General features: G+C 42.4%; 2 protein-coding genes and 1 long non-coding RNA gene across 4 annotated transcripts; 1 reads left to right on the top strand and 2 right to left on the bottom strand.

Annotated features, from left to right (window-relative positions):
* Positions 1-14,769: 14,769 nt before the first annotated feature.
* Positions 14,770-95,535, bottom strand: pawr (PRKC, apoptosis, WT1, regulator). 2 transcript variants are annotated; one of them, XM_014153425.2, is made up of 7 exons: positions 95,258-95,535; positions 94,221-94,944; positions 46,511-46,642; positions 33,409-33,443; positions 29,062-29,176; positions 27,582-27,686; positions 14,770-18,112 (listed from the first exon to the last, which is right to left on the bottom strand). In XM_014153425.2, the coding sequence occupies exons 2-7, from the start codon at positions 94,785-94,787 to the stop codon at positions 18,026-18,028; spliced, it is 1,041 nt and encodes a 346-aa protein (XP_014008900.1). In that variant the 5' UTR covers positions 94,788-94,944; positions 95,258-95,535; the 3' UTR covers positions 14,770-18,025. The 2 variants fall into 2 exon arrangements, with proteins under 2 accessions (XP_014008900.1, XP_014008901.1); XM_014153426.2 differs by having other exon boundaries at positions 29,062-29,173; positions 95,258-95,534.
* Positions 95,536-95,624: 89 nt separating this feature from the next.
* On the top strand, positions 95,625-100,992 carry LOC106576315 (uncharacterized). Its single transcript, XR_001321921.2, has 2 exons — positions 95,625-98,794; positions 100,151-100,992. It is a non-coding gene; the product is annotated as an uncharacterized lncRNA (long non-coding RNA).
* A 5,487-nt stretch (positions 100,993-106,479) lies between these two features.
* LOC106576314 (putative ferric-chelate reductase 1) lies at positions 106,480-119,486 on the bottom strand. The gene is made up of 15 exons (XM_014153422.2): positions 119,151-119,486; positions 118,816-118,949; positions 112,503-112,600; positions 111,507-111,636; positions 110,170-110,364; positions 109,765-109,866; positions 109,464-109,608; positions 109,021-109,128; positions 108,753-108,868; positions 108,260-108,346; positions 107,992-108,083; positions 107,817-107,875; positions 107,533-107,670; positions 107,241-107,266; positions 106,480-107,109 (listed from the first exon to the last, which is right to left on the bottom strand). Exons 1-15 carry the CDS (start codon positions 119,341-119,343, stop codon positions 107,020-107,022), a joined length of 1,713 nt encoding a protein of 570 aa, XP_014008897.1. The 5' UTR covers positions 119,344-119,486; the 3' UTR covers positions 106,480-107,019.
* Positions 119,487-131,593: the final 12,107 nt, after the last annotated feature.

The raw sequence follows: 131,593 nt of genomic DNA, 5'->3' as shown, positions 1-131,593 counted from the left end.
AGACTAACACCCTCACACACACCTGTAGGGATGGAAACTGATCTGAGGCCAGTACAAATAAAACGGGTGTTTAAGTAGAAATGACAGAGATGACTGACACCCTATAATTTACCGATGCGACTCTATCCATAATTTACCTCATTACATGGCACAAAGGGGTCATTACTCAAAAGCGCTCTATTAAGTACTTTTGTTTTATAAGAAAGGAGGCTTTTGTCACACATGGCATGCTTGAGAGACAACTCTGTAATTTAAATTTCAAATCATCGTTGGAGGTTATAGTGGGCGGCGGGCATGGTCAACTGCTTCTGTTAAACAGTCACAACTCCCACACCTGAGAGAAAAATGATCTAAACTTGGGTGGTGATTTTCTGGAGAACAATGGGAGAGATGTGTTCACTGTCAGTCACCGCACTTTAGGGGTGGACCTCTCATTATCTCTCTCGTCTGAAGCTATAACTACCAAGCAGATTGTCTGGTGTTTTGCAAAGTTTGGCAACAGGAGCAGCAGTTTGTGATGAAAATGAAAATTCAGGTGTTCATGAATAATGTAAATCTGTGTACTTACTGAAAGCGTGCTGACGCACACATTCCACCCCTTTGTTTATCTGTTGAATTAAGAAGTTTGAGCAGGTTTTCTTAATCTCACACAGATGCAGCAGAACACTGTGATGGGAATTGTGGCGTATTGCCTCACTGTGGGGGAAATTAAACCTGATTCCAGCCGAATAAATTACCATTTAGCCTTTCCTCTTTCTCACCTTTTCTCTCACTGTATTGCTGACTGACAGCAGATGGATTTCTGCTTTCTCCATTTGCATTACAACTACTCAGGCTTTTAGTGCATCGAAAATCCCCATTTTATATTGGCAAAACAGATTTCCTCCATTTTCAGACCTTTTACTAATGGAAAGGCTTTCAAAGCTTATTTTTACCCAAATTACTCAAAAACAAAGAGGAACGTCGTCTTTCATAAAACATGAGTGTCAGTGGAAGTCCCAGACCACTTTATAATGCCATTTTAAAGTGGGCTTCATATACACTAATACAGCAATGACATGCAGGATAATAGCAACCCACTGTGTGTCGACATAAAAACATGCTTAGGCGGCATGCAGACGTCCACGTCGCTCAGGGAGAGAGCGAGAGAGAGAGAGAGAGAGAGAGAGAGAGATAGAAAGAAAGAAAGAGAGAGAGAAGATTAACAGACATCTCCTTGGAGGCCCTTAGGCATTGTTCAAGAACCCTCTCCACCGGCTTCTGAGACACAATGTCCCAGCCTCATTTCAATTACATGACGCCAACTCATGCAGATCGATAAGTGGCTATTATGAAATTAGCCAGTGATAATCCATTCATTTATCTGACAAGACTGTGGCTGGAAAGCAGTGCCGAAGGAGGAGATGGTGGCAGGAGAGAGGACACAAATGCAGGGGGACAACACAACGCATGAACCGCTGCTTTAACTATCTGGTAGAAATGGAACTGAATGAGTATTGTACTCAATATATTTTAAATGTTACATGTAGGTTACTATAGATTGGCTATACTCTAAACCTGACTTGTAGCTTCGAGCAAGTACAACGACAAAGGTAAATGTGATCTTGGGTATATTGTACCTTGAGCACAAGGTGACTTTTCTTGATCCGCTGTTCTTTAGCTGCCTGAGGCAGGGTTTTAACCTGCTTAGTTATGATTCTAATCAGATAGATCACATAGTCACTCTCCTTCTCAGAGTTCAACGTTTGACCAGACAAGGTCTAGGGGTGGCACAATGCTTCAATATTCAGGTCTTAAACAGGGATGCTGATAAGATGTACAACATGCATCATCTTTTTGCTGTGAAAGACATATTGCTGTATGCTCAAAGGCATGCTTTCAGTCATTCTTTTTGAAAATGTCATAGCACCCAAACAGTCCTTTTCATGAATGAATTCACATCTCACAAATACTTACAAGGGATAGAATAGCATTTAATGGCACAGTTTTCATGAACCTCGTCAACCACAACAAACATTGAGTCATGATCCCATTTCCCCTTCTAACTCTCACACAGCAGGCAAATCAGAGTGTGAGGGCCGACTGATTGCAGCTTTGCAGCCAGTCAGCTGGAGCCGCTCAACCACCACTGTCTAATCACCAGAATGCTCTCCTGCAGGGTTGTGACTAGATGGAGTACAGCTACGACCAGAAGTAAGTTTTCGTAGCAGGTTAAGAAAGCATTTTATCTAACGCTAACCTTTTTCCTAACCTTAACCTGATTCTCAAACCTGCTATGTTAAAGTCACTTCCATTCATAGCTATACACCACCTAGTAAAAACCATGTAGGGGTCTGTTCCTTTCTGCTGCAGAGCCACCAGGGGATCTGGGTACTGTATACCCCACAGTCAAGCTCCCCACTGAAACCTATAGCTAAAAACCCAGAGATGAATGTGTCTTGGGGGAATCTGGGCCAAGTCACACGATCAGACGGACGCACTCGCTATCCTCGCCTCCCAGCTGTGCACCGCTGCACAATGGCATTGTGGGAGAACACTCCTTGGGCTGAGAGAACCTACCTGATCCCCTAAGCTGAGCGAGTGTCAAGTCCTTAGATCCCATTGCCTCATATCCTGTTACTGCCAAGTCCATCTTCTCCTGGTACATGATTGTCTGTGCGAGTGGCAAGTTCATATATCCCTTTCAAGTCCTTCTTTTATGAAAGAGCAGAATGGCCATTCTATACGGGCTATGAAGTGAACAGCTCGCAGGCCAGAGAGGATATCTCAGCTGCAGTCATCGAAGGAGTGTGTTCAAAGAAGCGAGGATGACCTGCAATGGTTTTTCTGTGGAGTTGCACCCTAGTCAACTGTACACTTAGTACCTACTATAAGGAGTTAGTGAAAACGTATCATGGTGTCTTTTATCATCACTACCTACAGTACAGTTTGGCCCGAATATTATACGGTCTATAGCTCCATCAATAGTCGTGATGTTTTTCTCAAGACGTTGCCGTTCTATATTGGAGTCATTATTCTGCAGGGACAATAGCTGTAAAATCAAGCCTTTGTTTTCTGTTCCCAAGATATGTTAATTAGAGCAAGAATATTGTATTTTTCACACATCAGTTACTCCAGTTGGGAAAGAAGGACCGTGTTGAGTGCAACTATGATATTATGTATTTTCCGCTCTCAATTATGCCGTTTTAATTAGGGAACATTAGGAGTTTTTTTTTAGAATGCTTTGACGCACACCAACAGAAAAAGTATGTTTATTTCACGCAAGACATCTCCTTGTAAATAAAAAGGACCAGCAAAACTACAGTTACTGTTTATTGCTGATTGGTTATCCATTTCACTTTGGAGTGCAGAGGGGTTTTGTAAATGAGATGTTTGTTTATTTCAGGAAAGCATTCAAAACAGAAAGGAGAGCGTGATAGCTAGATTATAACAAGTGATGCTAGTTCTGAACACTATGATTTAATATAGACAGTTTGAATGAGGATGGGAAAATACGTACCGTTATATCGTGTATACCTTGAAGGAAGATGATGTCAAAAAAGCCACTGAAAGTCTACGTCAAATCAAATCAAATTCTATTTGTCACATGCGCTGAATACAACAGGTGTAGAACTTACAGTGAAATGCTTACTTACAAGTCCTTAACCAACAACGCAGTTTTAAGAAAATCCCTAAAAATGTGAGAGATAAGAATAACAAATAATTAAAGAGCAGCAGTAAATAACAATAGCGGGGCTATACAGTGAGGGAAAAAAGTATTTGATCCCCTGCTGATTTTGTACGTTTGCCCACTGACAAAGAAATGATCAGTCTATAATTTTAATGGTAGGTTTATTTGAACAGTGAGAGACAGAATAACAACAAAAAAATCCAGAAAAACGCATGTCAAAAATGTTATAAAATGATTTGCATTTTAATGAGGGAAATAAGTATTTGACCCCTCTGCAAAACATGACTTAGTACTTGGTGGCAAAACCCTTGTTGGCAATCACAGAGGTCAGACGTTTCTTGTAGTTGGCCACCAGGTTTGCACACATCTCAGGAGGGATTTTGTCCCATTCCTCTTTGCAGATCTTCTCCAAGTCATTAAGGTTAAGGCTGACATTTGGCAACTCAAACCTTCAGCTCCCTCCACAGATGTTCTATGGGATTAAGGTCTGGAGACTGGCTAGGCCACTCCAGGACCTTAATGTGCTTCTTCTTGAGCCACTCCTTTGTTGCCTTGGCAGTGTGTTTTGGGTCATTGTCATGCTGGAATACCCATCCATGCAGAAACATGCATTAGAGCATCAGCTGTTCCGGACGACTGTGTGATCACGCTCTCTGCAGCCGATGTGAGTAAGACCTTTAAACAGGTCAACAATCACAAGGCCACTGGACCAGACGGATTACCAGGACATGTACTCCGAGCATGCGCTGACCAACTGTAGCCAAGAAATGCTTTGAAAGGTTGGTAATGGCTCACATCAACACCATTATCCCAGAAACCCTAGACACACTCCAATTTGCATACCGCACCAACAGATCCACAGATGATGCAATCTCTATTGCTCTCCACACTGCCCTTTCCCACCTGGACAAAAGGAACACCTATGTGAGAATGCTATTCATTGACTACTGTTCAACGTTCAACACCATAGTGCCCTCAATGCTCATCACTAAGCTAAGGATCCTGGGACTAAACACCTCCCTATGCAACTGGATCCTAGACTTTCTGACGGGCCGCCCCCAGGTGGTGAGGGTAGGTAACAACACATCCGCCACGCTGATCCTCAACACGGGGGCCCCTCAGAGGTGCGTGCTCAGTCCCCTCCTGTACTCCCTGTTCACCCACGACTGCATGGCCAGGCACGACTCCAACACCATCATTACGTTTACTTATAGCACAACAGGGGTAGGCCTGATCACCGACAACGATGAGACAGCCTATAGGGAGGAGGTCAGAGACCTTACCATGTGGTGCAAGGACAACAGCCTCTCCCTCAACATGATCAAGACAAAGGAGATGATTGTGGACTATAGGAAAAGGAGGACCTAGCACACCCACATTCTCTTCGATAGAGCTGTAGTGGAGCAAGTTGAGAGCTTCAAGTTCCTTGGCGTCCACATCACCAACAAACGAACATGGTCCAAATACACCAAGACAGTCGTGAAGAGGGCATGACAAAACCTATTCCCCCTCAGGAGACTGAAAAGATTTGGAATGGGTCCTCAGATCCTCAAAAGGTTTTACAGGTGCAGCTGTAAAACCTTTTGAGAATCTGAGGACCCATTCCAAATGGACCATGTTAGTTTGTTGGTGATGTGGACGCCAAGGAACTTGAAGCTCTCAACTTGCTCCACTACAGCTCTGTCTGGGCGTGCTAGGTCCTCCTTTTCCTGTGAGGTGAGTAATCCCAGTTCTGATGTCCAGAAGCTCTTTTCGATCATAAGAGACGGTAGCAGCAACATTATGTACAAAATATTTATGATACTGATTGCGTGAGATTACTCACCTAAGTGGTGTTTTCAATGTTATTTTTGTATGGAGGGGAGCCTTTGATTTATCAAAGCACTTCAAATACACTCATACATATCTTTGTAAGAGCTGATGCCCATCATCCAGTCAAGGTAAAGCTTGCCTATATATTATGTTGCTTGCTTACTAACAACCAATGATCAAAGCAGAAAAATGAAATTGTCAAGGCAGATTACCCTAACACATTGTCTTTAGTAGGAATATTTAGAATAATTCCCACCACAACAAAGGCCCATTGAACTCTAATCCGCTTTCATCTACCTGTTGGAACACACACACACACACACACACACACACACACACACACACACACACACACACACACACACACACACACACACACACACACACACACACACACACACACACACACACACACACACACACACACACACACACCACAATGCCATCGCCTTGGTTCACTCACTAATAGCTCCGTAAAAGTGTTAAAACTACCTGTTACTCTCCCTCTCTAGTATCAATGCACCAGAAATGTCCTCTAAAAAGCCATCATCATCTAGACCAATCACCTCGGTTGGTCAGGTGTGGTGCCTAGTTGGAACAACATCCTGCAGTACCTGCAGCACTCCAGGTACAGGGTTGTCTTCCCCTGATCTAGGCAGCTAAATGTGCCATTTGAGATGCTGTGGGATGTTTCCAAACTACATTTAAATACAGTAATACAATAAAACAAAATTCAAGATGACTGATCTGGTGATTTTGGAGTCAAAATTGAACTGAATGTGCAGAACATGTCAATAGCGTAAACATCAGGCTGTTACCATGGTTACTCCAGAAATGTTCCGTCTGACCGAAGTCCCCCTATAAAAAGATGTAGTAGCCTCTACAAGCCAGAATGTTGAATAGAATGATACACTACATGACCAAAAGTATGTGGACACCTGCTCGTCAAACATCTCATTCCAAAATCATGGACATTAATATGGAGTTGGTCCCCCCTTTGCTGCTATAACAGCCTCCACTCTTCTGGGAATGCTTTTTGCTAAATGTTGGAACATTGCAGCGGGGACTTGCATCCATTCAGCCACAAAAGCATTAGTGTGGTCGGGCACTGATGTTGGGCGTTTACAGTAGCCCTGGCTCGCAGTCGGCGTTCCAATTCCTCCCAAAGGTGTTCGATGGGGTTGAGGTCAGGGCTCTGGGCTGGCCTCATTATTCCTCCTCCAAACTTTACAATTGGCACTATGCATTTGGGCAGGTAGCATTCTCCTGGCATTCGCCAAACCCAGATTTGTCTGTCAGATGGTGAAGCGTGATTCATCACTCCAGAGAACGCATTTTTACTGCTCTAGAGTCCAATGGCAGTGAGCTGTACACCACTCCAGCCAACTCTTGGCATTGCGGGGCGGGGGGGCGTAGGCAGGACCACGCAAAGAGCGACCTTTCCAGTCATGTATCACCTGCTTCTTGCGCTCAGGGAACCGCGGCGACCCTCTCAGCTCGGGTGTGTCTCTGAATGTCACTGTTGTGCTGCTCCACTGGAGCATCAAAGCACTGGAGCCAAGCATCAGCCCAACATACTCTGATGGTGTGAAAATACTTCTATTCATTAAGGACTAGTCGGTGGTGTCAGATTGTATTTCCAGGGAGGCATTTGTATAATTCATTCCACATCCAATATGGATGTTTTCTTTGTATTGTTATTGTTCTTGCCTCTGTGTTCCTCCTATGTGGAGGCTTCTCAGAAGACGCTGCTGCCCCTTGCAGGGTCTGGGTCCACCATCCTCCAAAGCGTCATTTAACCTGTGTCAGAGGGGCAGCCCCAGTGGGATCAATGGCTCGTTAGATCCTCCTGTGATACTAACCCCCAAGTTGGGTTTTTATTTTCTAAATAAGTTCAGTTTTTCTTTTGAAGCGAGAAAGAGGCTTGTTTCCGATGCCTTCGTGCCTGTAATTGGTTATGGTGATATCTTGTACGTGTATGCCCCTGTGGACTCATTACATACATCACTGGACAGACACAGTGTACTGTTGTGCGATGAGGTTTGTTACAAACTCAAAATCCCTCACTCATCACTGTACCCTCTATGCAAGAGTGGGTTGGCCTTCCTTCATAGACTAAGTCATTGTTGCGTTTTTGTTTATAAGGCCATACTGAGACAGCTCCCATTTTACCTGTGTACCTACATTGTCCAGCAGACAAATGACAACTATCGCCTGAGCTCACATGACTGTGTTTTGTTGACTGTGACTGATGCTGCGTTCGTAACCAAGCAGGAAGTGGGAATTTACCACTTACGACTGGGGAAAATTCAGTTGAATGGCCTCTCCAATGGCCCTCAAACTGGTAATTACTACACATTTATCTTATTTCATTATATTTTTGAAGATATTTAACCTTATTCATCTCATTAAGGTAAAATATGTTGAAAAATATATTGAAATAAGATACATTTAGGTTAGGTGTTTTCAGGTAAAAATAAGCAAAATCATAATTAAATAATTTGCACTTGGTAAGAAAAAATTAAATAAAAGAAATACAAATGTTAAGTGATTTATCACCTAATATAAGATATTTAGGGTTGCTTAGATTTCCCTTTTTGTTGTGGGAAACTCATCTATCATCCTGAGCTTCCACTTTTTTACATGCTGACTAAGAAACTAACCTTTAAAACAGCATTTTTGGCAGTTAAATGCAATAACAAAACATTTTTCTTAAAGCAATCTATTCATACGGTTTTGGAACATAATATAATTTGTTTACAAGCGTGATAGCTGTACTTTTACTTTATGGTTTACGCAGCTTGTTGGCTATTAGCCTATCGGCTTTTCTCAACAAGTTCAAAGCATGTGAATGCATCCAACTGGTAAATTTCCACCTCCCATTTTGTTAACAACATAACATAAGGCCTGCACATAGCTAGGGGAAAAAAGCGTTCCAGTTCTCTGCCACTTATGCTTGGAACAAGCTTCAAAAGGTGCTGAAATTGCAGGTTTAAAGCTAGGGTAAACACTATGATGGGAAATGAAGTGGGGCGCCGTCAATGTTTTGACCCTTGGTTGCAACACACCACACCATCTTGCTGCTCAATGTGTAAATGTATGTTTTTTAAACTGTGGTGCTTCGTGTTTTGTGTCTGAAGCTTTGTGTGGTGCTATTTTGGCCAGGTCTCTCTTGTAAAATATATTTTTTTATCTCAATGAGACACCTGGTAAAATAAAGGTAAAATAAATAAATAAAAAGTGAGCGCTCATGGAAATGGACATGCATAGATGAACCAAACTCCCGCACTGCTGGCAATCAGCTGTGAGTTCATAACTGGAAAATAAAGTGTTGATCATGTCAATGGATGGATGGGTGGGTCGATTCCATAATTGATTGATTCAATGATAGCTGGATGTTATTCTACTACAGAACCTGAATTGGAAGTTTGTATACATGACTTGTTTGATACAGTCCTATCACAGCTGTCAACAGAGTGTGAGGGAGAAAAACTTCAGGCACTTTGCTTACTGCACAAACATTACATTATTCCCTGGAGGTGTTCCGCTGTCTCTGCGCCAGCCCAGCGGATGAGTCGTGTTGTGCGTATTTGTGTCCCCTGGGAGTACTGAGAATGAGACTCTGCTCTGAGCAGAACATGCACCTCTGCCTCTCTCCTACAGAGAGAGAGGCAGTGTGTGTGTGTGTGTGTGTGTGTGTGTGTGTGTGTGTGTGTGTGTGTGTGTGTGTGTGTGTGTGTGTGTGTGTGTGTGTGTGTGTGTGTGTGTGTGTGTGTGTGTGTGTGTGTGTGTGTGTGTGTGTGTGTGTGTGTGTGTGTGTGTGTGTGTGTGTGTGTGTGTGTGTGTGTGTGTGGACCCCTAAATCACAGTACATAACAACAAAACCACAACAGCAACAAGCTTTCCCAGAAGGGGAGCCAGACGGGCTGTCATGGAAACAGTGTAAAGTGACCTTCAGGGACCATTGATGCTCCCCAGAGATGTTTCATATTCTGTATGTCGTGTGGCTTTATGTGTAACCATCACAACCTTGAGATCCATGCACTTTCACTGGAAATAGCGACTAGGACTACTACTGTTATTAATGTGTCCAGAATAACATTGGGATTGATCACTATCATGAAACAAATTAAAGTGTACAACGGTCCCACATGCAAATATTATCAGGTTTTACAGTCCAGAATATTGGCAGACTCAAGAGATATTTTCTTTTCTCTGCCTCCGTAGTATTGACAGTAATAATCTTCTGCCTTTGTGTTTTGCCCATAGGTAGTGGTGGTGCTGTGAGAGGGAGGCTATTGTAGAACACAGGACTCCCACAGGGGCTTTATGAGTTTCCACAGGCTAGCATGCCACTTTAGCATAATAACAACACTGGTTTTTAGAATATGCTGTTCATTTGTGACTGTAAAGTGCAAAGGGCATTTCTATGTAATACAAAAGACAGTATTTGACTTAATCTGCAGCTATTGAATTCATTCATTTTAATTTCCTCTCATAAACATACAAGTGATTTGTATGGCAGGCAGGACTGTTGTACCCAAACAGAACAAAGGTATAGCATTAACAGGACACTGTGTGTGTGTAGCAAAGAGAGATATGAATCAGTGTAGTACACGTGTCAAACTCATTCCACAGAGGGCTGAGTGCCTGCAGGTTTTCGCTCCACCCTTGCACTTGATTGATGAATTAAGGTCACTAATTAGCAAGGGACTCCCCTCACCTGGTTGTCTAGGTCTTCATTGAAAGGAAAAACCAGACACTCGGTCCTCCGTGGAATGAGTTTGACACCCCCAGTGTAGTGGATTGAATAGTTTGACACCCCCAGTGTAGTGGATTGAATAGTTTGACACCCCCAGTGTAGTGGATTGAATAGGTTGCATGGATGTGGTGAGAACACTGCCATCCATTGGTAGAGCAGAGCAACTGAAGCACGATGAAAAACATCTGGTACTGAACATGATCGCTATCTACACAGTGTAGGTTTTGTGAGTCATTCTTTGAATTGAAATTCCTTTGAAAGTTGAAGACATTGGATATGTATGTTATTTCAACTCGTTCCTTCCACATAATTAAAATAGGTGGCGCTCAAGGTAGTTTTGTCCAGCAAATAAAAAAAGGGGCAACAAAATTCCCATAGTCTATATATGAGGTATTATTGTTCTCACCCAACAATGCAAAAGATGTTGGTGGAATTAGCAGGCAGGTTGTGTGTGTGTGTGTGTGTGTGTGTGTGTCTGCATGGGTGTGCGCAGACCACAGTTTAGAAAGATGGATCGGGATCCGCATCATAACTCGTTGCCATGGCGACCAAAACTGGATCTTTGGAACAGCCAACTTTATTCCCAGCTGAGAAGAGCGCTACTGAAGCCTGTCGTGCTCCGGTTCTAATCATGGGACTCGACAGTTCCATATGTTGTATGAGGATTTCTTGTCTAGAGTATCGACAACTGTACACAAATACTATTGAATAAATTCTGGTTTACACAGTCCATGTTGAGGCTGATGTAGTTCATTTTGAGGATGCAGCTTCTTGGTGACATTGATGCCCCCAACGTGACAGTGATCAGGACAACGAGGCACCAGTGGATTAAGACAGAAACAACATGGCACGTTATAACTACCGTTACAACAGTGCCTGGCTACCCAACTGTCCTGCCTTGAATTGAACTTGACCTCATGTTTGACAAAACGGACCATATAGAAATTAGGTTCCAACAATGTCTCTTGTCCCACTGGCCATCACAGACCAATATCCATGTGGCTTAGAAGCCTGGCATTCAACTAAGAGGAAGAAAAGCTTATTGTCATTTAAGAATGCAGTGGAGCACTCAGCAAAGCCCAGAGGACATGGTGTGTTTCTGTTTTTCTTTTTACTCAGATGCCACCCCCCCCCCAACAAAAAAGTATAATATAAATATTATGTTCTTATGATACCTTTGTAGCCCCTGAAGGAACTCTTATCAACAAAGGGGTTTTATTGTCTTAGGAATTCAGCATTCTCTGAGTTGTCTTGCCAACCCCTTGTCACACCTCTGAGATGCAGAGGTTCTGTTGTCTTTACATCCTATATGTCGGATATCTGATTGGAGGTTAACTTTACAGTAATACTATTGGTCATCAACTCAGATTTTGAATCCAAACAACTCAGATGTTATAAAGGGGTCTTAGCTTATTTTTTTCTCTCTTATGTTCCTGACCTGCACCAGTGAGATACACTTTCTTTCCTTCTCCACCCCAGGGACTCTTGGTTGCATGGCCTTTCAGGCTATGACCTCTCACTCTCCATGATCATGCTTAGAATAATGCCTTGTAACTTAAGTTTATGCCTTGTATAATGTAGCGTTCATCTTACAAAGTAATTAAATACACATTCCTTTCTTGATTGCCTATTACTAACTCAACTATACTCTCTTGCATATTTTATCTTTATGGAGTCAGATAAACAAGCTAATTGCATAGTCTTATCATGGGTCACGTGAGGTATGTACTGTGCCTTGCAAAAGTATTATTACAACCTGTAATTTAAATGGATTTTATTTGGATTTCATGTAATGAACATATGCAAAATAGTCCAAATTGCTAAAATGAAATGAAAAAAATGACTAAAAAATACAAACTGGAAAAGTGGTGTGTGCATATGTATTCACCCCCTTTGCTATGAAGCCCCTAAATAAGATCTGGTGCAACCAATTACCTTCAGAAATCACATAATTAGTTAGGTTGCACACAGGTGGACTTTAAGTGTCACATGATCTCAGTATATATACACCTGTTCTGAAAGGCCCCAGAGTCTGGCACACCACTAAGCAAGAGGGACCATCAAGCAACCGGCACCATGAAGACCAAGGAGCTCTCCAAATAGGTCAGGGACAAAGTTGTGGAGAAATACAGATCAGGGTTGGGTTATAAAAAAAATATCAGAAACTTTGAACATTCCACGGAGCACCATTAAATCCATTATTAAAAATGGAAAGAATATGGCACCACAACAAACCTGCCAAGAGAGGGCCGCCCACCAAAACTCATGGACCAGACAAGGAGGGCATTAATAGGGGAGTTAATAAAGAGACCAAAGATAACCCTGAAGGAGCTGCAAAGATCCACTGCGGAGATTGGAGTATCTGTCTTAAGTTGTACACTCCGCAGAGCTGAGCTTTATGGAAGAGTGCTCCAACTTGAAGGAGTTGGAGCAGTATTGCCTTGAAGAATGGGGAAAAATCCAAGTGGCTAGATGTGCCAAGCTTATAAAGACAAAGGTGGCTCTACAAAGTATTGACTTTTGGGGGGGGGGATAGTTACGCAAGCTCAAGTTCAGTTTTTTTGTCTTATTTCTTGTTTGTTTCACAAGAAAAAATATTTTGCATCTTCACAGTGGTAGGCATGTTGTGTAAATCAAATGATACAAACCCCCAAAAAATCTATTTCAATAACAGGTTGTAAAGTAAAAAAAAATGGAAAAATGACAATGGGGGTGAATACTTTTGCGGTCACTGTATAGGTGTAATGGCCGTCATATGCAGTATATTCTATCATTTTGAAATGCTTGCAGAGTATTATAAATCACATTACATACTGTATCAGAAATATAATACTACAGCAATAACATAACTTACTATAAGCCTAATCAAAGTACACAAACACCAAGAATGTGTGATTTACACCAAACCATATCTCAGTCATTGCTATGGTAACAGTTGTGGGAAAATGAAAGTATGAGAATCTATCGCACTATGAATCATACAGTCGTAGGAGTTCTGAGGTGAATGAAATGCCTTTGGTCTGTCAATGGTTTATGTTGCTTATTGGTCTGAAAATGGCGCCTTTCCTCCTTATTGACTTTTACAGGGCATTTCTGAAAGGGCAGCACAGCGCGTGGCCCTAGTGTGTTGAGGGAAATGTATGCGTCTTGTGTTTTTCCACCTCCCCCTCTCTCTGACATGGTGTTGTTTGCGTTTCAGAGCGTTGGTGTGGAGAGCGCGATTCGAAAAATCCCTCACTAGTCTAGTAGCAAGCCACAGAGGTCCATCAGGCTTCCACAAATGCCAAAGCTATTAATCTGTGTTACAAAAGACTCGATGCAGAATGTATCCTAATTTTGATGCGAGTGCAACATGTGGGAGATCTCGTAGGTTCCATATCAGTGGAATAGGATCTACTGGTTACGAATGGTTTTAGAGAAATGTTACCTTAGTCCAAACAAAATGCCATATGGGCAATTGTTTTTTATTCTTTAAGGAGGCATTTTTCTGAGCAGATGGTTCCAAACCAGCCAGCCAATTCAAGGGAGACAAAATAACCCACATATATTCTCTCCCGCCATCTCTCTCCCCGACCCCTGCCATCCTCAGCTGGGTGAGTGGTTCCTTGCACCAGAGATCCCAGAGATGGAGCAGATTGGCTCTGAGGACCAAGAGCAAGAAACCGCTGATAATGAAATATGGCCTCCTTCAAGAAACAAGATAAGGGTTTTTTTTTTTTTCTCCAATGACTATCAGTTCCACAGGATCAAATGCATTTCGGTGTACACGATGTGGCCATTCCATCCATATCAACTAGCCTCCAGGCCTCATCTCAGTGAAGATCTTTAAGGTCTTCACTGAAGAAAAAAAAGCCACCTCTGTTACATTTCAGATCTAAAAAAAAAAGTTATTTTACTAAAGGTAAAATTATATCTGATAACGCTGCAGTCCCGTACTTTCGTTAGTGCCGTTAGAGCTTTGATGAGAGCCCAACTGTGACGTGTACCAGTAAGAATAATAATTACATTGATTTAGCATGAACAAAACCTACATACCTCCATTTTCCAAACATGTCCCCCTGAGGCTATGTGGTGGTGAGGGCCTTTCAGAGGGCTGGTTAAGGAACAGATGAGGGGGTTTAAATGAAGCTACAGGTAGTGGGTTGTAACTCAGTTAATGCTAGTTTTACTAAGCAGAGGAGAAACAGTCAAGACTGTCAAGTTTGTGAATAACAAGACGGGAAAAAAGACAAAACGGGGTTAAAAGGAGATTATTTCACAAACTACCGGAAGGAGGAGGAATGAATATCTCTCAAGGTGAGGGAGACTAATTAACTTGGATGGCATTGCTATATTAGTCCAGCGTCGATGTGGCGTCGCCAGGGATGGGTGGTCCCTCTCCAGTCAGACTGCGAGGTGATTGGCGATGATGAATAACCATGGTCGGGGAGCACACAACTGAACCCCCGCTGTATGTTACATTACCAGCTCAGTGACATCGTATCATCACATCAAATTAGCCTTAATAAACACTAACGAGTCGACAGAGAGATAATCAAACTTTTATTAAATGGCTTCATTTTCTGTACATGCATAATGTAGAGAGAACGAGGTGTGTGTGTCCCTTACAGAAAAAACAAGTCACATGAAGTTCATGTGACATGTAAAACAACATGTGATAACATGTGAAATAAATGTGACAACTTGGGAAGCAAAATGTCAAAGTGACACCATTAAACTACACTTGACAACATTTGAGTAAATGTGACAATAATGGGGAGGCAAAACTAACATGAAACTACGTGAAACTAGCATGAAACTACGTGACATTTGAGCTAGACAAAAACCTTCAGGGGACCATGACACAACTTCCCAAGAATGTGCTAAAAACATCCTGGGGGACATCCTTGGAACAAACCGGGAACTAGATAAAACCTCCAGGGGACCATGACACAATATCCCAGGAATGTGCTAAAAACATCCTGGGGGGGACATCCTTGGAACAAACCGGGAACTAGATAAAACCTCCAGGGGACCATGACAACATTCCAAGAACGTCCTAACAACGTCCTTGGGGACATCCCTGGGACAAAACTGAAACTAAACAAAAACCTCCAGGGGACCACGACAACATCCCAATAAAGTCATTGAGGAACATGTTAGGATGTTTGTAAGATGTTCTCAAGACCTTTGTTTTACCATTCATCAGGACGTAACATGATGATAATTAAAGTAAATGCATGGTATGGGGGTTTTAAAGTAAGTAGTACGCTGTTCAACTAAAAAAGTAAAATCTTTACTCAATGTGAATATCATTACATTTGACATGATCACTTAGTAGTTAAGTACTGGCTTTTCAATATGAGGCCACCTGGGATTTAAACTAACATCGTCTGGATATCTGGTAAACTGATCTTTCTGTTGTGCCACAAACTCTGTAGCATTCCCCTACACCTCTGCCCTTACCAAAAGAGTACCAGCTACACTGCTATTTTACTTATCAGTTAATCTGACTATTCTCTCATCGTTTAATTCATTTACTTATTGCAGCAATTTGAGGGTTTTCTGTACAGTTGTCTAATGTTTGTGGGGCATATTATTCTGTTTTAACATTACTCCTAAATCACGCCGATAAATATGTACTTTTAACAAAGCTGAGATTTACTTTGAAGTCCAAAGTGTAAGGATATATCAGAATGCCAATGAACGAAGAGGTTGTGAGTTGAAATCCTCGGTGAGGACATGTGGAATAATAATGACTGTATAAACAAACATAAACAACGTCATCATGCATGTCAAAGTGTGCCAAATGTGGGAGTTGAAAACATTATGTTAAAAGCAATGTGTGTGCATTCTAACAAATCTGTTTTATTAGCAGGGCATCGCCTGTGAAATCTCAAGTGAAAAATATCCCCCAAAAAAGATTCACATTTGAATCAAAATGTGAAAGGTTAATGTGAAACTACACGTGAAATATCATCATGTGAAGTGTTCCAAAAACACACGGTTTCACGTGTTTTTTCTGTAAGGGTTGTGTGTGTGTGTCTACCGGTAAGAGAGGTTTCTATATCGAGATGTACCCCAGTAATGTCTAAAACCTAAAATCTTTACCACCCAGTGGGCTTTACAGAGTACATGATGCAAGAGCCACACATTTGTTTCAGCACATAATGGGCCCCTGTATGTAATGCAATGATCTAAATACAGCTGGGTAAAGTAATAGATCTTCTCACAACCACATCACTGTCTTGAGAAATCAAAAAGTATGTTCCTTCAGTTGATTTGGTTATCATACAACAAAATGCACTGCAGTAGCTTACTCTATAAATCTTGCTCACTATATACCAAGAGCAGCTACACCTATCAATATTGCAAACAGAACAAGCTGTAAACGCTTGAGTTACAGATGCAAAACGCATTTCGAAAGATTCCACATGTATTTCTACTGGGGTGTAACCTCAAGACCTCTCCCCATCAACAATACTATAATATTTCATTTTCAACATTGAAATGGCTATAAAGCATAGAATTAATGAAAACAAATTGCTTGCTTTTTATGATTTATAATGGGGATATTTATATTTGAATGACTTCAGGTTGAAAATATACCACCTGGGTTTAAATCAGGGCATCAATTGGGTATGGCAGGGTATGGCAGTCATCATATCCTAGCTCAATACCAACAATATAAAATAGGCTACTAAAATCATTCCAATCCCCATTAAAAGGCAATAGCAGTTTAGCGTATTACGGCTGGAGTCAATTTAGCTTGTTTTTGTTCTCCGAATACCATTTTAGAGTTTTTAAATTGTGGAGAAATGCAGTAAATAAAGCTTCAACTTTATCCCACCACCCATGTCACTGGCATACCCTAAGTTTATCTGAAACGACCCCAGTGATTAAAATGTACCAAGTATAAATCGGAACAAGAGAGTAAAAGCGGCATCGACATGAACAGAAAAAGCACCAGGCTTTTTTTTATCCCCTTGGGGAAATGGAACTAATGGATTTCCAAAAAAGACTTCCGTAACGTGCAAGGCATTATGCCCACTTTGGCTGATGGTAGCAGGGATTTTGTCTTGAATTTGGTCTAAATGACATAGGCTCCATCACAGAGCCAGTTGTTTCACGTGCAGATGGAGACCAGGTTTTAGTGCTGAGATGGATAATATGGTCACTGGGCTGACAATGCATTTACACTGTAATGATGCAGATAAACAGAAGCACAGAGAGCCGGTTGCACATAACCTAGGCAAGCATTATATACCCTGGTCGACAGATCATTAGAGTCAAAATGTCCAAGACCTCTTTAAGTTCCTAAAACAAACAAAACATCCCTCATGTGCTCGGTGATGCACCACATACATTCAATTTCCTTTTCCTTTTTAAGATTCATCAAAAAGAACAACAAATCTAAATGGCCTATGTACAAGAGATTTACATTAAATATACCATCACAGAACCTCATTTAGACACCCCATTGGATCTAAATAGAACTAGAGCTCTCAGTGGCTTCAGTTTCCCCTCAGAACTGAATAAAAACATCCTTAGGGAGGAAGCTAAAAGGTGCGTATATGACACAAAGGCTCTAAAAGCTACTTTTAAATGTCCTCTTCCACCCAGCGACAACAACAGAGACACCACTGACACAGACAAAGGACATGCTGCTGCTGGACTTGGACCGAGGGTGGAAAGGGAAGGGTGGGTGAGAGCAGGGGGTGTAAGGCCTTGGGAGGGGCACTCCGTTGGAGGGAGGGGTGGTTTGTTCTTTTTGGAAGTGGGGATCCGTGGCCCGTTGGGTTCTACCTCGTCAGCTGGCCCACCACCTTCAGGAGAGTTTTGTTCTCCTGCTTCAGCTGCTCGTTCTCATCCTCAATGTCGTCAAGGTCCTGCAAAACAAAAACAAAGGCGACAGCTCCACTTCAGCTTGATCTAAAGGAAGTCATATACCATCATTATGCAAGATCTGCCTTATTTTTACCTCAGAGGAGTTAGCTTGTCAGTTTAGAGAAAGATGAGAGAGTGAGAGGTGGAACGAAGAGTTTCACCTCCCGGGTCTCTCTTCAGCAGAATTGCCTTGATAATAACGAATTAAACTTGAACAGCTCCAATTAGACACAAATGAGGAGCCCCATTGCCATGACGCCCTCTCATCAAAGCAGTGATCTAAAAGTGACACTTCTCATTTTCGGCTTCCTCCATCACTGGCGGCACTTCGACAGGCGACCGTCAGGATTAGCTAAGCCGCACTTGTCGGAAACTTAAAAAGCAAGGTAGTCTGCGAATCAAACTCTGGAGGTCACAGAGCCACAGACATGGTGTGGCTACAGAACAGCTCACTGTCTGAGCTCTGACACAAGGGGAGAAAAGCAGTCTCATTTCGCATCTGACAGCTGCTAGATTCACTCGATAGCCATGACATTGTTTTTCTGGCCTCCGGCATACCATTTGAACATTTTAAGTTACAACCGACTAATAACTTTATTCACATTTCATTTAATCACCCAAAATAGATTATATCCACATGTACTTCAACTTGCATGCACCTGCTTGAGCCTGTATTCTATGTAGCCAATACCCAGAGTCAGATGTCTTCCAGGGTCATATCTGCCAGCACCTCAGCCTTATCCAAGCCTTCCCTACAAAACAAACTTTGCTAGTGAGTCACAGTTCAATCTTCAAGCGACGCGAGAAAGAGACGCCACACTGGATCTGTTCCTTATCTCCTGCCTTCCCATCAGGCCTTGCAGTAACCTCTCCGAGGGACATTTCTGATCACTATCGCCCCGGCGAGTGTTCCCACAGGGATGCTGCCTCTTATGAGGTCCTGTTCATGTGATGCTATCAGGGCTCTCTGATCCAACAGTTATACGGCCTCCTCCACATGGCCAGATGGCTCATAGGCTGTAGACTGCAGTGGCTATCTTAATGAAGAAATGTAAAGATAATAAAGACAGCCAGGCATAGAGGACACTTGCAAGTTCCTGAAATGTGCAAAATCAACACTGACCAGCAACTGTAGACTCAGGGCTTGTTTGCATTGGGGGGCCTCCTGCTGGGTTTCCCAATGCCAAAAACATTGCCAAAACCTGTGACCCAGATAATGTGAGCAAGGGTCATGCGATGGGGAGAGTTTGTTGATGGTCTCGGAGTGCTGGGAACACTGGACCACTGGCCCAAGACTGTAGACACAGGAAACAGAAACTCTGACCTCGGATTAAAACAGCAGCAAAGAGATCCGCTGTTGAGGTTTCTTCTCAATATTCAATGTTAGGAGCTAGACAATGATATATGAAACCTTCAAAGTGAGTGAATGCGATTTTTTTTTTTTTTTAAATACAAAATAACAACCGGGAGAAATGCTGAGGAATGTGTTTCACTGTATACAGTGTGGGTCTACAGTAGGTATGGAGACAGGGGGTGGGGTATTTGCCTCTCTGTATACAGTGTGGGTCTACAGTAGGTATGGAGACAGGGGGTGGGGTATTTGCCTCTCTATACAGTGTGGGTCTACAGTAGGTATGGAGACAGGGGGTGGGGTATTTGCCTCTCTATACAGTGTGGGTCTACAGTAGGTATGGAGACAGGGGGTGGGGTATTTGCCTCTCTATACAGTGTGGGTCTACAGTAGGTATGGAGACAGGTGGTGGGGTATTTGCCTCTCTATACAGTGTGGGTCTACAGTAGGTATGGAGACAGGGGGTGGGGTATTTGCCTCTCTGTATACAGTGTGGGTCTACAGTAGGTATGGAGACAGGGGGTGGGGTATTTGCCTCTCTATACAGTGTGGGTCTACAGTAGGTATGGAGACAGGGGGTGGGGTATTTGCCTCTCTATACAGTGTGGGTCTACAGTAGGTATGGAGACAGGTGGTGGGGTATTTGCCTCTCTGTATACAGTGTGGGTCTACAGTAGGTATGGAGACAGGTGGTGGGGTATTTGCCTCTCTATACAGTGTGGGTCTACAGTAGGTATGGAGACAGGGGGTGGGGTATTTGCCTCTCTATACAGTGTGGGTCTACAGTAGGTATGGAGACAGGTGGTGGGGTATTTGCCTCTCTGTATACAGTGTGGGTCTACAGTAGGTATGGAGACAGGGGTGGGGTATTTGCCTCTCTATACAGTGTGGGTCTACAGTAGGTATGGAGACAGGGGGTGGGGTATTTGCCTCTCTGTATACAGTGTGGGTCTACAGTAGGTATGGAGACAGGTGGTGGGGTATTTGCCTCTCTATACAGTGTGGGTCTACAGTAGGTATGGAGACAGGTGGTGGGGTATTTGCCTCTCTGTATACAGTGTGGGTCTACAGTAGGTATGGAGACAGGGGGTGGGGTATTTGCCTCTCTGTATACAGTGTGGGTCTACAGTAGGTATGGAGACAGGGGGTGGGGTATTTGCCTCTCTATACAGTGTGGGTCTACAGTAGGTATGGAGACAGGGGGTGGGGTATTTGCCTCTCTATACAGTGTGGGTCTACAGTAGGTATGGAGACAGGTGGTGGGGTATTTGCCTCTCTATACAGTGTGGGTCTACAGTAGGTATGGAGACAGGTGGTGGGGTATTTGCCTCTCTGTATACAGTGTGGGTCTACAGTAGGTATGGAGACAGGGGGTGGGGTATTTGCCTCTCTATACAGTGTGGGTCTACAGTAGGTATGGAGACAGGGGGTGGGGTATTTGCCTCTCTGTATACAGTGTGGGTCTACAGTAGGTATGGAGACAGGGGGTGGGGTATTTGCCTCTCTGTATACAGTGTGGGTCTACAGTAGGTATGGAGACAGGGGTGGGGTATTTGCCTCTCTATACAGTGTGGGTCTACAGAAGGTATGGAGACAGGGGGTGGGGTATTTGCCTCTCTGTATACAGTGTGGGTCTACAGTAGGTATGGAGACAGGTGGTGGGGTATTTGCCTCTCTATACAGTGTGGGTCTACAGTAGGTATGGAGACAGGGTGTGGAGTATTTGCCTCTCTGTATACAGTGTGGGTCTACAGTAGGTATGGAGACAGGGTGTGGAGTATTTGCCTCTCTGTATACAGTGTGGGTCTACAGTAGGTATGGAGACAGGGGGTGGGGTATTTGCCTCTCTATACAGTGTGGGTCTACAGTAGGTATGGAGACAGGTGGTGGGGTATTTGCCTCTCTATACAGTGTGGGTCTACAGTAGGTATGGAGACAGGTGGTGGGGTATTTGCCTCTCTATACAGTGTGGGTCTACAGTAGGTATGGAGACAGGGGGTGGGGTATTTGCCTCTCTGTATACAGTGTGGGTCTACAGTAGGTATGGAGACAGGGGGTGGGGTATTTGCCTCTCTGTATACAGTGTGGGTCTACAGTAGGTATGGAGACAGGGGTGGGGTATTTGCCTCTCTATACAGTGTGGGTCTACAGTAGGTATGGAGACAGGGGGTGGGGTATTTGCCTCTCTATACAGTGTGGGTCTACAGTAGGTATGGAGACAGGTGGTGGGGTATTTGCCTCTCTATACAGTGTGGGTCTACAGTAGGTATGGAGACAGGGGGTGGGGTATTTGCCTCTCTATACAGTGTGGGTCTACAGTAGGTATGGAGACAGGGGGTGGGGTATTTGCCTCTGTATACAGTGTGGGTCTACAGTAGGTATGGAGACAGGGGGTGGGGTATTTGCCTCTCTATACAGTGTGGGTCTACAGTAGGTATGGAGACAGGGGTGGGGTATTTGCCTCTCTTATACAGTGTGGGTCTACAGTAGGTATGGAGACAGGGGTGGGGTATTTGCCCTCTGTATACAGTGTGGGTCTACAGTAGGTATGGAGACAGGGGTGGGGTATTTGCCTCTCTGTATACAGTGTGGGTCTACAGTAGGTATGGAGACAGGGGGTGGGGTATTTGCCTCTCTGTATACAGTGTGGGTCTACAGTAGGTATGGAGACAGGGGTGGGGTATTTGCCTCTCTGTATACAGTGTGGGTCTACAGTAGGTATGGAGACAGGGGTGGGGTATTTGCCTCTCTGTATACAGTGTGGGTCTACAGTAGGTATGGAGACAGGGGGTGGGGTATTTGCCTCTCTGTATACAGTGTGGGTCTACAGTAGGTATGGAGACAGGGGTGGGGTATTTGCCTCTCTGTATACAGTGTGGGTCTACAGTAGGTATGGAGACAGGGGTGGGGTATTTGCCTCTCGTATACAGTGTGGGTCTACAGTAGGTATGGAGACAGGGGTGGGGTATTTGCCTCTCTGTATACAGTGTGGGTCTACAGTAGGTATGGAGACAGGGGTGGGGTATTTGCCTCTCTATACAGTGTGGGTCTACAGTAGGTATGGAGACAGGTGGTGGGGTATTTGCCTCTCTATACAGTGTGGGTCTACAGTAGGTATGGAGACAGGGGTGGGGTATTTGCCTCTCTATACAGTGTGGGTCTACAGTAGGTATGGAGACAGGGGGTGGGGTATTTGCCTCTCTGTATACAGTGTGGGTCTACAGTAGGTATGGAGACAGGGGTGGGGTATTTGCCTCTCTATACAGTGTGGGTCTACAGTAGGTATGGAGACAGGGGGTGGGGTATTTGCCTCTCTATACAGTGTGGGTCTACAGTAGGTATGGAGACAGGGGGTGGGGTATTTGCCTCTGTATACAGTGTGGGTCTACAGTAGGTATGGAGACAGGGGGTGGGGTATTTGCCTCTCTATACAGTGTGGGTCTACAGTAGGTATGGAGACAGGGGTGGGGTATTTGCCTCTGTATACAGTGTGGGTCTACAGTAGGTATGGAGACAGGGGGTGGGGTATTTGCCTCTCTGTATACAGTGTGGGTCTACAGTAGGTATGGAGACAGGTGGTGGGGTATTTGCCTCTCTGTATACAGTGTGGGTCTACAGTAGGTATGGAGACAGGGGTGGGGTATTTGCCTCTCTGTATACAGTGTGGGTCTACAGTAGGTATGGAGACAGGGGGTGGGGTATTTGCCTCTCGGTATACAGTGTGGGTCTACAGTAGGTATGGAGACAGGGGGTGGGGTATTTGCCTCTCTGTATACAGTGTGGGTCTACAGTAGGTATGGAGACAGGGGGTGGGGTATTTGCCTCTCTGTATACAGTGTGGGTCTACAGTAGGTATGGAGACAGGTGGTGGGGTATTTTCCTCTCTATACAGTGTGGGTCTACAGTAGGTATGGAGACAGGGGTGGGGTATTTGCCTCTCTGTATACAGTGTGGGTCTACAGTAGGTATGGAGACAGGGGTGGGGTATTTGCCTCTCTGTATACAGTGTGGGTCTACAGTAGGTATGGAGACAGGGGTGGGGTATTTGCCTCTCTATACAGTGTGGGTCTACAGTAGGTATGGAGACAGGGGGTGGGGTATTTGCCTCTCTATACAGTGTGGGTCTACAGTAGGTATGGAGACAGGGGTGGGGTATTTGCCTCTCTGTATACAGTGTGGGTCTACAGTAGGTATGGAGACAGGGGGTGGGGTATTTGCCTCTCTATACAGTGTGGGTCTACAGTAGGTATGGAGACAGGGGGTGGGGTATTTGCCTCTCTATACAGTGTGGGTCTACAGTAGGTATGGAGACAGGGGTGGGGTATTTGCCTCTCTGTATACAGTGTGGGTCTACAGTAGGTATGGAGACAGGTGGTGGGGTATTTGCCTCTCTATACAGTGTGGGTCTACAGTAGGTATGGAGACAGGGGGTGGGGTATTTGCCTCTGTATACAGTGTGGGTCTACAGTAGGTATGGAGACAGGGGGTGGGGTATTTGCCTCTCCGTATACAGTGTGGGTCTACAGTAGGTATGGAGACAGGTGGTGGGGTATTTGCTCTCTATACAGTGTGGGTCTACAGTAGGTATGGAGACAGGGGGTGGGGTATTTGCCTCTATACAGTGTGGGTGTACAGTAGGTATGGAGACAGGTGGTGGGGTATTTGCCTCTATACAGTGTGGGTCTACAGTAGGTATGGAGACAGGGGGTGGGGTATTTGCCTCTCTATACAGTGTGGGTCTACAGTAGGTATGGAGACAGGGTGTGGGGTATTTGCCTCTCTATACAGTGTGGGTCTACAGTAGGTATGGAGACAGGGGGTGGGGTATTTGCCTCTCTATACAGTGTGGGTCTACAGTAGGTATGGAGACAGGGGTGGGGTATTTGCCTCTCTATACAGTGTGGGTCTACAGTAGGTATGGAGACAGGGGGTGGGGTATTTGCCTCTATAGAGTGTGGGTCTACAGTAGGTATGGAGACAGGGGGTGGGGTATTTGCCTCTGTATACAGTGTGGGTCTACAGTAGGTATGGAGACAGGGGTGGGGTATTTGCCTCTGTATACAGTGTGGGACTACAGTAGGTATGGAGACAGGGGGTGGGGTATTTGCCTCTGTATACAGTGTGGGTCTACAGTAGGTATGGAGACAGGGGGTGGGGTATTTGCCTCTGTATACAGTGTGGGTCTACAGTAGGTATGGAGACAGGGGGTGGGGTATTTGCCTCTGTATACAGTGTGGGTCTACAGTAGGTATGGAGACAGGGGGTGGGGTATTTGCCTCTCTATACAGTGTGGGTCTACAGTAGGTATGGAGACAGGGGGTGGGGTATTTGCCTCTGTATACAGTGTGGGTCTACAGTAGGTATGGAGACAGGTGGTGGGGTATTTGCCTCTCTGTATACAGTGTGGGTCTACAGTAGGTATGGAGACAGGTGGTGGGGTATTTGCCTCTCTGTATACAGTGTGGGTCTACAGTAGGTATGGAGACAGGTGGTGGGGTATTTGCCTCTCTATACAGTGTGGGTCTACAGTAGGTATGGAGACAGGGGGTGGGGCCTGTAGGCTGTCACAGATCTGACTCCCTGGTGCCAATGAGAAGCAATGTAATTGGTCTCTAGAGAAAGAGGCACATGACACAGCTGTCTCTTTACATTCAGAGTCTGTGGATTTAGCCTAATGCATGGACTACTAAATGGTTACATAACATTCAGGAGCGGATAGGAGTGGAAATGTAGTAACTCTTGACTAATGATGAATTAATTACAGGCGGATAACCCTAGTGGTTATAAGTCACGTTACATATCAGGGGATGATTGAAATCAGACTCGTACTCCACACTACAAAGGGTTTCTCTTAACCACAGCGTGTAGGATGTTGATTGGCTTAAGCACTCTTGACTTATAGCAGGGGCCTAGTGTTTTCTTCAGACTAGATCCGATAAACTCTCTGTCAGGGAAGTGAAAATGTCATGTTTTGAAAAGGGCAGCTGTTTTAAGTCAGGAGGCACACAGTGAAACTCAAAAGTTTTTTCTCCAAACTGCCATGGGGTGCAGGGGAGTTAAACTGAAGAGCTCTGCACCTCGAACGGGTCTGCATATCGTTTACTTCAGGCTCTGTAGACCAGAATTGGATGGGGTTACGACCCGTGCGGTTGACAATGAGTTTAAAATGTTGATAAAACACCAATCAGATCCAGTTCAGAGGTTGGGGTACGGGAGATAAAGAGAGAACATGAGAAAATGACTTTTTTGGGGGGTGCCTGTGCGAGTGTTAATCCTTGCAAGCGCTGGATAATTGTAATCTTCTGCTTATCCGAGAAGCAGCTTTACAATATCAAGCTGATTGCCTGCAGATAGCGACGTGGTAATTTGGCAATCGGTTCTATTTAGTCCTCGGCTTCACTCAAGACAGCTGTGAGAGACTGAATAGCTCCAAGTTTCCTCTGCAGTGCACAGTTACTAAAATTGACAAGCTTTCAACTGACAATTAAGAAAAACTATGATAAGATTAAAGTTGCAGTATGTAACTTTTTGGGTGACCTGACCAAATTCACATAGAAATGTGTGTTATAGATCAGTAATTCTCATTGAAAGCAAGTCAAAAAAGTGGTAGATCTTTTTACGTGTGCTATTTATATGCTTCCCTTAAGTTACAATTTTTTCTTTCAGTTTTGTACACCAGCTTTAAACAACTGAAAATACAATATTGGGTTATGGAAAATATATTTCCCAGCTGTTTAAATGGTACAATGATTCTCTACACTATACTTGCCAGTTGCCACAAACTGAAATTAAGTGAACGATAAGAATATTTGCTACCAGGAAATTGTGGAGTTATTTCAGCATAGTGCATCTTGAACTGTGGCAGTTAGACGTGGCAAGACAGAGTTGTCCATAAAAGGATTACTGGCAAAAAAACAACACATAGGTATACATTACTATACCTGTGTTCTAGACTAGAAGGGCACCATACATTATCATTTAAGTAGCATACTATTCATTTATAATACAATTGAGAGCAGAATTGAGAGCATCCTGTCGGGCTGTATCACCGCCTGGTACAGCAACTACACTGCCCACAACCGCAAGGCTCTCCAGAGGGTGGTGCGGTCTGCACAACGCATCACCGGGGGCAAACTACTTGCCCTCCAGGACACCTACAGCACCCGATGTCACAGGAAGGCCAAAAAGATCATCAAGGACAACAACCACCCGAGCCACTGCCTGTTCACCCCGCTATCATCCAGAAGGCGAGGTCAGTACAGGTGCTTCAAAGCTGGGACCGAGAGACTGAAAAACAGCTTCTATCTCAAGGCCGTCAGATTGTTAAACAGCCATCTCTAACACAGGGAGGCTGCTGCTTACATACAGACTTGAAATCATTGGCCACTTTAATAATGTTTACATATCTTGCATTACTCCTCTCATATGTATATACTGTATTTTATACCATCTATTGCATCTTGCCTATGCCGCTCGGTCATCACTCATCCATATCTTTATATTCTTATTCCATTCCTTACTTAGATTTGTGTGTATTAGGTAATTGTTGTGGAATTGTTAAATTACATGTTAGATATTGCTGCACTGTCGGAACTAGAAGCACAAAGATATCGCTACACTCGCAATAACATCTGCTAACCATGTGTATGTGACCAATAAAATGTGATTTGAATAATTGTGAAAGTAGATCTAGCCTTGTTGCTCTAACATCTGTATAGTAACCTCTTCAAAATACCTTAAACTCTCAGTGCCTTAGAGGCTGCCCACACTAGCCCATCTCTACCCTCTCAACCCTAGGTGACCGTCTCCAACACTCCCCACTCTAGCCCACCTCTACCCTCTCAACCCTGGATGACAGTCTCCAACACTCCCCACTCTAGCCCAACTCTACCCTGTCAACCCTGGTTGATCCTCCCGAACAATCTAGCCCAACTCTACCCTGTCAACCCTGGGTGACCGTCTCCAACACTCCCCAGCCTAGCCACTCTCTACCCTCGGTGACCCTCTCCAACAATCTACCCCACCTCTACCCTGTCAACCCTGGTTGAACCTCTCCAACACTCCCCAGCCTAGCCCAACTCTACCCTCTCAACCCTGGGCGAACCCTCTCCAACACTCACTCTATTCAGCAAGTCAATCTCCTCCTTCAGCTTTCCAATCAGGTCGTCTTTATCCTGGTGGGCTTTCAGCAGCTGCCCGTTCTCCTGCCTCTGTTTGGCCAGCTCCTGAGGAAGAAGGGGCAAAGAGCTCTGTTAACGTTAGAACACATACTGCAGCACTTCGGTATGGTCCACACACACAGACAGGGACAGAGCGAGAACAAATATAGAAGCCTCAGCCATGTGGACATATGGTCACGTTTCAAGATGATATTTACGCTGCGAAATGAAGGCTCGCCAGGAATCTGCTTCTCCAACTTAACTTTGTTTTTACTACAGATAAGCGTGAACGGGTTTCCATGGAAACCCATATAGCAGCGAGAAAACATCAAAACAATGTAGCATGATGTCCATACCGTGGTGACCATAAATCTTCAGGTCACGGAAGATAAATGTTATTTTATGGAGGGTTACCCGAGTTACATGGGTAAGTGAAGCTTCAAAGTAATACTTTCATTATCATGATGAATGACACTACAATGCGATACTCAAAGCAATCAAGGACGCTGCACATTTGTCAAGGTTGCATAATGCTATGAAATCTACTGCATTTAAACAAGCCAGAGACCAGCGACAGAACTTGCTGAAATCAATACAAAACTAAAGTGCACCGACTGCTCTCTCGAACTCGCCAGTGATAAGCAAACTCTCAATTTACAGGTGTGGTGGCAAGTGAAAGAAGTAGTTTTTCTTTTATAAATGGACTGGACCGGGATGACATTTGAGAATCTAAAAAGTGATTGAGAGGGAGTACAGAGTGTTTCATAAGAACAGGGTGATGGGGAAGAGAAATCTCCCCCTCTCTCTAACTCCAGTAAAAAACATTCTCTGACTGAACACAGAGGAGTTATTGCAGACAGGAATATAGGAAGGGCTACATCTGATTGAAGACGAACAGCGAGGCCAGACTGGGCATCCGCTCAAACGACTCAGAGAGGAATTCATCTGTTAAAAAGAAATCCTCAAGATTTATCAGGATGCTGATAGATGCTTTAAAAACAGTTATAGCAGCAGGGCCTGGGGAGAGGAGACCTATCAAAGTCTCTCTGCCCCTGTGACAGATGGACAGAGAGACAAACACAGGGCTCTCAGGAAACGTGAGATGGATATAGACAGAGAAATAGCAGTAGACAGGAAGGTTAACAAATACCAACAATAAAATGTCAAATGTGCCAAGAAGCATAACAGTCATTCTGAAATAATCAACTAAAACATGTCGTATTTTAATATTTCAAACATCACAGTCACATTATAAACATTGGATAGTGATGATGGATAGGCCTGTGTAGAAATACAGTTGTCAACTAGTGAACGATAGGCCTAATGCGGAACCTTCCCCCACAGCTATGCTTGCACTAATCCAATGCGTTCAATGCATGAGGGGGAGTGACCGATTGCACACTTCTGGGGGGAATGCTAGAGCAAGCCTAATTTTGAGTACCTTTTCCAGTTCCTCCATCCTCCTCTCCAGTCCTCCGGCGTTGCCGTGGCGGTTGCCGTGGCGGTGTCGACTGTTCCCCCCCGCCTCCTCCTCAGAACCAGGACCCCCAGAGCTGCTGCCACAACACACACATCAATACTTCTGACCAACACCAATGTCCATGCTTTCAACAATGACTCATATCCATAATAGAACTGGGTACGGTACACGTGCACAACGCGCGTGCACACAAACCTGTAGTTTGTGAAGTAAATCCAATAAGGAACGTATAAACCTTTTGAAAGTTCCCTGACATTCAAAAGCATCACATAAAAACTGAAAAGCTGTTGTAGTATATGACTCAGAGCCTGTTGAACGCACAATACAGCTCTAATGGTCAGACTTAAGTGTGAAGCGAACAAGTATTTATACCTTTTATCCCATTAGAACATAAAAGCTGTCAGAGTTCTATCATCTCGAAGGGCGAGGAATGGATTCTGAATATGAGGCAATTTCAATATGACCATCTTGAATGCTGAGATGTGTAAAGAGCGCCCTGCATAAATCCACTTCATGTCATTAGCAAACAAAGCGTCCCTATTCATCGGCTAGTGAAAAGAGGTGCTCTGGGGTCCTTGGTCTGCTAGTGAGGAACATAAACAGCTCTCTCCCCTTTCTCTCTCGTTCTCGCTCTTCTCTGAGAGAAGACTCTCGAGGGCAGCGAGGGGAATATTGGAACTTATTTCCTGGCGGTTTTATTTCAATAATTACCGACGTGGAAGTCTTGGAATGAGTTGCGCTCCTCATATTTACTCATGCGGATTGTGCCCGGTCCAATAACTCTCTCCTGGAATCAAATTATTGGGCAGCCTCTGGGCTTCGCCTCATTGCTTAAGAGGGTTGTCTGCATATTTCTCAAAAAGGACCACAAAAAAAAGAAAAAAAGGGAAGCTTGAAGTGTGTTCAGGCTGCTACCTACTGGGCATTCAATAGACCAGTTAAGTTAAGAGTGATACCAGTCTCTTGGAGGAGTACAGTATGTCTGCATTACAGGAAAGCAAACTTCAATATTTCTTAAACGGGGTTGAATACCTACTTATGCTGAGCAGTAAATAAATATACTTTTCTGAGACTACACAAGCTCCCTAAGAAGCAGAAATAGCAAAAATCAGACCCATCTCCCCTTCCATCTCTTTTATTTAGACAGGAAGCTCCACCACTCATAATACAAACACTCAGGTAGTACTGCAGTTTTTTGGGGCTATTTGACATTTACTTCCTCAGTAACTCAGAGGCTGAGCCCACAGAAATAATTTTCACTCACTCTTTTCAGAACTGAAGAGTGTTGTGCCCATTGCTTTTGATGATAGAGAGAAAGTCCTTGAAATGCTCTCCATGGCACTTGCCTACGCCAAGTGAATGAAATGTTTTTGGCTGAATGTCTTCGAGGCCACTCCGCCCTTGTAGATGCAAACACACAAACTCTACATCCCTCTGTCTTTAGGGCTTGCAGCATCTGCCAGGCACCCAGTCTAAACGGCCATGCCCTCAGTGCTAATCACCCCACTCTGGTCCATTAGCGCCCCGCAGAGAGTGCACGGGAGACAGGCAGAGGCAATGATCCACACCTGGAGGTCTCAGCAGGTGGGGGTTGGAGAGGAGAGGCAGAGCCAATAACAGAGTGGTAACCCAATGGCCACACACAACAAGCACTGAGATGCCTGGTGTGGTCTGCTAGCAGAGCCCAGGGGAACAGAGAAGGCCCATCCATCTTAAAGTCATAAGCCATCTCCAAAGACTGACAACCAGCAACAGGCTGATCGCTATAATAGCCCATATCGACCATAGTGATAGTGTAGTGAGAGAGGATGGTGTGAATGCATTAGCAGCCTGTTGTATAGTTTCGTTGGAGTTCACAGAGACAGGGTTGTCCAATATTTCCACCATCTTGTGGCGCCCACCTGGCAGCCACTCGGCTCCACAACACTGGACCATCCGACAGTGGAGGCCAGCCAATCACAGGAGGACATCATTACTGGGCCAGATTGGGAGCGTTAGCCGGTGAACTGGGCCGGGATCACACAGAACTTAACAATTTGATGGCGATTGTCCTTATACAAATAGTGGAAAAGAATGTCCAAATGGTGGTTGGGAATTTAGCAGTGTGGTGTCCAGCAAAACTGAGGTGTCAATGGCTATGGCTTTGGACATTTAACAGTGTAGCAAGAAGATAAATTGAGGTGTCAATGGCCACCTCATAAGCAAGAAATATACTGACTTGGTGTGGATTAATTGACTCTTGTATGCTCCGATAAGTCAATCATATTAAAACCTCTTACAGCCCTTTAGGGATAGGGGGCAGTATTGACAATTTCGGAAAAAAATGTTCCGATATTAAACTGCCTCCTACTCAAACTCAGAAGCTAGGATATGCATATTATTAGTAGATTTGGATAGAAAACCCTCTGAAGTTTCTAAAACTGTTTGAATGATGTCTGTGAGTATAACAGAAGTCATATGGCAAGCAAAAACCTGAGAGAAATCCTACCAGGAAGTGGACATCTGGATGCATGGGCTCTCTTCAAGTCATTTCCTATTGAACACACAGTGACGTAGTAATAATTGTGCACTTCCTAAGGCTTCCACTAGATATCAACAGTCTTTAGAAAGTTGTTTGAGGCGTCTACGATGAACAGAGACCGAATGAGAAGGCTGGGAAGTTGGTCACCCAGGAAAGGACATCACTTCATTGGTGCGCATTCACGAGAGAGGTAGCTCTGTTCCAAAACGTTTTTCAAGACACAGGAACCGTCCGGTTGAAATATTACTGAATCTTCACGTTCTAAAGGCCCTAAAGATTGATGTTTTACAACGTTTGACATGTTTGAATGAACGTAAATACAACTTTAAATTTTTTTTTTTTTAACTTTTCGTCGTGACATTGTCCGCGCTTCCTACATTTGGAGTAGCTGAACGCGTGAACAACAAGGAGATATTTGGACATAAATTATGGAGTTTATCGAACAAAACAACATTTATTGTGGACCTGGGATTCCTGGAAGTGCCTTCTGATGAAGATCATCAAAGGTAAGGGAATATTTCTAATGCAATTTATGATTTTAGATGACTCCAAAATGGCGGCTATCTGTATTGCCTAGTGTATTTTTCTGAGCTCAGTACTCAGATTATTGCAGAGTGCTTTCCTCGTGAAGCTTTTTTGAAATCTTTCACAGCATGAGCATAAAGGCAATGTTCATCTATAATTCTTTGAATGACAGTTTAATATTTTATCAACGTTTATGACAAGTATTTTTGTAAATTGTGGTGCCGATTCACCGGCAGTATTTGAGGGAAAATATTTTCTGAACGTCACGCGCCAATGTAAAATGCTGTTTTTATATATAAATATGAACTTTATCGAACAAAAAATGCATGTATTGTGTAACATGATATCCTAGGAGTGTCATCTGATGAAGATCGTCAAAGGTTAGTGCTTCATTTAGCTGTGTTTTGGGTATTTGTGATGCATGTAGTTGCTTTGAAAATGGCTGTGTGGTTATTTGTGTCGATGTACTCTCCTAACATAATCTAATGTTTTGCTTTCGCTGTAAAGCCTTTTTGAAATCGGACAACGTGGTTCGATTCAGGAGAAGTGTATCTATAAAATGGTGTAAAATAGTCCTATGTTTGAGAAATAGAAATTATTAGATTTGTGGTTTTGAATATGGCGCTCTGATTTTTCACTGGCTATTGTCAAACTCAATCCCGCTAACGGGATTGGTGTCGTAACAGGTTTTAAGTGTGTGGTATAAAGAGGATGTAAGCTGTAATCAGCAACAACTCTTTCCGACCTTGATTGAACTTCAATTTCTTATCGAGACATCGGATCGGCTTGCTATGCCCTCATGTCACGTCAACGTTGCATTGCCTGCAAACTTGTCGAACGATAGTCTGAACAAAATGTACACGCCTGTTGTTGGCGTACAGTCAACTACTAGAGCAGGTTTTCCCAAACTCGGCCCTGGGGCCCCCCCTGGGTACACAGCTGATTCAAATAATCAAAGCTTACTTGAATTAGGGTGGGCCTCAGGACCGAGGTTGGGAAACCCTGTACTAGAGGACACCCGGTGAGTTAAGCTGTGCTGATGCAATGAAATCAAACTGGAACTAGATGTTCTGAGGACATTTTCAATTGTGAAAATTCAAAATCTATTTAAGTACATGCAAGGTCATCTGCTATGGTAATTAATGACCTAAACTGCTTCATGGTCTTCCAGGTTCTTTGTTTCTTCACTTATCAGCACCTTCACTCCCACCATACCAGACACAATAATATTCTCAACAGAAGTAATAGAGAAGGTTTCTCACCTCTGGTGGTGGCCACTCCCGGATCTTGGAGTATCCTAGGAAAACAAAGGACAACCATGTTAGAGGAAGGGAATACTCAGACAACAAAGGGCCAGGGTTCTTTTGGACAGTTTATTACATACTGGTGGGTTATGTCAGGCGGAGGGCCATTTCTAATTGCTAAGAAATACAAGAACAAAGGCAAGGGAAGACTATCATACACACCAGACGCGGATATGTTTGTTAGGATGAATACTCTATGTGCCTGAGGAAAATTATGATCTGTAGCTTGAGTTATGAAACGGTTTAGTCAGCATTTTTGTATTCAACACCTGTGTCCAGATTGTGAAATGCACTGAGGAGACTCAAAATAATCAGCAAGAAAAGCTCGTCACTGCCTGACAGAAAGCCCACCTTTCCTGATTAATCTGCCTTGGGTGAGCACGCACACACACACACGATTGTGTGCAACACAAAGACACGACAACAAAATAGCATTGCGTCAACATCAGAAGAAAGTCATCAGGAGTAGCTACTACAGAGAGCCTGTAGGTTGTGTATAAACCTTCTTGAACCTCTGCTGCTGAACTGACAGATAGCTCCGCTGAATCTTAATAGCTTACCGGTCACCACACAGCCTCCAGTTGTACCATGCATACAATCTGTTGTGTAACGCGAGCTGCACACGTTAATCATTTTTCCCAATCCACTATAATCTTAGAGTTAAAGGTCCATACATCGGCGATGCCCCCACTGATCCCCTATGGTACAAAAATATCTCAATTTCAGAAAGAAGTCAGGACCAGAGATGCATACACACTACGGATGGATATCTATTCCTCCCCTCAGGCCCTGAACAGTGCAACTCCTCTGGTGCTTTTGAGGGTCTCTGCCTCTCCTCGATCAGAGAGTGTGGTTTAGTTGGTGCCGGATCTTAGTCCCTACTGTAGCTGTCTCCCTGACAGCAGAACCAGAGAGGCCTCTTAATAAATGCTGTAAGAACTTCAAAGGAAATCACACTTACTTAGAGGCTTTAGGACTTCAAAGACATAAGATGTAGCTTTCTCGCTATAGAGAATTGAATAACTTTGTATGGTACAGAACTTCCATAGAGCACTTCAAATGCTTGTCTAAATGCAGATCTGTAAGTGTAGTGTGTAAAGTACTATGGTTTATGAATTGGTACAGTTGTTCCTAGATGCTCTGGCTTTCTATACATACAGTTGAAGTCGGAAGTTTACATACACTTAGGTTGGAGTCATTAAAACTTGTTTTTCAACCACTCCACAAATTTCTTGTTAACAAACTATGGTTTTGGCAAGTCGGTTAGGACATCTACTTTGTGCATGACACAAGTAATTGTTACTGAGGAAGGCACAGTGATGCAAAAACATTGGTAAATACCCATTAAATTGCTGGGAGATTATACATGGAGTGTGCAACTTTCTTTATTTTGACAGTTTATAAGTAATTCTTCCAACAATTGTTTACAGACAGATTATTTCACCTTTAATTCACTGTATCACAATTCCAGTAGGTCAGAAGTTTACATACACTAAGTTGACTGCGCCTTTAAACAGCTTGGAAAATTCCCAAAAATGATGTCATGGCCTTAGAAGCTTCTTATAGGCTAATTGACATCATTTGAGTCAATTGGAAGTGTACCTGTGGATGTATTTCAAGGCCTACCTTCAAACTCAGTGCCTCTTTGCTTGACATCATGGGAAAATCAAAAGAAATCAGCCAAGACCTCAGAAAAATAAATTGTAGACCTCCACAAGTCTGGTTCATCATTGGGAGTAATTGCCAAACGCCTGGAGGTACCACATTCATCTGTACAAACTATAGTTTGCAAGTATAATCACCATGTGATCACGCTGCCGTCATACCGCTCAGGAAAGAGACGCATTCTGTCTCCTAGAGATGAACGTACTTTGGTGCGAAAAGTGCAAATCAATCCCAGAACAATAGGAAAGGACCTTGTGAAGATGCTGGGGGAAACAGGTACAAAAGTATCTATATCCACAGTAAAACGAGTCCTATATTGACGTAACCTGAAAGGCCGCTCAGCAAGGAAGAAGCCACTGCTCCAAAACCGCCATAAAAAAGGCAGACTACAGTTTGCAACTGCACATGGGGACAAAGATTGTACTTTTTGGAGAAATGTCCTCTGGTTTGATGAAACAAAAATAGAACTGTTTGGCCATAATGACCATCGTTATGTTTGGAGGAAAAAGGGGGAGGCTTGCAAGCCGAAGAACACCATCCTTAACAGTGAAGCACGGGGGTGGCAGCATCATGTTGTGGGGGTGCTTTGCAGCAGGAGGGACTGGTGCACTTCACAAAATAGATGGCATCATGAGGAAGGAAAATGATGTGGATATATATTGAAGCAACATCTCAAGACATCAGTCAGGAAGTTAAAGCTTGGTCACAAATGGGTCTTCCAAATGGACAATGACCCCAAGCATACTTCCAAAGTTGTGGCAAAATGGCTTAAAGGACAAAAAAGTAAAGGTATTGGAGTGGCCATCACAAAGCCCTGACCTCAATCCTATAGAACATTTGTGGGCAGAACTGAAAAAGAGTGTTTTCGAGCAAGGAGGCCTACAAACCGGACTCAATTACACCAGCTCTGTCAGGAGGAATGGGCCAGAAATTCACCCAACTTATTGTGAGAAGCTTGTGAAAGGCTATTCGAAACGTTTGACCCAAGTTAAACAATTTAAAGGCAATGCTGCCAAATACTGAGTGTATGTAAACTTCTGACCCAATGGGAATGTGATGGAATAAATAAAAGCTGAAATAAATAATTCTCTCTACTATTACTCTGACATTTCAGATTCTTAAAATAGTGGTGATCCTAACTGACCTAAGACAGGGAATTTTTACTAGGATTAAATGTCAGGAATTGTGAAAAACTGAGTTTAAATGTATTTGGCTAAGGTGTATGTGAACTTCCGACTTCAACTGTATATACCACACACACATACATTCAAAAGTTTGGGGTCACTTAGAAATTGTTTTTGAAAGAAAAGCACATTTTTTGTCCATTAAAATAACATCAGATTGATCCGAAATACAATGTAGACATTGTTAATGTGGCAAATAACTATTGTAGCTGTAAATGGCAGATTTTTTTATGGAATAGCTACATAGGCATCCAGAGGCCCATTATCAGCAACCAATACTCCTGTGTTCCAATGGCACGTTGTGTCAGCTAGTCCAAGTTTATAATTTTAAAAGGCTAATTGATCGTTAGAAAAGCCTTTTGCAATTATGTTAGCACAGCTGAAAACTGTTGTTTTGATTAAAGAAGTAATAAAACTGGCCTAGAAGGCCAGCATCCCTGAGTCGCCTCTTCACTGTTGACGTTGAGAGTGGTGTTCTGCGGGTACTATTTAATGAAGCTGCCAGTTGAGGACTTGTGAGGCATCGGTTTCTCAAACTAGCCACTCTAATGTACTTGTCCTCTTGCTCAGTTGTGCACCCGGGGAGGTTAATTGCTTAATTAATTTAGGAACCACACCTTTGTGGAAGCACCTGCTTTCAATATACAGTACTTTGTATTCCTCATTTACTCAAGTGTTTCCTTTATTTTGGCAGTTGTCTGTATATTTCCATAGTGGTAAGTTCAAATCAGATCCAAAGGTTAGTTAACATAGCAAATGTTTTCCTATAAACCCTGGGATTTATAAACACACGATCAAGAGAGCAGTAGATTACAGCAGCTCTCGCATGTTGTGGTGCACAATGTTCAAATAGATATTTGACTAGATAAAACAAGATGTACTTTATTGTCCATTAACTTGCAGAGAACGGAAATGTCTTCATGCTCACAACCCAACATGCATGCATACCTGAATGTGTCTTAATCTGGCGTGTATAAAACACACAAGGGTTACACAACCATAAATGTGAGTGTCTGTCAGCCCTATCATGGAGCTGTGTGCAGCTCTGAACAACTCCCATGAATACCAAGGGTGTCAAGGACTCTAAGGCCTGTCTGGGTGTTCAGTAGAGAGTTGTGTGAGAGAGAAACACGACGCTGCTGCTGCGTGCCACGTTGAAAAAAAGGACTTGTTTTCAGATATTCACAGTTTGCATTCATCACATTAACAGTCCACCGTGCGGCGGTTGCTTCCCAGTGTGTTGTCTTGCATCCCGGGCTGGGAGTTGCTGAGACAAGGTTAATGCAATTTAAGAGAGGATACTTCACAGTGCTGCATTATGGGGCTGCGCGGCTCTATTTGTCATGCTTAAAACCTCTTAAGGATCTCTACAGACCGGTGTCCCACCTTCGGGATGGTTGAGCTAATGTGCGCTAATGTGATTAGCATGACGTTGTAAGTAACAGAACATTTCCCAGGACATAGACATATCTGATATGGGCAGAAAGCTTACATTCTTGTTATTCTAACTGCACTGTCCAATACAGTAGCTATTGCAGTGAAAGAATACCATGCTATTGTTTGAGGAGAGTACACAAATATGAACTTGAAAATGTATGAATAAACCAATTAGGCACATTTGGGCAGTCTTGATACAACATTTTGAATAGATATGCAATAGTTCATTGGATTGCTCTAAAACTTTGCACATACACTGCTGCCATCTAGTAGCCAAAGTCTAAATTGCACCAGGGCTACAATAATTCACTATGGCCTTTATTTTGCATTTCAAAGATACAAAAAAAAAACGCATTCTTTTACCAGCTCTAATGCGTTATATTCTCCTACATTAATTTCACATTTCCAAACTTCAAAGTGTTTCCTTTCAAATGGTATCAAGAATATGCATATCCTTGTTTCAGGTCCTGAGCTACAGGCAGTTAGATTTTGGTATGTCATTTGAGCCAAAAATTGAACAAAAGGGGCGGATCCTTAATTAACAGCCTCTGCTGCAGCCCTAAGAGCCACTATCACAGAGAACTGACAGGCCTCAGGAAAGCCTCGGAAACAACACTATGAATAAGCTGTATTCATGTTACATTTCCAGCTCTTATGTTAAGTTTTTTTGGTTTCAACACTCATATAGAAGTCAATACAAACAGAAATCCATGAGCATACAACATATTCATGGATAACAGTAACAAAATACACAAACAACAGGAAAAGAAATCAATTTAAAAAAAAATCAATAATGTCCTGTTGTCTTAAAGTGACTCATTAATCAATGAGCAGAAACATGGGATTGGTGACGTCATGTACCTTTCTGTTCTAGACTTTGGTATAGTCAGTTTGTTTTGGCTGCGGGTGTTCCTGCCTCCGGTCAGGGGGTAGCCAGTCTCTGAATTTAGATTGTAGGATGCTGACAGCGAAGTCAGTGCAGAGTTGTGTCTTTCATGAAGCTGGGGTAGGGACAGCTGGCGTTCTTTTGTTTTCATAGGTATACATATGACGGAAGAAAGAGATTTACAATGGGATCTTAGTAGAAAACAATCAAACTGAAAAATACCTCTATGTTGCATCGACAGGAGGCAGTGTGTGTGTGCATGTTTGTCTGTCTAAGATACACAAATCACATGGGATTTAGAGTATGTTACCTATAAAAACCTTTTGGGGGGGATGACCCCCTTTCAAACAGTCCCATTTTTACCACATTTGTGCCAGGGTAAACCATTTATATATCCTGTGCACATGCCGGCACCGGTGACAGTGGGAGTAGGGGTTCCTGAGTGGCGTAGCGGTCTAAGGCACTGCATCTCAGTGCTAGAAGTGACACTACAGACACGGGCGGCGCACAATTGGCCCAACGTCATCCGGGTTTGGCCGGTGTAGGCCGTCATTGTAAATAAGAATTTGTTCTTAACTGACTTGCTTAGTTATATATATAAAATGTATGTATGTATGTATGTATGTATGTATGTATGTATGTATGTATGTATGTATGTATGTATATATATATATATACATACACACACATTTTACCTTTATTTAACATTTTAAAAAAGGGGGTATGCAGATGTGGGTAAGCATTTATTTTTTATAAATCCATTGAATATATACCATCACAAAGAAATCCATTATTATTTTGTTTAGGCAGGTCCTAAGAACCATTATAAGACTAATAAAATGCATTTTCAAAAGAATGAAATAGCATATTTTGGGATTAATTACGTTACTTTTCCCACACAACTTGAGTGTCACGATAACGCATGGAAACGCTGTCATGTAACAAAAAAAGTGATTTTTGAAACAGAGCCCATTGCCCTCATTTTTCAGAGTTTGTAAGTGATTGTATGTTAGAAACCTTACAATCGGCTCTTTCCGATAATGTAAATAAATGTAAAAGCTGACCTGGATGAACCTCCATAGGGTGATTTGAAAAAGTCACTGTTTTGTCCACGTTTCATATTTTTTCCTACCCTCACTCTGCTTTGTTAGAAATCATGCACATTGATATCTTGCTAACAAATGTCCTCGCCAACTGCCTTTTTAATTGTAGGCAGCAGACAGGTATCTAAATAGGACTAATCGTACTGTAGGGTAGGGCAACCCCTGAAGTGACTTATCAACCGCAAGAAACTCATCTGTGTTGTCTTAGGAATTCAGCATTCTCAGTTTTATTTCTCCGACCCCCATTGTCTCACCTCTGAGAAGCAAAGGTCACATCATGTAGATCTGATATCTGATTGGAGGTTAACTTTACAGTAATACTATTGGCCAGCAACTCAGATTTTGAATCTAAACAACTCAGATGCTTATAAAAGAGTCTAAGATTCAAGGTTCTTTCTCTTTTTTCTTCCTGACCTTTCTCTAACCCATGGATTTCTGGGGCATAGCCTTTCAGGCTATGATTTCTCTCTTTCTCTCTCTGATCATGCATAGTATAATGCTTTGTTAATGTCAGTATTGCTTTGTAACTTCAGATTGTATGTGAATCCATTCATTTTCCAAAGTAATTAAATACACTTGTATTTCGAATTCCATTCTCAGACATTTCTTGATTGCCTATTACTGTAACTCAATTATAGTGTTCTGGCATATTGCTAATTATCTTTATGGAGTCAGATAAACATTTTAATTGGCTAAATACTTATTCTTATTACGAGTCGCACTTGAGGTATTTATAATATATACACCGTAAATACACACGTCAAATATTACTTCCACTAGAGTAGCAAAACATGCTCAACATAAATGTCAACATGATATTGTAGCCTATATTTTTGTGTGACTCCAGGAAAAGAGGAATAGTGCAGTGGCAATGCTCCCCCTCTCATAAATCACATGCACATTGTTTAAAAAGGAATTTATGGGTGTTTGCGATCTGAAAGCCTTTGTGAGCTTGACAGCCCAGTAAAATTTCAGAAATCCCAGCTTAATAAAAGCCGAATTGTAGTTTAAGTTTGACACGTATGTATATTTACCCATCATTTTTTAGGTAGATATAAGGACCTTTTAAAATGCACCTGTTAAAAGTCAATACAAGAATATGAAATGGCAGAATCCTGTGTGTGTTCTCTCAGGCTAAACGCTAAAGCATTTCTGTGACAATAGACAAGTCCAGCTCAAGGACAGAACTACATACATGTAAATGGAGATAAATACATTAAAAGGAATTCAGTGAAGCTTTGTAATTGACAGGTTTGATGTCGGACAAGAATAGACTGTTCATGATTTATTGTGTGCCAAAGCCGGTAAGATAAAAGGCAACGTTTTATACTGAGGCGTTGGTGGGACTTTCAAACATATTACTGCATTAAAGACTACCTCGGTTGGAGGAAATAAAAGTACAAGCTTTGTTACTGGCAATACCTTGCATGGTAAAGTTGGCAGATTTTCGTGTCAGTCAGTCTGTGTAGGTCTGCCCATCTATCCATGGCCAAATATATAATTCATGACAATGTTCTCCCGCTCATGCACATAAAAAAAAGGAATTTATGGGTTTGCAATCTGACAGCCTTTGTACGCTTGACAGCCCATTAAAATGTCTGAAATCCCAGAAGGCATGCCTAATAAAAGTTCAACAATAGGCCTACTTTTGCATTCCAGCATGCTGCCAATGCCCTGAATTCTCCATCTATGTCTCCTTGCAAAGCTGATAAATCTCCCCATCTGTTTCTCTGGAGGCTCTGTCATTTTAAAAAGGCGAGGCCAAAGAATTAAACTGGCAAAATGAGAGGACTACAGCCAGTGACCTATTTTAGCTGGCAGCAATCTTGTAAAGGATAAATATTAATCTGGTTAACCTGATTTACACAATTGTAATCTTTGGTTAACAATGGTGATACCCTTTGAAAATATTGTCTCAGGCTAAACAACCAAACTTCTGAACAGCTTAAAGAACATTACATCTAAGCAGGGAAGCTTCAGTTAATGCATTTGAAAACTGTCTCGGCAGGGAGGAGAAAGTGCCTGCCTTACAGAAAAGATTCTCAAGATTTGCTGGACTGACAGGTGCAAATTAAAAATGCAAATGAGGGTTGTTAAGGTGTTGGATACCACACTGGGGTGTGGGTGTCTTATTCACGTATGTTATGCTCTAAAATCATTTGCACATCCAGTACCACAACCAAAACAGAATTGTTTTGCAAAACCATATACTGCAGCTACATGTGGATATATTTCAACTTAGTATACAACACCTACTCTTTCCATGACATAGACTGGCCAGGTGAAAGCGATGATCTGTAGTGACGCCTCAAGCACTGTTCATGCTTGAGGCCAGCCTTAGACTGCTGCCCCACTCGGGGGCCCAAAAAAACACCAGTGTATGTGTGTGTGCGTGAGTATTTGTGTATGTGCGTGCATACGGGTGTGTGTGTGTGATTCCATGTGTATCACAAGGTGCTAGTGTGTGGGGGTGGATGGGTTGGCAGCAGGAGATGGGGATATGAAATAGATGAGTAGGATCAGAGAGAGGATGACAGTGGAGGAGATAGTGCTGCAGCCATTACAGGACTCTCTCTGTTCTCCCTCTCACTGAGACGGGCTGATCAGTAGGGCCGGGAGGATACCAGTATCGCAATACTTGCTAGTGTCACGGCAAGGAAACAAAACACGAAGTAGATTTAACATCTTTAGGAAAACAGCCCTGATGTTGGAAACAAACATCATTGTTATCATCCAGAGTCACATTTATTTATTTTCCAAGCTGTAGCACATAATATTGTACATACGGCAGGTTTTAAAGGACCAAAAGAGTTTGTCTGCTTCGTGTTTTCATTTTTGCCATGGAAAACATATTGCAATACTGGTATTGTCACAGCCACAGGTTGTCATAGGGCAGGAACACACAGCGCTCCACAGAGGAAGAAGGGGAGGATAGTGTGTTTTACTTGGTACCAGATAGACAGACCCAAGAAAGGATGAAAAGAGAGAAATACGAATCAAATCAAATGAAAGTCAGAAAGCTCATTAACCAAGTTCACTTATTATTGACGCAACACCGTGTGGGCTCAAAACGATAGGGGATTATTTTGTTTTGCAGAAACGTCTACGTTTTCTTAGTATTTGAAGTTGCCAGTCCCGTCTCAGTCCAGACATCTTGATACCAGTGCCAAAGCTAAAAAGCCTGACAGTTTGCTCTCGAGGTAGCTGTATATTACACAGACAACATGGCAACCGCTTGTCTGTGTGATAAATGGGGTCAGAATGAAACGGCACATTTTTGGAATGCTCTGTCTTTACAGATGTCAGCTTGACAGCTCCCTGTAGATCCTCTCTCCCCTCCTCCGTTAGCTCGTCACTACGGTCACAAAGGCATGACACACAACCAAATATGACCATCAAAAATCCCTAGACCAAAGACAGGGAGTGGTAGAGCAATGGGTGAGATGCAGTGTGGGAGATTCCCAGTGGTTAGTCGTGGCAGTACCCACATCTGCTCTGACTTAAGGGGAATATGTGGTAATGGTAAGGTGGGCTCAGCAGGCACCTCTATGTCTCATTTGAAATGGCTGAAGTGTAATCTGTTTATGTCTCAGTGGGAAGGATGTGTTTTATAGTGAATCTTCTGGATTCACTATATGGTATGTCAATGGAGTAGAAGCCTCTTCACTTTCTACACATATGACACATCGGTTAAACGAGTGGGTGGGTGACTCGTATTTCTAGTGAATTAAGTGTTTGTGGGCCTACTGACTTGATACATTAAATTACTAACTACATTTGGAAAGCTTTATACAAATATATCTGATATACTGTATAGTACAGACAGAAAACATATCTGTAAATATAACAGGGAGGAAATCTAAATCGTATCATATTCCAGCTCATAGACGAGTGCTTCCGCTGTTGCCTTCGTTACCAACATATTCTCATTGAAGTCCTTTCATGTCTCTGCATAGAGAGTTTAACAGCACTTCAATTGCATACTTGTTGACTGCACAGTAATGATCTCCTCAAGGGAAAAGTAACAGAAAATGATATTTTCAACATCACTGCTTATAGAAACAATCATATCAATAATAATAAACCTGATAGTAGGGACTCTTATAAACCTGATAGTCTTATTCACGTATGTTATGCTCTGGAACGGTTTGCTTCAAAATCAATAGCGCATCTAGTACCACAACCAAAACATAATTGTTCGCAAAACCCTATACTGCAGCTACATGTGTATATAAAATCAGTTTGGCCTTCCTATGAAATCTATTAACGCATGGGACTGAATAGGCAGGGACTCCTCTGTTCCCAAACTGCATGCTCCATATCAATAGCCTGTCATACATGCAGATTAGTTCCAGATACGGCTCTGAAGTGGGTTTTTAGAGAGACTTGCTCCAACACAGGCTCCAAATGAAGCTATAAGCACTTAGCCCTGTGGACCTTTGAGCTGAGCTGTGTTGTGACCGTCTCAAAAACACAGCTGTCTAAGCTATGTGTTTTTAGTTCTGCTAATGTCACCACACTCAGAAAATGGTTGTATGGAATGAGAATACGTTTGCATTTTGTAGAGTATTGTATTGCAAATAGAGCAATGCATTGGTTGCGGCGCTCTCCTTCTCAAGCTGCCTATGGAGTGATTTCTCTCTGACCAACAGTGCCTCTGTTTGGTGGCACTGTGGTATGCATCTATCCATCTATATCCATCCATCCATCCATCTCATCATCACATTCTGCTCAGGGGAGGGGAGTGTGTAAGTTGGGGCTGGACTCAGCTGTAGATCACCATGGGAATCAAGAGATCAATCCTGTTTTGTACTAAACACTCTTAGAAAAAAAGGGTACTTTGGGGTTCTATATAGAATCTTTTGGTACTTCAATTAATATTTAAAGAACCCTTTACTAAAAAAGATAGATCTATCTACACACACACACACACACACACACATACATACATACCCAGTAAATTTAGGCAAAGAACATTGAGGGTTCTATCCCACCCCAGAGTGTAAATGGGGATTTCAGAAATTAAACAGCTAAAAAAAGCTAACCCAGTCACATCAAACTCTGAAATGACAGCTAACATTCACTCTTAATTTGTTTTAGCTGTTTTCCATTGACATTTATATCCATATTAATGATGCTGCAGTATGACTTCACCTGTCTGAGTGGCAAACAGCCAGGCAAACTTGTGCAAGAGGAAATAATGTGTTAAATAAAAGCACGCACTCATAAAAAAGGGGTTCTAGAAAGGTTTGGATAACTCAAAATGTAACTGCCATGCCGATTGAAAAACCAACTGCCAATCCATTCCAGCATGACAAAGCAAGAGGACGGTGGTTGAACCAACTTGCGACTAGCCCACCAATAAGCACGTTATTTTTCAATGTATTAAAGTGAGCAAAGTTGATTAATTAATTAAAATATATGAAGCAAAAGTCTTATGATAAACTATATACTAGATAAATAAAGTTGAAACGTTATTAGAATTAGCATGTTTGTAAGCTAGCTAGCTAAACAGAAAAAGCTAGGCTACTTTAATTCACCACTTCACAAGCTAGCTTTCTCTTTCTAATAAACATTTATTTTTATTATGGGACATGCCAAATAGAGCTACAGACCCAGTCTGACATTGGCAATTAGCTAATTCTTAATTTTATTTCTGTATTTCAGAGTCAATTGAGGGGACTGTTTCATTAAAACCAGTAGAAGACTGTTTCTGAATAAGATGTATGTATACATTATTTATAATAAATTATGTATAATAAGTATTGGTGATTCAATAGCCTAGTTAATCATTACATGACTTTTAACACACAATCTATGTTTTGCTTTGTCTTGCAGTAACCCAGAACTATCAGAGGCTCTCTCTTTCGGCTGCTGCGGACAACGACACGCAAGTTGTTCTTCATCATAATAATTGTATGTCTGCATAGCATTTTGGCAGGTTAACTCATGCTTATTTCTGGAGATGAACTCATGTCTCCAGTCAAGCAGGTAAACCAGCGGCGTGTGGCCGAAAGGCGGCTGGTTCTAATCCCAGGCTGGGCGCTGGAGAAAAAAAAAATGACAGAATTGATCTGACAACTGGAGGGCTGCTGGGTTCACATCTTCAAAACATTCCCCTTCCGTTAGGCCCTTGAGCAAGGCTTTTAACCCCACAACATGCTCTCCATCCAGGGTCGCTGCATGCAGCTTCAACCTGTGGTTGTCTCAACTGTATGTGTGAGGTCTGCTCTTTGGTGGTGGTTGAGAACAGAGCAGAAGACACCTTTTGTTGATCACTAACTAATGGACAAAGTATTGTATAGTAAAGAAGTCAGCCAGAGTTGACGTGGGCCATCATTCAAACAAAGACATGCCTCCCTGGCCACCAGTGCATATTTCCAAACTATGTACGCATAGAATGGCAAATAATTAGAGCTGGTATTCATTTATCCATTATTTAATTGTTTATTAAAGTATATTATTTCCTCAAAATAGTAGTAGCCATAATTCATAAAATGGCACCATGCAGTGTTCAACAGTATATGGAAACAATTTGGTTCAGTGAAGAACCTCTAGGGTTCTGATCAAAGAACCATATAAAAAGGGTTCTATATCGAACTTCTAGGTGTTTCATATATGAAGCAAGCGATAGGAGGGGGGGAGAGAGGGTTCTAAGTGTGTACAATAACTTGGGGAGCCAAAAGCCTTATTGATTGATATGACTTGAGCCCAGAGTGTTTCCGGGTCTGGTTACATGGTCAGGCAATACTCCAGGCCCTGAGGTTGGGTGACATGGTCCTCACCTGTAGTAAGTGGGTGGCGGCCCCTGGGTCAGAGGTCATGGCTTCGTTCTGTTCCGTGTTGAGCTGTGTCAGCTGCTGCTCCTCCTCCTTCGCCTTATCCCCTCCGTCGTCATCATCCAGCTCATCCAGGCTCTGCAATACAGAGAGAGAGAGAGAGAGAGAGAGAGATGAACACACCTTTATTGAATAATTAAGGTGTGAATAGAAAGGTCAACTTATTGAATGGTCTTTAGGTGCAAATAAAAAATTAACTATGCTATACACTAAGTAACATATCAACAGGATGTACAGCTATTGAAAGAGAGAGAGGCACGGGTAGTGAGACACCACCACTGATGTTGGCGCGCGGTGACAGCCGGGGTCATTCTCACTGTAACCGTGGTAACCTCCGGAGAGATGTGGCCCCGGTCCCCTTAATCCTCTTAAGACATGATTTCTTTCACAGCCCCTGGACAGCTCTGACGCAACCTAGGCCACCTTCACTGGGACACGTAGGCAACAGGAAGACGGCCGGCAAGGGGTCCTTACACTGCTGCTGTGGACGTGTAGTTAGAGAGGGCTTTTTGACCAGTGGAATGTCCCCGAAAACACTGGGAGCCAACAACGCCCTGTGATGTAGGGGTCAGTCGGGGCACAGCGAGAAATTGTGAAATTCATGATATATGCAATTAAGTTAAGTAGTGCATCAAAATAAATGAATATGCATTGAGAAAATACAGTTTGACTTTGAACTTGACGGTTGTATCATCTATATTGACAGAAACAGGAGCCAACCTCCCACTTGTGCAGAACACAAACCAGTCTTTCCTGTTTTCACGCTGTGCAACAAACAAAAAAAGGTGCTTACCAAACGAACAGGCCCTTGAATGGTAAAAATAGCCTTAAAAGGCTAAAAAGGAATGTAGTCATTTGCAAAGACCTTCCTGCCAAAATGTTTATCAGCACGCCTGGGGAAATGCCAAGTCCTTTCTTCTCTGCTCTAACTCAGGCAGAGGTTAACGCTAGTCGTTCTCGTCGGGCCTATGACACATTGACACAGACATTACTTTTAGGAGCACGCTGCCTGTGTCTGTGCAGACTAGCCCAGTAAACACACTGCCTGCCTTTAGCCATCTGACCCCTGCAAAGGGCACAGGGATGCTCTGTGCTGTTTGATTTGCCAAAACATTCCTCTGCTCCCTCCCAACTGCCTACAGTAATACACAGCTGTAGACTCCGGAGAAGCAGGGGTCAGAAACATAGAACCAATAACATATGGAATAATGAGGGATATTACACAGTCTAACAGAAGTCTGTCTACATCAACACAGTGTTTTAAGACTAAAAACGTTGCTATGCAGTTACCCAAACAGAGGGACTTTAAATCTGGAACTGGGTTACGAACATTTATTTTGGATCACGGTGCTGGCTGTTTTACCCACTATTACTTCAAATCATTTCCATGCATTTGTCTTACTCCAGATAAAACAATGGGAGATCTAGGCTCATCCTTTTAAGGGATGTTTCTGTTTCTGATTTCAGCTGAAAGAATGTGTGTTTTTCCGACCCAGCCAGTGAGGAGACTATGCTAAGTCATATTTTGTCTCTGTACTCGATCAGTCATGGTGGCCACGTCTCAGTCCACAGGGTCAAATAGGTTAATGTCAACAGAACCATGGATATATATAACCTTGGTCCAGCATTCACTTCCACATTACCAAGTCCGATAGTGAAGTATTATAGGATACTGTCCTTAGCATGCTAGTAGATACCATAGACTTCTAGTCATTGTGCTAATGCTAGCTAGCATTGGCTCGCGAAACTACCTCTAACGTCCTTCATACTGGAGGCAGAGGCATACTGTATGACTAATGTACAGTAACTAACTATTAAGAATGGGTATAAAATATCATGGTGTAACCACACAACTTATCAGACAGCTGTATTTAAAATACAGATAAACACAATTAGCAAACACAGACACATATCCATTAGACACACAGCTAAACTAGGGACAAGTATCACCTATTGAAAGCAGGAAGAGGGCACTACTGGTTGCCCTGGGAAACGCTGAGTACATTTCCTCCCGTCAAGGGGCTCAGATAAAGTGGTGATGATGACACACACCAGAGGGGAGAGGGGAAGTGGAGGAGTGAGTTCTGAAAAGAAGCAGCCGAGTCCCAACATTCCTTCCTCTTCCTGTTAATGTGTGGGACCTCGGCAGGCGTAAAGCGCGAGGCCTCTGAAGAGCGTTTACTCAACATGTTATTGAGGTCTCCAAACGCCAGTGTTCATCATGGGAAGACAAGTCCAGTTAAGAAGCTACATCTGGACCCGACTGTGGCGGTCCATTAGGAATGTGTGTGCTGGGTAGAAATGTGTTACTTTTGGGGGGAAATGATCCGCAATCCATCATTCCAATGCTGAATCTATGGCAGGAGAAACTTGCAAAATGTCTGACCTTTGGTGTCTATACCTCCCTGGATGGACATTTCAGTGTCTCAAATAACACTGCTTATGTAATGGAGGTGAAGAATCTGAACAGTTTATAGCATCCTCACCTTGTTGTAAGATGGGGAAAAAATCTTCAAGAACAAATTTCCAACAGCTGCTCCTTGACAGAACTATAGCAGCAGACAGCTCATACAGGCAGAGCACTCATAATATCTTCTCTCTCTCCTCAGTGCGGTCCTATACCTAATATCCCCTTCTTAAACACTAACACTCATAATATCTTCTCTCTCTCTCCCCACTCAGTGTGGTCCTATACCTAATATCCCCTTCCTAAACACTAACACTCATATCTTCTCTCTCTCTCCCCCCACTCAGTGTGGTCCTATACCTAATATCCCCTTCCTAAACACTAACACTCACAATATCTTCTCTCTCTCCTCAGTGTGGTCCTATACCTAATATCCCCTTCCTAAACACTAACACTCATAATATCTTCTCTCTCCCTCTCCTCATTGTGGTCCTATACCTAATATCCCCTTCCTAAACACGAACACTCATAATATCTTCTCTCTCTCTCCACTCAGTGTGGTCCTATACCTAATATCCCCTTCCTAAACACTAACACTCATAATATCTTCTCTCTCTCTCCCCCCACTCAGTGTGGTCCTATACCTAATATCCCCTTCCTAAACACTAAGTCAAGTCATTTAAGAAGTGATTTAAGAACAAGTAATTTAAGAACAAATTCTTATTTACAATGATGGCCTACCAAAAGGCAAAAGGCCTGCGGCGGGGACAGGGGCCTGGGATTAAAATAAATAAATGACAAAACACATATCACAACAAGAGAGACAACACAACACTACATAAAGTCTCTCTCCTCAGAGGACCTGTTTGAAAAATTGAAGCTGACCGCCAGCGCCGACATGTTAACGTGCCAGCGCTCTGTCCGTTTACTCCTCAAATGTATTAATAAACAAGCAAAGGGTACCTCCGTCCGCTAGTCTTTTCTTCCCATTGGAGGCTGCTGCTACGGTGGTATTGGGTGACCGTGTTAAATGACTTGTGTTCATTAATTACCTACTGCATGCCCTGGCACTGACTGAGTTCATTTGGATGATGTGTTAGAGATGGAGCGGAGAGGAGCAGTGAGGAAAGGAGAGGAACAACGGCACTGAGATGATTCACACACTGCCCACTGTCCATTAATCATCAGCGTTGTTCGTTCAGCCTCAGCTAGGACCTGGCTCACAAATACAACACAGAGCTCTCTGGAGGGACTGGAGGAACTCAGGTCTGTCAGAGATCAAAGAGAGAACAAACATCCACGGTGAGAGTCGGGGGGTTAAATGTGACACTTGAGGACGTTGCTGCCTATGTGGGTTAAAGTAGAGGTTTGCCAGCTACGAGGCCTGAACAATATCATCTGACAAGGTCATAAGAGTTTGTGTAAAATATGACTGTCTGGTTATCGTAACAACCTGTAATGGTCCGACGTGAAATAATAATATCATGGAGGCAGATTAGGTGTATTCTGAATTAAACTATGGTTGATTCGCTGAGTAAAGGGAATAACGTGAGGATACAAGTGCATTACCCACAATACCTCTTGGCTGTAGCAAGAGTCCAAGGGAGTGCCCGGATTCAGGCAAGCTGTCTCACACACACACACACACACACACACACACACACACACACACACACACACACACACACACACACACACACACACACACACACACACACACACACACACACACACACACACAGAGTGAGAGTGATGAAGAGGCATCAAACTGCTCAGTGGGCTGTGTCAGACAGATGGAGGTGCTGGTCAGCTATGGGGCCAACCTTAAACCATCTCTGAGCCTCTAAAATCAGTGCCAACTCTCTCTCCCCAAACCCAGAAAGTGTGATTTATCGGCCCTGTTAATCCCAGACTGGTTTTGTTCCCAAAATGTATATATATTATTTTATTTTAACTTTGAGTTGAAATTCCAAATACTTATTTTTGCTTGCAGGGGTTGGTTTGGGCCTTGAAGTCAAACTGTGTACAAGACATTCTCATAAAATGTAGCTTGTCTTGGCTGTGAGTACAACTTCTTTATGTAAACTGAGCAAAAAAAAGAAACGTCCTCTCACTGTCAACTGCGTTTATTTTCAGAAAACGTAAATATTTGTATGAACATAACAAGATTCAACAACTGAGACATAAACTGAACAAGTTCCACAGACATGTGACTAACAGAAATGGAATAAAGTGTCCCTGAACAAAGGGGGGGGGTCAAAATCAGAAGTAACAGTCAGTATCTGGTGTGGCCACCAGCTGCATTAAGTACCGTAAATTCCGGACTATAAGCCGCAACTTTTTTCCCACGCTTTGAACCCCGCGGCTAATATGTGGATTTTTCCTGCTTTCAATTTATTTTTTTTTTTTAAAAACACATTCTGTGACGTGCTCAGTTTTTTGGCGGCATGAAGCTTTCATTAGACCAATGAAATTGCCGAACGGGTTAAGGTCAAACAACTTTTTTGTTTAATGTTTAGATTAAATCGAGCGCTCTCAAACTTCCCATCATTCTGATTACGGTAGTCATTTTGTCACCCTCATCATGGCAAAGACACAGAGAAATGCATATGATGCAGCTTTCAAGTTGAAGGCGATTGATCTGGCTGTTGGAAAAGGAAATAGAGCTTCTGCACGGGAGCTTGGTCTTAATGAGTCGATGATAAGATGTTGGAAACAGCAGCCGTGTTTCGTTAAAGCCTATTTATTTTTGTTGCAAGCCGTGTTTCGTTAAAGCCTGTGTAAAGTTAATTTGTTTCAATGTACCGGTAGGCACCTGCGGCTTATAGAAATGTGCGGCTTATTTATGTTCAAAATAAATAAAAATTAAATTCAGTGGGTGCGGCTTATATTCAGGTGCGCTTAATAGTCCGGAAATTACGGTACTGCAGTGCATCTCCTTCTCATAGACGGCACCAGATTTGCCAGTTCTTGCTGTGAGATGTTACCCCACTCTTCCACCAAGGCACCTGCAAGTTCCAGGACATTTCTGGGGGGAATGGCCCTAGCCCTCACCTCCGATCCAACAGGTCGCAAACGTGTTCAATGGGATTGAGATCTGGGCTCTTCGCTGGCCATGGCAGAACACTGACATTCCTGTCTTGCAGGAAATCACGCACAGAACGAGCAGTATGGCTGGTGGCATTGTCATGCTGGAGGGTCATGTCAGGATGAGCCTGCAGGAAAGGTACCACATGAGGGAGGAGGATGTCTTCCCTGTAACGCACAGCGTTGAGATTGCCTGCAATGACAACAAGCTCAGTCCGATGATGCTGTGACACACCGCCCCAGACCATGACGGACCCTCCACCTCCAAATCGATCCCACTCCAGAGTACAGGCCTCAGCGTAACGCTCATTCCTCCAGTGATGTCTGGTGAGGACCTGCCTTACAACAGGCCTACAAGTCCTCAGTCTAGCCTCTCTCGGCCTATTGCGGATAGTCTAAGCACTGATGGAGGGATTGTGCGTTCCTGGTGTAACTCGGGCAGTTGTTGTTGCCATCCCGTACCTGTCCCGCAGGTGTGATGTCCATATGTACCGATCCTGTGCAGGTGTTGTTACACGTGGTCTGCCACTGCGAGGACGATCTGCTGTCCGTCCTGTCTCCCTGTAGCGCTGTCTTAGGCATCTCACAGTACGGACATTGCAATTTGTTGCCCTGGCCACGTCTGCAGTCCTCATGCCTCCTTGCAGCATGCCTAAAGCACATTGACGCAGATGAGCAGGGACCCTGGCAATCTTTCTTTTGGTATTTTTCAGAGTCATTAGAAAGGCCTCTTTAGTGTCCTAAGTTTTCAGAACTGTGACCTTTATTGCCTACCGTCTGTAAGCTGTTAGTGGCTTAACAACCGTTCCACAGGTGCATGTTCATTAATTGTTTATGGGTCATTGAACAAGCATGGGAAACAGTGTTTAAACCCTTTACAATGAAGATCTGTGAAGTTATTTGGATTTTTATGAATTATCTTTGAAAGACAGGGTCCTGAAATAGGGACGTTTCTTTTTTTGCTGAGTTTATATATATATATTTTTTATCAAAGTTTATCAAGCACAAGCCTGGAACGGGAAAGGACCATTAAACTGGGTCTAAAGCAGAAGTCCACATTTCCCCTTTTTTATCAAACTTTTCAGCAATAACATTTTAACAAGCACGTTTAATACTCCACCAGACCTCACAGGGACGGAATCTCCACGTGGGGTGACAGTAAAAGTATGCCATTACAAAACATAGGCTACAACTACTAGGAAACACACTATATTTCCTCCGTGGTCATCAATCATGAGACAGTGCTAGCATCAGCTTCCCTCTCTTTTGTAGTTAGACCTGGGCAGCCAGGAGGCCAAGCAGAGGTCTACTGTCTGACCTCTGGCCCCAGCTTTAATCCATCTGTGGGAATAGACCATGCAACAACACCGCAGTGTGTCTCACTGTGCTCTTGCTTTGCCAGCCTCATTCTATGCTCTATAACCTCTGTGGTTTGGACAAAGAGCCAGGAATTGAACTGCTGGGCATGTTATGAGGCTTTGGGGGAAGCGTTTGAGAGAGGGCAGAGAAGGTATTAAAACAGACTCAGGGCCTAAACTCCTAAAATGGTAGCTTACACTGAAATACCACCCAGCTCTCTGTACTAACCCCATTTCTAATGTTGTATCACAGAATGGGGTCGTCTTGTTTTCTGAGAGCATTACGATTTTGTATCAACTGTGACAGAGAATCAATGAAAGTGAGCAATTATTGCCATGTGTACCTAATGGATAACAATGTACTATGCTGTTTGGTTGTCCATCAGTCTATGTAGCCCCCAGGAGAGGCCTGAGGAAGACCTTATTAAACTTTGAATAATAATAATAATAATAATAATAAATAAATAAATAAATATATATTTGGCAGATGCTTTTATCCAATGCAACTTAGTCATGCGTGCATAACATTTTACATGTGGGTGTTGAACCCACGACCCTGGCGTTACAAGCGCCATGCTCTACCAACTGATACAAAGGACCACCAGTCAGTCTCCTGACAGGGCTCATCCTGCCTAAAGCAGTGCCTCTGACCTCAGAGGATGTGTGGTCGTGACCTCTCCCTGGTTTCATCCGCAAGATGACAGAATGGTCATAAGAACAACGAATGATAGTTTAGTGAGTTGCTCAACAGCCATGAAAATATCAAAGGCTTTTTAATGGATACAAATACGTGACAACACACTTAATTACATGTATTGCATCACGCATTCCTGGTGCAAAATTATCATTGATTTTCATAGGCATCCTGCTACTAGGAGAGTTCTCCACCTCATGTTTTATTCCCAGCCTTAAATGTGGCGTGCAGACACAGACAGACAGACAGAGACAGTGCCAGACAGACAGACACAGAGACAGTGACAGACAGAGACAGTGCCAGAAAGACAGACACAGAGACAGTGCCAGAAGGACAGACACAGAGACAGTGCCAGAAAGACAGACACAGAGACAGTGCCAGACAGTCAGAGACAGCCAGACAGACAGAGACAGTGCCAGAAAGACAGACACAGAGACAGTGCCAGAAAGACAGACACAGAGACAGTGCCAGAAAGACAGACACAGAGACAGTGCCAGACAGTCAGAGACAGTGCCAGACAGTCAGAGACAGTGCCAGACAGTCAGAGACAGTGCCAGACAGTCAGAGACAGTGCCAGACAGTCAGAAACAGTGACAGAAAAGATGATGGGTTCAGGTGAGCAGTATTTAAAATGACTCAAACGAAGAAAACAACCTTGGTAAGAAGATGACGCCGCATAAACTCTGGAAATATTATGAATGCATGTCATTCGCTGATCATATGTCACGATGTAGCAATTTTCCAGTCGTATGGAGAATTGCTTAATTACATGGTTGCTTCTTCATTTCTAATGAATAATTAGCAGCTGGATGTTTGGTTGAATTTATGAAACAGAGGAAATAGGCTACTGTACACAGAGCGTCTTCGAGAAAAGACAGCCAGTGCCGTCTTGTCTTTAGACGGGGCGGCAGGTAGCCTAGCGGTTGGAGCATTGGACTAGTAACCGAAAGATTGCAAGATCGAATCCCCGAGCTGACAAGGTAAAAAACCTTGTCGTTCTGCCCCTGAACAAGGCAGTTAACCCACTGTTCCTAGGCCGTCATTAACCCACTGTTCCTAGGCCGTCATTAACCCACTGTTCCTAGGCCGTCATTAACCCACTGTTCCTAGGCCGTCATTAACCCACTGTTCCTAGGCCGTCATTGAAAATAAGAATTTAACTTAACTGACTTGCCTAGTTAAATAAAGGTAAAATAAATAAAAAGACGGCCAAGGATTTTAAAAGATTACAGACTCACCTTGTAACTGATGACCAACAGATCCACTCTCCCCCCGTTGTCATCCCTCCAGAACAAAGTGATTTTACACTGTGTAAAAAGGCAGCTTGACGTGAAGGCACATGTACAGCCCGTTCCAGCTGTTATGATTTTGGACCATAATGTACATCTTTCATACCAGGACATGGCATCCATTCATGAAATAAAACATGAATATTCAAGACAATAGATTTCAGCACAATAGTTCTATGTTGGAATCAATTCAGCACATTTGGGCTCATCAGCGTCCAATGTGAGCAGTGTTTAATACATCGGTCTAGTCTTCTAAACCTATCAGATCCTCTTATAGAAGCATCCCAGCAGGGCTGTATACTGTGCAGACCAAACTAACCTGTTGGCCAGGGGGTCTTTATCTCTGTGTTGACTCTAGCCCACTGCATAAACATTGCTTGCCTGGGTCTGATAGAAGGGTATGCAGCTTGTAGTTATGGCCCCATTAGCAAGTCTACTGTTTGTTTTCTCTAGTGTTTGACCAGGGAGGAGTGCCTCACGCACATCCAACTGCAAACACACTCAACTGCAAACACACTCGGTCCGGTCCACTGCTCTGGCTACCCTAGAACAGCTGGTTGATGCAGGTAGACTCATTGTGCTATGATGACAGGAAACCTCTGCATGACTCGAGGTTCAGACATGCCTGTCCACAGGTATAGGGAAAGAGAAGGGAAAGGGGGTAACAAGTCATTTGCCAGATGTTAAATGTATCTTCAGATTGCCTGCAGAGGCCCTCACGCCAACTGAATGCCTGCAAAGGCCCTCAAGGCCCTCACACCAACTGAATGCATTCAACCGAAATGTGCCTTCTGCATTTAACCCAACCCCTCTGAATCAGAGAGGTACGGGGGGTTGCCTAAAATCAACGTTCACGTCATCGGCGGCCGGGGAGCAGTTGGGGGTTAACTGCCTTGCTCAAGAGCAGAAGGGCAGATTTTCCCAACTTGCCAGCTCTGGGATTTGAACCAAGCCCTTCAGTTACTGGCCCAACGCTCTTAACCGCTAGGCTACCTGCTGCCCATATTCAATGGCAGTGTGGTTTTCAAATGATAGCAACAGTTACATCCAACTCTTCTAGTATGACACTGTTGACTCTTCCTGTTGGCATGACAAGAAACAATACCATCTCGTCTCCAGAGTTGCCGTGAGGATCGTGAAACTGTCTGAAGGCAAGTGTAGATGGGATATATTTAACATCTGGCTCTTCTATCCACAAGCTAAGGGGCCTGTACTGTACAGTAACTCAAATCAGTGTATAACAGTGAGACCAGGCTGATGGTAGCTGGGACCTGCTAGAGTACTTAGACCCACAGCTTTGGATCCAGGACCATCATAATGAATCCCTGTAAACCAGCAGTAATAACAGGGTGTGTGGTGGTGGTATACGGAGTCAGCGGGGGAAGCTGGTCCTGTGTTTTGTCTAAAGCCTCAATCAGACTGACAGCAGCATTGCGTTTGGATACACCAGAAGTAGATTCATATCCAATGGATAAATCCAACGTTTTAATCAAATTGTATCCGTAGACTTGACAGAAATAGTAGCAAAAGGTGAATGTTGAACTGTTGGTTGTACACATATCCAGAAGAAATGTTCAAATCAAACTTTAATTTGCCACATGCGGCGAATACAATAAGTGTAGACTTTACTCGTGAAATGCTTACTTACCAACAGTGCAGTTCAAGGAGAAGAAAATATTTAAAGTAGGCTAAAATAAAAAGTTATAATAAAAAGTAACACAATAAGAATAATGAGGCTATATACAGGGGGCACAGGTACCGAGTCAGTGTGCAGGGGTACAGGCTAGTTGAGGTAATCTGTACATGTAGGTGGGGGTGAAGTGACTATGCATAGGTAACAAACAAACAGCGAGAAGCAGCAGTGTACAGGAGGGGGGGTTCAAAGTAAATTGTCCAGCGGCGATTTTGATGAATTGTTCAGCAGTCTAATGGCTTGGGGGTAGAAGCTGTCAAGGAGCCTATTGGACCTAGACTTGGCGCTCCGGTACACGTAGAACAACCCCATGGTGTGAGGCTGTTTCTCATCCAGCGCCAGGCCGCCGAGCTCCCTCCATTGTTCGGTCATTCACAGCACCATCCACACAGTCCTACAGAAGCATGCAGGGGGAAGCAGAGCAGGTAGCCAGGAGACAAAAGGGAAAGCAGGGCAGCCTCAAATGCGCCCCCTCCCTTCCATCCTCAATGGACAACTATGCATGTTTGTTCCGTTGGCTGCTGACTCACGCTTAGGGAGAGGTATGGGCGTCAGGGGTGGTGGTCGGTACTGTTCGGGAGTCACCACGGTGGTGGGAAGGACCGATGGGACAGAAACAGTGTATTCGGAAAGTATTCAGACCCATTGACTTTTTGTTAGTTTTTTCCTCAATCTACACACAATACCCTATAATGACAAAGCAAAAACAGGTAAATTTTTTCTCCACATTTATAAAAAAATATAAAACTACAATGTCCAGTATTAACAGCCTTTACACTCAGGAATTTGTTGAAGCTCCTTTGGCAGCGAATACATCCTCGAGTCTTTTTGGGTATGACGCTACAAGCTTTGCACACCTGTATTTCGGGAGTTTCTCCCATTCTTCTCTGCAGATCCTCTCAAGCTCTGTCAGTTGGTGCACAGCTATTTTCAGGTCTCTCATGAGATGTTCGATTGGGTTCAAGTCTGGGCACTCAAGGACATTCAGAGACTTGTTCTGAAGGCACTCCTGCACGTCTTGGCTGTGTGCTTAGGGTCGTTGTCCTGTTGGAAGGTGAACCTTCGCATCAGTCTGTCCTGAGTGCTCTGGAGCTCGTTTTCATCAATTATCTCTCTGTACATTTCTCCGTTCATCTTACCCTCGATCCTGACCAATCTCCAAGTCCCTGCCACTGAAAAACATCCCCACAGGATGATGCTGCCACCACCATGCTTCACCTTAGGGATGGTGATAGGTTTCTTCCAGACGTGAGGCTTGACATTGAGGCCAAAGGAGTTCAATCTTGGTTTCATCAGACCAGAGAATCTTGTGGCTTCCGGAGTGGCTTCCGTCTGGCTACTCTACCATAAAGCCCACATTGGTGGAGTGCTGCAGAGATGATTGTCCTTCGGGAAGGTTCTCCCATCTCCACAGAGGAACTGTGTCAGAGTGACCATCAGGATCTTGGTCACCTCCCTGGCCATGGCCCTTCTCGCCCGATTGCTCAGTTTGAAAGGACGGCCAGCTCTTGGAATAGTCTTGGTGGTTCCAAACTTCTTCCATTTAAGAATGATGGAGGCCACTGTGTTCTTGGGGACCTTCAGCGCTGTAGAATTGTTTTGGTACCCTTCCCCAGATCTGTGCCTTGACACAATCCTATCTGAGAGCTCTACAGACAATTCTTTCGAACTCATGGATTCGTTTTTGCTCTGACATGCACTATCAACTGTGGGACCTTATATAGACAGGTGTGAGCCTTTCCAAATCATGTCCAATCAATTGAATTTACCACAGGTGGACTCCAATCAAGTTGTAGAAATATCAAGTATGATCAATGGGAACAGGATGCACCTGAGCTCAATTTCTCATAGCAAAGGGTCTGAATACTTATGTAAATAAGGTATACGTTTTGTATTTGTAATAAATGTGCTAAAATGTCTAAAAACCTGTTTTCACTTCGTCATTATAGGGTATTGTGTATAGATTGATGAGGAAAATGATTTATTTAATCAATTTAAAATAAGGGGTCTGGAAAAAGTCACATTACTTTCCAAATGCACTATGAGGCTAACCCAGTATTTAATGGGCTGCTCATCTCCTGAGCCAGTCCTACTGTCTGTCAGCCCATTACAACCTGACCTCTAGCCTCATACGCCCGGTAGGAGGCAGACAGACTCACATTCTCCACACACCCTTCATCTTTGGAATGCTTAGTATCTGTACACATGAACAACCCATCAACCTCTGTCTGACCTGTTTTTAGAATACCAGTGCAAAATGGGGCATTACACAGTAGCTGACAACCCATAATATTCTGTGTCAATGTAGTGTCAATGCTTGGATCTAAGGCTACCTAGCGCGGAGAGCAGAGTGCTCATCCAAGCGGCAGGGGAATCAGCAACAGCAGCACTTAACACTGGGTTATTGTGTCAGTAGGGGTTCGCCCCAACAAAAGGAGGCAATAGAGAGATGAAGAGATGTCTTGGCTGGGCCAGTATGAGCCAATAGGACCCCTCGGGACGCTTAAAGAAGAGAAAGCCATCGGTTCTTCATCCCTTTGATTGGGTTTATCTAAAAAAAAAAAAAAAAATTTTAAAAAGAACTAGCCAACGACAGTCAGAGCCAAGCGCCATTCAGTCCCTCGCTGCTTTTGTGTGAGCCCTCACGGTTTTTGGCCGCAATGGCTCGGTTTCTTGGCAGCAGCTTTTTCACTCTCATACAGTCTCAACTCTGGGACTACTGGGGTTTCATAGAGCTATCAAAAGACCCAAAGAGACACTGGGCTTCAGTAAAGCCGGTCTACAGCAGCCAGCTAGAGCAGTAGCAGCAACAAATGTCTATCACGTTGTCAGACTGGAAGATATCATCACTTCTCATGGCCAGGATGAAACCAAACAACCTAAAGGGCTGTGTACAATACCAGCTTCCTTTGTCCTTTCACGGGGTAGAATAATATATTCTGTCTAGAACATGAGAAAGGATATGTGTAAAACCAGTGCATACAATCACAACTATGACCATGTAAAACACAGAGCCAGAACAAACACAACGCATGAGAATGGATCAAGTCCTCTGTGACCGCAGGGTTGGGGAGTCAATTTCCAAGAGAGGTCTCAATAACAGTCTCAACCTTTGCTTGGAATCAAGGTTCTTTAGATTCAGGTTAAACAAATACAAGTCAAGACAATCTGTCATCCAAGAGGGAGATACAGAAGAGCTGCACAGCCATCTTATTCGTAACACATCAGGGTGCCTGCTCATCAAGTGACAGAAGGAGATGAGGAGATTAGCGGTGAGTCAGACCAGTGTGTGTTGTGTCTCTATGGTGACTGCTGGGCCAATAGGAGAGAGCAGAGCAGTAGTAGCCTGACGGCGCCTGATGGCAGTGCTGAACCATCCTCCCCTGCCAGGCAGCCACCTTCCTCTACTATACCTTTACAGGTCTACCACAGATACACGAACACAGACCAACAACACACCACAGACCAACAACACACCACAGACCAACAATGTTATCCAAGATGGCGTAGCAGTCAGACGTCTTTGTCCTTCGTCTTGTCCCATGTATATCTTTATCTTACATTCTTCACATATCTTTTTTATATTTTTCTTAACCTAAACTTCAAAATACTCTCCTGCATCCCACCTCACCCAATGTGGTGTGGATCTGCTTTTTTCTAAAGTATTTTTCTTTACCTCTGAATCGGAATCCCTCAACTGAAGCTAGCCAGTTAACTAGCTACTAGCTAGCAGTCAGCTAACCACTGCTAGCAGTCATCAGCTACCTTTAGCTCGGAGAGCTCTCGCTAGTTTGTACAACGCGATTCAAACCAGAGCATACCGGACCTATTTTTCTCTCCATATCCCCGGATTCCTACCGCAAGCTCTGAACCTTCTCACTTGGATCCTCGCAGCTAGCTAGCTGTAATCCGAGTGACTACTCCTGACTAACGTCTGTCCCTAGCCCATGCTAGGCCCATCTCCCGGCTAGCTGAAGAGGTCCATCAGGCACTCCTGGACCCCTTTTACTGCCGGTACGGGGTACGGAACCCCGCCGATTCTTCACAACTGGACTACCGACGTAATCTGCTCGAGGGGGTTACGCAACTGGCTCCTACTTTGCGACGTCCCCTGAATGCCCATCTGCTTGCCTGCTAGCTGTCTAGAGCATATCGGACTGTTCGCTAATAGGTCCATCGGCTAATTTCTCGTGCCACTATTCCTATTTTGCCAAATCGGCCTGGGCCCCTTTTACCACACGAAGCCCTGCTTATCCATCACGACTGGACTACTGATGTAATCTGCCAGAGTTTTTTTTTTTTCCTTTTTTTTCAACAGGCCCCTTCGTCGCGACATCCCCTGAATGCCCATCTGCTAGCCGCGGCCCGCTAGCTGTCTAGAGCATATTGGACTGTTAGCTGAATAGATCCATTTGCCAATTGGAGTGGACCCCTCTGCTACACGGAACCCTACTAATCCATCACGACTGGTCTATCGACGGAACCACACGAGGAGGCTAAAACAGACTATCCTCCGTCGCAACGTCCCTCTAAGGCCCTTCTGCTAGCTTGCTAGCTCCGGCCTGTTAGCTGTCTGAATCGCCGTGTCTCCAGCCAGCCCAACCACTCACTGGACCCTTATGATCACTCGGCTACGCATGCCTCTCCCTAATGTCAATATGCCTTGTCCATTACTGTTCTGGTTAGTGATTGTTTTATTTCACTGTAGAGCCACCAGCCCTGCTCAATATGCCTTAACCAACCATTTAGTTCCACCTCCCACTTATGCGATGACATCACCTGGTTAAATGTTTCTAGAGACAATATCTCTCTCATCATCACTCAATGCCTAGGTTTACCTCCAATGTACTCACATCCTACCATACATTTGTCTGTACATTATGCCTTGAATCTATTCTATCGCCCCCAGAAACCTGCTCCTTTTACTCTCTGTTCCGAATGTACTAGACAGCCAGTTCTTATAGCCTTTAGCCGTACCCTTATCCTACTTTCCTCTGGTGATGTAGAGGTTAATCCAGGACCTGCAGTGCCTAGCTCCACTCCTATTCCCCAGGTGCTCTCATTTGTTGACTTCTGTAACAGTAAAAGCCTTGGTTTCATGCATGTTAACATTAGAAGCCTCCTCACTAAGTTTGTTTTATTCACTGCTTTAGCACACTCTGCCAACCTGGATGTCTTAGCCATGTCTGAATCCTGGCTTAGGAAGACCACCAAAAACCCTGAGATTTCCATCCCTAACTATAACATTTTCCGCCAAGATAGAACTGCCAAAGGGGGTGGAGTTGCAATCTACTGTTCTGTCTTCCTATCCAGGTCTTTAACCAAACAATTTGAGCTTCTACTTTTAAAAATCCACTTTTCCAGAAACAAATAACTCACCGTTGCAGCTTGCTATAGACCACCCAATGCCCCCAGCTGTGCCCTGGACACCATATGTGAATTGATTGCCCCCCATCCATCTTCAGAGCTCCTGCTGCTAGGTGACCTAAACTGGGACATGCTTAACACCCCGGCCATCCTACAATCTAAGCTTGATGCCCTCAATCTCACACAATTTATCAATGAACCTACCAGGTACAACCCCAAATCCATAAACACGGGCACCCTCATAGATATCATCCTAACCAACCTGCCCTCCAAGATCTCAGCAATCACTGCCTCATTGCCTGCATCCGTCAAACAACCACCCCTAATCACTGTCGAACGCTCCCTAAAAAAAACACTTCAACGAGCAGGCCTTTCTAATCGACCTGGCCGGGGTATCCTGGAATGATACTAACCTCATCCCGTCAGTAGAGGATGCCTGGTTATTCTTTAAAAGTGCCTTCCTCACCATCTTAAATAAGCATGCTCCATTCAAAAAATGTTGAACCAGGAACAGATTTTTCCCTTGGTTCACTCCAGACCGGACTGCCCTTGACCAGCACCAAAACATCCTGTGGCGTACTGCATTAGCGTCGAATAGCCCCCGTGATATGCAACTTTTCAGGGAAGATAGGAAACAATATACACAGTCAGTTAGGAAAGATAAAGCTAGCTTTTTCAAACAGAAATTGCATCCTTTAGAACAAACTAAAAAAAGTTCTGGGACACTGTAGTCCATGGAGAATAAGAGCACCTCCTCCCATCTGCCCACTGCACTGAGGCTATGAAACACTGTCACCACCGATAAATCCACTATAAATGAGAATTTCAATAAGCATTTTTCTACGGCTGGGCATGCTATCCACCTGGCTACCCCTACCCCGGTCAACTGCCCAGCACCCCCCACAGCAACTTGCCCAAGCCTCCCTCATTTCTCCTTCACCCAAATCTAGATAGCTGATGTTCTGAAAGAATTGCAAAATCTGGACCCCTACAAATCAGCCGGGAAAGACAATCTGCTGCAATTGTTGCAACCCCTATTACTAGCTTGTTCAACCTCTCTTTTGTATCGTCTGAGATTCCAAATGATTGAAAAGCTGCCGCGATCATCCCCCTCTACAAAGGGGGAGACACTCCAGACCCAAACTGCTACAGATGTATATCTATCTTAACCTGCCTTTCTAAAGGTCTTCGAAAGCCAAGTTAAACAGATAACCGACCATTTCGAATCCCACCGTACCTTTTCCGCTATGCAATCTGGTTTCAGAGCTGGTCATGGGTGCACCTCAGCCACGCTCAAGGTCTAAACGATATCATAACAGCCATCGATAAGAGACATTACCGTGTAGCCGTCTTCATCGACCTGGCCAAGGCTTTCGACTCTGTCAATCACCACATTCTTATCGGCAGACTCAACAGCCTTGGTTTCTCAAATGACTGCCTCGCCTGGTTCACCAACTACTTCTCAGACAGAGTTCAGTGTGTCAAATCGGAGGACCTATTGCATGGTCCTCTGGCAGTCTATGGGGATGCCACAGGGTTCAATTCTTGGGCCGACTCTTCTCTGTATACATCAATGATGTCGCTCTTGCTGCTGGTGATTCTCTGATCCACCTCGACGCGGACAACACCATTCTGTTTACTTCTGGCCCTTCTTTGGACACGGTGTTAACTAACCTCCAAACGAGCTTCAATGCCATACAACTCTCCTTCCGTTGCCTCCAACTGCTCTTAAATGCAACTAAATGCATGCTCTTCAACCGATCGCTGCCCGCACCTGCCCGCCCGTCCAGCATCACTACTCTGGACGGTTCTGACTTAGAATATGTGGACAACTACAAATACCTAGGTGTCTGTTTAGACTGTAAACTCTCCTTCCAGACTCACATCAAGCATCTCCAATCCAAAATAAAATCTAGAATTGGCTTCCTATTTCACAACAAAGCATCCTTCACTCATGCTGCCAAACATACCCTCATAAAACTGACCATCCTACCAATCCTCGATTCGGCAATGTCATTTACAAAATAGCCTCCAACACACTACTCAACAAATTGGATGCAGTCTATCACAGTGCCATCCGTTTTGTCACTAAAGCCCCATATACTACCCACCATTGCGACCTGTACGCTCTCGTTGGCTGGCCCTCGCTACATACTCATCGCCAAACCCACTGGCTCCAGGTCATCTACAAGTCTCTGCTAGGAAAAGCCACGCCTTATCTCAGCTCACTGGTCACCATAGCAGCACCCACCCGTAGCACGCGCTCCAGCAGGTATATCTCACTAGTCACTCCCAAAGCCAATTCCTTCTTTGGCCGCCTTTCCTTCCAGTTCTCTGCTGCCAATGACTGGAACGAACTGCAAAAAAAAAATCACTGAAGCTGGAGACTCATATCTCCCTCACCAGCTGTCAGAGCAGCTCACAGATCACTGCACCTGTACATAGCCCATCTGTAATATAGCCCATCCAACTACCTCGTCCCCATACTGTATTTATTTATTTATCTTGCTCCTTTGCACCCCAGTATCTCTACTTGCACATTCATCTTCTGCACATCAAAACACTCCAGTGTTTAATTGGTATATTGTAATTACTTCACCACCATGGCCTATTTATTGCCTTACCTCCCTTATCTTACCTCATTTGCACACACTGTATTTCAATTTTTTTCTACTGTATTATTGACTGTATGTTTGTTTATTCCATGTGTAACTCCGTGTTGTTGTACGTGTCGAACTGCTTTGCTTTATTCTTGGCCAGGTTGCAGTTGTAAATGAAAACTTGTTCTCAACTAGCCCACCTGGTTAAATAAAATACAAATAAAAACAACACACCTCCAACGGATCTCCTAGAAACACACTGACATGTAGGGAGCATTGAGCTGGACAGAGTGCAGAAGTATATGTATCAATCAGAACAATCTCATGTTAAATGCATAGTTTCTACCTCTCTCATACTCCTTGCCAGGCCCACGTGTTTCATTTTCTGCTTTAGATAACTTTTTTTGGTCTTGTAATGATGTGGCGTTGTTGAACACAGAAATAGTCTGGTCTGGCACCCAGGGCAATTTCAAGGTAGTGTGATAGCACAAAGCAAACTTATTGAGGGGGAACTGAGGACATTGAGTGGTGGGAGAACATGTTGTCCCTTTCTATTTCCCACGTCATCCTTCACTTCACATTGGAGGTTGAGTTTGAAGGGGTATTCATCATTCAATCAAATACCACACACAAACTTCCTCCAATGTGGTTTCACTCTCAGGAATGCTAGAGTGGTGGGGTATTTCTGTGTAGCCTGGTTCCAACAGCTCCAAGGCTGGACTCTTTTTTTAGTTTGGGCCATTAGAAAAGTATGGCACTGAAGACTTGATTTCCTCAGGATATTTTCCCTCCATCTCATTAAGGGGACTGGCCTGTTTAAAAGCAATTTCGGCATTACAACAACAAGCTAATTAAGGAGATAATGTCTTATAGCAACAAAACAAATACCTCTGGAAACCAGCGCAGGGCACTGATCCAGAGTAGGTCACAATTCAATTATTTCAGATGGAGCTCCTTGTTCTCACAATGAGAGAAAATAAAGAACACACTAAGACTGACTCCAAGAATCAAATGAAGTAATGGGATTACCGAGCCTTGGGAAACAAACTGTCCTCTTTTCTTATTAGCTTTGTCATTCATGCTCATTTTCTTCTTAGCTTTTGTATCATCCCCCTTTAATTTGAAGGAATCAAAAGATGGAGCGAATTTTTAATTAGGCTAGGTTCTCAAATGAAATGCCACACACAGAGTATACCTCGTCGTCTCCCATTCGTACACCGGATCATCTGTTAGTCAAACACATGAGGAAGTGCTAAAAGCCGCTCAGTGCATGGAAGGAAAAATGCCAGCCCCCCTCAGATCCATGAACGGTTTCTACTCTGGCAAAATATCAATCCATCTGCACCAATCCATGTTCCATCAACCACCATTTATTTACAGAAATCCTCATTTGTGCTGATGCACGGTACACAGTTTACATAAAGGCGATCACTCACAAAATATGGCATTTCCTTGGGGGGGATGTTTGAAGGGATTTAACAACAATGGCAATTTATGAACTGAGGAGCTTGGTGCAAAGTTGAGGTTTGGCATCAAATTGACGGACATCCTCCTCCTGGGTTGACTAACAATTTTGCGGTTGACACAATTTACATTAGTGTATTAGTCATTTCTATTTAGAGAACTATGTTAATGCACTTCTCCCAAACAAAGCATTTGAAAAGGAATGTGTATAAAAGCCCAATGGCCCAAACAATAAAATGTGCATGACCCTGGTCCCTGCATGGGTAGCCCCACATGAAGAACTCCCGATTGAGGTTAAGTCCAGTGTTATGCTCATAAGAACAGCCCCTCAAAACACACACAGGGCTGACTGAACACCTACATTAACCTAACTACATACCGCACAGCTGTGGGAACTCCGGGGGACTAGTGTATCTTTGATTGACAGCCCTCTGGAAGAAAAATAAAAACAGGAGAACACTGACGACGTACCTCCCACCTCTTACTCCCCCCAGCCAAGTCCCTTCAAAGCCCAAAGCTCATTCCTACTTTCATTTCCTAAAAGGGTTCTTGAGAGGGGGACCAAAAGGGATTCTGGGAACAGGAGGCTCGGAAAAACAGACGTTTTCTACAAAAACAAAAGAGCACTCAGCTGAAGAGTTTATTATTCAGCAAGACAGAGAAGCTCCCTGAATTCCTGGGCATTAACTAATGAGGAACAAACGAGCCGAGCAGGGCTCCTATGTAAAGGCTGGATAAATCACACAGTGCAACGCAGCAACACAGGCTCCCGGGTTCCTCACAGGCCTTGTGACATCACAACCTATCAACGTCAACACATTCCGCACCCATTTGGTACCATTTAACAACGCAAAACCGAGAGAATGCACTGTGTACACTTGCACATATGTTTCTTGTGGATCAAATAACCCACACATATCTCAAAGTCCAAGAATCACAATGTCCAAGCCAGGTCATAACCACCAGGCAGCACAGTGGGTGAAGAGTGGCGTGTGGACAAGTGCTGAGGACAGGCGCCACATTCCCATTCTGATTGGTTCAAGCTGAGGTTGGTCCAATGAGGGCAGAAGGCCCAGAGACTAGTCTCTCGGGGCCCATGTACAAGTCTAAAATTCTCTCTCTGCATTAAAACTAAGGTATAACAAATGTTAATGGGACAATCATAAAGTAGTATGGCTTTGGGGTATATCAGAGATGTATAACAAAGACTCCTTTGTGACTTATATACTGTAAAAACGGCATTAACTTTAAGCCCATTATATAAACACACAGAAGGTAAAATATGGACTTTAATGAATCCCAACCTGGGGCCCAGTGTGTGTGTGTGTGTGTGTCTGCAGATGACTTGTGTTCTGGGGAAAATGTAATGAGTCTCTGAAGTGAGTCCCCAGAGTGAGTTCCAATATCAGAGGAATGTAAATGAACTGAGTGCGGATCCTCTGAGTAGTGGCGGTCAGTGCGAAGCTCATCGGGTTTGAGGGTTTTACTTTGAGCTCTCTGCACTCCCAGCCATAGCGAGGGATGAGTAGCAGACTTTTAAGCAAATAAACCAGATTTCTAACAGCTCCCAAACATGAAAATAATCTGGTTGAGTGATTAAATTTGTGGGGCCACCGGCCAAATATCTTCGGCTTCGACCGCCGTGCGAGAACTATGGGCTATGGTTGACGCTGTGGTGACAACGGGGAGACAGGAGCTGAAGACGCATTGGGGTTCTAGGCCTGTTACTGGTTAGAACCACAGGACAGGAGATCCAAACCAACTATGTAATAAAATGGTTTTTACTTCTCATTTTGAGGACTAGGAAGTATGGGATTGGTGAGAATGACAGACAAAACCTGACCTGAACAGAACAGTGTTCTATAAGCAAGGAAATTGCCCAGAGTGCTTTGAGAGAGAGAGACCCCACACGAAACACCCACAGACATCCCACTTATTTCAGGGCCAGGTTTATTCTTTCTTCCTATGTTTGCAAGGAATAGGAAAGGAAAAATAAGAGTGAGCTTTCTCAGGCATTCTGGACTTCCTCTCCTCTCTCACTGTCTGTGCCTTCCGGCCGGGGACAAACATTCACTGTCTTTTTTTGCCAAGAGTGGCATTCAAGCACAAGAACTTCAGATATGAAGGAAAAACAAAAACATGTTCTTGATATCGCTCTCTCTCTTTGTGTATTTCATGCTTCCTGAATCAGGACAAGCTGGGGTAATGCAACTCTCCTGAGGCTGGATCACAGCAGATGAGAGGCCTCTGTCTGTGAACTCTTTCTCTAATAAACATACTATTTGTTTCTAGGTTGAGTACTTTGGACTGAACAGTGTGCTATAGCAGCACTAGAGGCTCTCTCTTCCACGTAGCCTACTGTGGGTGGAATCACATGTAGGTGGATAGGAGCTGGAGGGAGAAGCCTCTGCCTGTGTTTTGGCTGTGTGATTCTCTTATGTAATCTCAATTGGGTCTAACAGAATGCTGTAATAAATCAAAGCAAGTAAGCTCTCGCAGTAGGTTTACCATCGTGTTCCATACCAGTTTGTGCTCCATACTGATTACGTTTTGATTATGCTCTGCATTATTGTGTCTAATGGTCCTTATCTTTTGTAGAGGAACTATTTTCCCTGCAGGGCAACTATCCAGCCCATTCCTGCCAGACCCCTAAAGGGTATAGTACACTGAAGAGATATGAACAGCCATCTGATTTCCTCAGTCCTACTATACAACTCTAGAGTTACTAAACCTCATCTTCAGTTCAGCCCATAAAAACAGTGTTTAAATAGAATCCACAGACCATAGGTACACTTTGATTGGAGTAATATCAAAATACCCCAGTTGACCAATGAAGTTTAGCACAAGTCCCAGCATGCACTGCAAATCCATAAGCACTACGGGAAGAGAGGGGAGTCAGGCAAAAGGGTAGAGATTCATTGGCATCTGTTCATAGACACGATGACGTCTACTGCACATGGAGACAGACAGGGATTTGCTACACTGGGCATTAAAAAAAACATGGCCACCATGCCAAATCCCCAACCAATGCCATAGGCTGATAAAGCACTTCACAGCACTACTGAGCTATAAAGCATGAACCAGCGCTCTAATGCCAGTTTACCCTCCTTTCCGGGACGAGCTGGCTGGTCTAATACCACCAACCCCGCTACCAGCTCTGGCAGTCCACCGTGTTAAACCAAGTCTGGCTAAGGGACGCACTGCCACCTCTAGGGCTTTGAGTGAGAACAGAGCCGTGGCCACACTGAGTGAGGTAATGAGAGTGAGAATCATCAGTGTGAATTACAGACTACAGGTTCAAATCAACTTGTTTTAGTCATCAACTCCAGGCCCTGAGAGGGCAAGACCACCCACTCTGAGACGATTAGCTGATAACCACAATATCAAAACAGGCTATATTACCATTTAGCAACTACGACCACCACTGCTTAGCTTAAATTAACCTGGGATTAAAATGTGTGCTTTGATGTTGAGCAAAAAATTGTGGCTGTTGTTTCAGTGCCGATAAGCAATTTCAAATTGAAACCAAAGTCTAAGAACCTCAAATCCTCTGTGAAGCGTAGGAGAGAGAGCATAATTAAATTCCATCACCTCTCTGATATCAGAAGTTATTTGACCCATTTAAACTATTTGCCCTTTGTAGAAGATCCCCATAAGAACAAGGTTTTAACAGCACACGGCTTCAATAACGCTTCTCTTCCACACGCCCACACTCATTCTCTCTCCCAGAACAGTCTCTCCCAGTCCTAACCTTCCAATACACAATCCAGTCAGAACATGTTAAGCCAACGCCCTTTCACACCTGTAGCTTCACAAGGCAATGCACTAAACTACTCAACACAAAGGAGACTAGCATTACCTAACACGTATAAGGCCAACATGGCAGGACTATGATACTATATAGCAATGTAAAGTCCCTAAGAAGGAGCCCAGGAGGGTGACTGGGCACAATGTTTGAGACATTGTGCTTTGATCAGTGTGTGAGTGGCTCAGAGCAAGTCAAGGAAATCCCTAGACACTCTGTTTTGACTGGCATACCCCGACTTGTGACATCTACTTATCATACAGACAGAACACACTGACAATGTTTCAATGCCTAAAAGGGGCGAAAGGGTCTGTAAAAACAATGAGAGGGTGAACTGAGGAGATGAAGACAGAGGGGGGAAAGAGAGAGAACTGAGGAGACGATGGCAGAGAGAGAGGGGGAAAGAGCGAGTGAGTGAGTGAGAGAGAAAGAGGGGGGAGTTTGAGAGGGGGATAGAGAGGGAGAGGCAGAGGCAGAGCGAGTGAGAAAGAAAGAGAGAAGGGGGTGGAGTTCGAAAGAGAGAGACTAAGTGGGAGAGAGAATTTGGGGAGAAACTGGTTCAATGGCTGATTTTTACGACAGTCTTATGTAACACCATCTAAAGTTTGGCAAGTCGCTTATCCAGGATGGGTTGATGGCTTCCAGGGCATTGTTCTTCTGGAGACACTTCAGAGAGATCTGGATTTCTGTTGAAGTGAGAGGGTGTCACGCCAAGGCAGTGGAATTCTCCAGCTCGTGTGAACTACACCTGTTGTTGCAGTGTTCTTGAGTTTATGACTCCAGTGAAGATCCATAAAATGCTAATCTGTTCATTACTAACACATTACAATAAATGAAAGATGGTAAACAAGGGTTTCTTCACTAAGTTAAAAGACCTTCAATGATCGGGTTAACATTGCGGGTTTGGTCAGTGTGGCGATACCCACTACAGGTCGGAAGAGAAGAGTATTTTTCATAAAGCAAATGCTACAGATACACAGGAATGTTAAAATATTATTTTTATTTGAAAAAAAGAGAAAAATGCAACCTTCCTCATGTTTCTCCAGGGCTTCAATGAGAATGTATTGCATTAGTTTGAATGTCAATTTTTAAGCCCATCATTTTCCACCAATGTAATTCTGCAGGCCCCGTTGTCTCCAAACCCCTTTTCATCTGTTTCAGAAATGTGCCTGTGTTGCTCAGCTTCGATGGAAGACACTGAACACAAACACAGATCTAACTTAGCCATATTTAGCATCTAGCGAACATTATCTAAAATGGAGTACAACAAATAACTCCATAAACCGGAAATACTTGTCGAATGACTAGGTTGTTTTCCTCCCAAAGTAAACTAACAACCAGACAGTGTCGAGCAGAGCTGATATCAGAGTGTGGAAAACAAAAACAGGCTGGTTTTCAGCAAGCGTTTATCAGAGTCTGGACCAGTCTTACCATGAAACACTCTCTCTAAAATAGTCAATGCATATCCTCACACACAGTAACTGAAAACTTGCCATCTTAAAAAAAAATACTCTGGGGCGTAAGTTTCCTGTCAAACATGACAATGATGACATACATGAGTAATGCTACTTATTTGGCTTCAATAAGGAAGGAGGAAGTGAATGAATGACGCGTATTTGCATAAAGCCTTTAGGTCTACACCTATCAAATGTCAGTTACATCTATCTGCATGAAGAGCAAATATGAATAAAGGGCCTTAGGGACTGGAGGAAGAGTTATTCACCAGTGAGGCAGGCACAGAGACTGGGTTCTGAACCAAGTTGTGTTTGTAGAATTCTGAATGTCAAATTTTATTGGTCACATACACATATTTGCAGATACTATTGCGAGTGCAGCGAAATGTTTGTGCAAAGTTGCTTAGGAGCCAGAAACAGTGCGGCCATGTCTATCGGCATCATCTTGATTATCATTGTCATTGATTTTAAAATAGAAAACATTTCTAATACAATAACAATATTCCAAGGGAGAGTAGAGAAAACACAAGAAACTTAGTATTCAAACGAAAATGCCTGAATTCTGAGGCCAAAACATCAAAACAGCTGTTTTGCTCAAGAACAGATGGGGAGAAAACATTGAACATTTAAACTCTCAGCTTGAAATATGTTTGGCATAGAGATGCAGTAAAACACCTCTTTGGCACTGTAATAATGAGGATGGTGTTGGGCATGTCTTGTCTGGTATAAAAGAGAGTTCTGCTGCACGTGTAACTCACTTGGTAGAGCATGGCGCTTGCAACACCAGGGTTGTGGGTTCAATTCCCACGGGGGACCAGTACAGATAAGAGTGTCTACTAAATGACTAAAATGGAAACAGCTCTACTTCTGAGCCTGAAAACCTCCCACTACCATATGAAATGTGCGGCTCCCTTTGATGAAATATTGTTGGGAAGCACATAGCTCAGTTTATTCTCACATAAAACAGTTCAAGTGAAGCTTCATGAGTGAAACAGTTGTTTATTTGAGGCAAGAGAAAGCTAAACTTTCACTTTGGCACACATAAGCCAGCTTCAAGCTACTCCATTGCCATATCAAGCAAGAATGCTACAATGCCATGAAGTTGGCGCTCCTTCCTTTGTCTGTGTGCATTTGAAAGACAAGCCTGGAAATGTTTGTTAAACACCACAAGACAGGTGTGGTGCTGCCATGGCTGCTGTAAAAAGTGGAGAGAAACTCCCATCTTGGTGAGACACCATTCATTGTGAATGAGACCCATTGTTTCACTGTGGTACAGAGCGGGGGGATACCATTCAGCCCAGTGTTTCCGCGGCAGTTAATTCACTGTGGAGCTGCGCCATGGCAAAATGATTGCCGCCACGGCAAAAAAAAATATGGGACAGGAAAAAATATTTCTGCCGAGGCGCACTTTGAAGATGCTAGAACAGTCCACATTTACTTTTGCTCTGCAACAAAACGAGTAATGAACAGAAAAATAAGACAACCCCATAGTAGAATAGTTGATCCATTTACCTAGGCAGCTTGTTGTTGTTACTTTATTTCTCAACTCCTAAATATTTTGCAAATGGCACCATTTTAAACCCAGAGTTTTTAGCAGCTGCATGGTGAAGAACCTTACCACTCTGCAATCCACCACGAGTATATAGGGGAGAGTGGGGCTGAATGGAACACGGGTCAATTGTAGGGTAACTTGGGGTAAAACGAGACCCTACTGCAATCTTTTTTTTTGAGTGACAAATTGTGATTGGGGGGGGGTCTGAGAGAAGTACAGGCAGGGGCGTTTTACCCCAAGTTACCCTAACAGGTAGGCCTACATTATATTCACTGTATTTATGCAAGTTTTTTGGGGATATAAATGTATCAATATGATGACAACTTGTTAAAAGATCACATTTGGGATTTAGCTAATGATTAGCGCAATAAGGTAAATGCAGATTGGCAACCCCATGCTTTAGCCTATTTATTTCTAGCCACTATGGTGCATCAGTTGGGCTACAGGTGATAAGGCTTATTGCTAATATCATACCTGATAATATAGACCATGAATAGGCTATAAGCATGGTCCAATATGTTAAAATCATTTTACCAAATCACTTTACCAATATGTTACTGGGCTTATTTCTGGAGGTGGAAATTATATTTTTTCCGGTGTTAGCATATTTATTTGAATTCATTTTGGAATAAAATGTCCTTTTAAAAAAAGTCACAAGAACTGAGATTCTTAGTCCTTCTACATAAAAAGTTATCCGGGGGACACCGGACCACAAAACAACAGGGTTGCTCATCTGCATTTACCCTATATTAACCCCCCCCCGCAGAGAAAAAAGAAAAAAGAGAAGATAAAAAAAGAAAAATAAATAAAAAATAACTTTCCCGACAACAGTGAAACTTCCTCTGCATCAGCATTGTTTGAGCCAGAGAGGGCAAATGTAGCCAAATGGCCCAGGTCTGGTCTAAGGACTTTTGTTTTGAAGTGCTGACAAAGGAAAGCAGTCTGGCAGACTGGGCTAGGCAGGGCTAGGCAGGGCAGCAGAGTTGTGTGATTAGTGCATTCCTGCACTGCCGCTCCATTGGCAAAACAGTTAGCACAGAGACAGCGGGCGGGCTTAGAGCAACAATGACAGGCCTGACACACGCACTCTCTGTCAGAACAATTCCCTGGTGGTAATTTGCTCATAAACCCACCAGTCCATTCCATCACTCCGAGACATGAGACAGTAGATTAAAAATGGCCACTGTGTTACCAGAGAACCATTACTGAAATCCTCCTACCGCTCCCCTTAACCCGGTGGCGCAGGAAAAGGGAACACAAAGAGAGTAGAAATGACAAAGATGGAGGTCACCCCAGAGAGAGTGACGAGAGGCATCACATCATGCCAGGAACATACACACACACCAACAGTTTCCATTAGTGGGTCGTGTGGGTGGTTGACAGTTGACACACCAGGTGTGGTTCCGGGACAGGTGGCTGCGGGATAAGAGGCGTCTAAAGGTCTTCACATTCCATTGGTTACCATCAGCACAGGACAGCCACATGGCAACTTCCTCCCTCGTTTATCTAAACAACACCCAGAGGGTAAAGCACCATCTCTGTTGTGTATTAGTCTGTCTACCGTTGCATTCATAGTATACATCTCCTTCTGCTTAATAACCTGTTAGGGCTAGGGGGCAGCATTTGCACGTCTGGATAAAAAAAATGTACCCGATTTAATCTGGTTACTAATCCTACCCAGTAACTAGAATATGCATATACTTATTATATATGGATAGAAAACACTCTAAAGTTTCTAAAACTGTTTGAATGGTGTCTGTGAGTATAACAGAACTCATTTGGCAGGCAAAACCCTGAGACATTTTCTGACAGGAAGTGGATACCTGATGTGTTGTATTACCTTTAAACCTATCCCATTGAAAAACACAGGGGCTGAGGAATATTTTGGCACTTCCTATTGCTTCCACTAGATGTCACCAGCCTTTACAAAGTGTTTTGAGTCTTCTGGAGGGAGATCTGACCGAACAAGAGCCATGGAACGATGATGTCCCATTAGACACCTGGCGCGCGAGTTCATGTTGGGTACCCTCGTTCCAATACGTTATAAAAGAGTATGCATTCGTCCACCTTGAATATTATTCATGTTCTGGTTAAAAAAGGCCCTAATGATTTATGCTATACAACGTTTGACATGTTTGAACGAACGTAAATATATTTTTTCCCCTCGTTCATGACGAGAAGTCCGGCTGGCTTAGATCATGTGCTAACAAGACGGAGATTTTTGGACATAAATGATGAGCTTTTTTGAACAAAACTACATTCGTTATGGACCTGTGATACCTGGAAGTGACATCTGATGAAGAGAATCAAAGGTAATGGATTATTTACATAGTATTTTCGATTTTAGATCTCCCCAACATGACGTCTAGTCTGTATCGCAACGCGTATTTTTCTGGGCGCAGTGCTCAGATTATTGCAAAGTGTGATTTCCCAGTAAGGTTATTTTTAAATCTGGCAAGTTGATTGCGTTCAAGAGATGTAAATCTATAATTCTTTAAATGACAATATAATATTTTACCAATGTTTTCTAATTTTAATTATTTAATTTGTGACGCTGACTTGACTGCCGGTTATTGGAGGGAAACGATTTCCTCAACATCAATGCCATAGTAAAACGCTGTTTTTGGATATAAATATGAACTTGATAGAACTAAAAATGCATGCATTGTCTAACATAATGTCCTAGGAGTGTCATCTGATGGAGATTGTAAAAGGTTAGTGCATCATTTTAGCTGGTTTTATGGTTTTGGTGACCCTGTCTTTGACTTGACAAAACATTACACACAACTCTTGTAAATGTACTGTCCTAACATACTCTAAATTTATGCTTTCGCCGTAAAACCTTTTTGAAATCGTAAAACGTGGTTAGATTAAGGAGATGTTTATCTTTCAAAGGGTGTAAAATAGTTGTATGTTTTAAAAATTTGAATTTGGACATTTATTTGGATTCAAATTTGCCGCTCTTGAAATGGACCTGCTGTTGATGGAGTGCACCACGGGTGGCACGCTAGCGTCCCACCTAGCCCATAGAGGTTAAGTCTCGCCTGCATAGAGGATCACCACAGAAATGTGCAATGGACCCAGTGTGGCTTTCAAGGGAGCTGGAGGGTCCAAAGTGGAAAGACAGAGAGACAAACAGTCAGTGTAAATGGCCTAGAGCGCAGCCCAGCATGACGTTTGTTATTCATGACAAAGAAATGGCTCCCTGCTCCCCCCACGAGGATCTGGGAATGTTACTGTCTAGGCAAATTAACCTCCTCTCTCCCTTGCTCTCTGGATCTGAAGACAGACCAAGATGGCCACCGCCATTACCGTGTCTACAACCTCAAACCCCTTCACTTCTTATCTGGCACAGAGGGGTGGCAAAGGAGAGTTTAGCATGTGGGTGGGGGGGGGGTGAGAGAGAGCAAAAGAGTTAGAGTTCGGGGTGAAAATGATGGATTTCCCTGGAAGTAGACCAACAGGTCAAGCATGCATTGGGTAACAGTCTCCAAGAATTAATCAGGGGAAATGTGTGGAGAAGGAGAGGCGCAGGGGAAGTGAGATAGAGTGAGTGAGAGAAAGAGTGAGTGAGAGAAAGAGAGTGATAGTGAGGATTTCAGAGCCATGCAAGCAGCCACATTCAACCAATGAGGAGTTCACAAAACAATCATAAGGCAGAAAGCGTATGCATGCCTGCATAAACCAGACAATGAGGAAAAACTTCAAGGTGAGCTAAATCTCAAACACCACTTGGAGGCATACATCTAAGGCATGCACGATTTTGACTACATCTAAAAATAGGCAAAACACAAAAGGGAAGGCCTCCAGTGCGAGATTATGGGGAGATATCAAGTCACAGCACTACATCATTTATCACAGCTAGCTGATAGCAGTTCCTTGAATATTTTAGAACCAAAGCGATCCGTTAGCCTCCTTCAAAGCGCCATTCGGGGGTGAGAGGGAAGGAAAAGGACCGGAGAGGGAGGGGGCAGTGTTTCACATGTTATCAGGGAAGCCAACTGGAAACATGTTCATCCGATTCAAAGGGACTCTGGCAACCATGTGTCTCCACAATATAGATTTAATTACCTGATAAGGACAGCAGAAGCCAACAGGTTTAAAGCGGGTGCCTTTGTGTTAGTGATGGTCATGCAAGCACCTTATTTAGGCAACTACCCCTGCTTTTCCTATTGCATCCTTTTATATCTACGCCGATGATGATGATGACGACGGTGTGAATTCACCATGATATAAAACAATGTTAATGATCGGCGTAGCAGTACAATGTATTTGGATGATTGATCTAACGGGCCTCCCTATAGTTATATTATTGTAATGGCTATACCATATCTGATATCTACACTGTGATAGGGTTATACAATACACTGTTCACAAAATCATTACATAACAAGCCTCCATGACCAATTGATCCTCAACCAATAATCATTTTAACCTAAAGCGCTGATGTTTATACTGGAACTCTCTCAGCATTTGTTTAAGTAGGCTGGTGGCAAACACTGTGCAAAGGGGGAGTTCTATCCTTACACGTCATTGCAGAACCTCGCCCTCTATCTCTCCCTCTCTCTGCATGTGACAGCATGCTGGATCTCACTGCAATAATTCATCCAATGGAGAAAGGAAGCAAAGCGAGAGATAAAGGTTCAGAACACTGAGGTCTGTACTTTCTCAGTAATTATTCCAGAGATATTAACCCTCCGCAGAGAGGGAGAAAGAGAGAGGGAGAGTGACAGGAAACCAACTGCTTCCAAACTACAGGCATGTGACATCAAAGAAGCATCACCACCTCCAGGCATTTTAAAAGTGTCCCTATAACTCAACAGTTATTCATCTGCTGCAAAACTACTGCCTCAACTTCTCCAAAGTAGATTAAGCGTGAGCGAGTGACTGAGTGAGTGAGATCACCCCAATCCATAAAAGTGGAGACAAATTTGACCCCAATAACTACTGTGGGATTTGCATCAACAGCAACCTTGGGAAAATCCTCTGCATTATCATTAACAGTAGTCTCGTACATTTCCTCAATGAAAACAATGTAGTGAGCAAATGTCAATTTGGATCTTTACGCACGACAGACCACGTGTTCACCCTGCACACCCTAATTGATAAACATACAAACCAAAAACAAAGGCAAAGTCTTCTCATGCTTTGTTGATTTCAAAAAAAGCCTTTGACTCAATTTGGCATGAGGGTCTGCTATACAAATTGATGGAAAATGGTGTTGGGGGAAAAACATACGACATTATAAAATCCATGTACACAAACAACAAATGTGAGGTTAAAATTGGCAAAAAAAAAACATTTCTTTCCCCAGGGCCGTTGGGTGAGACAGGGATGCAGCTTTAAGCTAGGACCATAAATACAAATTCCATCTAGACACCGCAGCCCTAGAGCACACAAAAAACTTCCACAAAGCTGTGAATGAGCTGAGAGACAAGGCAAGAAGGGCCTTCTATCCCACTCAAAGGAACATAAAATGACATACCAATTAGGATATGGCTAAAAATACTTGAATCAGTTATCGAACCCATTGACCTTTATGGTTGTGAGGTCTGGGGTCCGCTCACCAACCAAGAATTCACAAAATGAGAAACAACAAACAGACCATGCATGCAGAATTATGCAAAAATATCCTCTATGTAAAACACCAAATAATGCATGCAGAGCAGAATTAGGACGATACCCGCTAATGATCAAAATCCAGAAAAGAGCCGTTAAATTCTACAACCACCTAAAAGGAAGCGATTCCCAAACCTTCCATAACAAAGCCATCACCTACAGAGAACCTGGAGAAAAGCCCCCTAAGCAAGCTGGTCCTGGGGCTCTATTCACAAACAGAGGCCCAGAACAGCGACACAATTAGACCCAACCAAATCATGAGAAAACAAAAAGATAATTACTTGACACATCAGAAGGAATTAACAAAAAAACAGAGCAAACTAGAATGTTATTTGAATTGAATTGAGAGCGAGCGAGCAAGAGAGATAGCAAGAGAGAGAGAAGCAAAGAAGAAAGGAGAGCGAGGGACTGTTGGGAACATGAGGAAAAACCTGACAGTCTGCATGTGACTGCTGCAAGGCTTTGTGCCTCCTATCTCCTCCACAATCTGTCTGAAGTGTCTAACGTGACATATACTTTACGTTCCTCCCCCTGACTTTTAGCAGCGAAGAGAAAATTCAGAAAACCCTCACTCACCTTCTGTCAACACTGCCTGTTCCAGGAAACTAAAACTTGCCCAACAATAATACTAATAATTAGGTATTATGTTAGAGAACACCTACTGTGGATTGATGGTGGTGACAACCTCATTTTGAAGGTTTGGGGAAAAGTGCTAAGTTACTCTGATAGAAGACACCTCAAAGTCAATATGTTTTAATGATTAAGAAACTACCCCTACTGTGGTTTTACCATTGTGCTCGGGACAATATGTGGTTTTGGGAGTAACATTCAGGGAAAATAAAGCGCACCTTGCATGGCATGCCTAAAGAGTAACACAATCTCCCAATATTCTATGTCGGAAATGGTTAAGGCATGTTTTGCATTCCTATGAGAAAGGGGGCTTTGTGTACAGTGGCCATTGTGTTAGGGCATTGGCAGACTAGAGTAGACCATGAGTCATCGAGAGCACTGTCTGGGTTCCAAGGAGGAGACATTGGGATCACTGGGAATTGTGGGAAAGGTTAAGTCCATGTTTGATCGGGGGAAAAAAACAGCATTACCCTATTCCCCTTTTCACCTGAGAACTATAGATGTGCAGACATGACACAGAACATGAGACATGGCATCAGTACAAGAGCTGAACTGTAAAGAGAGTGATTTTAAATGTCTGTTGTTCACAGAACAAATAGCTTTTCCTACCAAGGCTGCTGTGTTAGCGTGGGGGGCTAACGGCGAAGCTCAGGAAACAGGAAATTCAATTTCACGTGCTGTGCTAACCACATCAAAAAGCTGCTGCTGCAGTCAAACTCAATTTCTGGAAACGTCCTCGTAAAATTTTGGAATCAGCTCTTTCGGGAGCGCTCCTTGTGAAGATCATCGTTCTCCTGGTGGTATCTGAATTATACTTACTGGGAATACTGGGAGAACGTTCACAGAATGAAGGCTAAGTGATTTATTCTGTGAGAGAATATCTTCCTGACCACTATAACCCACTGTCAAGCTGTTAACACATTTTAAGAGAGAATCAGAAACAGGAAGCCATGATTCACTACTACGTTATACTGCTTTGGCACAATGCCCTGACGTTACATTAAAACGACAAGCATATAACTAAGTTAGGTAGATAAATAACTAAAAGACAAGTGTTCAATATAAATATCATTATTATAACCAACGGGGGAGTGTTGTCATGAAACATCTGCCTGATATTAATATGTTAAAATTGGCTAATGCCTTAGAGCATTTCACTGCATGAATTTGGTTGACTTTCTTCCCATGCATTCCTTTGCAAGTTAAATTCCATATACCCAGAAGCATGCTGTTTGCATTTGTATCATTCACGTCAAAAGGAGAGTTGACTGGTGGCACTCTGTCCTCTCTGTTCCTTTCTCCCGCTCTAGATAATGCTGGTCCGTGGACTATTTGCACTTGATTGTGTGACCTTTGAGGCTGGGAAAGATAAATCCAGCGCTGTGGACAGACGGAGCAGGCAACACCAGCCCCTTCATCCTGCTGGAGAAGGATCCAGCCATCTAGCTTTCATCGCTGGCCCACATGGGAAAAGGAAAGAGGGGGGAGAGGGACGGAGCGAGAGACGGAGCGAGAGAGCGAAAGAAAGAACGAGAGAGAACCACACCTCATGTTTACTCATGAGCCCGGGCCACACAAAAGGAGGAGCAGTGCATCTCCAACTCTCTGGACAGTGGACACAAACAAACACGGTCTGGGCAGATTAGACTAGAGGACTGCCATGCAAATGAGCAGTTTCACAAGATAAGCCAGAGAGGAGTGACCTCTAGTCCCCAGTCCAGAGAATTAAAGGAATGCAAAAATGTGGAACCGGCCTAACATAAATAAATCATGTGTATCCACAGGCTAAATACCATGCGAGGACTCAAGCAGCTAGCCGAGCATAAAAGAGAGGAAGAATAAGAAATGGAAAAAGGGAGCAGAAAAGGGGACGGGCGGAATCCCAGACCAGGCATCCACAATCAATGAGGGCATTTTGGGGATGAGAATCCCATTGGTCACACCAGAGTGGAGCGTTTCATTGGCCGTGCATCTTTTAAGAGGTCGCTGGGCTCCACAGACAAAAGCTTCATACCCACAGAGGAGCGGAGGCAACATCGCGCAGGGCAAGCCTGCTGAAAATTACCATTTGGTTTATTCTCTCTGAAAGTGCAGTCATCACCCAGGAGATTAAAGGGAGGCATTTGCCATCTCTCAGAGACTCTTACTCTTCAACTTAAACTTTTGTGCAGGGTTTTAGATGAGAGGTGATGAGGGGGTGATGCAAACTGGCAAAACCAATTAAGCCTGCATTAATTATGCAACAGTGTACTTTTGAAAGAGAGGAGAGGGGGAAACTGTTCCAAACTGATACTTATTTCAGTATGCAGAAAGAGAATGTCTAACAAGAGATAAGTGCTGGCGGGGACAGAGCAGTAACAGACTTCATTGCACTGATCTGACCACTGGACAGTTTTACAACGTAAGCGAGCAGATGATCTACAGTTGAGGTGTGAACAGACTCCTAGAGACAAACAGGGAGGAAATGACATGTACATGCTGTGTCTGTTTGGAATTACATTGCCGTTCTGAGTGTTGCTGTTTAATATAACCCTTTGTCACTGTGGAATTGCTTGCTACTGGGCAATTCAACAATAACAGAATTATGCTTTGTCTCAGTTGTTTGACTTTAAAATGTATGCCAAAAACCATTGATTTCAACGTTTAACAAACCATACACAAGGACTACTTGTAACAATTTCCTCTGAAAATTGTACAAAAACGAATTTAGTGGAAGAACTGTGCAGATGCACATTTTTGCATTGGAATTAGGGTAAAATCTCCCTTATGTCCAAAAACGTAAATATCTGCCCTGAATTAAGATTCAAAGATGTCTGCAGAAACAATGCGGTGTCAGCTATGACATAGCAACTTGAGTTTCAAAACAATTGTTTAGGTTATTGACCTACAGTAAGTGAAGTAGATTTACACCCGGTAAAGGAATTCCGGTAACGGAATTACATACTGAGTCCCTGATCTGTACTAGGCTTGGGTAGTATTCCGTATACTGGGGTATTTGGAAAAAGACACAGGATGTTCTCTCTATACCGTCAATACAATTTATTTGACGTTTTTCAATAAATGTGAATATTTGTCGCTACTTTAAGTTAATACTTGCAGTCAACTGCAATACATTAGGATATAAAGCAGATTGCTTTCTTCATTTCACCCGTCACATTAGTTCACATTATGAAGCTTACCGTAGTTCCCCAGAACAGTTGAGCCAGTCACGTGTATGTTTGTAAATAGCACAACGGGAGAAGGCGTGATCTGGTGAGTCCATAGCGTTTTATATCTATCGGCAAGTCTCTGTTGTGCGGTGCACATAAGGTGAAGAAGTTACACTTGTATGCAATTCACTAGAAAATATATGGCTTTCTGCCAGAATTCAAAGGAGGTCCGAATGAGTTTTTCCCCCCTGTGCTTCCCACTAGTGTTTTTTTTCTGCTCTGTTCTTCTCTGTGTACACATGCTGCTCTTCCTTCAGAAAAACATGCATCACAACATTGTACATGTGCGTAATTTCTCTCGCTTGTAAATGTCTACACTCACCAAAAATGACATTCGGTAGCTACGCTTGTATAACTTTATGAGCTGGATTTGCCAGTCTTTGCAATTCGTTTGGTAATGCTAACAAGTGAAAACTAACAATTTGCTAACGGAATTACAAGTTTTAATCACTTAATGATAAAAGACAAATCACTATAACTAATTGGTAGGTCTATCATTATTTGTTACTTCTATGAACTTTCATTATCCTCCCTTTCTCATGAGAGAAATTAGAAAATATCTTAAAGATGTTTTTGGTAATGGAATTACAAGGCAAAATTTCTTAATTTACAGAAGCTTAACAATTAAAAAAAAATACTAAATATAAAGTGTTGATATTATTTGGCAGGAGTCTTCACGTCAACATTGCGTTTTGATATATTTCTGATACCGTTTAAGACTTTTTCTGGTTTCTAAGACCCCTTTTCCATCGGTTTAACAAGAAATCAAAGCCTTTACTTATGTCAAATTTTTAAGATGGAAAATGGTTGTGCCTTCATTCACTTGGCACCCAATTTGATATGCTACGATAAACTTAATATGTTGGAGCTCATGGGTCCTTTGATGGAATTCCCCTACAGTGAAAATACATTTCAAATATGTTTGGGGAGGCCAAAGTAGTGCTACTCTGTTTAGTTTAAACTGCGATGGTGGGCAGGTCACTGTGGTCTTGGACAACGGCTTCTCTCCGAGCTTTCACTTCGAGGAAAGATACCATACATGCCAACACCTCTTCATAATGGCTATGATTATCAGTGATAAATGGAGGCTCACCACCCATGCACTTGACAGCTTGTAAAATGCCAAGACGCATGCAATGGGGTGTAATAAACCAGCCTTGAGTAAACAGAATGACCCTAGATACTTTAGCTACGTGGACAGTCTGTTTTGATAGGACGTGTGATGACAGGTCGTGTCCATATTGTCAAGATTCCTCAGCTCCGGGTTGGGGACACTGACACAGGGTTTGTTGATGTATCTGCCCATGTGATTCTACAGCACCGTGTTTACTTTTCATGCCAGGCCACGTGTCACCTAAGGCCACCGGGTACAATACCAAGCAATCTCTTCTGATAGCAGAAGAATGGAACCTTTGGCTGGGTTAATCGTCGCCGTGGGTGTTACAGAACGCACAACCGTTCTCTAAGATGGGATGACACTGAGGGGTGTAAGCAATGAGGGGTGTAAGCAGGAGCAAATGGTCTGGAACAATGGGGCGACTACTAATCCGGTTGTTCTGCTCCATGTCTCTGTTGTCTTTGGGCCTTGTGCACCTCGTGCCTCCTAGCAGCCTCAGGGAGGAAACCAAGCCTTCCTCCGGACCCTAGCACATGGCTGGCATGATCCACATAACAGAGTCTTTAAGGCTTCCAGCACAAAAATAAAAACTGGGATTTGGACAGCATTCCAGTGCCCCAGAGGCCTGCTGGAAGCGAGGGAAGATGTGAGAGGTTGGGGTGTTGGTTGGAAGCCCATCTCGGCCACCTGGGAACACATACGTGGGTCACATGGGATGGGCGGAAGGTAGGTATGCTGCCAGCAGCAGCCAATCGCTGGTCTGTTGTGGACATTGTGGGGTGCGTGCCAGTAATGCGTCAACACAGCTAAGTTGGCCCTCCTTCTACCCACAACAGGATCAGAAGAGGAAGGATACACACACACACACACACACACAGACACACAGAATGAGGTTCCAGCTTTATAGCCAGGGGTAGGATGGCATGTAGTTACTTTAATCATCTGAAACACATTCATTCGTCTTTGTTTGGTTCAACAACTTAAAGATCAAGGCTTTATATCCACAGGCACTTTGAACCCACATTTTCATTTGATTTAGAGTGTTTATCGGCTACATTCTCAAGCTGTTTACCTGAACCACTTTTTCATTTGGTTCCTCTTTTGATGTGAGCCTGCCTGGCTGTATTTTCCATAAATCAACAAGATGAGCCACACTAACAACCTACACGTCAACAGTCAGAATATTCAATTCCTTCAAAGCATTATGAATCCCTCCCATTTCTGCAGCTCCAACAAATCAACATAAGCCTCCTCAGGTATGCATGTAAAGTGAATGTGTTTTTAAAGACGGAGAGCTAGGCTTAAGACCCCCACCCCCCACAGTCCTCCCAGCAACACACAGTGGAATGCCAAACACTCATGACAGCCTCCACCTGTAGATCACCAGCCATATTCCTACACTCAGCTAGGTGTTGCTATGACACCCAGAAGACACTCTCTCCCCCTTATCCACACAGTGAAGCAGAATGAAATGAGCAAAGACTTTTATGACGTATGATTTGCATGTTTATTATTCATCACCTTGGTTAGCTAGATTGTTATGCTGCCGTGTCTGATACCGTAGCCTACTTCTGCTGACGCTTATCAGGGGACAAAGTCTGACAGGGAACAACGGTGCCATAATGGGAGGAGAGAGAACCCATTGGCCTGTGGTGGTGGTGCTGGATCTCTCTAGCTGTGTGTGCAGTACCAACATAACGTTCTGGAACTCTTTTAGAGCCACTGTATGTTGACATATCATCTACAAGAGCTCATCCATAAAAATGAAGAAAGGTTTTACCAAGAATAACACTCCAAAACAACGCTTCCGTGCCCATAGAAAGAGGAGAGAAAGAAACAGACAGAGGTAGCAGCTGCATACTATTCTGTTCTACTGTAATGAATCCAAACATACAGTTCTCCTGAATGCCTAATGATGCAGTGGCCTGATTACAGCTGACTCACAAATCCCCCACTGCTGCCAAGCACACAGGAATGTCCAACAAACAAGTTACATTTATGCAGGAACACGCGCACACACACCACAGCTACTGTCACTCAGCGAGCTGATCAGCAGACAAACCCCTATCCACTGAATCTCTCTATGGGATCTCCGCATGCAGCAGCTGAATGTGGCAGCCCAAGCTTCCACAAGAACACAGTGGGGGCCTAAGTGGCAGGTTCCAAAGGGGAGGCATGAAAACCACTACCCCATGCATCCGTGTGAAACCATAAGCTATTAGCAGATATCAGGGGCAGGACATTTCACTTACAATAACACACAAGAGTTCATGTTAATACTGTTAGCGTGATGGCTGGTATTGGAGGGAACAGATATGGAAAAAGGAAAACTTAAGCCTAAACGTATGACAGATGAAAGGAAATCACTGTCTCCACATCTGCTACTGGATTATGAAGGTGTTAACCTCAATGAGGAGAGACAACGACTTAGAAATCCCCATTTAGTTCAAAGGAGAAGGCTTCCATGTTCCGTGACACAATTCCAAAGCATTGGCATTTTACTCTAGGTCTTACTGTAAATCCCGAAGTGCCTCGCGGGGAATTGGACACAAACAATTTGGTACTAACGAATAGTTTAAAGTATGGGTCAAGCACACACCAAGAGGGAAGATCAGTCACGCGATGATTTACTATTCGAACAGTTGACCCAATCTTCAGTCACATTTCACAACACAGTAGGACATTAACCTCAACAACACCTTATTAAGTAACCAACAAGTCTCCCATATCGCTGAAACGTCCTGGTTTTGATTGTGAGTTATTGATTGGCCTCTCAGACAGCCACTGCGTAATCCAAGCAGTGACAGAGGAGCATGTCATTTCTCACGCAAACAAAATGTGCAAACAGGCGTCTCTGTAAAAGGTAGATTCATAGGGTCTGGCGTATCACTGTCCATTGGGACCATGACTGTGTGGTTCTGTTGTGCTAAAGGCTGGGCTGGGGGGAGTTGTTACTCATTCACCAGACATGTGCTCTATGGCCTGGGTTAGAACAGAACACTCTACAAACCTACACATTTGGAACAGGACTCCAAATTAGGCAGGCTATTTTCTTGTCAGGCCTGCTGAAATGCATACATTGTAAAAATACTCCTGTGATCATGTTTTGTTACAAAACGTTTAAAACTGGATTCCTTGCCAGAAAGTGAGCTCATTAACCTGTGACAAGCAAAGAGGATGTGGGGAGTAAGCAGAGGCCAGGTCAGTCAGAGAGCTATTAGAGGAGCAGCCAGGACTACTGTATTCTGAGTGAAGGCTCCAGTTTTCACATATCACTTAATCAGACCAAGGGTATGATTAAACCTGACAGGGTAATGGACGGCTATTCACTGGGCCTCACCTAGTCAGAGGGCACATTAATGAGAGCTGTCGTTTACGCAACGTTCCACAAGCATGCACAAAACCCTGTGCCACAGCCCATTAGTGGGAGCAGAGTGTTTTATGAGGTGCTGCGAGACCATTGGGTGCCCCCTGTATTAGGGGCCTACCTGGTAACCATGTCATGGAACAAGGCAAACAGTAGTTCCACATTCTTCCTCCTCTACAACTTCCTTTGGAATTTCCCTAACTTTCACCACACAGTTCTATTGGAACTTCTTTCTATTAGTCCCACCCCCCTTAAAACCTATTTTGCGAAAGATATCCTCGTAAACAATCAACAACTCCTGCTAATTAGTCAACCTGTCAAATGTTCTTGTAAACTCACATAACTGGCAAAGGAGCCCGGGTATAAAATAAACACTCTTTGGATTAGAGTTGAACATAACTTCACAAATTCCTTTTGTTCCACCAAGAACCCAAAACCCTGCCCAAATAATTCCTTGCTTATCCAAGCCCATGATCCAATCCCTTTGGTATTTCCAGTGACGATGTGACCTTGTTTGGGAAAGGTTTTAGGAGCAAGTAAAACAGGCTCCACCCAAAGGCACACTTACATTCCTTTAGAACAGATGTATAGAAAGCTTTACATTTTACCTAATTACCTTACAATTAAATAACACCCTATTGCACTGATACTGAAAACTTTCCCTGGCCATTGCTTTCGTGCCTATTAGAAGATGTGAATGACAACTCCATTCAGAACTGCAGTCAGTGGGTGGCCTTTAGAACAGAATAATTTATGATCGTACTACAGCAGGAAGAGAGGTATCTTTAGAGGTGGAAACTGAACACAGATGGATGAGAGAAAGTACCACAGCCCCAGCATAAGGTACGGAAGTAGTGGAGCAAAAACTTATACAACTCCCAGAGGACAGGCAGAGAGTGTAGCAGCACTAGGATGTGTGATTTGATTTAACCAAAAGGCTCCTCAACAGCTTCTACCCCCAAGCCATAAGACTGCTGAACAATTAATAAAATCGCCACCAGACAATTCACATTGACACTGCATTTGTACACTGCTGCTACTTACTGTTTATTATCTATGCATAGTCACTTCACCCCCACCTACATGTACCAATTACCTCAACTAACCTGTACCCCCACACACATATTTTGATTTGTTTAACACTTTTTCGGTTTCTACATTATTCCATGTGTTATTTCATAATTTTGATGTCTTCACGATTATTCTGCAATGTAGAAAATAGTAAAAATAAAGAAAAACCCTTGAATGAGTAGGTGTGTCCAAACGTCTGACTGGTACTGTACATGTCAGTACATACACACAACAAGAAGGTCACATGGTGGAGAGGCGTTATGCATTCCCACAATGCCACAGCTTCTTGTTGTGAGAGTCAGACTGGCTTTGAAATAACTTTTCGGTCTGTCTGCAGATAAAACTCAACTCACTCACCTGGAGAGAGCCTGTTGTGCATATATCCAGAGCTAGATATGATCCAAAAAAAACTGTTGCAGTTTGAACTCAAAATGATAACGATAATCCAACCAATCAGGCTGGAGTTGTGGCTTTATCTACCAATGGGCCATAAACATTGAGGCAAAGCCAACTGTCAATGGGCACTTTGTTGAAGCAGATTCTCATAGAAAAATAAATTTTATAATCACATTGCTTTGTCCGTGGAGTGAAAGACATCAGCATGATTATGTACAGGTAACTCACACTCCTCTTAGCTCATGACAGATATGCATAAACTACACAAAAGTGATTCAACAGCAACCAGGAAGAAGCTCTGAGAAATCCCCTCGGCTATACCCTGCGGCCCTATCCTTTTTACATTTTAGTCATTTAGCAGAATTAGGGTTGAGTGCCTTGTTCAACGGCACAATGACAGATTTTTTTACCAAGTCGGCTCTGAGATTTGACCCAGTGACATTTTGGTTCCTGGACTAGCGCTCCTAAAATCGCTAAGCTACCTATCACCACAGTAACGGAATTACGCTGAGACTCATTTTAAAATGTATGCTAAACAAAAACTACTGATTTCAAAGTTTAACAAACCATACAACTCGATGCACAATGACTACTTGGAACAATTTACACAGAAAATAAACAAACATTTACTGGAAACAGTGCAGATGCAAATTATACCAACAGAATTACAGTACAATCTCCCTCAGTTTTATTCTGTTACCACACTTTTTATCTGCACAGTTCTTCCTGTGAATGTGTTTTTGCTCAATTTCCTGTGGAAAATGTTAAAAGTAGTCCTCGTGCATAGAGTTGTATGATTTGTTAAACTTTGAAATCAATGCTTTTTTTTGGCATACATTTTTCACTTTAAAATGTGAGTCTCAGCGTTTTCCATTACCATGGAATTGCCCAGTGGTAATTGGCACCAATATGTAGCCTGCCCTATCACACAGCCTGTTCACAGTTGCTACTGACTAACACACTGCTGGTCATAAAACATGGATGTCCCCAGACAATGAGGCTCATGAACTAGGCCTAAGCCATGGTGAGGCCAAAAGGAAACGGATCACTGACACAACACACACATCCTAAAGAGAGAGAGAAAAGGAGAGAGAGCAAGTGTCTCGGGCGAGGTGAGTACTCACTCAGACAGCGTTATCTTCAAACGCACACATCACTTAAGCAGTATTCCGTTGTTCAGTAAGTATTCGTTAAGCGGGTCAGAGGTCCCCAACAGCCAGTAGACACATACCATTTTCCGTCAAAGAGGGTGAGACGGACAGGGAGGCTGAAACAAGACACCTTCCTGGAATGCAGGAGGTGGTCCTGATTGACACTCCACAGAAGAGCCAGTGTTTGCTTCGGTTAACCGTGAAGCCATTATCAGCCATTCATAGGGAGAGTGGCACGACTGGGTTCCCTACTGCTCTGAAACCCCCTCAACAGCTATTGTGCCCCACAGAACAAGCAGGCTGATTATGCCCCAGCATACCTATTCAATAAAATTCATAACACAAGAGGCCTTGTGTGAAGAGGGTCCAAATCATACAGCGATCGCGATGTCATGGTTTAGATTTACCATGGGAAATATGCAATGCAATAAACACAGGCAATGTTGTTGCATGGGGCATGATAGCACATAGTTTGGCATGATCTGTGAGGATGAAACCTAGCTTTACGGCTTGGCTTCTGACCAGCCTCTCAAACTCCTTGACTGGCACTGCCGACCGCCTAATATCAGGCTGTCACCAGCCAACAGACACTGGTCAACCTCCAGGTGAAACGCCACAGAGGGCAGCATGCTCTGGGTCTGGGCAGCTGTCAGAAAAGCCAGACCCCTAATATGTAGACTACACTCTGTGGCTTCAAGGCACAGAGCCAGTGTCAATGTCATAAAACATGCCCATTATACGGTGCCTTCAGAAAGTATTCATACCCCTTGACCTATTCCACATTGTTGTTTTAGCCTACATGCAAAATGAATTACATCTCATTTTTTGCTCACCCATCTACACACAATAACCTAGAATGACAAAGTGAAAACATGTTTCAGATGTGCTAATTTATTGACAACGAAATATCTAATTTACGTAAGTATTCACACCCCTGAATCAACCTGTTAGAATCACCTTCAATTACAGCTGTGTCTTTCTGGGTAAGTCTCTAAGAGCATTGCACACCTGGATTGTACAATATTTGCACATAATCGTTTTTAATTCTTCAAGCTCTGTCAAGTCTCGCTATAGATTTTCAAGTCGCTTTAAGTCAAAACTGCAACTAGTCCACTCAGGTACTTTCAATGTCATCTTGGTAAGCAACTCCAGTGTATATTTGGCCTTGTGTTTTAGGTTATTGTCCTGCTGAAAGGTGAATTTGTCTCCAGTGTCTGTTGGAAAGCAGACGGAACCTGTTTTTCCTCTAGGATTTTGCCTGTGCTTAGCTCTATTCCATTTATTTTTATCCTATAAAACTCTGGAGTCCTTGCCGATGACAAGCATACTCATAACATGATGCAGCCACCACCATACTTGAAAATATGAAGAGTGGTACTCAGTGATATGTTCAGTTGGATTTGGACCAAACATAACACTTTGTATTGAGGAATTAAAGTTAATTTCTTTGCCACTTTTTTTGCAGTTGTACTTTAGTGCCTTACTGAAAACAGGATTCATGTTTTGTAACATTTGTATTTTGTACAGGCATCCTTCTTTTCACTCGGTCATTTAAGTTAGTATTGTGGAGTAACTACAACGTTGTTGATCCATCCTCAGTTCTCCTATCACAGCCATTAAACTCTAACTGTTTTAAAGTCACCATTGGCTTCATGGTGAAATCCCTGAGTTGTTTCCTTCCTCTCCAAGCAACTGAGTAAGGAAGGACGCCTGTATCTTTGTAATGAATAGGTGTATTGATTAGAGGTCGACCGATTAATCGGAATGGCCGATTAATTAGGGCCGATTTCAAGTGTTCATAACAATCGGTAATCGGCATTTTTGGACACCGATTATGGCCTATTACATTGCACTCCACGAGGAGACCGCGTGGTAGGCTGACTACCTGTTATGCGAGTGCAGCAAGGAGCCAAGGTAAGGTGCTAGCTAGCATTAAACATATCTTATAAAATAACTATCAAATCTTAACATAATAACTAGTTAACTACACATGGTTGATGATATTACTAGTTTATCTAGCTTGTCCTGCGTTGCATATAATCGATGCGGTGCCTGTTCATTTATCATTGAATCACAGCCTACTTTGCCAAACGGTGATTTAACAAGCGCATTTGTGAAAAAAGCACTGTCGTTGCACCAACTTGTACCTAACCATAAACATCAATGCCTTTCTTAAAATCAATACACAGGTATATATTTTTAAACCTGCATATTTAGTTAATATTGCCTGCTAACATGAATTTCTTTTAACTAGGGAAATTGTGTCACTTCTCTTGCGTTCTGTGCAAGCAGAGTCAGTGTATATGCAGCAGTTTGGGCCGCCTGGCTTGTTGCGAACTGTGTGAAGACCATTTCCTCCTAACAAAGACCGTAATTAATTTGCCAGAATTGTACATAATTATGACATAACATTGAAGGTTGTGCAATGTAACAGCAATATTTAGACTTAGGGATGCCACCCGTTAGATAAAATACAGAACGGTTTCGTATGTCACTGAAAGAATAATGAACGTTTCCGGATTTGACCATATTAATGACCTAAGGCGCGTATTTCTGTGTGTTATTATATTATAATTAAGTCTACGATTTGATAGAGCAGTCTGACTGAGGAGTGGTAGGCAGCAGCAGGTTCATAAGCATTCATTCAAACAGCACTTTCCTGCATTTGCCAGCAGCTCTTCGCTGTGCTTCAAGCATTGTGCTGTTTATGACTTCAAGTCTATCAACTCCTGAGATTAGGCTGGCAATACTAAAGTACCTATTAGAACATCCAATAGTCAAAGGTATATGAAATACAAATGGTATAGAGAGAAATAGTCCTATAATAACTACAACCTAAAACTTCTTACCTGGGAATATTGAAGACTCATGTTAAAAGGAACCACCAGCATTCATATGTTCTGCGCAAGGAACTTAAACGTTAGTTTTTCTACATGGCACATATTGCACTTGTACTTTCTTCTCCAACACTTTGTTTTTGCATTATTTAAACCAAATTGAACATGCTTCATTATTTATTTGAGACTAAATAGATTTTATTGACGTATTAAGTTAAAATAAGTACTCATTCAGTATCGTTGTAATTGTCATTATTACAAATATATATATTTAAAAAAAAAAAATTAATAAAAATGTACCTTTCTTTGTCCCTGTTATTTTTTTTTTTTTTTTTTTTTAAGTCGGCCGATTAATGGGTATCGGCATCTTTTGGTCCTCATAAACGGTCGACCTCTAGTATTGATACACTATCCAAACTGTAATTAATAACTTCACCATGCTCAAAGGGATATGCAATGGCTGCTTTTTTAATCTATCTACCAATAAGTGCCCTTCATTGCGAGGCATTGGATTGAATCTGTGTTTGAAATTGACAGCTGAATTGAGGGACCTTACAGGTAATTGTATGTGTGGGGTACAGAGATGAGGTACTCATTCGAAAATCATGTTAACCACTATTATTGCACAACTATTATTATTATTATTGCGCAACTTAATATGTGACTTGTTAAGCACAGTTTTTGCCTTATTTAGGCTTGCCATAACAAAGGGGTTGAATACTTATTGACTCAAGACAATTCAGCTTTCATTTTTTATGAATTTGTAAACATTTCTAAAAACATAAATCCACTCGAACATTATGCGGTATTGTTTGTAGGCCAGTGACACAAAATCTCCATTTAATCCATTTTAAATTCAGCCTGTAACACAACAAAATGTGGAAAAAGTCAAGGGATGTGAATACTTTCTGAAGGCACTGTATAAACATCATTTCCCTAATGGTGGAAGTTCTTAGAATAACAGGACAGACATATTACTGAGTGGCGGACTGGTGGTTGTCATGCTTTCATCAACGTCCCTGCGGCCAGGCTGTGACATGATTTAAGTGCAATAACAACGATACTGCTCCCTCTGCACATTTTCAGCATACTCATGGAGACTTTTTTCCGTGACTGTGCTAGACAGAAGGTCTTCATAAACACTCCACCAAAACAGACATGTTTATGTGGGCCTTTTGAAGGTCAGAAGAATGAATGTTTTAGAACCCATTTGATTACTTCTCATTAGTCATTAAAGCTACTCAGTTTCAAACTATTATTTTCCATTAAAATACATTAAAATGTTCGTTTCATAATGATATTGACACAACCTAAGAGACAGATAAGTCCATCTTTTATGCCGTCTTTTCATAACTTTTTTGTTGTTGTTGCATAGGCCTACAGGCTGTCAGTACAGGGTGTAAACTGTCTCATCCAACACCATGCGTCATGCTTATTAAGTAGGCGATGATTTTTAAACAAATTAAAGTTACAAACAGCTTGGACTCACCTCGGTGGATGGCATGCTGACAACACCTGTTGATCTGCGCTTCTCCCTCAGCTTTCTCTTCTCTATCTGTCCTTTCCCCTTCCTGGCGCTTGGACCACTGTTTTTCTTCTCTTTGCCTTTACTGGATGAGGGGCTCTCCTTGTCACTGTCATGGTCATTGCATGCAGTGGGGCTGGACTCTTGTGGGGTGCAGGGCACTTTCTCCGGCTGCGGTGTCTTCTTCAGGTTACTCCCCGGTGTATCCGCTCCTCTGACGGCTGGTGTCGGGTGTGGGTCATCGTCAGGTCTCTTCAAGGCTGAGGAGGATGATGAGCGAGCCATGGGGTAGGATGTCCCGCGGTCCGGGTTGCCGTTGTTGTTAAGTTCGGTGTTCGAGGTAGCATTGCGCATCTCACTTTTGTTGCTGTGGCTCCCCAGGGACGCAGTGGCAGGGGAAATACCACCAGTGCACGCGCCGGTGGCCGCAGCGATGTCCCCGAGCATTTTTGCCCTCATTTTCTCCCGTTTAGCCTTCCATTCCTCCAGAAAGTCTGTCTGTGCATTTGGTTTAAATCCACCCGTTGCCATTTTCCTTTTTGTATGTGTGGGGTTTTCACCAGTGGCTTTACTACGTTTGTAAACTACGCTCCTTCAGCAGGGAATTTGTAATTTCCGTTTTTAAGTCAGGTTACCGTGCAATCGTCCTTCGCTTCTAATGGCACCACATTACTCAAAACGATTCGGTCTGAAGGTAATGGAGAATCACGGTTAGTGTAAATTTGGTCCCAACTTCAATGAAACGACCTCACTTCAAAATTACTATCCGTGTGTAAAGTTCATCACATTGGACGTGTATCAAGTTGTTTTCACAAACTAGCCTTCCCATAAACAAACAGGGGTTTGAACTATAAATAACTCATAGCAAAGTTGGTGCTACTGTAGATAGTCACGATAATTCTTCGAAGTTATTTTATCCCCAAAAATGTTAAAGTAACTTATTGGAAATAACATGACTCATTTAGTGAACAACAGTGACATGCGTTTCTAAGAAGACTCACCTGTTATTTTGCAGTGCTTTCGCTCTCTCAGGTGAACATTCCGTAGGAATGAATTGTAGCCTACTTCACTGGGAAACTCGATTAGTCACATGCAACCTAGAGATCAGTGCGGCTCGGACTCAGCCCCCTCTCCTGGGCTTCTCCGAACCCATACGAAGACTCACGAATGCATACGAAATTAAACGGTTGTAGCCTGTTCTGTTATTATTAAAAATGTTTGGGTTGTACTTGCTGTGTCTAAACACCTTTCTTTGATCCCTATTTTCCAACTAAATGTTTCTTTTTTTACAGCATCTAGGCTACAGGGTGGAAATAAACAAAAAGAAAAATGCCTAATCATAGACTATATAGTGTATATTCTTCTTAACCTATAGGCAGTATTACTGGAGGCTGGTGGGAGGAGCTATAGGAGGACGGGTTCAATGTAATGGTTGGATAAAATGAATGGAACAGAGTCAAACATGTGGTTTCCATATGTTTGATACCTTTCCATTAAGCCCATTCCAGCCGTGTGGCTCAGTTGGTAGAGCATGGTGTTTGCAACGCCAGGGTTGTGGGTTCGATTCCCACGGGGGACCAGTATGGAAAAAAAAAAATGTATGAAATGTATGCATTCACTACTGTAAGTCGCTCTGGATAAGAGCGTCTGCTAAATGACTAAAATGTAAAAAATTATGAAGAGCCCATCCTCCTATAGCTCCTCCCACCAGCCTCCTCTGCTATGGACAGTTTGTTGTTGATGCTACCACGCAGATCCCACAGAAAACCTCCCTAAGGCGTTGGATGAGTCACCCAGCCCCAGAGTGCATCAGAGATGAACATTATTCATCTCTCAATAACAAAACAGGCATACCAACCCACAACAACACTATATGGCTATGTGTGAGGGTCATGATGTAAGTGCATAATTGTTTCCACACTTCCCATAAGAGCTGGTTGAAAATAACCCAAATGGACACAGGTTGAGTGAGGGTGCCAGGCTGATTCATAGTGATTGTAATACAGCCATATGGATGAATGGGAGAAGACTCACTCAGAGATATCCTAGCCAGGTTCAAACAAGACAGTGACCTTGACTGAACAGCCAGTATGCAGCCAGTAGCATCTTTACCATTCATACCACACCAGATGAAGGCAGATGAAGGTGCTTACAGTGTAGGTTCTCTTTGGGTTGATTAGGTTCTGTTCGGTTTGAGATATTTTACAATCATACCAAACAGAACCTAAGTACCCACTGTATTCACATAACAAGCTGTGATTATGTGAATACGGTCGGTGCTTATTTTCAGCTCTCTTGCAACATGCTTTGGAAGCTGCCATACCTCCTGGAGTTATGTACATTTTATTCGGTCCTCATGTTTATGGATCTCTGTTTAAGGAAATATACTTCTGCATCTGTTGCGGTGTAGCGATGGACGCAGAGCTCCAGTGCAATAACTCTGGTTGACATTAGTAGGTATTCAGTCTGTGTTCATTACCATTCATAGCTTAGTTGTGCTGCTGCGCTGGGTTGGTTACTGCTGAAGGAGTTTTTTTTTAACCTTTAGCAGGGAGTACCATGGAGACCAAGGCCTCTTTTCCAATTGATAAAATGTGCAACATTCAAACATACAACGTAATAAGAACATAATACTAGCAATTTAAGAAGCAAAACACATTCCTCAACAACGAGGTCATCCATTAGCAATTGAACTCACCTAAACATAGTCTATATAATAATATACTGTTTGTAAACTACATATATTAGACAGTATTGTACATGTGCCGACATGATTGATTGGAGATAAAGGAGAAAAGTACCTAGGTGAAAGGAATTAGACACCTTTGTCTTAAAATAGTGGCTGATCTAAGGGTCGAGGTCACACTGCTGCATATTAAGAATTTTTCTGTCTGCTTTTTGGGAAGCTGAAATACGAGAGGGCAGTTGTTGTCGCTCACAGCGGTTCACTCCATGCCAACACAAACTGTGCTCCTCTTTCAACTAAACCCCACTTCGCATTCCAATAATGCATTTCCACTGGGAGAGATACGTGTGTGAACTCCCTTTCTGAAAGTCTCACAGTGTTACATCTTATTTCTGGTGGGTTAAAGACCTTCTGTAAAAGCAGTCTGACATTTTAAATAAATGCCAAGATAACTTTTTTCTCCATGTTACACATAGCCCAGACTGCACATTTGTGGTGGAGTTGTAGAAAAATACAGAGAGCAGACAAACAGTAAAATCTTCATAGCCAGTAGCCCACATTTATTCTCAAAACATAACATAATATCCACCATTTTTGGTTCACAGTTTTTTATCCATCCCACAGTTAAGTATTACATTAAAAGTCATGAGGTGGCCTATAAAATGAAAATGATTTCCCTTTGTTCAGTTTCAACTGGAGCTTTTTGTGGATATAAACTGAGACTGAGTGGACAAAACATGACATAGACTGACCTGGTTAAACCCGGTGAAAGCTATAATCCCTTATTGGGTTGTGCAACTCAGTATTAGGAAGGTGTTCTTAATGATTTGTACACTTATTTTTTTTATTTCACCTTTATTTAACCAGGTAGGCAAGTTGAGAACAAGTTCTCATTTACAATTGCAACCTGGCCAAGATAAAGCAAAGCTATTCGACACATACAACAACACAGTTACACATGGAGTAAAACAAACGTACAGTCAATAATACAGTAGAAAAATAAGTCTATATACAATGTGAGCAAATGAGGTGAGATAAGGGAGGTAAAGGCAAAAAAAAGGCCATGGTGGCAAAGTAAATACAATATAGCAAGTAAAACACTGGAATGGTAGATTTGTAGCGGAAGAAAGTGCAAAGTAGAAATAGAAATAATGGGGTGCAAAGGAGCAAAATAAATAAATAAATACAGTAGGGGAAGAGGTAGTTGTTTGGGCTAAATTATAGATGGGCTATGTACAGGTGCTGGTGCAGTATATTGTAATAACTCTATGAAAACATTCACATTCTGAAGGGATACTCTCACCAAACGGCATCATCCCTCACCACTACATAACATTCCCTTATTTACCCATTTTGGGTCATAATGCTTAATGTTATGGTCTGAGTCATTATCTCCTTTCTGTTAGTGACTGGACAATCAGACGCACAACACATACTGCACCATATGCCTTACAAGTCTTGTGAGTGTGTGACATACCAAAAGAGCTGAGGAGAAGGCATATGCCTCTCAGTAGCATGTACAGCATGGCTGACTGGCCCTCTGGAAGAAGCTTGGCCAGAGGCAGGAAGGAAGTGAGGCAGAGACGGACAACAGAACCCTGGGTGAGAAAGGAGAGACTACCCCAAATTACATGTAAAGAAGTCGACTAGCCACATCAGAACCCGATCATTCTCCACTGAACCAAAGGCCCCAGTCAGGTTTAGGGTTTGTCCCCTGCCTGTACTCCTCTGCTGATGTGGACTCTGACTCCATGGATCCATTCGTCTCTCTCTCTCTGTCCAGTATGTGTAGGTCCGTTACCCCTCCTGTGCCCTCCAACGGCTGCTCATGCCATCTGCGGGGTGCCATCTGGTGAGTGTGATGTGGTGGGTGACTAAGTGGGACAGTTAGCCAACATGTTCCATGTTCTGTACCACTGACTCAGTACATCCCTCTGCTGATTGGCTTCTACTGTGGTTTAGCCAACAGGATGTCAGCTACAGATGTTGCATCAGTAGATGTATCGTACCATCGTAGGCAGTGTGCATGAATCGATAGCCCTGTTTATGTCTGCCGTTAGCATGTATCCTTCATCCACCTGATCTTGACCTGATTTTGTCTATTTACACGTAGATCTGATCACAGTCAGATCACAATGCGTCTTTTAATCATCTACTGTACACTAAAAATGTGGGCACAATCAGAATGTGGACAAGATCAGGACAAAGGCTGCATGTTTGAACCAGGTATAAACAGGGCTAGAATAGGCTCATATGGTTAGCTGCATAAAAGTGGTGTTGTCTTGTCTGAACTTGCTTTGGTCTAATCCACTCCTATATCCTGAGTGTCTGAATAATATGTGGTTTGTCTGCTGCAGTAAGGCTATGTTTATGACTCCCTGTTTGACACCTCAGTGAGAGGGAGCGGAGAGTATGAGGGTGGGAATGGCAACTCCCAATGTTATGTAACACCGTTCCCAACCGCCCTACTGTACTGCATGTGGGGAATGACAGCGGACACAGAGACAGACAGACACAGAGGCAATTTGAACACTTCCAAAGCACAATGTTCTTCTAATTGCTCCAATTAACACTGCGTTTTCATTAATCATGCATCCAACTCGTTTGAATAGTCCAATCTACCAGATCTGTGCTCCCGTAATGCGAGTATGGCACATGTTGTAACAGCCCGGTCAGCTATTGTACCATTGTCTGTCTGTGGAGCAGAGGGGCTTTGTTCACCCAGCGTGTCTGATATGGGCGGCAGAGAGCTTTGTGCTCGTCAGCTGCTCTGCTCTGCCTGTTAGTTAGCTCACACTCTGCTACTTCAGCAAAGTGCAGGACAGAGGAAAGGGAGATGAATAAGGCACAGACAGCAGTGGGAAAAATGAGGAGAGAGGGAAGGGATCAGAACGCGGTGTATGACAGGAGCTGCTGTGGAGATCTAATTCCCTCTCTGGGTGAATTCAAACCCAGAAAAGCACATAATCTTATGGCAGAACAGTTGTCAGGAATCAAAGAATCAGGCCTCGCTACCAATCATGAGCTGCTTTTGGGGCTAAGCCCCCAGTGATTTGCTTTGAGCCTCAGTGAGGGAAAATTCTACCCTATCAAATACAACAGATGACGTCTGCCTCTGATGAAATGTTTATGATTCATTCTATTTACCTACTGAAGTCTCACGAAAACAGATAGGTTGTCATCTAAATGTTTTCTGTCTGGTCCACAGGTTCATAGTGGAGATCATGCAAAACAGAACACATTCATCCTTTGCAGTGAGAAGAGTGATTCCAGCCCCTCTGTGTGTGTGTGTGTGTGTGTGTCATTAAACACACACAGAAACCACCACAACCGTCCTCTAAAAAAAAAAAAAAAAAAAAATGTAGATGTTTTTGGTTTGATCATAATGATATCATCAGATACTAATAAGAAGTCCACATACGCATTGTCCTGACTATGTTTCACAAACACTCAAAATGCAAGCTTTTGACAATTTCTGGTCTACAGTAGCATTGTACCCTCTCCCTTTGGGATGCTGGTAAAGCAATGAATCGACTATACTAATTAAATCCATTTGTTTCTATAATTATCTCTGGTCATTTTCTAAACCTGGGAAGCTGTCCAACTGATATTTTTCCCATTAGCTTTGCTCAAGGTCCTGAAGAAGACAATGTGTTTGAGGTAGCTATGGAGGAATGTCCATATGGACACCAGACACAGACCAGGCTCAGTCCCACTATTATTATGCTTGTGCAAAAACAAAATTGAAAAATACAAGTATTTGACATGCTGACTCTTATCCCCAAAGTATTATCTAAGCTTGGAGTTGGTTCTTTGAAGAGCACCATTGGAGCAGGGCATTCTCTCTGCCAAGAGCAGTCAATGTAAATGATTAAATACTCTTTATTAATAAGCAACTCCATCAGTTTTATTAGAGATATGTAATGACCACAGCAGTGAACTGTTAAAACTCTAGCTTGAGGTCTGATCCTCTAAGGTGGATGTAAGCGCCTTTGTTCCCCATCTGATCACTGGATCACTATAACCCTGATTAAATAACTGCCACCATTATCCATGACATTGTTTGCCACTGATATTTACCTTGCAGTGTATATTCTTGTGTGTATTTATTTTATGTAACTTAGTATCACTGCATTGTTGAGAAGGAGCTTGCAAGTAGCAAGCATTTCAGTATACTGTTTACACTGGCTGTATCCTGTGCATGTGACAAATCAACTCTGATTTGATTTGGGAGAGAAAAAGAAGAGGAGCAGCAGACAAGAAAGTTTAAAACAATAGATGTCACATTTGACGGGATATTCCCAGCGGTGGTAAAAGTACCCAATTGTCATACTTGAGTAAAAGTAAAGATAACTTAATAGAAAATGACTCAAGTAAAAGTGAACGTCACCAAGTAAAATACTACTTGAGCAAAAGTCTAAAAGTAATTGGTTTTAAACTTAAGTATTACAAGTAAAAGTATAAATAATTTTACATTTCTTGTATTAAGCGTACCAGAAGGCACCATTTAACTTTTTATTGATAGATAGCCCGGGGCATGCTCCAACACTCAGACATAACTCAGACATAATTTACAAATGAATATTCTGTGTTTAGCGAGTCTGCCAGATCAGAGTTAGTAGGGATGACCAGGGATGTTCTCTTGATCAGTGTGTGAATTGGACAATTTCCCTGTCCTGCTGAGCATTCAAAATGTAATGAGTACAGGGAAAAATCAGGGAAAATGTATGGGAGTAAAAAGTACATTACTTTTACTTCACTTCATTCCTAAAGAAAATAATCCAAAATATAAATAGTAAAGTACAGATACCCCAAAAAACGACTTAACTATTTTTACTTAAGTACTTTACACCACTGGATATTCCAGTCCATAGTCTAGCATGGTATGAGTTGCAGTGGCCTCTATACCGTACCATGCATTTGAGTACAAAGCATTGTATTATCGACGTGACCTTCCCTTCTCTAATAAGCTTTGGTCCTGTGTATTCGTCCTCAACCATAGCATAGTGGGATAGCAGTATTTGTCACAAAGTGTTTAACAGCAACCCAACCTTGAGGAAGAGCATCTTCATTTTAAGAAGGGACTCAGGGCAATGCTCAGCCCCTCTGCTGGCTTACTTCCCTAGGACTGGTCCATCTCTCACTCGCCCCAGTTTCCATCAACTATACAATTAAACACATGATGGCACACATAAAAACACAGATGTTACTGTAATATTTCAACATTTAATTGTGTCAACCAGACCACCCAAAAAACACCCATAGCCCTCTATGTTCATAGATATCAGAATTGCAAGTGGCCATAACCCACGGCATCCCCCAGGGAGCGCCACCAACCTAGTTAAGTTGATGTTAGACAGTTCCGCACCCTGAAGTAGGTTGACATTTATTGTCATGGGTCTTGTCCTGGAGGCAGAACTGAGCAATTTCCCCTTAGATAGGCCAGTTTTAAAGTCAAAATTGCCTATATTGAAAACATTCATGAAAACAAAAATTACTTTTTTGGTCTTCATCTAAGGTTAGCCATTAGGTTTAGCAGCGTGGTTAAGGTTGGGTTTAAAATCAGATTTTATGACTTTGTGGCTGTTCCAGCTAGTAACTACTCTGCAGAGCTGCCTCCAGAACAAGATTCATGACGAAAAACACTAACCTGCAAGTAATCTATCAGCAGGTAGGCTAGTGGTTAGAGCATTGGGCCAGTATCCGAAAGTTTGCTAGATTGAATCCTTGAGCTGACAAGGTAAAGATCTGTCGTTCTGCCCCTGAACAAGGCAGTTAGCCTACTGTTCCTAGGTCGTCATTGTAAATAATAATCCGTTCTTAACTGATTTGCCTAGTTAAATAAAGTTTAAATAACAATTTAAAAAAATCTATGGGCCAGGAGAAACTAATCCATGGTTGACATGAGTCTATAATATCACATCATTATTATTGCAGTTGAAACAAACTGACCTGAGGTGGTGGATGTAGGCCTAGAGGAGCATGGTTGATGGGCTCTCCCCAGCTGAGCTGGGTGTTTCCATTCTATGTGGGTGAAAATAAACTTGAATTTTTACTTGGTACCACATGAATAGGAATGAGTAGATGTTGTCATTTCTTAAAACATGTACACTCTTGTTTGTTATAAACAAAATTCAAGAAGTAGTTTTGACAGACACTAACATGGCTAACATAGCCCTCTATGTTTGTCGATATCATAATTGTAGATGGTAGGTATTGCCAATTACTTACTTTCCGCAAGCAGCAATAACACACTGTATCCACCAGGGGATGCCATCAGCCTAATTTTGTAATAATGTTTTTATTGGAATTTCAGTTTTCTTCCACATTAACAGACAATAAAATTATAAAACAATTACAATAAATAAATAAAACATTAAAAAAAAAAAAAAAAAAAAATATGAAATACTAAAGCTCAGTTTAAATAGAGTAATTAGGCCCAATACATGGAACGTACAGTATAATCATGAGACAAGTAAACAACAAACTGCCTGCTGTCTGACAAAATCACTATTTCAATAGTTCTTAAAAATAGATGAGGCATACTTTTAAGACTGCTGAATAACAACTATCAATCAATTATACTGATCGTTTTGTTATTATCTGTCGGGTAGAGATACAGTACGTACCTAAGCAACTGCTCTCTTATCCCTCTTCTGTGCCAGAAATGGTAGACAGCTAGACATCCCACATCCATTTTTTTTTCGGATCGGGACCACAATGGTCTACTCATAGCCCCCGCCCGAGTAGGTGGTGCCCAAGAGACTGTAGAGACAGCATTCAAGATGGACGTTCGTATTAAAACATGACCGACATTGGACAAATATAAAATTTTTATATATTTGGCTGTGAGTGAAAGCCAAAGATATAAACAAATGTATTCGTCCAATGTCTGTCATGTTTTTGGACATCGTCACTGCTCCTTGTTTGCACTGAGTGCTAGTGCGCAGGCGTAGTAATCCCAGTAAAACTGGATCTATAAAGATGGCAAGCCCCACGAAACAGTGTATACGAACATCCATCTTGGATGCTGTCTCTACAGTCTCGTGTGACAAGGTGGGGTTGGTATACAGAAGATGGTCTTTTACCAAATAGGGCTAAATCCATATTATGGCAAGAACAGCTCAAATAAGCAAAGAGAAACGACAGTCCATCATTACTTTTAGACAAAGGTCAATCAATTGGACGGCCAAGAAGAAGCACGAAGCTGAAAAGTTACCACCGTTTCATTAGAACTAACTCTCACCAGATGTATATCTCACTTTCGCCACTTTTTGGGGGGGTATTTTCTAATAGTATTGGCAGGCAACAGTCAGTAAAAAAAGCGGCCTGTAACGAATGGCTTCTTACCATACTGTAAATCCTCAGTTCGAACAGGCACGCTCCGGAATGCTATCAAGGCTGAAGGAGTAGGCTAGTTCAATTGACACTTTTCTAATTTTCGGTGATGTATATCACTTCTTGAGTGTCAAATATTTTTTATAAAAGGCATTTGGTATGAGAGAAGTGAGAAATTCTTCATTAGTTGTTAATTATCTCTAAATATAAAGGCACAACCTAGAATCGAGGAGATGGACATGTTGACTCCAACCTCGTGAAAGTGACAAACTAAAACGTTTTAATTTTCGTCAAAAACAACTTTATATCGAAGGAGTGCCTTTGATTTGTCAGTCTGCACACGAACGGTTCGCGCAACAGACCCGATGACGTGTTTCTACGCATGAGCTTAGCTAGCCAACGTCGCCATGACATCGACTACAAGCGTGATCTAGTCTTTCTATTGGATAAGCAGTTTCTGCCTATCTTCATACTGTACTGTGTTTGATATTAGTTTGACACTTTTTTCAAACATGAAAGAAGAAGAAAGCCTCAAAAAGGCGTAGCAGCCCAGCCCAAAGATAAGGCCTCTGTCCATCTCTATGATCGACAGCCTTGCACTTTTCTTAAATAATTCTCTATTTCTTTTAAAATAAGTTCCTTGTTTTGCAGTTCACTTGTCTGTGCAACCAAGTTTGGGTGTCAAAAATGTTGTACCATTTTATTTTACAAAATTAAATGGTAATCCTAAATTTTAAAAAATGGAATGTTGACAATCCAATAAGTTGTGGAGACCAATATATATATATATATATATATATATTTATTTATATATATATATTTATATATATATTTTTTTATATTTCATCTTATTTGAAGATAAGTGCAATGGTGCCAATATACTTGGCCGCCACTGTATGATTATCATAGCAATGTAAATAAATTAATAATTTGTACGGATTTTGTTGTACATATTTTGTGCAATCACTTTATTTTAAATCAGTTCCACTATTAAATGTCATACATTATAATGATAATGGTGTGACAGAGTATAAAAACACAACTTTGCCATCCAGTGAAAAAAATAAGAGGTATTTTTGTGTAATGATTCTCACAGCAAAATTCTAAAGTAACTGTCCAGTGAAAATTATTTTTATTTTTAATTATCACATTTTTAAAGCTCATATTCTGTTTGCTAATACCCAAATAATGTTGTTGACTCTTAATTTACCGGTAGGACCTTTTTAATTATATGAGCAATACATTTTGCCAATATTTTAGCACAGTGGGGTGACATTTTTTTTTAAGAGACTGGCTCTTTGTACTGCCCCCTGGCTCCTGCTTCAGTAGGAGAGAGATCAGTCCCTCGTTTTGTGTCACTGATAGTTTGCCATTTATATATGAGTCATTAAAATATGACAGTAATTGATCTTTCAGTAGTTCATAAAAAGCCTATCTCTATTGGAATGCCATCGAGGCAAGGCGTGTTCCCCGTCTGAAAGTAATCAATTGCCAACAATAGTTAGTCCTGTGTAATTAGGCCTTCACAAGATAATTTTGTGTAGCAGATAGTTTAACATGATTTTTGTGGAAACGTACAGTACCAGTCAAGAGTTCGGACACACCTACTCATTCAAGGGTTTTTATTTTGACTTGTTTCTACATTGTAGAATAGTGAAGACATCAAAACTATGAAATAACACATTCTGGAATCATGTAGTAACCCAAAAAGTGCTAAACAAATCAAAATATATTTTATATTTAAGATTCTTCAAAGTAGCCACCCTTTGCCTTGATGACAGCTTTGCACACTCTTGGCTTTCTCTCAACCAACTTCATGAGGAATGCTTTTCCAACAGTCTTGAAGGCGTTCCCACATATGCTGAGCATTTGTCATCAAGGCAAAGGGTGGCTACTTTGAATAATCTCAAATATAAAATATATTTTGGTTTAACACTTTTTTGGTTACTACATAGTTCAACATGTGTTATTTCATAGTTTTGATGTCTTCACTATTATTGTACAAGGTACAAAATAGTAAAAATAAAGAGTAGGTGTGTCCAAACTTTTGACTGGTACTGTATATCACAAAATTCATCATCAAATGAGGTTGGAGGACCTTCCTCATTCAGAATCTTTTTGGTGAGAAGAATTTCTCCATCGTTTTAACTTTTTTCTGTAGGTTATTTTTGGTCGTGTTTCTATATTGAATTTTCTCTGGTAATTTTTTTTTTTAACCCGGTCTTTCATGAATAAATTCCTCAATCTCCTTTTGTTACGTGTCTAGATTATTCAGTGATTATGTAGACAATTCAACACCATTGTGTAATGTTAAATGTTCTATTTCTGTTGAAATTCTTTTCTCTGTTGACCGATACCTTTTTTGGGAGCGCAATTGAATTCAATGGCCCCTAAAGGTACATTTAAAAGCATCCAGTACAATAATTGGGTCCACTGAACCTGTATTGTACAAGAAAGTCTGTTAAGAATTCCTTTTTGTTAAGAAAGTAGTGTCAGTCAATAAACCCTGGTTAAATTTCCAATATGCCTGTCCTCATGGAAAGTCTGTCATAGTTATATGGAGGGATACTGTATAAATTGACGATCTGATCGCATTCGATCCTCAATCCATGGACAGATACTTTAAAACATTTGACAACAAACAAATATAAAATGATTTAAAATATACTGTACATTGAGCTATATTAAAGATTTACTGTATCACAACATTCCGATCTCAGTCCATTGCTCAGCAGATCTTCATGACGAGCCAATTCCAACAAGTAGTGCCACTAAAAAGGCTATATTTCCAAGGAAAAACAAGACCAGCAGTACCAACTCCATTCTTGTCTGGGGGAGAAATTAAAAGTAAAGTACAGCCGTGGCAGACAAAATAGTTGTTAAGAATGAGTCACTTACTAATTCATCGATACAATAAGTAAATTTAAATGTGTGGGATTAAATGGTGTGATTCAGCGTACCGATTCAGAAGCACTCTCTGCATGAGCTAGAAGAACAACCAAAGTTATATTGAAGTATTTGAAAAGAAAATAGAAACCTGCACACTTCTCTTGCTTGTATCACTTTGTTTATTCAAGCTTACTTGTCGGCATCTTGTCCTTCGTCAGAGCTTTTGACGTAGGCCAAGAGGCCGACAAAAGTTATATATGGCAGATCCACAATATGAGGTTATTCAATATTATAGGGGGGCTATATATCATCAACCTGAATTTAACACAATTAAGATAGATATCATTATGTATTTGATCTCACCATTGCGCTTCCAGCGCATGTGGAATTCTAGCAGGATGTACATCGTTGCCTCCCATCCAACAAATCCACCCATCACCTTCAGAAGCCAACTATCCTCAGAGGTGCTAACATACGACAGCCCAGTAAATATGGCTGCCACTGAAAGATAATGTCAACACAATTACTAACACGGTAGTAGTGCAACAGCAAACATGTTTGACAGATATTGGCTGAGAAGATACGGTACTTTGTACTATGCTAATAAAATCCAACAAAAAAACAATGTCATAATCACAGTTCCTTACCAGCTAAACCTTTTATTGCCACTGCATTCAAAGCATGCGACCAATTGAAGATGAATCGCCTGTGAAAAAACAACAACACAAAAATAATACATTAACTTGAGAAAACAAGCCACTTTTGGATTTACATACACATGAGCAAACTGACATACACTAAGTATGAGTCTGGATCCCTTACCAGTGATGTTGAGGTCCACATCGGAACATGGCACCGATTGGCTGGAATAAGGCCAGGATCATAACGATGCAGCCCAACACAGGATGGGCTCCCTATAAACACAGATGGGCTCCCTATAAACACACTGGGCTCATAAACTGTCTCGGGTAACTATTTCAATTATCTGAGCCTTCCATAATAGAGTAGGTTTTATAAAACTAGACGGCACAGCATTTGTCAGATAGGTTTGTTTTAAATAACAATCGCAGTAAAAGTTTATGATGCATACCCCACTCCAGCCTCCAACTTCTGAAAAGGCCAAAATGAAGGCAATGATGGTGGCAGCAACAGTGAGTGTCATAAGAAACACGTGCACCTGAGGAACATGCAAGCCAAGAGTACAGATTATGTGGCATTATTATTTAGTACTAAAAACATTCCACCTAATAAAGTCATCTAGACGTGCTAATATTTATTTTCATATTCTTATATTTTGTCTTTGTGGTTACATTGTCGAGAAGGAACCTGCAAGTAAGCATTTTGTTGGACAGTGTATACCACCTGTATCCCGTACATATGACTAATAAAACTTGAAACTTGAAACGTGACGGACGTCAGTCTGCTTGCTTAAATAACAGCATAGCTTCCTCGCAAACACAACTGACCGCCTGCTTGACACACTCTCCCAGTCAAGCTATATGTAGAAAAGGCAGCAATTCGATAGCTGTGAAAACATTTCAAGTACAATCAAATGTTGCTACACTAACACAATAGAAACTCACCAGAAACCAAACATCTTTCCCAAAATAATGTTTCCCCTTGGCCACACCTTTCAGATACCTGGCTATGATCATTCCCAAACTACCTGTGGTCATCCACGCTATCAACATCAGGGAACCTGAAGCACAACAGGATAATAAATCAATAATCCATAATCAATACACAAATCTTTAAGCTTGTATATGTAATTATAATCAGTGTATTACCGTATAAGAATTTGTTTGAGGTTATGCATGCAAACTCTTCTCACTAAGGAAACAGCAACCTTACCATGTGCTTTAATAATAGGTGGCTCTTTTTCACTTGTAACAACTTGAGGACTTGAAATATCCACTTTAGTGTCACTGATGAAGGTGCCAGTATGAAAGTTGATTATCCCTGTCAAAGTCAACCGAAAGGTGAAATACAATAAGAGAAATAGGATAAAATGATATTATGAAACATATGACTGCTAGACTGAAGCAAACTGCTTTCTTCATCAGTACCAGGCCCACAACATTAGAATCCTTATTAGATAACAGGGCCCGTATTCATACAATATCTCAGAGTAGGAGTGCTGATTTAAGATCCCGTCTTCCATGTCCATGTAATGTCACTCATTATTATCTAAAGATGTCATAGCATTATGTAAATAAAATGTCAGAGGGATACAACCACTTCCTCTGTACCAGTACTGGTGCTACTATGTTGTAAGCTTTCGGCTCATACTGTACCATTATTGGAGGGCCCGTGAACGATCATGAGATAGTAGAGGGAACTGGACCCTCCGGATCGCTGAGTTGAAATGGGGTTCCTAGTCGTGAAGGAACAGCTAATGATACTATTATTCACTGAGGATTTAACATCAGAAACATTTCCCTAGAAAAGGATAAACAAGAGACATTTGAGTCATTACCGATTGTTTTGTGATTCATTATAGCATCAGGGCTGGGGGTACATTCCATTTCAAATCAGTCCATATTCCAATTGCTATCATCCTCTTAGCTTTTCATACATCATAATAATAGCAAGTACCAGAGGAAGTATCTCTGGTATCTTCCTTCCTGTTGAAAAGGCGTGTTGCAATTGGATGAGTCCACCACTGTCCCGTCCACAAATATAGATGTCATCATTTCCCTGATGTGATGCAGAGGAAAACAGATTATGAGAGGAACACAATCAACCCTGCCACAGGCCACTTGAAGGTACAGAGTAAAATAAACAAAAATTCATAAAACAAAAATTGCACACTGATGAATGCTCCTGCAGTTGATTGGCTGCCTTCCACCTGCCCTCATGCAATCCTTCTTCATCATTTTAAAAATAAACTTGTTCACCGACTTCATTGAAGTGAAAGTATCTGGACGAGTGCCTCAAAATTTGAATAAGCATATTCAATTGCAGGATGTGCATGCACTACTTCTGACAAGGCTACATTACCATCCTCTGGTCATCTGAGAAGCCAATGGCGATGTAGCCATCTGAAGGGCCGGTCATCTCCAACTGGATGGCTGTATCACTGGGAGAGGTCATAGCAGACAGGAAGTAACAGTCTGGGCTGACCCCAGGGTCACAGTTCAGAGGTTTGCTGAAACAGACCTTAGTGCTGCCACATCCAGTGCTGGAGTTGGAAACCTATTACAAACATATTCAATGTTATTTTAAAGCACTTATGTAATAGTGTGTAAAAATAAATATTATTGTTTGATTGAAAATGTAATATGACAATATTGTCAGAGAGTGAGTGGCAGGTAGCCTAGCGGTTAAGAGCGTTGGGCCAGTAATTGAAAGGTTGCCAGTTCGAATCCCCGACAAGGTGAAAAATCTGTTGATCTGCCTTTGAGCAAGGCACTTAACCCTAATTTCTCCAGGGTTGCCATCAATGACCCCACTCTCAGGGGGAGTTGGGATAAGCAAAAAATACATTTCCATTTCACACCTCACACTCGTACAGGTTACCCACTCGTACTTGTACATACAGTGAAACAGGACAAATATAAGCACCCCCTATTTGACCTTTTGAGAGACTATCACTTACACTTGTGATACATTATTCACAGTTTGTTTTAAATAAAACACATTTGTACTATTATCTATTACCATAAGTACTAAGGATTTTAATGGAAATACTAGGTACGTCTACATGCACACTAATAATTCGATATTAAACTGATCAGTAGGCCGAGTATGGCATTAATCATTTATACACATTACTCTGCTTATCTTAAATCAGTGTTCAATCTAGGTAAGCATACGCCGATTAAAACATCTGGCTTTCTGAGAAACCTTTCTAAATATTTGGTACACTATTAGAAAAAAGGGTTCCAAAAGGGTTCTGCGGCTGTCCCCGTAGGAGAAACCTTTTAGGTTCCAGGTAGAACCCTTTTTAGTTCCAGGTAGAACTATTTTGCATTCTATGTAGAACCCTCTGTGGAAAGTGTAAACACCTTAATCGTAGTTCCAGCGGTGTATCTGTGCGTGTACTAAAACCAGCAGTGCAAGCCTCCCTCTTTTGCACGAGTGAAGGGAGTTAAAAATGTCAGAACTCAGAATCAAGTAGACTTCCCAAAAATAACATGGTAACTGTGGTAGAACGTTTATTTTGATTGGCAATGTTCTGCATTTATCAAAGTCCCATCCGTAGCCTAATTTCGTGTCCATGTAAACAAGATTATTAAGGAAATCGTTCTTCTTGCAAAGCATGCAAATGTTTTAATCAAACTATATTCTGAATATTCACAATAATCGTATTATTGTGTGCATGTAATCATACTCACTTTTGAGGATGAAGAGGCGGTAGAGGTGACGGATGTGCTGTTAGCTGGGGGTGCAGCAGCGATGTTGTATGTGACTGGAGAACTTCTCACTCCAACCCAGAAGGTGGAGTAATCTTTTACAAAGGAGGCACTGTAAAAATGGCATAGCAGAACAAATAATAAAACAATGTAATAACATTAAGGGACGGAATTTTCATTTAAAGTGTGTTTTAGTCAAGAACTAGGCTTAATCTCTGTCCAGGAAACTGGGCCCCATGGTAATAGAAGTGTAAGAATATTCTAAGATAAATACACAACGCAAAGGAATAGAGGTCAAGAGGGAATTAACAATCAATGGAAACTGTTGTTTTTCTGTAATAGGGAATTAATGATCAATGGAAATAGTTGTTTCTTTGTAATGGGGAACTGAAGATTAATGGGTTAGGGATACAGGGGGAATTTCAGTCTGGGACTCATAGCTACATGTGGCAAGGTCTCATTGATCCAAATTGTTTATACATTGAGCCTGAAACGGGATACTTGGTTTTTGGCCATTGGCCCGTGTTTTATTGCAAGGAATTCTAATTGGTCAACCACAGGCTAGGCTTGGGTATAAACTACATCCTGTAGCTCAGTTGGTAGAGCATGGTGTTTGCAACACCAGGGTTGTGGGTTCGATTCCCACGGGGGGGCAGCACAGAAAAAAATGTATGAAATTGTATGAAATGTATGCATTCACTACTGTAAGTCGCTCTGGATAAGAGCGTCTGCTAAATGACTAAAATGTAAAATGTAAAAAATGTGTCTTTGTTCAGCAGAGAAACATTGAGGACAGGGAAGAATAAACATCTGCCATCTACTTTCGAGCATAACAACTATGATTTGTTCTCTTTGAATAAATATATTTTTCTCTCCCTGATTTACTTTGGGGTCTGTGTTATTGAAGAATAACAACAACTGCTAACAGAAGTGAAAATTCTGGTTCAGGAGCTAGCAGATACTGGATGGGTGAATCACCTGAATTGGATGGAGTTGAGGTTGCCTGATGTGGGGGCCCTCCATATTCCCTGGATGGAGGATTTTGGTGAATTTGATGTGTGAGAAACTGCAGAATTCTGAGAATAGGAAAAAAAAGGATCCATGAAGATTTATTCAGATGCAGCAGGGTGATTCCATGCCTGGAAGGCCCAAAAATGTTCGGGCAATTCTCGCATAGAAACTTCATTGGGAGGAGGGATGTTTGTTTAGGGGGGATTTCTAAAAACCTGTTTTTGCTTTGTCATTATGAAATACAAAAATGTACATAAATGTATTCAACATTAAAAATATTCATATGAATATAACAAAAGACACACGTCTGCAAAGACAGCAGAGCACGCTCTCACTTTCCAAGAGGCAACCACATAGCAGGCTCAACTTCCCTGGCTTTACATGCCATAAATTGTCCGTCTCTAAGTTAAACAATGGGAATGATCCATAAATATCATTTCAGGCTAGGCCTACTGGAATTATTTATAGTTTTGTTGTTTTCAGTTAAAAAGAAAACTGCTTGCCCAACTTCTCAGTTTACTTGCCCCAGGAAATAGGGGAAACCTTAAGGTCCCTACTACAAACCGGGTTTCTGAGTTTTACCTGGTTGCCATCAGGAAGAAGAAATTAAATATGTTAGCACAGCTGAAAACTGTTGTGCTGATTAAAGAAGTAATAAAACTGGCCTTCTTTAGACTAGTTGAGTATCTGAAGCATCAGCATTTGTGGGTTCGATTACAGGTTTAAAATGGCCAGAAACGAATAACTTTCTTCTGAAACTCGTCAGTCTATTCTTGTTCTGAGAAATGAAGGCTATTCCATGCGAGAAATTGCCAAGAAACTGAAGATCTCATACAACGATGTGTACTACTCCCTTCACAGAACTGCGCAAACTGGCGCTAACCAGAATGGAAAGAGGAGTGGGAGGCCCCGGTGCACAACTGAGCAAGAGGACAAGAACATTAGAATGTCTAGTTTGAGAAACAGATGCCTCACAAGTCCTCAACTGGCAGCTTCATTAAATAGCTTTTTCAAACAGAAATTTGCACTGTAAAGTCCTCCCAGCTGCCCACTGCACTGAGGCTAGGTAACACTGATAAATCCACGATAATCGAGAATTTCAAGAAGCATTTCTCTACGGCTGGCCATGCTTTCCTCCTGGCTACCCCAACCCCGGCCAACAGCTCCACACCCCCTGCAGCTACTTGCCCAAGTCTCCCCGCAGCTACTTTCCCGAACCTCTCTTTCGTATCGTCCAAGATCCCTAAAGATTGGAAAGCTGCCGCAGTCATCCCCCTCTTCAAAGGGGGTGACACTCTAGACCCAAACTGTTATAGACCTATATCCATCCTGCCCTGCCTTTTTAAAGTCTTCGAAAGCCAAGTTAATAAACAGATCACTGACCATTTCGAATCCCACCGTACCTTCTCCGCTGTGCAATCCGGTTTCTCAAGGTACTAAACGATATCATAACCACCATCGATAAAAGATTGTACTGTGCAGCCGTCTTCATCGACCTGGCCAAGGCTTTCGACTCTGTCAATCACCGTATTCTTATCGGCAGACTCAACAGCCTTGGTTTCTCAAATGACTGCCTCGCCTGGTTCACCAACTACTTCTCAGACAGAGTTCAGTGTGTCAAATCGGAGGGCCTGTTGTCCGGAACTCTGGCAGTCTATGGGGGTACCACAGGGTTCAATTCTCGGGCCGACTCTTTTCTCTGTATATATCAACGATGCTGCTCTTGCTGCGGGTGATTCCCTGATCCACCTCTATGCAGACGACACCATTCTGTATACATCTGGCCCTTCTTTGGAGACTGTGTTAACAAACCTCCAAACGAGTTTCAATGCCATACAACACTCCTTCTGTGGTCTCCAGCTGCTCTTGAACGCTAGTAAAACAAAATGCATGCTTTTCAACTGTTCGCTGCCTGCACCCGCCCGCCCGACTGGCTACACTAATCTGGACGGTTCTGACTTAGAATATGTGGACAACTACAAATACCTAGGTGTCTGGCTAGACTGTAAACTCTCCTTCTAGACTCATATTAAACATCTCCGATCCAAAATTAAATCTAGAATCAGCTTTCTATTCCGCAACAAAGCCTCCTTCACACACATCGCCAAACATACCCTAGTAAAACTGACTATCCTACTGATCCTCGACTTCGGCGATGTCATTTCCAAAATAGCCTCCAACACTCTACTCAGCAAATTGGATACAGTCTATCACAGTGCCAGCCGTTTTGTCACCAAAGCCCCATATACCACCCACCACTGCGACCTGTATGCTCTAGTCGGCTGGCCCTCGCTACATATTCGTCACCAGACCCACTGGCTCCAGGTCATCTATAAGTCTTTGCTAGGTAAAGCTCCACCTTATCACGATAACAACACCCACCCGTAGCATGCGCTCCAGTAGGTACATCTCTCTGGTCATCCCCAAACACCTCTTTGGCCGCCTTTCCTTCCAGTTCTCTGCTGCCAATGACTGGAACGAATTGCAAAAATCGCTGAAGCTGGAGACTTATATTTCCCTCACTAACTTTAAACATCAGCTATACGAGCATCTAACCGATCAATGCAGCTGTACATAGCCCATCTGTAAATAGCCCATCCTATCTACCTACCTCATCCCCATATTGTTCTTATTTACTTTTCTGCTCTTTTGCACACCAGTATTTCTACTTGCACGTCATCATCTGCTCATCTATCACTCCAGTGTTAATCTGCTAAATTGTAATTACTTGCTACTATGGCCTCTTTATTGCCTTACCTCCCCACGCTATTTGCACACATTGTATATAGACTTTCTTTTTTCTATTGTGTTATTGACTGTATGCTTGTTTATTCCATGTGTAACTCTTTGTTGTTGTTTGTGTCGCACTGCTTTGCTTTATCTTGGCCAGGTCGCAGTTGTAAATGAGAACGTGTTCTCAACTAGCCTACCTGGTTAAATAAAGGTTAAATAAAAAAAAATAAAAAAATTGTACCCGCAAAACACCAGTCTCAACGTCAACAGTGAAGAGGTGACTCCAGGATGCTGGCCTTCTAATCCTTCTAGGATTTGAGAAAAAATAGTTACCACATTCAAATATGGCCGCAATGTACCTTTGTCATTGTGTCATCCTGTGAACCCCATTCAATGCTGCTCGTAGCTATATATTTTTGTTGCACCTCTACTCACTTTGGTTGAGGCTATCCACTTCTTTCCATTATCAATACTCATTTTCAGACACTGTAGTAAACTAAACCCCAATTAAATGTAAGTTATTTCCCATGGAAAGATAACTGCCACGTGATTCTCAGCCCATGCAAAGACAGCATAGTCTATTTAATTGAGACCACACATATAGCCTTCTGTAGGCACACTTGATCTCAAATGTCCAATTACGAGAGGAGAGGTAGGCTACTGAAACTTGAAGCAGCGAATTCTGAGTGTGTGAATAATGCGACAAAGAGGTGCTTTTAAAGGTGCTACACATATGTCCACCCATATGTGGAAGCTAGGTGAATTTCAACAGCAATAAACTGCATTCAAAACAAATCTCCGCCCTCACCCGCATCTCATTTCCCCAAAACATGACGGAGACTTGCGCTCGAGCCTTTTATTTTCGGTTTTGGTCCACCAGCTTCTAACAGCTGTAAAAACTATATATTTTGTTATTGAAAATATTTTTCACAGTGATGTAGATGGTACAACGATTCCTTACATGATTCACATAAACTGAAATTGAGCGAACAGTGTAGAATTTTAGCGACCAGGAAACATCAGAGGAATTTCTACATTCGCCGCTTGATCCGATTTCCACTAGATAACACAGCCACAAAGTCAAAACGGCTTTCCCATTTTAACAACAGATGCCGCTCCGGCGGGAGATATCAATAGATTAATATCACAGCCAATTATAACACTGGCGGGTAAGTAATACTGTGAAACACTATCATTCCACTATTACTGCAGATATATTATGGCCATTTTCTGCAATGACAATGCAAAAGTTAAACAAAAAAATCCTGTGTAGCAGCTTTAATACAGTAGGTAGACCTAGGCTAACGCATACAAAGCAGAAATGACGGCCGTTACCAAATCATCTGCGGGACAAAAATAGTTTTGAACAGTCCATGGAGGTTTATTTCATGTTTTTATGTTACTTGTACAAGCACTAAAATGTTTTGCCTGCAAACTGCTACAAATGGCCCTGCTAATGCACACAAACTAATCTCACCTACCCTGCTCCGTTTTCAGCTCCGTTAGCAGCAATCTGGGTCCATTCAGTCACTGTTTGTATGGTTTAAATAAGGCTCAGACAAGCGAGTGCCGTTTATTGTATTTATCTATGTTTTGGATGAGCGCTCTGTCTGTTGTTTCTGTTTTGTTTCCATTCTCTGTAGTTTCCAGGTATGCTAGGAAAGGGACCCAAACCAGAGACGGTAGAAAACGCGATACATCCCACTCCCTCATTTTTTCTGATCGGAGCAGGGGCACTCTGTCTACTAAAGCCTTGTTCACACTGCAGGCCTTAATACTCCAATCTTTTGAATACATTTTTTTCGTTGAGAAATACTGACTGCCAAACAGCAAGTTACAAGTGACCAAATCTACATTTGCAATGCTTGCAGTTTGGGGTTTTAGGCTGTATTTCTGTATAGCACTTTGTGACATCGGCTTTAAAAAGGGCTTTATAAATACATTTGATTGATTGAAATAGTATTTGTGTGTGTTCAGGCAGCAGTCATTTGCTGACATGGCTATGCTAGTTGTCATAGTAATGACAGGTGTGTGTGCAGTGGTGTAGGATGATAGGGTGGTGGCGCTCTTCACTCAGAAGTTATGTAGCAAGCTAAGGTGACAACAATGCCTGCTATGGGCATTTCCCAGTTGCTTTGAACACCTTTAAAGCCTCAAAGGATAAAATACTCAAACTTTCAAAACAAGTAGTCAACTAGCTAGCCAGGTAGCTGTTTAGCTTTCTAGCACATTCACTCATTTGTTTGAAAACAATTAACAAGCTAGTTAGCTACCATGTATTCTTGTCAAAACTGTCAACATATGTAGCTCGCAAGCCACAAGATATGCTAAATAACAGTCTAAAAACCCCTTGAGGGCAAATGAATCAGATTTGACTATTCAGACACAAGTCGCATGGCCAAGAATCAGATTTGTATCTGACCTACGAAAGTGGCTTGAAACATCCTATTCCATGTGCTTTTTGGCTGTTCAGACTGAAGGAAAAGAACAGATTCAAATCGGATATGCCATTTTTTTTATTTGACTCACTTCAAACTGCAAATGTGAAGAAGACTTTATTGCCCCGGCCCTACGAAGTGGGTGCCCCAGAGCAAGACATCTCATTGGCAATTTATTTCTGGTCAGGCGAGGCAGGGACAATAAGTAGACCAGAGCCAGCTGTTCCCTCTTATGTGAGCATGCTAGATATTATCGAGGAACCCTAAGCTCTCACAGGATAGCATGCTCATGGGAGATGGGGAACACCCACTTACACAGACAGGACATTTTGTTTTTTTACAATGGTAAACAGCTTGACTGAACTATCCTCATTTATCCACCATTTTTGGCCGAACCACGTCAATTGGGTTGGCTTGTAGTGCCTGTCTCGGAATGTGCGAGCATGTGCGTTTTGGAACACACAATTTGAGTAATGGTGTTAGGTAAAAATGATATAATAATTGTTGTGTTGATCTTAGAGAATCTGATTGCAAATGTACATTTATGATAATTAATTATACGATTATCTGTGAACCTTTTAAAAGTTTTCAGTAGAGCCTTACGACCTACTCTACCCAACAGGGTAGAAGGAGGACCCATGCAGGAACAGGGAATAATTGATTTGTTTTTGTAAATAGAGTGTTTTCTTCTGTCTCATAAACACATGTATAAGATCTAAACAACCATTACTGTTTCAATGTTATATGCAGGGGTGCAACTTTCACTGGGGATGTGTGACATGCCCCCCCCCCCACTCTGAAATTGCATTTTTGTCCCCCCCAGTTTTATCATTGAAATATGATACAAAACGAGGAAACTGTGTTCTTTAGGACCCTGCGGATGCCTCCGAGCGGTTCGTTTGGAGTGTTTATCCAACTGGATAAAAATAATAATATTTGTTTTTAAATGATGTTCCCCCCACTTCTAAAACCAAAGTTGCGCCCCTGGTTATATGTAATACTGTAACTCTCATAACATAACAGAAAACCAGGCTATAGTCAGGTGGTAATATATAGCTGGGAATAAACAGAATTAAATGGATTTATACAGTCTATGGGAATAGACTCACAGGTAGTCCGTTGCAGGTGAGTAGCTGGGCCTCTCCACTTGTTACAGTGAAGGATCCCAGAGGACTGCTTCCTCCAACCTCTCTGGCTTGTAACATAAACCCAGTGAATGGAGTGGAACCTGCCAGGAGCCTGACTGTAAACAACAGTGTTTAGTTGATTTAAACACCACCATAGAAAATGGAGACCGTTATTAATTTAATATCTACTTTTCAGAGATATCTACCCATAACAGCCAAACCATAGATAGATTAATAAAACATATAGGCCTAGCGGTGAGTGTTCAATATATCTGCATGAACCCTCCAGTAACAGAGAAAACGACATGATGTCTCACCTATGATTTCATCGCCCTCCTTGAAGCTGAACCGGTCAGTGGTGACAGAGAATGGAGCGGGGCTTTGCTGCGCGCCTTTTTTGTGTTGCGGTGTCATGTTGTCACACGCCCCAGTCACCTTTCCGGAGCTGTAGCACCTCACGGCCCGCAGAACACACGCCAATATCACAATGATAAATATGTATCGATCCATTGAGATTAAATGATTAAAAACGAAAAGTAACTGTAAAAATAGACTACTGTTGGAGATAATAGCCTACCGATGCCGGCAAATTGTGTAGTTTAGGTGAGGGGCAGAATTTGTATTGAAGTGCCTTGTGGGTGGAGTAGACTTGTCTCGACAGGTTATGCTACGTTCATAACCAAGTGGGATGGTGGAAATGACCAATTATGACGTCGTAAAACTAGTTCAATGCGTTCACTCCTTGTTAGAATGCTGATTGGCTAATGGCCAAGTTAGCCAAAAAGCTCCATCATTCATCAACTAAAAGTACATATATTATGCTTGTAAACAAATGATAGTGTTCAAAAACCATATTAATAGATTGCTTTTAAGAAATAGTGTTTTGTTGTTGCATTTAACTGCCGAAACTGTGGTTATCGAGGTAATTTCCTTGACGTCAGAGGTCAGCATGTAGGAGAAGTCGGAGCTCAGGTATGACAGATGAGTTTCCCTATAGTAATTACCAGTTAGAGGGGCATTCAAGTGGATTTTCAGAGTCGTATGTGGTAAATACCACCTTCCCACTGGGTTATAAATGCAGGGTATGACAGGTTGCTTCCATGGAGATGTATAGAGATCGAAACTTTGGGCTTCTTGCGGTTAATTTGCCATCTACAAATTATTTGTAATTATGTTCCGGGCCCCCAGACCATCTGATCAAGAAAAAAAAAAAATCAGCCCATGGCTGAAACTAGTGCCAGCCCAGTAGACTACTTTAAAATAGTGAAAGTCCTCAATGGTGCTGCCCATGCTAAAACATGGCTTTCGGGCACTAGCGGCCTCTATAGAGTACCACAGTATGAGTCATAACACCAATAAAACCTAGTGGTCTAACAGGAAAAATTTTCAAATTGTTTTTCCACCATTAATTTTTTCCATAGGGGATTTTTAGAAACATTTACAATAAGGGCTGTTTCGTGTAGGCTTACCCTGGCGTGACGTTTTGTTAACTGTGTAAATCTCTCTTGGACAAGGTGACATTTATCAATATTCCCTGTTTGACTGTTAGGTTTTATGGGTATTAGGACACCTCCACTGTGGGGCTGTATACATGTCTATGGTTGCTTCCCACAATACCCTAACAATGTTCCTTCCAGCTTACAGTTTTTAAAATTAGCTTTGGTGCTATTTTCACAAGTATGTGGTGAATTTTGTAAGCTTTTAGTACAAAATTCCAAACTGATAACTGTAATCAAATGTAACAAAGGAATTGAATGAAACAAAACGTTTAGCAGCGATTAGTTTGCATCAAGCCAGTCTTGAGCATTTGGCCATAGTTTCTCATCCACATCACAGTAAATATCCTCATTGTTCATACACCTGGGAAAAAACCTTCAAACCTGACATACAGCACCACTCAAAAGTTTGGACACACCTACTCATTCAAGGGTTTTTCTTGATTTTCACTATTTTTTACATTGTACAGTACATAGTGAAACTATGAAATAACACATATGGAATCATGTCGTGACCAAAAAATCGAAATATATTTTTATAATTTAGATTCTTCAAAGTAGCCACCCTTTGCCTTGATGACAGCTTTGCACACTCCTGGTATTCTCTCAACCAGCTTCATGAAGTAGTTACCTGGAATGCATTAACAAGTGTGCCTTGTTAAAAGTTAATTTGTGGAATTTCTTTCCTTCTTAATGCGTTTGAGCCAATCAGTTGTGACAAGGTAGGGGTGGTGTACAGAAGATAGCCCTATTTGATAAAAGACTTGCCTAGTTAAATAAAGGTTAAATAAAAAATAACAATAAAAAGAAAAGTCCATATTATGGCAAGAACAGCTCAAATAAACAAAGAGAAACAACAGTCCATCATTACTTTAAAGGAATCAAGTTCAGTCAATGCAGAACATTTCAAGAACTTTGAACGTTTCTTCAAGTGCAGTCGCAAAAACCATCAAGCGCTATGATGAAACTGGCTCTCATGAGGACCGCCACAGGAAAGGAAGACCTAGAGTTACCTCTGCTGAAGAGGATAAGTTCATTAGAGTTAACTGCACCTCAGAAATTGCAGCCCAAAGAAATGCTTCGGAGTTCAAGTAACAGACACATCTCAACATCAACTGTTCAGAGGAGACTGTGTGATTCAGGCCTACAAGGTTGAACTGCTGCAAATAAACTACTATTAAAGGACACAAATAATAATAATAATAAGAGACTTGATTGGACCAAGAAACACGAGCAATGGACATTAGACCAGTGGAAATCTGAATGAGTAGGTGTGTCCAAACTTTTGGTAACGTGTGCACTGGGAGTCGGGAAGCAAGTTCAGGGAGTGAATAATTTAATAAATAAACTAAACACGCCTCACCAAACCTTTGACTGGTACTGTAGGTCTGGATTAATGTCATTGCATGCCCCATCCATGACTTGAAGATAGGTGGTACGCTCATGGTGATGGAAATCATACACCTTCCAACTGTATTGTATTTTACAGTTTTGTGCTTATTGTAGTGTCTTGTGTGGCTCAGTTAGTAAGAGCATGGCACTAACACCAGAGTTCTGGGTTTGATTCCCACTGGGGTCACATATGAAAATGTGTGGACACTTTGGATAAAAGCACCTGCTAAGTAAATGGCATATACTACGATATTAGAGTACTGCGCCCAATGCAGTTAGATTAAAGTCGTTATTTTAAGGGACATCTGCCACTTTTCAACCTCATATTCATACATCTCCAGCACCAAATCAGTGTCTACATACAGTATGTGAAAAGGGCAGATTTCTTCATTTTGTAAAAAAAATATAACCTTAAAAAAATTCTAATCAATGACATCAAAAGTTACAACTATTTAAAAACAGTGATTTACAAACACTATGAGATTCCCAATGACATGAGGATGTCACGTCCTGACCATAGAAAGATGTTATTTTTCTATGGTAGAGTAGGTCAGGGCGTGACGGGGGTTCTAGTTTAGTTTTTCTATGTTGTCAGGTTCTAGTTTTGTATTTGTATGTTGGGTTTTGTTTGGGATGATCTCCAATTAGAGGCAGCTGGTCCTCGTTGTCTCTAATTGGAGATCATACTTAAGTAGGGTTTTTCCACCTGGGTTGGTGGGAGATTGCTTTTGAGTAGTGTATGTTTCACCTCTGTGTCACGGTTTGTTGTTTTGTTCTTTAGTTTATGTTTATGTATTGCATAGTTTCACAGTGTAAATAAAATGTGGAACGACACACACGCTGAACTTTGGTCCACTTCTCCTTACGACAACTGTGACAGAGCAGCTAGTTAGATTACTTGTTAGATATCACTGCACGGTCGGAACTAGAAGCACAAGCATTTCGCTACACTCGCATTAACATCTGCCAACCATGTGTATGTGACCAATAAAATTTCATTTGATATAGAAAATACCCTCCATCTGGCTAGAAACTCACTGCTGGTTTTGAAAATCACTGTATTTCTTACATTTAGGACATTTTTTCTTATCTTTTTACCACTGAAACGCACAATTTTCACACATGTAGGCCCTGGTTTGGTGCTGGAGATAATGAATACTTTGAAAAGTGGCGCAGTTGCACTTTAACAATGCTGTTTATACAGCTTGTTGACATTCATCCAAGGTCACCTTGACTTGCATTACACACCCTGCATAAATTGTTTCTCATGAAATCATGTAGTAAAAGAAAAGGATTCCTGTAAACATGACCTGCTACAAGTAGGAAAAAAGTTATGGACAAAATGGAAATGTAACATACAGTTGGAGTCGGAAGTTTACATACACTTAGGTTGGAGTCATTAAAACTCATTTTTCAACCACTCCACAAATTTGTTGTTAACAAACTATAGTTTTAGCAAGTCGGTTAGGACATCTACTTTGTGCATGACACAAGTCATTTTTCCAACAATTGTTTACAGCAGAATATTTCACTTATAATTCACTGTATCACAATTCCAGTGGGTCAGAAGTTTACATACACTAAGTTGACTGTGCCTTTAAACAGCTTGGAAAATTCCAGAAAATGATGTCATGGCTTTGGAAGCTTCTGATAGGCTAATTGACATCATTTGAGTCAATTGGAGGTGTACCTGTGGATGTATTTCAAGGCCTACCTTCAAACTCAGTGCCTCTTTGCTTGACATCATGGGAAAATCAAAAGAAATCAGCCAAGACATCAGAAAGAAATTGCAGACCTCCACAAGTCTGGTTCATCCTTGGGAGCAATTTCCAAACGCCTGAAGGTACCACGTTCATCTGTACAAACAATAGTACGCAAGTATAAACACCATGGGACCACGCAGCCGTCATACCGCTCAGGAAGGAGACTTGTTCTGTCTCTTAGAGATGAACATACTTTGGTGCGAAAAGTGCAAATCAATTTCAGAACAACAGCAAAGGACCTTGTGAAGATGCTGGAGGTAGCGGGTACAAAAGTATCTATATCCACAGTAAAACGAGTCCTATATCGACATAATCTGAAAGGCCGCTCAGCAAGGAAGAAGCCACTGCTCCAAAACCGCCATAAAAAGCCAGACTACGGTTTGCACATGGGGACAAAGATCGTGCTTTTGGGAGAAATTTCCTCTGGTCTGATGAAACAAAAATAGAACTGTTTGGCCATAATGACCATCGTTATGTTTGGAGGAAAAAGGGGAACGCTTGCAAGCCGAAGAACACCATCCCAATCGTGAATCGCGGGGGTGGCAGCATCATGTTGTGGGGTGCTTTGCAGCAGAAGGGACTGGTGCACTTCACAAAATAGATGGCATTATGTGGATATATTGAAGCAACATCTCAAGACATCAGTCAGGAAGTTAAGGCTTGGTCGCAAATGGGTCTTCTAAATGGACAATGACCCCAAGCATACTTTAAAATTTGTGCCAAAATGGCTTAAGGACAACAAAGTCAATGTATTGGACTGGCCATCACAAAGCCCTGACCTCAATCCCATTAAAAATTTGTGGGCAGAACTTAAAAAGTGTATGCGAGCAAGGAGGCCTACAAACCTGACTCAGTTACACCAGCTCTGTCAGGAGGAATGGGCTAAAATTCACCTAACTTGGAAGGCTACCTGACATGTTTGACCCAAGTTAAACAATTTAAAAGCTATGCTACCAAATACAAATTGAGTATGTAAACTTCTGACCCACTGGGAATGTGATGAAAGAAATAAAAGCTTAAATAAATAACTCTCTCTGCTATTAAGACATTTCTCTTAAAATAAAGTGGTGATCCTAACTGACCTAAGACAGGGAATTTTTACTTGGAATAAATGTCAGGAATTGTAAAAAACTGAGTTTAAATGTATTTGGCTAAGGTTTATGTAAACTTCTGACTTCAACTGTATCTCTGACAGTAGCCCTTAACAATGAATGTGGCTAACCACAATGGAACATTTTTATCTTTAAAGGCATCTAATCTTTAAGGCAGATCAGGTTTAAGAAAAGTATAGTGCCATTATTTTCAGGAAGGTGTACCTATGGCAATAGGACGGACAGGAGGCGGACTGCTGACAGTGCATTCTACCTTTGTATGACCTTAAAACTATATGGGTAATGCAAAAGCAAAGTGTACCATCTAAATGTGTTTATCCAACTTTCTTGGCTGTCATGGTGTATGTGTGTCATGAACGTGATGGCCTGAACTCAGAGCCCGATAGAATACCAAGGCAACCCGTAGCAACTGTAGTCAAAACATGATGGAACAAAGCCAGAGTGCATTAACTTCATTTACTGCTGTTTTCCTTGGTTTTTACTTGGATTTTGTGGTTACTGCAAATTTGACAATTTTCTCTAAAACTGAAGATAATTGAACCAGGACACTCTGTCATAAGATAAAGCAGATATCACAAAGCCTGATTTCGGTCTTAATTGTAAGGCAGAATTATCTCTGATCTTGTCAATATCAGATTGCTTAAAACTTACTGTGAAGTAAAATTACAATTGTCTTCAATATAATAGTATGTTACAGTATACAGTTTATCATACTTTATATGTTTACAAGCATACATTTTCATTATGTAGTTCTCAAAATCTGTAGTAGAAAAAAATGCTTAGAATCTATAGGTTTACCAAAAGGTTAAGTGGTTATCAATTAAAAGCAGACGGATAGTAAAATGTATTTTAACAAATGAGAAGACAGTCATAAGAAAATATGTGAACATTGCATTGTGAAAAGCAATTACTTTATTTGAACATTTATTGCAATGTGAAACATGTATTTCTACATGAAAACAGTTTGGTGAACATATATATTTAAAATAAAATAACAAAAATTGGTGTGTTGTACTTAGTCAATTGGAGTGATTAGAGTTTTGAAACAACTGCTTTCTTGATTATCTGTTTAGAGTTTGTACTAAGTGTTGTGAAAATGTACCAAAGGATTGAAAAAAATATAGCTATAATGAACTTCGTCGATATGGATTAAATCTAGCCCTAGGTGAAGACAGGGGCATTCCTCTGCGCAGATCTTACAATGGACAGGTATTTTATGTATCAGCTTTTACACATATTATTTATAGCAATCTATAAATAGATTGCGGCACAGTCGATGACATAGCATGCAAACATAGGTTGATGCATGCAATGTCTGAGCAGGGGAATACGACCAGAGAGAGATATGACTTTCAATTTACCTGGGCTCGGTTTCCCGATAGCGATTGAATAGGTTTACGAGTGTATTGATGATGCATTTCGCCTACAACGGCCGAAGAATGGGCTCCCGAGTGGCGCAGCGGTCTAAGGCACTGCATCTCAGTCAGTGTCGGTTCTAGCCCTGGGTGAACCCCCCTCCCCCCAAAAGCCCCATTCTGCACTAACTCATTTTTTATTCAGACATTTGGAACAACAAATAAATAATCAGAACATTTAAAACATAAATATTATAATATATACAAAAATAAGACTCAAATATCAAAAAGAAGTAACAAAGACAAATGGAAACAAATGTGTTGATTTGGCACTTGAGCATCAATACATTACCCATCTCCCAACACTGTCAACCAAGAGTCAAGACTAAACCAATTCACCTTGGTGGTGTGCAGACTGGTTTTATATTATTCTTAACGATTTCGAACAAACCAGAAAAAAATGCAACAGTATGCCTGGGAAACTATATTCACAGTATTATGAATGAATTGTGTTTTATTTGATAGCATTTCGTAGTGTGACTGATTTTACTAATTGCATTAGTACTGTACAAAGTTAGAGGTGTGCAATTTGATAGATTCCCCCGCTCACCCTACCTCGGGCTTCCAGTGGGGAGACCTGAGGTCAACCAACCGCCACCGCCCTCCCCATCTCGTACTTCTGAGTGGGAGACCTTCCTTAGACTGCCTAGCTCACAAACTAGAATCAGGGCACCCACTCCGACAAGGTTAATTGACCCCCAGTCCCACAAGGTGACAGGATATCATTGACGTGACGTGAAAATGAGCGATAGAAAACCGATCGCGTAAATGTCACCATTCCACATTTTTTTGTGCAGGCTCCCTGTGCCGCCCCCCGGGAGGGCCGCCCATGTCGCCTATACCTAAATCCACACTGATCTCAGTGCTAGAGGCGTCATTACCGACCCTGGTTCGATTCCAGGCTGTATCACAATCACAGTCCCATAGGGCGGTGCACAATTGGGGTTTGGCCGGGGTAGGCGTCATTGTAAATAAGAATGTGTTCTTAACTGACTTTCCTAGTTAAATAAATAAAAATGCCGCATTCAAATGCTAGTTTAAACTCCAACATTTCAAACTTGCTGATTTGTTGAACTCGGCACGTGTATATCTACAACAACTTAGCAAGTCGAAAATGTCAGAGTTTCCTAGTTCCGACTAGAACTTTAACGCGCCAATATTCATGAGTGTCCTAAACACTATGTAGCGAGAACTTTCACTAAGTGCCTAGTTGGAACACGTGTCGAAACTGACAGGATCGAAAGGCAGTGCTGCTCTCAGATCAGTGTTCTCAATTAAAATCTTACTTTAACATTATAATTATTGCACAATACTGACAACGGATCAGCTCCTACCTAAAGAGATATTATCATCTATAGGCAGTGGCTGCAAATATTGAGGCGTTTTTTTCTTAGGATTAGCCCCTAGCCTACCCTATAATAATGCACGAAATCACAGATCATTGCGCACATGTTACATGCACATCATGAAATATATTTAGGCAAAAATTAGACAGTAACCTACCATTAGAAAAATAGATTTAACAAGAAATGTATTTCAATATGTTTTAAATATATTGTTTGATGTAGCCTATAGGACTATTGTATTGATATTTTAATGCAGTTATATCGGTTTTTATTTGAAGCATATTTTTTTCATTCTTTGTTTGTAAAACTTGCAAAGACATTGGCAACTTTGTTTTCAAATCAAATCAAATCGATTTATCAGCCCTTCTTACGTCAGCTGATATATCAAAGTGCTGTACAGAAACCCAGCCTAAAACCCCAAACAGCAAACAATGCAGGTGTAGAAGCATTTATAGTCAACTTCATTCTGAAGGTATCAGCAGTCACAGAGAGACAGAAAAGCATCTTGATTCTTTGTTTAGTGGAGGGTTTAGTGGAGTGTCTTCTGTGTATAAAGTTATGAGGAAGGGCAAAAAAGCACTTAATGACACATTTAGCTGTTCGATGAGTGGTCTGAGACAGTCAGTAAATAAAGAGCATTTTCAAATGCAACTTTAGTAACTAGGGTTTTGGGAAAAAGCTTAAAGATTTAATGATGCTCCTACGAAAGTTCTAATGACGAACTTAGCGTTAAGATGCTTTTGGGAACCGGGCCCTGGGTAGCCAACCTGGCTCAGAGGTAGACGTAACACAGTAAATGTAAATCCGGGACACTCCAATTAGTATGATATGTTACGTTTCGTATGGTATGTATTAAATGGTGGATGTCCATCGCCATTTCATATATGTTACAATATGCTACGACTTTGCAAAACCTACGATATGTTACGAATTCCAATTTGTTGTTGCTAATGGTGGCTAACGCTAATGTTAGCTAGGCTAGGGGTTTGGTGTTAGGTTAAGGTTAGGGATAGCTAGTGGAAAGGTTAGCATGTTAACTAGTTGCAAAGTAGCTAACTAGTAGAACGCCTTGCAAAGTTGCTAATTAGCTAAAATTGTGATGAGATTCGAATACGCAACATTTGGGTTGCTAGACGTTCATGTTATAGGCTTACAGCCACATTTCCATCCAGACCAACCACCCTACTTTAGTTTTTGCCTTAACCTTCTGTCTTACGTAACCATACCAAACGTAACATATCATACTGATTTGACTGTCATGGATTTACGTTTACTATGTTATGTCTAGTCTATAAGACCTGGGCCCAGTTTCCCCAATAGCCAATTTAATAAGAGGCTTCTGAGTGTTTTAATGATGCATCTTTCCTGCAACAGCCGAAGATGTAACATACATTTCCCAAAACACCACGCAGAGAGATTGTCGTTCGCTATGTGCATCATTGAGGTGTGTGTCAATACTGATAGGCTCGAAAGAAAGGCTACGCTGATCTCGGGTCAGCTTTCTCCATTCAGATCTTACCTTAGTATTGTAGAATAATTCTAATGTTAAGGATGGATCAGCTCCTAGAAAGATATCACCTAAGGCTGAAAATACTGAGGCGGCTTATTCTAACGCTTACCCTATAATGTGGAACTAAATCAAGATTTGGCACATCACGTTAGGCTACACATTATAAAATATAATGAGCCAAATTACAGACAGTAATCTACAAGTAGCAAAGAATATAACCCAATTGATTGAACAGGAAATGTATTTCAATATGATTGAAATAGGCCTATAGCCTACTGTATAGTATATTTTAATGAAGTCTACTCAGTTTTAATTTGAATCATCTTTTTATATGTAGCTTGTTTTATATAAATTTCAAAGGCATCACAACTTTGAATGAATTTGTATAAACCATGTGATTCTATGTTTCTGCTGTGTATAAAGTGATGCAGCAACAACCCACTTAGCTGTTCAATGAGTGGTCTGAGGCAGGCGTTAGATTATGAGCGTTTTCAAGTGCAACGTTAATAATGATGGTTTTGGGAAACAGCTTGGAGATTTAATGATGCGCCTACAAAGGTTCTAACAACGTACTTAGCCTTAAGATGCTTTTGGGATACTGGGCCCTGTGGGTTTTTGTTTTTTCCTTTCAATTAAGACGTAGACAACCAGGTGAGGGGAGTTCCTTACTAATTAGTGACCTTAATTCATCAATCAATCTCTCCTGCTACTCTCTCCTCTTCCATCCTATCATCTCTTCCCTCTGCTCAATCCTTCTCCAACCAATCTCCTGATTCTGCGTCCTCAACCCTCCTCTCCTCCCTTTCTGCATCCTTTGACTCTCAATGTCCCCTATCCTCCCGGCCGGCTCGGTCCTCCCCTCCTGCTCCGTGGCTTGACGACTCATTGCGAGCTCACAGAACAGGGCTCCGGGCAGCCGAGCGGAAATGGAGGAAAACTAGCCTCCCTGCGGACCTGGCATCTTTTCACTCCCTCCTCTCTACATTTTCTTCCTCTGTTTCTGCTGCTAAAGCCACTTTCTACCACTCTAAATTCCAAGCATCTGCCTCTAACCCTAGGAAGCTCTTTGCCACCTTCTCCTCCCTCCTGAATCCTCCTCCCCCTCCTCCCTCTCTGCGGATGACTTCGTCAACCATTTTGAAAAGAAGGTTGACGACATCCGATCCTCGTTTGTTAAGTCAAACAACACCGCTGGTCCTGCTCACATTGCCCTACCCTATGCTTTGACCTCTTTCTCCCCTCTCTCTCCAGATGAAATCTTGCGACTTGTGACGGCCGGCCGCCCAACAACCTGCCCGCTTGACCCTATCCCCTCCTCTCTTCTCCAGACCATTTCCGGAGACCTTCTCCCCTACCTCACCTCGCTCATCAACTCATCCTTGACCGCTGGCTACGTCCCTTCCGTCTTCAAGAGAGCGAGAGTTGCACCCCTTCTGAAAAAACCTACACTCGATCCCTCCGATGTCAACAACTACAGACCAGTATCCCTTCTTTCTTTTCTTTCCAAAACTCTTGAGTGTGCCGTCCTTGGCCAGCTCTCTTGCTATCTCTCTCAGAATGACCTTCTTGATCCAAATCAGTCAGGTTTCAAGACTGGTCATTCAACTGAGACTGCTCTTCTCTGTGTCACGGAGGCTCTCCGCACTGCTAAAGCTAACTCTCTCTCCTCTGCTCTCATCCTTCTAGACCTATCTGCTGCCTTTGATACTGTGAACCATCAGATCCTCATTTACATTTACATTTAAGTCATTTAGCAGACGCTCTTATCCAGAGCGACTTACAAAATGGTGCATTCACCTTATGATATCCAGTGGAACAACCACTTTACAATAGTGCATCTAAATCTTTTAAGGGGGGGGGTTAGAAGGATTACTTTATCCTATCCTAGGTATTCCTTAAAGAGGTGGGGTTTCAGGTGTCTCCGGAAGGTGGTGATTGACTCCGCTGTCCTGGCGTCGTGAGGGAGCTTGTTCCACCATTGGGGTGCCTCTCCACCCTCTCCGAGTTGGGCATCTCCGGCGCGGCTCACTCTTGGATTGCGTCCTACCTGACAGGTCGCTCCTACCAGGTGGCGTGGCGAGAATCTGTCTCCGCACCACGTGCTCTCACCACTGGTGTTCCCCAGGGCTCAGTTCTAGGCCCTCTCCTATTCTCGCTATACACCAAGTCACTTGGCTCTGTCATATCCTCACATTGTCTCTCCTATCATTGCTACGCAGACGACACACAATTAATCTTCTCCTTTCCCCCTTCTGATAACCAGGTGGCGAATCGCATCTCTGCATGTCTGGCAGACATATCAGTGTGGATGACGGATCACCACCCCAAGCTGAACCTCGGCAAGACGGAGCTGCTCTTCCTCCCGGGGTTCACCTTCCAACAGGACAACGACCCTAAACACACAGTCAAGACAACGCAGGAGTGGCTTTTGGACAAGTCTCTGAATGTCCTTGAGTGGTGAAGGCAGAGCACGGACTTGAACCCGGTCTAACAACTCTGGAGAGACCTAAAAATAGCTTTGCAGCAACACTCCCCATCCAACCTGACAGAGCTTGAGAGGATCTGCAGAGAAGAATGGAAGAAACTCCCCAAATACAGGTGTGCCAAGCTTGTAGCGTCATACCCAAGAAGACTCAAGGCCGTAATCGCTGCCAAAGGTGCTTCAACAAATTACTGAGCTAAATGGTCTGAATAATTATGTAAATGTTATATTTCAGTTTTTCTAT

This window comes from Salmo salar, chromosome ssa17 (genome assembly GCF_905237065.1).
Source record: "Salmo salar chromosome ssa17, Ssal_v3.1, whole genome shotgun sequence".
NCBI classification, from domain to species: domain Eukaryota; kingdom Metazoa; phylum Chordata; class Actinopteri; order Salmoniformes; family Salmonidae; genus Salmo; species Salmo salar.
The sequence above is the reverse complement of the archived record's forward strand: the minus strand, read 5'-3'. Positions and strand labels throughout refer to the sequence as shown.

Coding starts and splice junctions, on each gene's coding strand:
- pawr (XM_014153425.2), bottom strand. CDS start 94,787: ATGGCAACGGGTGGATTTAAACCAAATGCACAGACAGACTTTCTGGAG. Junction 46,643..94,220: donor TCAGCATGCCATCCACCGAG/GTGAGTCCAAGC, acceptor TCTGTATTGCAG/AGCCTGGATGAGCTGGATGA. Junction 27,687..29,061: donor GGATGGAGGAACTGGAAAAG/GTACTCAAAATT, acceptor CTTCTTCCTCAG/GAGCTGGCCAAACAGAGGCA.
- LOC106576314 (XM_014153422.2), bottom strand. CDS start 119,343: ATGGATCGATACATATTTATCATTGTGATATTGGCGTGTGTTCTGCGG. Junction 109,129..109,463: donor TCACGGGCCCTCCAATAATG/GTACAGTATGAG, acceptor TGACTTTGACAG/GGATAATCAACTTTCATACT. Junction 108,084..108,259: donor AAGTTGGAGGCTGGAGTGGG/GTATGCATCATA, acceptor CTGTGTTTATAG/GGAGCCCATCCTGTGTTGGG.